A 144179-nucleotide genomic window follows, 5' to 3' on the forward strand; every position below is an offset into this window, starting at 1 on the left:
GGAATATAATGTAAGTATAATAATTAATCCCATGACAGAACCAACATTTGTCTGTGTTAAGATGAGCCTGACCAGGAGCTGGGAAGGCACCTACTTTTGTCCATTAATGAGTGTTTGGTGTGTTCACATAATGTCTGAGGTTACGTGAGCACTTTGAAACATTCAAAAGTGAATAAGACATCTCTACATCCAGATTCAAAGCTGCCTTACCTTTGTGTTTTTGATTATACAGAAATAAGTGACAAGGACCCTGCTCTGGAAGGAATAGCAACAATAGCAACAGAATAACAACAATCCAACCTGCTTGAGCAGACTGTGCAAACTCCACAAAGAAAGCATTCCTTTCAGAATCAAAATACATGTAAGTGCAGCATCAGTCAAAAATAAATACTTTATCAGATAATTAGCACATTTAGTCATTTTACATCTATACTACCATAAATCTGTTTGCAAATCTCAGTGAATAAACAATACTAAACTGAGTTTAGGGAAACATTAACAGGTCACAGCAGTGTAAATTAATCCAAGCTTACACACGTTTTGATGCATAGCTTTGTCTGGATTAAGGTGCAGACATCTGCACCAAAAGGGAGTTCAGAAAAGAGGTAAACATCAAAGCTTAATGCTGTCGTTTTGCTTTGAATTTTAAAATTGTGTGCTTTGCAACCTAACTTCTAGTTATTCATGTAGTGAAGATTGCTGCATATAATATATTGATTGATCACACATGCAGGTTGACCTCTCCCTTTAATATTGTTTAAAAAATGTTAGCTTAATTTATGCCACATAGCTTTATTTGAGTTTCATTTTACTTCATAGATAGTCCCTTCAACATTTTTGAAGACAGCGGAATCACAGTTCACCCCACAGTTCTTCCCATGAGAGATGGACTGACAGCACAGTGGAAACCTCTGAATAAGATCTGTAAAAACTGTAGAAAACTCAAAATGTAGGAAGGAAGAACTGTCAGGAAAAAAGATAAGTTCTGTGTTTGCTTATATCAGTGTTTCTTAAAATTTTAGTTGTTGTGATCCTCTTTTTCCCATATAAATGTTTTAGGAAGCCACCAAACGATTTGGGGGGGGTGGGGGGGGGTGTTGGGTTGATGCCCCTTGGTGAGTTGAGGACAGTCATCTGAGGGAGAGTGGCGTGAAAGAGCGCAATTGTAGGAGTGGCGACCTACAGCGACCCACTGCCATTGAGAACAATAGCATCTCACAACTCAAAAGTGGGTTGCGCCACAGTGTTTGAGAAACGCTGGCTTACATGAAAGAATAAAGTCCATCTGTGAAAGGAGCCAGGCTCTTGTTCATTTTAAAGAGAGGCCGCTACTTCTCTGAGGCTGCGATTACAATGAAAACACTATTTGAAGGGCCCGTGCTAACTGTTCTAATAAACTGGAAAAAGCTAGAGAGTTTTAATGATATTATGTAACATTATAAAGTTCATTAAAAGTGAGAAAAACAATCTATTAAATATTAGAGTTTCAAATGTCTTGATTAAGATATTAGTAAAGACTGTTTTGGCTGTTTGAGTGTTCCCCTTTGCTGACAGGGAGGTTAAGGAGAACTTAATGATGACTATTACATCCATTCAGAGTGGGTAGGATTGTAAAACCATCCCTGTATGTATGCCACTAGTGTATCGTACAACTGATATTTTCCCTCTATGCCCTTAAAAAGGATGATTTAACAACTTCTCAGTTTGCTCTACTTTCTGTGGTTCAAATGTGAAAATGGTTACTCTCTCAAACACCACCATCTTCTTTTTCAGATCACCTGTCTTCTTTTCCCCTTCTTTCTCTAATCTTTTTTATTTTTTATTATCATCCCATTTTTCCTTACCATGGCTCCAAGCACTCCAAGCTTTTTGGTCTCATTCTTTCTCTTCTCAGTAACTACATGTATAGGCCTGGATCTCTTTTACCTTTCTTCTTAAATTTCCTGAGATATCCATGCATCTATTATCTGAATTTGTTTTGTTGAGTGTAGGGTTGTGAGAACTATGGACAGTTCTGGCAGACTGCATGCAAGACAGAAACAAACCATACAAGAAGATGAGATGTGATATAGCAATCCATCACAGTACATGCTCATGCATACACATATGTTCATACTGTCAATTAATTTAAAATACATGTCTTGGAGACGTGCGTGTAAAAATGGAATACCTTGAGAAGAACCCGTGTAGATATGGAGAGAACTATTCATACAGACAGTGACCATGATTGAATTCAAATCAGATACTCTGGAATGATAACTACTAGGCCACCTGTCCTTGGAATTTGCTGTCCACAAAAGAACCATTTTTCTTCTTTGTTCTTTAGCAGCTTGTCTTAGAGTTGAGAAATTCCATTGAGGCAGAGGTTCTACAGTCATATGAAAAAGTTTGGGAACCCCTCTCAGTTTGCATAATAATTTACTCCACTTTCAACAAAAAATATAACAGTGGTATGACTTTCATTTCCTAGGAACATCTGAGTACTGGGGTGTTTTCCAAACAAAGATTTTTAGTGAAGCAGTATTTAGTTGTATGAAATTAAATCAAATGTGAAAAACTGGCTGTACAAAAATGTGGATACCCTTGTAGTTTTGCTGATTTGAATGCATGCAACTGCTCAATACTGATTACTTGCAACACTAAATTGGTTGGATTAGCTCATTAAGCCTTGAACTTCATAGACAGGTGTGTCCAATCATTAGTAAAGGTATTTAAGGTGGTCAGTTACAGATTGTGCTTCCCTTTGACTCTCCTCTGAAGAGTAACAGCATGGGATCTTCAAAGCAACTCTCAAAAGATCTGAAAACAAAGATTGTTCGGTATCATGGTTTAGGGGAAGGCTACAAAAAGCTATCTCAGACGTTTAAACTCTCAGTTTCAACTGTAAGGAATGTAATCAGGAAATGGAAGGCCACAGGCACAGATGCTGTTAAAGCCAGGTCTGGCAGGCCAAGAAAAATACAGGAGTGGCATATACGCAGGATTGTGAGAATGATTACAGACAACCCACAGATCACCTCCAAAGACCTGCAAGAACATCTTGCTGCAGATGGTGTATCTGTACATTGTTCTACAATTCAGTGCAATTTGCACAAAGAACATCTGTATGACAGGGTGATGAGAAAGCCCTTTCTGCACTCATGCCACAAACAGAGTCGCTTGTTGTATGCAAAAAACTCATTTAGACAAGCCAGATTCATTTTGAAACAAAATGCTTTGGACTGATTAGACAAAAATTGAGTTATTTGGTCATAACAAAAAGCGCTTTGCATGGTGGAAGAAGAACACTGCATTCCAAGAAAAACATCTGTCAAATGTGGTGGAGGTTCCATCATGCTGTGGGGCTGTGTGGGAGGTTCAAGGACTGGGGCCCTTGTTAAAGTCGAGGATCGGATGAATTCAACAATTATCAACCAATATCAACAAATTCTTCAGGATAATGGATAAAGGAGACAGAAAAATCAGAAAGTGCGAGAATTGTTTTTCATCTTTTCAAGAATGGAATGGAAAATGAATATGTGGATAATATTCCATCTTGATCACATCTCTGATTAAGCGTATTGAAGACTTCCTGTCAAAGTAAACAAAGCTGGTTTGATATAGAGAAGGGGTGGTCAGCTCTGATCCTGGAGAGCTGCAATGGCTGCAGGCTTTTGCTCCAACCCAGTTGCTTAAGAAGAAGCCAATCTTCACCAATAACTGATTGTATTCAATTTTATGGCTTGTCATTTTTAAATCACAGATTTTCTTTAAATTCTAATGATACATGTATCATCCAAGTAAGTTGAAACCTAAAACAGATGAGTCATTTTCAGTTCTTCACTTTCTCTTCAGTTTCCTTCTGAGTACTTAATTTGGTAATGAACGATGCATGTGCATAGGTAGAAATGGAGACAAGCTAGATGTAGAACTGCCAGTTCTTTTGTTATTTGCATCTTATTGCTAATAAGGAGCAGTTAAAACAACGAATGCATTTGTTTAAGACTGAAATAAGTGTTTAAGGGTTCAAGATCTTAATAAGACAACTAAAATGAAGCAAAAAAAGTCCCTTGAGCAATAAGTGCTTCATCAGCAATGAATGATTTCCCATGAAGTAATTGGGTTGGAACAAAAACCTGAAGCCACTGCAGCCCTCCAGTACTGAGGTGGTTCAGCCCTGCTTTAAAGGGTCTAAATCTTAAATAGCAAATAAATTAAATGCAGTTCATTGGTAGCAAGAAGTAGTCACTAACTAAGAAAATGGTTAGAATGAAAACCTGTAGCCACAGTGGCTCTCCAGAATTGCAGTTGGCCACCCTTGATCCAGAGCTTACTCCTTAAATGTGGATTTGGCAGATTATCTTCCTATCATCATATGATTCGTTCCTTCTCAGTCTCTCCACAGCCTTTTTGAAAAGTGAAACATCAGATCCTTTGGACTATACTGAGAAACCTCACATTACTATATCTGCTCTGATGTTTATCTCTTCCCATGACTCTGAAAGATTTTACAAGGTTTTGTAGATAAGTGATGATTTGGATGTATAATTACTTTTTTCTCTTGTCTTCCAACAAACTGGAAGGACTTTCCCTACCTTTCTTATATTAATCACTGATTCAAGCGCTTTTTGCTATGCTAACACAACTCTTTTTGTCTTTGTATACTATTAACACATAGAACCTCTCCTGGAAGATTACACTTCACAGATTTTCACCCTTAATCTTGCTAACAGATATCTCAATATAAATGTGGCTTTCATTTCATACTCTCCATGATAAAAGTGATCTTTGTCCTAGCCAAACAAAGCCTTCAATGAGTTGTGAGTTCCTTATTGTTTTGGGTTCAGCTACAGTAAAGAACATCAATATGTTTAAGGTTCATGTGGGTTCCTCCTTTACTTAATAAAGATGATTTGCCAATATATGATCAAGACGTCTTCAGTCCAGGTCCAAGTCCATGCAGTGCTGTGTGATTTAACTTCCTCCTAACAGGGGTCTAGGCCTTTGCTATTTGAGTGCTCCACTTCATTCTTAATGCAGGAGTTCATCTGGTCTACATTCTGTCATCATTTTATCATTTTACATCACTCTAAAACTTGCTTGACTAGCTGCCATTTTTGGACCTTGTTATGTTGCAGAAGTCTGGCTTGGATTACTGAACTGTTTGCAGATGTAGGCCTGTCTACTTCCAGACCACAGACTCACCTTTTCTACAATGCAGATTTTTGTGGTCTGTCTCCACTGGTTGTTTTATGATATCATTACTGTAAGGCTGCAGATAAATTGCTTGCCTCTGCCTAGTGCTGACTGTGCAGTTGTGGAAACATTTCTTCATCACATTTAAAACTGGCATATTGATCTTTGCTTTCTAACAATTGTCAAAGCCTCACCTCTTCTGGTCTTATCCAGATACTGAAGTTTGACATTGTACTACTGGGGTGCCCACACTTTTTCGGCTTGCAAGCTACACATAAAAAATTATATATATATATATATATATATATATATATATATATATATATATATATATATATACTGCTCAAAAGAATTAATTTTAACTTTTTAATCAGAGTATAGCATAAAGTCAATGAAACTTATGGGATATTAATCTGGTCAGTTAAGTAGCAGAGGTGGTTGTTAATCTGTTTCAGCTGCTGTGGTGTTAATGAAATTAACAACAGATGCACTAGAGGGGCAACAATGAGATGAGCCCAAAACAGGAATGGTTTAACAGGTGGAGGCCACTGACATTTTTCCCTCCTCATCTTTTCTGACTGTTTCTTCACTAGTTTTGCATTTGGCTACAGTCAGTGTCACTACTGGTAGCATGAGGCGATACCTGGACCCTACAGAGGTTGCACAGGTAGTCCAACTTCTCCAGGATGGCACATCAATACGTATCATTGCCAGAAGGTTTGCTGTGTCTCCCTGCACAGTCTCAAGGCCATGGAGGAGATTCTAGGAGACAAGCAGTTACTCTAGGAGAGCTGGAGAGGGCCATAGAAGGTCCATAACCCATCAGCAGGACCAGTATCTGCTCCTTTGGGCAAGGAGGAACAGGATGAGCACTGCCAGAGCCCTACAAAATGACCTCCAGCAGGCCACTGGTGTGAATGTCTCTGACCAAACAATCAGAAACAGACTTCATGAGGGTTGCCTGAGGGCCCAAATGTCTACTGCCCTGTGCTCACTGCACAGCACCGGGGAGCTCAATTGGCATTTGCCATAGAATACCAGAATTGGCAGGTCCACCACTGGCGTCCTGTGCTTTTCACAGATGAGAGCAGGTTCACCCAGAGTATATGTGAAAGACGTGAAAGGGTCAGGAGAAGCCGTGGAGAATATTATGCTGCCTGTAACATCGTTTAGCATGACTGGTTTGGTGGTGGGTCAGTGATGATCTTGGAGGCATATCCATGGAGCGACTCACAGACCTCTACAGGCTAGACAACGGCATCTTGACTGCCATTAGGTATCAGGATGAAATCCTTGGACCCATTGTCAGACCCTACGCTGGTGCAGTAGGTCCTGGTTTCCTCCTAATGCACAACAATGCCCGGCCTCATGTGGCAAGAGTATGCAGGCAGTACCTGGAGGATGAAGGAATTGAAACAATTGAATGGCCTTCACGATCCCCTGACTTAAACCCAATAGAACATCTGTGGGACATTATGTTTCGGTCCATTAGGCGCTGCTAGGTTGCTCCTCAGACTGTACAACAGCTCAGGGATGCCCTCATACAGATCTGGGAGGAAATGCCACAAGACTCCATCCGTCGTCTCATTAGGAGCATGCCCCGATGTTGTCAAGCATGCATACAAGCTCGTGGGGGCCACACAAGATACTGAAAAGCATTTTGAGTAGCAGAAATTAAGTTTTTGAAAAAATGGACTAGCCTGCCACATCTTCATTTCACTCTGATTTTAGGGTGTCTACATAATTGATTCATCTGTAGGCAGAAAACTTTTATTTCCATTAAAAGACTTGGCATCCTTTTGTTCCTAAGACATTGCCCTGTCGTTATTTGTATAGATATCCAACTTCATATTGAGATCTGATGTATCTAATGTGTTTCTTTAAAGTGTTCCTTTAATTTTTGTGAGCAGTGTATATACTGAGTATACTTTATACATAAAATATATGTTGTCGTACCTTGCATAACTGAATAACCTTAATGGCACAATAACAATTCAATACATTTATGGACACTACAGTATTTGGATTTAATAATCTTCATGTGGGAAAAGGCTGAGTTGCATTAATAAGTAGAGCCGAATAATGCAGTCAAGGAGCTTTTGAATTCAGCAGAGTGAAAAATGACAGCTGTCCGATTAACTGCGATTTTAGTTCCCTCTCCTTTCTCTTTCTCAGATCGCTTTCGGAAGGAAGTCAGTTTCGTAGTTTTTATGAACAGTTTGAAAATACCTTTCCACAATTTCCATCTTTGGAATAGTAATGATAGATTGACAGATCAGACAAACACACTTCGATTGTGACATTGTGAGAGAAAAAAATCATCTTATAATTCCACATATAGCCTATACCCTCCCCAAACAATTTTTTTTAAATCCCTTCTTTAGTCGATATAAATTGGAAGGCTAACTAGATCACATACGGAGTTTTGCAGTAGCTTGCGCGTTTGATCATGCATGAAAGGAGATCTCAGACTGGCTGCCCTATATGTCAATTAAGTGGCAAATGCCATAGGGAGGATATATGATAGACTAACGTTTAAAAAGATTTTCTTTTGAATGCAACGCGACCTACCTGCATTACCTTTGCGATCTACCGGTCGATCGCGATCGACGCATTGGGCACCCCTGTTCTACTACATCCTTAACTGACTGCTTCACTAAAATGCTTCTTGAATGAACCTTTTCTCACCTTCCGGAGGATTTTTTCTTTTGTATTTTTGCATGTAATGTATCAGTAGCACTTGTACATTTCTTGGGCCATTCACAAAAAATGCCAATCCTGTAATCTTTTTTCCACTTTTTCATGCAGTTTTATTTACAGTGTTATTCTTATTCTAGTTGACACTGCATGTAGAGGTAGCCCCCCCCCCAAAAAAGTCACCTCTAAGCATTATGATAGAAAGTCTAATGACAACCACATTTTCGATGATTTTTCAGTACAATACAGTACAAACTTTCTAACCTTTGTGTGGATTTTACCCTTACTAAGTTTCCATCTGTGTCCCCATATTCTCTTGTTGAAGAACTCAATTTAAAGTAACAGTTTGGATCTACGTCACTAATTTCTTTGGACCATGTGATGCCATAGAGGATTGTGCACAGGTAGTGGTGATATTGCCAGGTTCACTGAAAACACAACCAGGAGCAGACACTAAACCACATTACAACAGATGGCCACTTGAAAATAATTTCTCCTGGGACACTGATGTGAATGAAAGCCTTTGTGGGTTGACAGAAGGTGGAGTGGTAGTGGCCCAGGTGGGTAGATAGCTCTGTACTCGCTACTATAATGCTCAAAGGATCATTATAGCATGGTCTCCTGGTCTTGCAGATTCAATCTATACAATATCCACTGTCACAGATGTGCGCATGGGAGGCAGCTAAAGGGCTTGAGTTAGGGCAATTCTGAATCAGCCCGAGATGTGGCAGAGTGCATTGATTCTTTTTTTCCCTTTCCTGCAGACCATTCACGGGAGATTCTACCTGGCCCTCTTGACGTCACTTCCGGGTCCAAGCCTATGGAAGAAGACCTTGCCGGCTCCAGCCCCTGTATTCCCCTCAGTTATGTTTTGGACTCCGTTTTGTGCCCATCAGTGTTGTATACATTTTTGCGACTTTGCAGCCAGGATACCAAATATATGGGTTGCTGCCCCAAACCTTTCTATGACTCTGAGTCGAGTTCGTGACACCACAGTATCAGACAGTATCTAACAAAGCATGCAGCACAATTCCTGGCACAGTCTTTTGGTTTTGTCAGATCTGGACAACTGCAACTCTCTGCGGCAGGAGTATCAGCATGTATCAGTTGTTGTAGATGATTCAAAATACAGTGACACACAGTCGAGGCAGGAACACATGTCACTCCACTTATCAGATTATCACATTGGCTCCCTGTAGCGGTACGTATTAAGTTCCCATCCTTGTTGCTTACCTACCTACAATTGTGAGGTCCTGCATTCCTTTTTGACCTCTCAGGCCTGCTGATGAATGGCATCTGGTGATGCCACCTCTGCCTGATATTAAATCTCAGTCCAGACTCTTTTCATTTGTAGCTCCTAGCTGGTGGAATGAGCTGCTCACATCTATTTTGAATTCTGACTCCCTCAATGTGTTCAAGAAGTGTTTGAAGACTTTTTTGTTCAGTGAATTTATATCCAACTGATATTAGGTTAGGATTTATTTTCTAGGAATTGTACTTCGCTTGTATTTTTATTCTGAGTTCCCTACTTGTGGTGAGCAAATTTATATACTAGTCTTGTAACACTTGTTTCCTAAACAGTCCCCCAGACTGATGTTACTTGATTAAGTTGACATCAAGTGACTTTGGATAAAAGCATCTGTTAAAGAAATGCATGTCAAATGTAAATATAAGTGACTTGAGGGTGGCCAGGGCCTTTAAGTGAAAGATGGGTTTCAAGATTAAAAATGGGAAACAAGGGACTGCTCAGGGTTACTCCAGGAGCAGAACCCTAGGAATTCCCTCAGCTATTCCCGATCCTGAAAGCAATCTCTAAGTTTTTCTTGGAAGTAATTCCTGGCTAAGGTTTTAAAGCTCCTGCCAACAAAATGATTGTTGATTATGGAGCTGGAAGACAATTTCTGGCAGCCACTCAACTGGCGGGGGTGAGAAAGACCAGAGTTATGATAAGAAAGCTATGGAAGGCATGGTAGAGGTCCATTACAGGTATTGTGGATTTAAAGTGGGTAAAAGCAGTAGTCTTCCTATGGAATAAGAAAGTACCATTATATGTTTAGGTAGACCATATGAGCAGACTTACATTATTTTTTGTTTATTTTGTTACTTTTAAACATCTTTGTTATCTAATTTCTTGCTGTTTAATTATTTTTTTTAAAACAGCCTTTTCTGTATTTCTTGGCTTTATTTTTATTTCAGGCTGTTCACAAGTGCCCCCTTGTGGCCACTGTATTAAAATCTCAAGCAATCTAGTATACCGCTGGTTCTGTGATTAAAAAGTTGTGCTTCTTTTTTAAGAATATTAACACAGTCTAATGCTAGTAACTGTTATAGTATATTTTTTGTTTCTTCGTCTGAATGTTTTGTCAAATTAATTATTCCCAAAGGTGTCTTATAGCTTGCTGTGACAGGTTAATCATCTGCCTTTGGCCTGCTGACTTTACCTGTTTAATGCTTTCTTACCCATTTTTTCTAGCTGGGCTAATGTTTGCACAAGTGTTAAGCATCCTTAACAACAACAGATAATAATGTAGCTTGCAAGTGGGGATTTACTGTCCACTTTCCATCACTCTTGCTTGTGGATCTTGGGTCTGCTGTGTCTTGACATATTTGACCTCAGTCCATTAGCTGGGTGTTTTTCTTTTTTCTCCTCTACTGGCATCTCACGTACAGAACCTTGTAAACTTGGGTGAACTTAATCTTTGCCTCCTTGAAAAACTCATTCAACACTCTATTCTGGCATATAGTTAGAAATCTGATTTATTCATTTCTAAATTCCCACTCCTTATGTGGCTCTGAGAATGCCATAAACAATTCAGATCTATTAATTTTAAGGGGATTGCATTTGAAACTGCCTTGCATAGAGTTCAAATAGTTTCATGCTAATTAAAAATAAAGTTGAATTTAATCAAAACCCTTCGACACATACCATTTCGTTCCATTGGTAACCTTTACTGTTACAACCTGGCTGTTGACCGTACAGTTTTCAAGAACAGTATTTAAATGTCCATTTGTCGAGAATGTGGAATTTTTGTGAACTTCATTCTGTACTCCTTGAAAGAATATAGAAAAATGCAGATTTCTGTTCATACCCGCTCCTAAATCTTTTGGACATATTAAGAAACCTCATTAAAATAACTATGATGATAACAGGCCATTCATCGCAACCATCTCCCTAACCCTACTCACGCAAGTTCTACAAAATATCATACCATGCACAAACTGGTGACAGGGGTTAGCAAATTCTAGTTCCAGGGATTCGGGTATGAACCCTGATCTGGTCATTTTCTCTGTGAAATGTGAATGCTTGCCTTGTGCTCACTTGGCTTTTCTCCTACATTCCAAACTCAAGCATCTTAGTTTACCAAGCAGCTCTAAACAGGCATGGTATGAAAAGCCATACGTGTAATCGGTGATGTACTGGCATCCTATCCATGGCTGTTTTCTGTCTTTTGCCAATGCTTCCCAACAAACTTGTAGTGCAAAATGCAGGTTCAGCAATGCACAAATGAATGTTTCATGCAGAAATCTTCGTTCTGATAGTACAGCTGAAGTAGCTGCTCCATGTTTAATTCATGGAAGTTACTTGATATACAGACCTTTAATGACCTCTTGTGACAGGCCTTTCTTCTGCTGTATGACAAATATGTTCTGACATTTTCCATGAGGGGGGGAGACAGACATTTTTATTTAAGGTGGTTTTGCTCTCTTATCACGGCACCAGTGAGTGAGAGCATGTTGCATGTAAAAATTTCACTGTATTCTGTACATCATCATCATCATCATCGAAAGCAGTTTATACTTCTGTGTCACACCACGCTGCAGGCACATGTCAGAATGCTAGTGTTTGTAGCACGCAAGAAAATTGAATGCTCCATTAAAATGCAGTGTTTGCCTTCCCAGATAACCGTTTCTGTTGCTACTCATTTTCTTCCATGGGCAAACTTGTTCTTCACATTTTTCCACTTTTTCATACATTTACTGACTTCCAAACCACTGTTTTCTGATATTTTGCACCACAAATTGGCTGCCATCTAATTGTCTTTGTAATACTGATATGACCTATCATATAAATGTGTATATTTTCTAACTAATTTGACAAGTCTTTCCTCAATCTGCTCCATGTTCATTTCACAAGACAAATGGAAATGTGTTTCAGGAAATAAGCAGTTACCTCATTGGCTAATCAGACTCATAGGGGTCTGCATAGGGTCCACGTCAAAGTGATGCGTAGTCACATTTTTACAATGTTGGTTCGATGCAGGAGTAAAAATCGGCTTTCATCAGGAATCAAAAATTCCCTGATAGCCTTTGACAACTTTGACTATTGCAAATATTTAATTATTTGGACAATGCACTTATTCAGTTTTTAATGTGGAGAATATTTTATAAACCAGGATGCTGCAATAAGATCACACAAGGTTAATACAGATGATTTATTTCAGATTTGCCATTGTTAGAAATGCCATTATATACATAATAACAAGGTGAGTAACATTGCTGCCTCATAGCGCTTAGATGCTTTTTGTTTGCCACTTGGGATGTCTTCTCTGTGGAGTATGAAAAGACATGCCAGGATGATGGTAAACTGACCTAGTGTGCCTAGGTATGGGTTTGCATGTGAATGAACCCTGCAATGGCCTGGCTGTAATGTGCTTATTACCTCTGGGAACACAATCAAGAGAAAGAAGTGTCAAAAACTGAATGAACATTGTAATGGGAAAGTAATCAAGTTACTGTATTTTGAAAAGTCATCATTTTTTGAAGTTCAAGTAAATAGATTTTGAGGCCATGGATGTAAAGTCTAGAGAACATGAACAGTTACTGAAAAACTGGTGTAACTGGTTTTAAGCTGATAAGTACACACAATTAAAAGACAGCAATAAATTGATCAACATTCAAAAAATGGAAAGAAATCCTGGCAAGACATGGCATACTATGGGCCAGATCTTCTAACTGGAGCATAACCTGCACAGAATCTTCCCTGATTATATATAGTGTAATTGCTCAGAAATGCCCTTTGCACTAGGATTCTTCATTAAAGGTATTATTTACTCTAGGTATAAATTAATGTTTCTAATGGGGCTTGAAGAAGCAATGGTTAGCACTTGTTCCCCACAGCTCCAGGAGAGCAACGTCAAATGCCAGCCCAGTCTGTGTTTCCCCTGTGTGTAAATATGTTGGTGTTAGACTGAGTGGCAGCTCTGCATTGTTCAGGTGTGAGGCAGTGTGGGCATATGCATGAGTGTACCCTGTGATGGCTCCATGTCCAGGGCTGGTTCCTGCCTTGTGCGTGTTATTGCTTGGATTGTCTATGACTCTCCATGACTCCATTATTGGATTGTGCATGTTAAGTAAAAGGAAGGATGAATGGATGATTGCACAATAGGCTGTATAGCTCTGTAATATCAAATGTGAAAAAGTGTTAAGACTGATGGATGAACACAACATATAAAAAAATGAACTCAGTGATAAAAAAACAAAAAAACATTATAAATGCAATAAAATGTAAAATACAGTATCTTTTTTTACATCTAAGTAACATTAATAATAATAAATATGGACAACGTCAAACAGTGCATGTATGTTTTTTTTTCTCATAATTGCACGCAACTTGGCTTCACTCTCACTTAGCTAGTAGCCAAGCTGAAGAGTGGACGTAACTCACTATCGTATGTTGTTTAGTTTTATTCATCTTAACTCTTTCTCTCTTGGGCTCACTTGGAAATGGAGCTGCACACAATAAAGATTACCTCATTTGGAATATGGTTAAGTGAACACCCATTGGAATGTTTTATATACAGTACTGTAAGAACAAATACTACTGTATATGGATTCCTAGTGGAATTCCTACACCACAGGGTCTGAATATCAACAGTGTGATCAGCAGCCTGCAGTGAGGAGGATGGCAAAGGTTAGCATTGCATGTGCTGCAGCATTTCCCTGCATGAATGTCAGAGATCATACTTTGTTGGATGGAGTCCACTGAAAGATTATAAAGGTAAAAAACAAACTTCAACCGCTTTCCAAGTGGCTTCCACAGGAATAAAAGCATAAGTAAAGGTTAACAAATGTCTGGAAAGAATAAACACACACACACACTCATGAGCTGGATAGATGTGTTGAGTCCTGGGGCCTCAATTGCCAGGAGCCAAATCAGCTGAAGCGGATGAGCTTGTCGTAGTCTTGGCCAATTCTTCTACACAGACACATCGAAAGGATCATACCAAAGAGCTAGGAAAGAAAAGACAATGCAGCAATTAGAAATCTAAAAACATAAGGCAAGACAAGGCAGGATTTACTCATTGGGCTGTACTATACTTGGCCATACTTGCACACTATAACACACAAGTGGCTATTACCTTGCCAGTACTCCACGTAGAAATCTCTGCAAATGGAGGGGGGAGATTAACAAAATGAATTAGTACCAGGAAAGAACCAACTCTCTGTGGAGAAAACCAAACAAAACACACACAAATCTGTGTGCACCCAAACACTTGCATGCAGCCTTGAATTGTAGAGACAGAGAGGCACACAAGTTTGAAAAAAATGGTACACACTTCCATGCTTCCAAGATGCCTTTTCCTAGCAATGATACTATATAAAATAAAGACTGAATGATTCATGAATTAATTCTAAATAGAATATTTTTTATATGTCAACAACCCATCAACATTAGGAGATGAAATACAGTACTTCATTGATGCTAATCATATATACTGTATCACTCATTTGTAATGTATTTAGCACCCAGAAAGACACTAAAATCCATTCTATGCTTAAGCACAGCACTGCACACCATGCAAATACAAGTGTGAAGAAACCTCTGGACTGTGTGGAATTTCACACGAAATGTGAACAAAACTCACAATAGCACCACTTTTGAGACAGTGGAGCAAATATTTGCAAACCACCCCAACCAAACTAAATCAATGACATGGCATACAGCTGCATAAATGTGACTAATGGCTGAGCATGTCAGTTTTATGTCATCACCTGTCTATTTCTTTCAATGTTTATCTTAATATTTGAGAAACTGAGAAAAATATTCTATTGTAATCAGCTAAAATGAAATTTAAGTGTAAAATTATTTCTTAAAGAAAACCAGTGTTAAAAAATTGGCATGCATGGTCTAACTATAATACCTTCAAAATGTATAATTTCTTAAAGTAAAATTTGATTCTTTCATTCATTTCTATATACAGTATGCTGACAAAATTGCTGTACATCAACATTTCTGGCTGTGTTGTAATTATAGGTGGTTTAAAGTGGAGCTTTGAAAAATGATGGCTGGCATGGTGGGGATCTGGGTTTGAATATATGAAGTTTGCATGTTTTGCCCGTATCTGTGCGGGCTTTCTTTGGGTAATCCAGTTTCTTCTCACTGTTCAAAGGCATGCATGTTATGTGAACTGGCAATTCTAAAATGGTGTGTGTGTGTGTTTGCCCTGAAATGGATTGGTACCCTGTTCAGGGTTTGTTCCTGTCTTATGCCCTATGCTAGCTGGTCTGGACTAAGCAGGTTAGAAAATGACATGAAATTATAAAAGATGGATTGGAATACTATTTTAGTTTTCCAGTAGGCTTAACATGCACGACTGGAAAATTAATGGAATTAATTATTAAGGATAAGATTGAGTAGCACATGGCAAGTAGAGGAGTTTTTGTGAACAGTCAGCTTGGGTTCAGAAGAGGGAGATCGTGTTTTACTAACATGCTGGAATTCTATGAGAAAGACACAAAAGGATACGATCAAAGTGGAGCAAATGATATTATTTATCTGGACTTTCTGAAAGCATTTAAAAAAGTGCCACATGAGAGATTGGGCACCAAACTAAAATAAGTGGGAGTTCAGTGTGATGTTTTTAGATGGGTGCAGAATTGGCACAGACACAGGAAGCAGAGGGTGATGGTACAAGGAACTTTATCAGAATTGGCCGATGTTAAGAGTCATGTTCCACAGGGGTCAGTGCTAGGGCCACTGCTATTTTTAATAACAAATAAGTGATTTAGATAGGCATATAAGTAACAAGCTGGTTAGGTTTGTAGATGATACCAAAATAGGTTAATTGGCAGATAATTTGGAATCTGTTAAATCATTACAGAAGGAACTAGACAGCATACAGGCTTGGGCAGATCTGTGACAGATGAAATTTAATGTCAGTAAATGTAAAGTATTAAACATAGGTCTGAAAATCAAGAGTACTACCTTATGGGAAGGATTTAGGAGTTGTAGTGGACTCTATACTATCAACTTCCAGATAATGTTCAGAAGTCATTAAGAAGGCAAATAGAATGTTATATTATATAGCATGATGTTTCCAGTACAAGTCCAAGGAGGTTATGCTCAAGCTTTATAATGCACTGGTGTGGCCTCATCTGGAGTACTGTGTGCAGCTTTGGTCCCCAGGTTACAAAAATGACATAGCAGCACTAGAAAAGGTCCAGAGAAGAGCAACTAGGCTGATCCCATGGCTACAGGGGATGAATTATGAAGAAAGACTAAAAGAGCTGAGCCTTTACAGTTTAAGCAAAAGTATGTTAAGAGGTGACATGATTGAAGTGTTTAAAATTATGAAGGAAATTAGTACAGTGGATCAAGACACGGGGGCACAGTTGGAAACTTCTTAAGGGTAAATTTTGCAGAAACATTAGGAAGGTTTTCTTTACACAGAGAACCATATAAACTTGGAATAAGCTACCAAGTAGTGTGGTAGACAGCAAGACTTTAGGAACTTTCAAAACTAGACGATGTTTGTTTTAGAAGAATTAAGTGGATAGGACTGGCGAGCTTTGTTGGGATAAATGGTCTGTTCTTGTCTAGATTGTTCTAATGCTGTAATTTTCTAATGTTTTGTTTAGATAATAAATCACATCATACTGAAACACAGACAAGGATTACTTATCAAGCTGCCATTTTATATAAATCTTGTTTCCTTGTGTATTTTATTGATGGAGATTTAATGTACTAACATACTGCACTATGCTTTGAGGTTTTGTTTTTTTCTTTTTCAATGTATTTTGTGTGATTTACTGATATGGCAATCTGAAAATGTATCCTGGCCATGTATGTACCTTAATGACATCTCTCTATTATAAAAAAAAAATCTTGGAAAGTTGGAAGGAGACGAGATGTGATGTTCTCAGAGAGACACTTTCACATCCCGCGAGACAAGTCTTTGTGCCAAAGTAGGAAGTCAAAAAGAATTCAAAGACGTTGGCGCGGTATACATGCTGAGCAGGTTAGAGATAATGGAAGTACGAAAATTCGAAAGTCTCAAAAAAAGGATAGTAAAGATCGTATTAGTGCAAACAAACGGAAATTATTACTCGGTGAAATAACAGAACAGCGAAAAGAGATTGAATATATTGTTCGGATTTAAACTTTAAGTCGGAGACTTGTACATCGTATAATTTGTGTTGCCGTCAGGGAAAAAAAAAGTAGTGTTTCTTCTCAATGAAGACGCGTATCTGTGAGAATTAAAAGATTTGTTGTTTGGTGAAAGTGAAATCCCGCAAGAGAAAATTTCAAACACACACACTGTTCAAACATTTTTCATTTGTGTGAATGCTATTGTCAGACACATTACTTGTAGAGAGAAATAAACGATATTCACTCATGGGCAGTTATACATTGCATTGTCACGATGTAATTCCAAAAATGGAATCAAGATTCAATGTGATATTGGCGAAAAGGTAAAAGCAAAAAGAGATCAAAAACATGGACATAAGTGATATGACAGAATTGTGCTGCGTGAGATGGGGGGGCTGGGGGGGGAATGCAGAGGGTAGGTGACCAAAACAAACAGGGGGCAAAGCCCCCTAGTATTTTAAAGATAAATTGCACAGAAATGTACATACAGTATACATAGTGCCAATAAATAAATGCTATTTATTGTGTTAAGATGGTGTATACGTTTTTAGAAATTGTCTTCCACATTTGCAAAGCATTGGACTTATGTTCATTTCTTCATTCTTTTTTGTGAATGAGGCTAGATAACCTAAGTTGCTACATGAAAGATTGCTAATACTTTTCTAAAAATGTACAATGCATTCCCTAAAAAAACAGTGTGCAAAATCAAGAATATCGTGCCTCGATGTCAGTCTGAAGAATCTGCATTGCATAATGGAAAATTGTTTTGAAACACTCTTTGTGATAAGAAACCTTCTCTCTCTATATATATACAGTATATTCACACATATATACAGTGAAACAAAAGCTTTTGTTTACAACTTAACATTTTTAAGAATAAATGTGTTTGAAAATCACTGTGACAGGGCTTAATGTCACAAGATTCATGCATTTCTTCTTGCTTACACTTGGCCTGACTTCTGTTCACTAGGTGTGTGCATTCACTCAGTTGTGTGGACTGGGTGCCTTCAGTATAAAGGGCTCAAGGAGGGTGATGACTACACATATTCCCATTTCAAGCTGGGTGGTAATAAGATGTAATCCTGCATGACAACATGCCAGAGGCTTCTTCCCATTACCACCCACCCAGAAGAATACCCAAGGAGTCTCTATAACCTGGCAGGGAAGAAAAGAATATCATCTGATGAACGTCGTGTCAGTCGGCGATTCAGCACGCAGAAAACAATCAGTGATGTTAGCTGAAATACCTACAATATCACAAGAATGCAGTTGATATATTGCTCACAGATCTAAAGAAGAGGACAATTTGCATTGGAGAAAAAGAAAAAAAAATTAAATATCTGATGTAACTCTAAAATATAACTCATGGGCTTTGCACCTTATAGCACTGGAAATCAAGTCACCTGGGACTGTAATCTCCTTCTGATGTCCACAAGGGACTTTTCCAATTTTCTTTTTACTTTTTCACTGTGACAGAGGACTATTAATTAAAGCTATGTAGCTTTGCATGTTCTTCTAGTGTCTGCATGGGTCTCCTCGGGGTGCTCCGGTTTCCCCCCACTGTCCAAAGATATGCATGTTAGGTGAATTAGTGATGCTAAATTGGTTTGTGTGTGTTTGGTGTGTGTGTTTTCCCTGTGATGGAGTAGTGCCAGTCTAGGGTTTGTTTATGCCTTGTGTCCTATGCTAGCTGGGAAAGGATCCAGCCCAACCACCATCAACGCAATCCTGGTCTGGATTATGAGGGTTAGAAAATGACGTGACATGAATGTTTTATGAACTGTTACCCAGTCAACCACAGAAAAAGGCAAAGCAACTGTGTTTTGTGATGGTAAAAGATGTCAGAATTTACCACTGATTCTGGCTTAGTTTCTTTCTCGGCCTATACTTATCCAACTGTGTTATTTAAAAAAATCTAGATGTTTTACAATACCATTTTGGTATTTTCTCACTGCAAACAAGGAGTTTGTAAACTGAGACCTTTGTCAAATAGCAGGAGAAGGCAGGGAAATAAAATTCAGATAAACAACAGTCAGCACAACATTTTCCCATTCTTTTGAGAAATGTTCCGCATTATGTCTGGACAAGAGTCTATCTCATTTAAGGAGTTATAGGCATCTGTTTCTTGATGTACTCTGTGTGTGGTGCATTTTCAAAGTACATTGCTCAGTACAGTGTTGCAGAGATATTTTCTTGGGAAAAGCAATTTACTCTACAGAGCTTAGTATGTTTGCCAACATTAGAGCATTAGCTTTACTCAAGCACTTCTGTTTCTACCAGGCCTGCTGATAATTATGCTAAGGAAAACATGTTTCTTTTGCATAAAATGAAAAAAAAACAGCCTTGATTGCAGACCGGCAATCCAACATATATGATTTTGGGATGTGGGAAAAAGACTGGATAAAAAGAAACATGGAGAACATCCTGAACCTCTCATAAAGATGATAAATCTACCTCCTGCATGTTATCACATGGTTTTATCTCAGGTCCCATGTCAATTCCCATGTTCTGAATTTCAAAACAAGTCAGAGGAAATGATATAAAAAGAAAAAGAGATTACGATTGCTGAGCTGAGACATAGAGCACACAAGGAGTATAAAGCTGGCCAAATTTAAGTAGAAAAAGGAGTTCAGTTCACTTATTTTTGACCTAGTATCCTCTTAAGTAACCAACCACAGTGACCACAAATAAAAGTAGCATTTATTAGATAAACTTATGAAATGTGCAGACACACAGGGAAATCGATAAGCTGCCAAATGCAGAATCACGAGCAGTTCCAGGAGGGAAAAAAATGACAAATGGTTTAAAATATGAAAATTGCCAGCCTAACATGTTTTTTCTGCAAAATCTTAATGTTCTTCTTTGGTCAATAATATTAACTAAAGGTGTGGAAGTCAAAGATTTACCTTTGAAGAGAAGAGAATGTCATAACTCAGTTTCATTTCTTTTCACAGAACATCAGGGAGCTCAAGACAAACACAATGTCTTCCAACGTCTTAAAGACTGACTTTCTCTCTATCCGGCTTATACATTTATACATAAACACACAAAAAATCCACTTGGAGCATATCCCAGCAGCATTAGGGGGTCACCAGCCTGTCACAGGACACACACACACACACACACACACATCCATAATGACACTGGGGCCATTGTGGAGCCTTCAGTTCACCTAATTTACATGTCTTTGGGGGTGTGTGTGGAAGACTCACATAGACACAGGGAGAATTTACAAACTCCACAAAGACAATTCGGTGTGTGTTTCAAATCCAGAATGTTGAATTTGTGTGAGGCAGCAGTGCTACCACTGCACCACCATTCCAATTTTGGCATTTAAAAATAAACATTTTAATCAAAACATGAGCTGCTGACTATTTATGTGTATGTTTGGCTTACTTAGCTTGTCCATGTTAAATATTATTAGTAGTCAATATGAATTTTATATAGCACACATATAAAATATTCACCTTATGCACAATATAAAGAAATTCTTTTTGGTAATGGTACTTCATCTCGGTTCCACCTTTGCTGCTTGAATAGATTCTAGCACCCGTAACACTACCCTGGATTAAGTGGATTTGATAATGGATGGATGCTACAGATTATCAGTAGCTGAACATTTTGAGAGCTTATAAAACATTAAGGATGCAAGGTGGCACAGCAGTTAGAATTACTGATTCTCAACCCTACAGATTTCAGTTTGCTCCTCAGCTGGGTAACTCTCTGTATTCTCCTCACATCTACATGTTTCATCTGGGTTCTCTGGTTTCTGCCCACATCACAAAGATATACCTTATAGTTACAATGATGAATCTGAATTAACCATCTATGACTGTGTGTAGGCATATTTGCCCCAACATTAACTCGCATGCTGTCCAGGGCTGGTTTCTGTGTTGTGCCAGATGTTGCTGATGTTAGGCTCTGGTCCAGAATGCCAATGGAAAAGGCAATATGGATGAACAGATGGATTTTGCAGAGTATTTAACTATTTTTCATTATAGAATATATAAAAGGCCAATAACGGAAAATAAAGTTTAACTGTGCATTGTCAAGCTTTGTTGATATTTTTTGAAAATTCTGAAAATAAATCTTTAAAATTAGACATGTTCTTTTTAGTACATTACAGATATCATGTACAGCTGAACACAGCAAAGAACAACCACAACATATCATCATTTTATTTCAGGATAATTCCTCCAGGTACTTTGAAAGTAGTCAGAAGGCAACCCAGGCTTGAAAAATTCCTATTTGTATTGCATGAACACCTACCTCGATTACACCGATTACTGCACAGGTTACAAAAATCCAGGAAAGACTGTTTTCTAACCATAACAGGATCTTGTCTTGACAGCCCTTTGAAGAGAAAGTATGAATGAATATACCTCAGGTATGATTTTTTTCTTAAGAAAAGAAAATAGATTAAAGAATTAACAAAAAAATAATAATAATGATAGGGAACACATGAAAGAAGAGTAGGTGTCCTCAGCTAAGCAGGCCTTCTAGAAGCAAGACACATTATTTTCTACAGTCAGCATTTATTGTTAAATAAAAGAATACCACTGAGAAATTGTTCAGCATCACATTGACTGATGTGAATAATGTTATTTACGATATACCTGTATTTATAGTGGGTGAAAGGCAGCAGCAGTAATATAGTTTTTAGTGTTACAGCCTTAGAGTTTATGATTTTGGATTTGATTCCCAGGTTGGCCACTGTTTGTGTGATGTTTGTGAGTTATTCCCATGTCTCTCTGTGCACTGGTTTCCTTCCACATCTAATAAACTATCTGTGTTAGATGAACTGATGTCTCTAAACTGGCCTTGTGTGACCGAGTATCAGTGTGCCGAAAAGTGAAATCTACTATTAATGGGTGTCCTATCCTAGGATGAGTCCTGCCTTGTACCCACTGTTACTAAGATAGACTTAGCTCCCTACCAATCTGATGAAGGAAAAAGAGAGTTCTGAAAAAGAATGTAAGAAAATTACTTTCCGAAATTTTACTATTAGGTTTCTTTGAAAAGATTCAGAGTATTGTAAGTATATTGCTTACTAAACCTCTGTAGGAAACTCCTGAAAGGTTCAATGGTTTGTACCTGACTGTAGACATATTCGCTCTCGATGTCACACAGTTCTGTCTCATTTGTTTTCATATGGGATTCAGGTTTACTCTGGTTATAACAGGAGCAGGGGACTAATCCTTGGTTGATGAATGTGTTTTGTTTCCAGTCATTTTTGGAGATCCATCCACAGCACTGCATCTACATGAGGGCAAGGAGGAGAAATTTTCTTTAATATATAGAATTCTGCACCGGACAACATTCTATGGGGCATTACATTACATTTTTAACATATACATTTATTGCATCTGTGCCACTGGTTGACAAAGTGTAATGCGAAGGGCTACACAATGAGATAAAGAGAAAAACTGATCCTAAGCTAAAAATATGTGCAAGAATTAGTTAAGGTTCTGCTAATCACGTGGGGCCAGACAATTCTCAAATGAGAATACACATCTGAGGACAACCCATTAAAAAGTGTGTAGTGAAATCCTATACTCTCAAGACTTCTTCCTGAAACACCCACCCCCAATTTCTCCAGTCTGTGTATTTTAAAATGCCACCGGGGTTTCAGGGAGAGCAAAAGATACTTAAAAAACTACTTGATGTTGAGAGAAAATAAAAAAGCTAAAATTGCTAATATCCATTCAGGAGCTTAGTAGCACAAGGTAACTGAAACTTAATAATTACTTTGCACGTTGTAATGACAGTGGAGACAGACAGACACACACGCACGCATGTAGACCACTGCAGCTACTGGGCTGCATACATTTGAGAAGTGGTTCCGTCTGCTATGATATCTTTCTGTCCTTTTAACTATTGCACTATATGACATAACAACGACAAACAGAGTTTAGATAAGCATTGTGGTCGATGGATATACAGTGTGTTAAAATACTGCAGCTATTTTATCATGGCATATTTGCATTTCCAATTAGACAGTAAAGGCAAATTTCTTTAGTTATTCGTTTAGACGTGCAGTCAGAAGGTGTGCAGCCTCATCTGTGCATTTACAGGTATTGTTGGGCAGACTTGCTGATTTGGGTGTTTTCAGTACTGAAACCTGAATCTCCTGGGTCTTTCATTATCAGCTCTCTTAATGGCAGTCCTTTTGATGAAGTGTGACAAACCTTTTACTTCAAATGAGTATTTTACAGTTTGTTATTTTCATGTATACTACATAGCTACTAGTTCCTTCAAGCTTACATCGACTCCTATACTATCGTAACATTGAACAACAGGGAGCACACACAGCATTTGCAGTAACATATCGTCCATGTTTGCCATTCATCCCTTGATGCCGTCGAATGCCAATGTATAATCAGATGCTACGGAAAGGTTTTTCCCTTGCATCAGGTCATATTTATTTTTAAAACGGGTTATATTTATTTTTAAAACATGCAATGTGCTCTCTGCACATGTGACACACATTTATATATCTAATAAGGTTTTTTTAGGGGACTTTTCGACAGTAGATGATTCATTGTAAACAGAAGCTTGCTGTCTGTCCTACCAGGTTTACAATGGCACCTCTGATCCTTGCAGTACAAAATCACAGCCCCTACTTTGAATGTCACCTTCATAAGGCTGTCTTAGAAATGTGACACTCAGTGAGCCGTCAAATTGTTCTCACACAGTTTTCAACAAAATACAGTTGTCTCCAGATATATATATTATATGTCTGACTTTAGCAAGGCTAAGGTTCTATAAGCAAGATATAGATAACTAAACAAATACATTTTCCTGAATCTTGTCCAAGTCTTTGTGTAATGCTGGATTGGAAGCATTTCCACTTTTGTAGTTTATAATAATTTTCGTTACTGACTCAACAGCATATGCCTTAACCTGGAATGAGAACAAGAGAAAGTGGATTAGATAAGTGGACTATGCCAGATTTACTGTCCTGTGATAAAACACAGAAAATAGATTATGTCTTCTCACCGTGTTCCTCTGGGTGTAGATCAATGTTCCAAGGGTGATCTGTGCAGCCAGAAGCATGAGCAGGAAAAAGAAGTACTGCAAGAGAGAAGAAAATACTGACCATTTATTTTAAGCTTATTAGATCAGCCTGCAGACAATAAAAACTTGGGCTCCCCATTCACTTTTGAGAAGTGCAATGTTAATGAATTCATGGAAGTTAAAGTTTTTGATGTACTCCTTGAATTGTAAATGTAAACAATAATTAAGTTAGATCTTAAAGGATAAGTTTAGTATTTTTCAAGTCAAAGTTACATCTCCACATACATGGTATATGTTTATTTGTCATGCAATATTGTGTTCTAAAGTTTAGCCCTTTCTCTAAATTAAAAAAATTCAGACACGAGTGTCAGTAGACTTTGCGCCCTAGCAACCAAGTTACCTGAACTATTCTAGAACATGTCAGTAATTATGTGCCACTTTGATGCTGATCTTTCTGATTGGTCAGTACAATAAAAATTGACGAGAAGAATCATAATTAATTTCAGAATTACGGTATTTAGATAGAAGGGGAAGGGGAAATTCACATAACTTCGGCAGCAGCATACTGATAAAAACAATATTAATTAAATAGTGATAAAAATGCAGTGCAAGTTAAAAAATGCAGGTATAACCGACAATGGCATTGTATAATGTTAACGTTTACCCCCACCCCAGGTGGAATTGAAGAGTCGCATAGTGTGGGGAAGGAACGATCTCCTCATTCTGTCAGTTGAGAGGGACAGTGACAGCAGTCTGTTGTTGAAGCTGCTCCTCTGTCTGGAGATGATACTGTTCAGTGGATGCAGTAGATTCTACATGATTGACAGGAGCCTGCTCAAAGCCCGTCACTCTGCCACGGATGTCAAACTGTCCAGCTCTGCACCTACAATAGAGCCTGCCTTCCTCACCAGTTTGTCCAGGCGTGAGGCGTCTCTCTTCTTTATGCTGCCTCCCCAGCACACCACCACGTAGAAGAGGACGCGCGCCACCACCGGCTGATAGAATATCTGCAGCATCTTACTGCAGATGTTGAAGGATGCCAGCCTTCTAAGGAAGTATAGTCAGCTCTGTCCTCTCTTGCACAGAGCATCAGTATTGGCAGTCCAGTCCAATTTATCATCCAGCTGCACTCCTAGGTATTTAGGTCTGCACTCTCTGCACACAGTCACTTCTGATGATCACGGGTCCATGAGGGGCCTTGGCCTCCTAAAATCCACCACCAGCTCCTTGGTTTTGCTGGTGTTCAGTTGTAGGTGGTTTGAGTCGCACCATTTAACAAAGTCCTTGATTAGGTTCCTATACTTCTCCTCCTGCCCACTCCTGATGCAGCCCACGATAGCAGTGTCGTCAGCGAACTTTTGGACATAGCAGGACTCAGAGTTGTATTGGAAGTCCGATGTATATAGGCTGAAAAGGACCGGAGAAAGTACAGTCCCCTGCGATGCTCCTGTGTTGCTGACCACAATGTCAGACCTGCAGTTCCCAAGACGCACATACTGAGGTCTGTCTGTAAGATAGTCCATGATCCATGCCACCGGGTATGAATCTATTCCCATCTCTGTCAACTTGTCCCAAAGGAACAGAGGTTGCATGGTGTTGAAGGCGCTAGAGAAGTCCAGTTACATAATTCTTACTGCACCACTGCCTCTGTCCAAGTGGGAGAGGGATCGGTGTAGCATATAAATTATGGCATCCTCTGCTCCCACCTTCTCCTGGTATGCGAAGTGCAGAGGGTCGAGAGCATGGCGGACCTGTGGCCTCAGGTGGTGAAGCAGCAGCCGCTCCATGGTCTTTATCACATGTGACATCAGGGCGATAGGCCTGAAGTCATTCAACTCACCAGGACGTGATACCTTTGGGACTGGGGTGATGCAAGATGTTTTCCAAAGCCTCAGGACTCTCCCCTGTTCCAGGCTCAGGTTGAAGATGCACTGTAGAGGACTCCCCAGCTCCAATGCACAGGCCTTCAACAGTCATGGCGATACTCCATCTGGACCTACTGCTTTGCTGGCACGAATTCTCCTCAGCTCTCTGCTTAATTGGGCTGTTATAATTGTGGGTGGGGGGAAACTCTCTCCTATGCTGGTATCAGCAGAAGGATGGGAGGAGGATGCAGTACTCTGAGGTGAGAGTGGGTTAGGGTGGTCAAACCTGTTAGAGAAGTTGTTCATCAGGTTTGCTCTCTCCACATCTCTCTCGATGGTGGCACCCCGCTTCAATCTGCAGCCAGTGATGATCTTCATCCCATCCCACACTTCCTTCATGCTGTTATTCTGCAAATTTTTCTCCAGTTTTCTCCTGTACTGCTCTTTCGCCGCCCTCAGCTGGACTCGGAGTTCCTTCTGCACGCGCTTGAGCTCATGCTGATCACCACATTTAAAAGCCTTTTTCTTATGGTTCAAAAGGCCCTTGAAGTCACTTTTAATCCATGGCTTGTTGTTAGCATAGCAGTGTACTGTTCTTTCTGGAACTACAATGTCCATAAAGAAGTTTATGTAGTCGGTAGTACAGTCAACAACCTCCTCAATGTTCTCACTATGTGACCTCTGCAGGATATCCCAGTCTGTAGTTCCAAAGCAGTCTCTCAGAGCCTGCTCTGCCTCAAGGGACCACTTCCTGAATGAGCATGTGGTTGTAGGTAGCTCCCTCACTCTTGGTTGTAGTGAGGTTGAAGCAGAACCAGGTTATGATCTGCTTTCCCAAGCGCAGGCAGCGGGGTGGAGCTGTATGCATCTTTAACGTTTGCATACAGTAGGTCAATAGTCCTATTTTCCTATTTGAGGGTTCCTCTAGCGTGCCTCTTTATCTTGCACAATTTGCCTCAAAACTACAATAATCAACACATCATCATCTCATAACAGGCTCAAGTTTCAGGTTTGGTAATTTTCTGTCCAGTCGTTTTAGCTCTAGACTGTCCTCAAGAAACTGTGACACACAGACACAAACACATCGTCGAGATATCAAAGTTTTCAGTATCAGAGGACCCTAAAATGTTTAGATCCGTTGAAAACTGGAGACTGAAATTTTTGAGAGGTTATGGTGGGGGAGGGTGCAAAGTAAAAAAATGTATCTTGCCTGTAGAGCTTCACATTGGGGCATGAAGGAAAAACTTTAAAATTGACCAAATATATCCATTTTTCAAACGTAGACAGTTGAAAAGGATTGATCTGCATCTTCTGATTACACATACATGTAAGGATTGATCTGCATCTTCTGATTAGACATACTACATTTTCTGCATGTCATTTTTGAAAAAAAAAAACACACCAACATTATGAGATTCAGCCATTTTAAAAGAAGACTAGCTGTGGCGATAGCACTTAGTCCACCTGCTCAACAACCTTTCACACCCGCGGGGGTGGTTTCTTCTCAAAATGCCAAGTCGCAGTAAACTTTTCTTGTCACGGGGTTGCCCTTGTTTTGATTTAATTATGTGAGGACTTGCACAATCAAAATCAAAACAGAAAATGTATCCTTACCATGAGAAAAATAGTACCAGGAATATGCGATATTAATCTAGATATGTAAATCCAGTTTTCTTAGATCCATTTTGTTGTCACAAATATGTGTAAGAAACATAGAAGGTGGGGATCAATACTGGACAACTGTCTTGGCTTGAAAAATTGGATGTATCTGGTAAGTTTCTCCTTCGTGTCCCAAACACTCCATTGTAAAGCAGCAGTGTCGGCAAAATATTTTTTTAAATTTGCAGAAAGCGCTTCACTTTTAAACACAGTTTTATGTGGCAAATGCATATATACCATGTATGTGAAGAGATAACTTTGGACTTAAAATGCAATATCCTTTAAGGTCATACAGTGACAATCCTTGTGCAAGTGAGGACATGTGAAGTTTGATTTTTGGATTGGGATTTAGCCAAGTTGTATTTTTAAAAAATTCAATTTATGCCAATGCATAACTGAATATCCATATTCTCTTGAGAACTTCACTGGAGCTCAAGACAATATCCAGATTGCCCTTTCCATATGGACAAAAACTGACTCCTTAGTAAAGGGATTTCAGTGACACTACAGTCTTTTCATTAGTGGATTGCAGGAGTGACTACAACACAGAAGATGCTGTACAGATTCTTGCTTATAGACAATTAGACTATTGGACTTTTTAATAGTCCTTTTTGAATAATGGTGGAAACGTCATAAATAGTAAGGGCAGATATTACTCTTTAACAGTTTCTGGAGTTAAGGAATGTTGGAGGACCTCAAAGCAGATCTTCTTGACCAGTTCAGGTGGTTTGGGTATTTAAAAGAAAGAGGCGAAAAGCAAAAATGCATTTTAAAATTTGGCACGCCAGGATTAACTGCAACTTGCCAGTAATCCTTTTTGTAGGAGACTAAGACTTGTAACCAATTGTATTATAAATGTTGTAAACTGCCTTGTATAAAGGTATCGGTCAAATAATAAAATGTAAGTATATCTCTACACCACACTGCCTGGTAGGGACGCAGATGAGAAAAAACAAGGAAAGTGGCTTGGAAATAGCTACAATGGATATTACTTGACAACAGGAGGCCATGTTGTGCTATGAAAGGAGTCTTGCTTTGTATTATCAGGCCTCTGCAGTACTGCCTACATCTTTCAATGTACATGCAAGTTAAGTACTGCAAGGAAACGTGGAACTGTCAGTGGAAGAGATGAGAGTACAATCCAAGGTGTCCTCTAGGGCATTCTTGACGACAGAAATGGTTAAGGGCTTTGAAACTGGAAGTGATCCCAGAGAGCTCTTTAACAGCCCATTTCAGTCACCAGTATGCTTGTATCTTGGGGTTGGAAGCAAAGGCTTGGCAAGGATGCACCTAATGTGGAGAAACACAGGTCAGTGTTGTGGAGAAAGGTGCAGGAGTTGGGGTGTTTATTTTGCATATGGGCAAATGAATTGGTCACTCCACTGATAAGTCAGGGGTCCTTTCTTGTATAGGAAAGACCTAGAGGGATTTGGAATTTCTTTAATACAGTTGTCATTATTTTGTTCTTACTCATACTATTTTACCTACTCCATTGTGTTTAATTTTTTAAATAATCACTTTTTTATTTTTTCTAGGCTTTGTTGCTATTTTCAGTGCCCAATACAAGTAATAAGCTTCCATCAGTAACCTAACCTATAACTAGGGGATTTCTGCCCCCTGCTCGCTTCACTCGCCAACCCCCGTGCGGGCCCTACACACTTGTCATTTCCCAGATCTGCGGCTTGTGACGAATCATGCTGTGCTTTTGGATAAACACGAATATCAACTCTGACTTTGATATCTCCATCTTTTGAAACTATTACCGCTGACAATTTGTCACATGTTGGTCTATTATATATGCGACTGTAATCTTTCAAATTCATATAGAAATCCAAGAAAACTTCTTTGTCCGTGTTATTCAGGTAAGTTTTGTGTAAAGTGCGATACTTTTGCATGGATGGATTTGTATCCATTATTGCGTGTAGTATTTCTAATATGTCTGATCATTTAACTCTTTTGATTCTTTGTTGCATCGCTTCTCCGTGATCATAAATATTAATCTGACCAAATTGTGGTTTCTTCAAAATTAAACTTGTAGTAGCTTTAATTGTTGCGGGACCACAGATTCTCATAGCGTATGGTCCTGAATCATGTAAATCTATGTTTTGAGCATTGAATGATGCGAACGCGAACAGATTATTGTAGATTCGGATATTTTGCCTGTAGTGTTTGTGGATTTCACCCCAAACAACAAATCTTTTAATTCTCACAGACATGCCTCTTTATTAGGAAGAAACACTACTTTTCCCTGATGGCAACATGAATTAGACGATCTACAAGTCTCTGACTTTAACTTTAAAAACGAACAATATCTGCTTACTTCTGTCATATCACATATGTCCATATATTTGATCTCTTTTCGCTGTTCCGTTATTTCACCGAGTAATAATTTCCGTTTGTTAGCGCTAATGCGATCTTTACTATCAGTTTTTTGAGACTTTTGAATTTTAGTACATTAATAATCTCTAACCTGCTCTGCATGTGTATCGCACCAAAGTTTTTGAACCTCTTTACGCCGTCCTGCTTTGTCTTTTACTCTATCTTTTATTTTCGGCCCCGGTGTGGTTAAATTTCTTGGCACAAAGTCTCATCTTGCGGGACTTTAAATTATCTCTCTGAAAAAGTCTTGTCTCGTCTCAGGATTTTTTTATATAATAGAAAGATTAAAATGTTTATAACAATCCTCAGCTTTGCTTTCTTAAGCATGTTTTTACAGTTTTCTCTCATATGTGCAATGTAATTATTGATCTAGAAAAGTATTGCTTTTGTATTATGTGAAATTGTCTTTGTGCTACATCCTGCAAAAGCCTGTTTCTGGCTGAGGGGCTGGACCAATTGGTCCTACAGAGTTCTCTGTACCCTTTGTTGATGTGTGTGTGCACATCCAACCTTAAGTTTCCAGTTTAATGATGGGGCTTGAAGGTCATCACCCTTTTAAAATGAGGATGACTTCTTGTTTGTTTTTTTATTACAGATTTGCCCTTCTGGTTTGAGCCTTTCACAGTTAAGACCATGTAGCACACACCAGCAAAGGGGTAGAAAAAAATCAGTATAATATTTGTTCCCTTAAAGGTTGCCACAGTAATCTGAAGAAAAAAATAGAAAGGATATCAGTGTCAGAAATGCAACATCAACAAAACATTATGGAGTTTCATGGTTTTTACTAATTAATAAGCCATCAAGAAGGCCTATGCGGGCTTCTTCCTTGTCATGGAAAGAAGATAGCAATATGATGTTCCTGTTCAAAGAGTCCTAGAATCAAAAAACAGGGACCAATGTAGAAAGTACTTTTTCAGAATGTTAGTACAGTTACAAGATGTGTAGTGTGCAGTTTGAGTCATGAGCCACTTGAGGCTATCACAGTGACCTGCTTGGCAATCAAGACAGACCAGACACCAACATCCCATTGTTTAATTTGTTTGATTTTTTGTGAAGTGAAAGGTATGTAAACTTGCATCTTTTGCTAGTCATTAGCAAAAAAGTGCCAGATATTATTCCTTACAGTAGGTAAGTTAATGTTTACATTACAGAAGTCTACACACACAGAGGAAACATTTGGTATGGCCCCTGCAAATTTTCATGCACAAAATTCCACTGGTCATATTGTATTATTTGTGAATTGCTTATTAGTGGTCAGGTAAGGCATTTATCTGTCCAGTCCATCTTTAATGGAAAACGCCTTGCCTTGTTTTATTCCATTGTTGTTGATACTTTCTAGAGTGGTGTTTGACATAATGCTGACATGTACAGAATATAATAAATGTTTTTATTGAACACTTGTATTGATATTATTATTTATTTATTTATTATAATTTATTATTTTATTGATTGCTAATGCTGATAACAATTGTCTGTATACTTTAAAAATTAAGATTTTTTTCATCTGTTTTCATTAATTGTGGAGAGAAACTTACCATTCCCAGCATACACTGAACTTCTTTGAGAGCACCCAGACATCCAAAAAAGCCAATCATCATAGTGAAAGTGCCACAGCCACAAAATATGTAAGAAAATAGTTGGAGTGGGGGTACATCTACATGGAGAGAAAGGTATAGAAAGAGAGTGTTGGAAAAGTTATGCTTATGTCTAAAATATATTATGAAACTTTACAATAGGTGCCAATCTTTGTGCAAAAAAACTAAATTTCTAAAAGTGTATAAAGGTGGCACTGCACCAAGACATGACATTGCAGCTTACTTAAGGTTCTGAGAAATGTTGATTCGTCAAAGAGTATCCAGAGGCCACATGCCAGCATCAGTACTCCGATTAACTGAAAGAATGAAAAAAGTTACCTTGTTAATGACTGAAGGCATGCCTGCTAAAAGCTATACATTTTTTCATTTGAATAATATACTGTATATATATATAGTGAACCACCAGAGGGCGCAACAGCCACCCAAACACCCAACACGACAGACACAAATACAAGTTCCATAAAATAAAAGGCTGTTATTCAGTGGGAAATGTTTTCCATCTTTTTCACACTAGCACCAATTACTGTAAAGCCCAAGAATACAGTAGCCTTTCTTTCTTTCTTTCTTTCTTTCTTTCTTTCTTTCTTTCTTTCTTTCTTTCTTTCTTTCTTTCTTTCTTTCTTTCTTTCTTCCACCTTGACTCCACTGGCAAGCTTCGTCCCCCTTCCTCCTGACTTCTGTCTCAGCGAGGCATCCTGTTCCTTTTTAAGCCGTACCCAATAGCATTACAGGTTGCTCATTAGGGAGGTCTGGAAACACTCCCAGGTGTGGCGGAAGCCCAAAGTAGGACTCTACAGCTCCCAAATCTTCCCTGGAGGCATCCACGGAACCCAACAGAGCTGTGCCAACAAACAGTAATTCCTATAATGCCCTATGGGAATCCGAGGTGCTGTTGCAACCCGTGGGGCGCCCAAGTAGCAGTTCAGGGGTGATAGTGCTCTTCAAAAACCATCTCCCGGCGCCCTGGCTAGGTAAAGATGCTGGCTGTCCCTCACATTATATATATATATATATATATATATATATATATATATATATATATATATATATATATATATATATATATATATATATATTATATTGTATAGAGAGAAAGAGCTGTGGTACCCAGGCTTTGGCCAGGAAATTTTCTAAGTGAACGGGAACCTGTTATAGTGCTATTGATTAATTGGATGTAGCAGAAGTACTATGTAACTAAGTTCCTTTTTGTATATACTGTAATATCTATTTGTTTTTGTAACAGGGGCTAATCTTATTTCCACTTGAGCTGCTTACTGTTGCTACATACAATCCTTGGTGGTGTCGGTGTGAAAGGATTGCAGCAGGACTCCATATTAAAGGACATCACCAATACCGGAATTTGGTTTCAGTACAAAGTTGATTTAAAGTTGATTTTTTCAAAATGCTAAAAAAAATGCTAAAAATCTCAAATTTCTATTAGCATCAATGCCTAAAGTACTGTACTGCCTCAGTATACAGTGGAATTGAATAAATATCCCTCCATACATTATCCAACCTGCTATATCCTAACATGGGGTCATAGGGGTCTGCTGGAGCCAATCTCAGCCAACACAGGGCGCAAGGCAGGAACAAACCCTGGGCAGGGTGCCAGCCCACTACAGGGCATGAACAAATATCTAACAAAGAAAAAATTTACTAATTACTTATTCTCACTGAAAACCACTATCTCATTCTTCATTTGTCATTTGGCTCCATTGGTTAATTTGCTTTGTTTTTTTTCATTTGTCATTTCCTTTTTGTTTTTTGCATTTTTTTTTTTTAACTTTAAGAAGCACTTAATGCTTATAGTTGATTGGTATTGCAAACTGAATGATGATATGTAGGTGGGTTTATCCTGCCAAGTTTAAGCTTTTTAGCTAAATGGGAAGTAGTGTTTTTGTTGATGAGTGAGTGACTGAGTTAGTTAGCTTAGCATTCCATATATTATGTCATATACATGCACCTGGGAGTCAACTTCAGGACTTGTCAACTTGCAATTTTACCCTGAATCGTGGGCTGGTGCTGCCTTTTAACGCCACTTCTCTCCTTTCCTCTGCAAATTTGGTGAATTATAGTCTGACGACACATGATGTCACCTTCCAGTTTGGGGGCCCTAAACCTGCCTCTTCCGCTTCATCAAAAACACAACTGGCACTACCGCCATCAGTCCCGAGTCTAGTTGGAGATTCCTGTTTGTAAAGATTGCTTTTTTTTTGTGGGCAACAATATACAGGGATCACCATTCAGTGCTCCAACCCTTCATCTTTGTTTCTGTTTTTTATTACAATATATTTTATGTATTGTATTTATCCTTAGCTATATAGTTTATTTATTTCACACACTGAGAAATTATTAGAAATATCTGTACATCTGTTTATCCTTGCTAATATAATCAGCCAATCATCTGGAAGCAGTATAATGCATACTACAGTGTAAATACAGGTCTGGAGCTTCATTTATGTTAACATCAAACATCATAATGCTGTTTCAGCCATGGCATGAGTGTTGGTGTCAGACTGGTTGGTTTAAGCATTACTGAAACTGCTGATCCCCTGGGATTTGCATACACAACAGTCTCTAAAGTTTGCTCAGAATGGTGTGAAAAACAAAAAAACATCTACAGAGTGTCAGTTCTATAGATGTAAATGCCTCGTTGATGAGAGAGGATAAAGGAAAATGATTAGACTGGTTTGAGTTGACGGTAACTCACATAAATATTGTACAACTGTTGTGGGCAGAAAAGCATCTCAGAATGCATAAAATGTCAAAGCTCGTAGTGGATTACACTTGTTTCATGAACATAAAATTTAATTCAGTGATCTTCAAAGGCATTCTCAGACCCACAGAACAAAATCATGTCAACATGAACTAGAATCTTAAAAGAATTTTTCAAGCATTGTTTGGAATACATGCCATGAAGAACAGAGGGAGTGTTAGGAGCATAAGGAGGCCATACCCTGTATTAGTATAATGTTCCTAATAACATGTTCAGAAAGTGTATATTATCTTTAAATAATCACAAAAATCCCACATAAAAGTGGTTTCAGAAGATGACATGAGATTATCTTTAAGTATATAGCTGCATTTCTTTGTTTTTTCTTGTGTACACTGTATGTACATCCAATCTTTATAGGCTTTGTAGACTAGCTAAAAAGCTAGGCCATTTCTAGTCCGATATGCTCAGCACAACAATCTTGTCACCAGCTCTAGATGTCCTGTATTTTGACATTTGGGCTCTTTCTAGACTTTCTGGACATGCATACTAGAGACTCTGTCAACCTACAATATATATTTTCATATATGTAATATGTGTGTTTCAGTGTATATATAAAAAGATAAAGAAAGATGAAGACATATTAATTTTATATGTCACCATACATATAGACTGGAAAGAGCGGACAGAATACAATTAAACTCATGTTACTCTTTGCTTTAGCATTCACTAGTATTATAAATACATCACAATGAAAATCTAGCTGTCACAGCAAGTAGACAACCTCAATACATTTCATTAACAAAATAAAAAAAAGGATAAAGACGGCTTCAATTCTGAAAAAAATAAATAAATAAAAACAAATCATTTTGGCAGCTGAAAAGCCACATAATAAACCACTGCAAAATATGAACACCAAACAGCCAGAAGAAATTACAAAAACATATTGAAAGTGCTGCATGTGGAAAATGTATAAAACTATGTCATCTGCAAGAGGTATCCAGTTAAAATGGTGGGTGCTTCCTGAGACAGTGGTTGGTTTAAGGCACTGGAGTATATTCCAATATCATAATGAATTAAGAAAACTACAGTTAATCAATTTGTTTTATCAAACATGAACAGAGCGTGGCACAGTGGCAATGCTGCTGCCTTGCAATAAGGATGCTGGGGTTCCCATTCTGTTTGCACCCTGTGTAGAGTTTGCATGTTCTCCCCACGCCTGTATGGGTTTCTTTCCACAATTCAAGGGCTTGCAGATTAGGTGAATTGGAATTGTTAAATTTGCACAAGTGTGTATGTGTGTGTGTGTGACATGAACTGGTGCTCTGTACAGGTGTTGTTACTGCCTTGTGCCCAATAACTGGTGATATAACCCCAACTGCCCTACCCTGGATACAAAAATAGATGGATTGTTAGAAATGTGAAAAAAAACATAACAGGTAAAAAAGCTTGAATACTTTCACACAACATATAATGTCTACATTTGAGAATGACATGGCAAAAATGATAAGAAAAGGTCAACAAAACATTGACAAAAGACAAAGACTTTAAATAAATAAAAGGGACCAATGATTTTTCAGATATACATTGAAAACTTTCATTCCTGTAGGAATAAACAATTAGAGGAAACAAAGTTTGTAACATAATCATTTATAATAATAATAATTGTAACATAATTATTTACAGTAAACCATGTTTGTAACATAATGAGAAACCTCTGGTGATTAAGAAAAAAATAAATTATAAGGTTCATTTTTGTAGGTGTTGCACAATTTAAAATTTGTTAACAAACTGCTGAAAGAACCAAGCATCATGTGCATGAAAAATAAGCAAAAATATTATCATGCCATCAACTCAAGTAGCGTTCTCTAAAAGTCAAAGAGGATATCTGGAAACAAATTCTTTTCGAGGCAACAGGAAATGCAAGTATAGATAGTGCGGTAAAGAAAGCTGCTGTGTGTTAACTGATAACATGCTAACACTGAGCTGACAGGTGACAGAACACATTCAGGTGCAGCTTTGTGAGAGGCACACAATGGTGGGGGGAGACACGTCCAATTGCAGCTACGATTTTATAAGGGTTTGATAAATATTACTGATTTTCTGGAGAATTCTATGGACATGTACAATTATACTGCGTAAAATAAAGGATACTTAAAATGATTTTTATTGGTGGCAATAATGCCTGAAAGTTTAAGGAACATGAGTTTGATTCCTGGCCCAAAGTGAATGTGGACTTTGAACATCCTCCCCATATCTGAATTGATTTTCTCCACAAAAATTGGTTTTCCTACTAAATCCCAAACACCTACATGTTAGCCTATCTGGATGCTGTAATTTTGATGTGATGTAATGTGTATCTGTGTGCCCTTTGATACATGAGGTGGTTGTTTGCATGTTAGAAACCTGATGTATGGCTTCTTCAAATGATTGGATGGTGGTCCAGAAAACTTGCAGAAAATCAGAATGATCAACTGAGCAGTGTTTTAAAATGCATTGATAGAATTTTACAAGCAGTGGATTAAAATCACCCACAAACCATTCTGAAATTTGTCAAAGACCAAGAGGTAATTTATAAACAGAGGGTTGTAAAAGTAGATTAACACATAGAATGATACTGGATTCTTCCCTCAAGCCTTTGAAAAAAAAACCAAAACAATTTGTTTAACGGCTAATGAAAATGATTGCATGCTTTTTTATGATGGATTTTAACTATGACTTGAATAACCAGCAAGCACAATCACCAAGTGACATAAGATACATACAAAATGTGCAAACAATTGATGAACAAATCCTTCATTTTATAAAAGATCTTTTATTGAATGTGAATGTGATTATGTGACACATACCTGTGTCTCTCTTTCTGTTTGATAAACATACTGCATTACTAGACTGACTGACCATTTTGAAACATGATACTCATAATTATGTCTGTCCACAACAAGGAGATAAAGTTTCATACCAGAACTGTTCACATGAGGTACTGTATAATTTCCTATCCTGCATTCTTCTCTCCATTTTCAAATTACATTATCACATTGAGAGTAACTAACAATGGTTTGAGTGTGTGGTTTGAGTACTGTAATACTCAAGAAGTGTGTGATTATCATTTAAGAGGACAAGTAGTTTTAATAAGAAGTCATAGAGTAGCTTTTAATGTATACTAGCCAACCCGCGGCATAGCATACGCCACATAATTATGTATTGATGGGTGAACACTTCCTGAAAGACACAGTTGTCCAAATGGGGTTGGTTTTGAGGATACGACTGTAGGTGAATGAAAAGATGTAACTCTGGAGAGGGCAACATACAATACAGCATTTTGCACGCTGCATATAGTGATTCACATTCGCGACAAACTTGTTTTACACACCGCATACAGCGAATCACATCCACGACAAATATAATTCTTCTTAGGTGGTGCTGTCGCGGCCACCCACGCTCTCGAAGCATACACACTGACTGGTCATGTGCCCGCTCGCAAGAGCAACCAACAGAGACCCGCCCACCAACTGTAAGACCATGGGACACCCCTCACAAACTGTTCTACACGCCGCATACAGCGATTCATATCTGCGACAAACAAACTGTTTTACACACTGCATAAAGCGTTTCACATCCGTGACACAATTTTTCCTAGATGGTCCTGTCGCGTCCACCCTCACACTCGAAGCATACACACTGCTTGGTCATGTGCCCGGTCGCAAGAGCAACTGTAAGACCATGGGAAACCCCTCGGAAACTGTTTTACACGCTACTATACAGCGATTTACATCCGTGACAAACATGCCTCAATGAACAGTCAACGTGGCTCAGAGGTGCATGTGGACTCTACGACAGACGAACATAAATGACACAGTTTTTCCTGCGTCATCGCGTCTGAGTTGGTGGGTGTGGTTCTGCGAGTTGTTGTCGTATCCAATGGTCTTAGAGTTGGTGGGCGTGGCTCCTTCCTGTGTGCGCCATGGGCATCTTACTTGTCGGCGGCTTAGTGAATCCACGCCCCTTCCTGCGAGCTTTCCATGGGTGTCTTGCCTTTCCATGGGAGTCTTGCCTTAGTGAATTATATATATACTGTAGATGTTTGGAATTGAGGCTTTTTTGTATGTGTATATACCACTGTAATATTTGATCAGTTAGCATCCATTCATGCTTCAGGTCATGTATAAAAATATTGGGCAGACCTGGCTACTCATTGTGCTGGCTGTCCCAGCTTGAACAAGAAATCTCATTTACTATGGGGCATGTGTGGAGGGAGCTTGAGTGATGAAGACTGCTTAACCTATTCAATTTCAGAAAGGAAGTGTGAAAGGTTAAGTGTGAAAAAGAAAGATTACATCAGCAAAAGGAAAGAGAGAAAAACTCCTTGCCTGTAATGATCCTGCACAACATAAGACAAAAGGAAAGCAGAAAAAAAAAACTATGGATCATTTGAATTCAAATGTTAGCTTAAGATAGGAACAAAAAAATATCATCCAAATGATGTCTGTTTAGAAGTTTAAACTAAGAGATATTGTGGTCATGTTGTAGTTGTTAACCTCTTAGTATAGCCAAAATATGTTTTTGCAGCAAAATTAATAAAAGGAACATAAGCAGAAGTACATTGGACAGTAAAGAATAGTTATGCACTAAGATAGGTCATCCTTTACCTTTTGTGGCAGAAACAGAAAACAACTAAAAGCTTGAGTAATTACTTTCCATTTCTTAGGGTTGTTGTGGCCCTGCAATGATGTAAGATGCATTTTCCTAGCATGGTTTAGGTCCACTGATTTCCTTGGAGTGCAAAGCAACTTTATTTCATTCTCCACTTATCATACTGAGGAGTCATGCTGGCAACATGCTGTGATACGGAGACTAGGCCACCCTATCCCAAGCAATTTCTTCCAACTCCACCTGAGGAATTACTAGATACTCCCAGGCCAGGTTAAAGACCGAATCAGTCATCTGGACCTTCTTTCTTTTTGCCATACCTTGAACACTACCTTGGAAGCCACACTGGGGGCATCCTAAGTTCATACTTAAGAGACCTTGGTTGATTCTATGTAATGCAGAGAAGCAGCAATTCTTCTCCAAGGTCTACCAGTATTGCTGTCCTCCATATTCTATGCAGGAAGCTCACTGCAGCAATACTTGAAATGTCTGCTTGTTTTCATGGGAAATTTAGAAATTTCAGACCTTTGCACAGTGCACTTTAGTTGATTCATGCCAACAAAAACTGAACAATGCTGTTAAATGTCCTTGGTTTATAAGCATGCCAAATTTCAACAAAATCGGACCGCAGGGAGCCGAGTTGTTTCCTATTGATGGACAGACCAACAGACATGACAATTGCTGTAGGTGCTAATCGCATTATATGCAAACATGCCTAAAAATTATTGTTATGCACACTTGAATGGTTTGCAGTTGTAGGTGATGAAGGTAAGATTAAAGTTTGCCCCTCCAAACCTTTTCCTAGCAGGCAAGGGTTGAGTAGTTTTATCAAGTGGAGGAAGTGAAGTACCTCAAGGTTTTGTTCATAAGAGAAGGACAATGTAGTGTAACTGCCAATAAGTTAAACCATTTCTTAATGAGCATGCCCACTCTGTAGGAAAGAATTTCTATTTCTCAATATAAAGATGATCTTCGATGGTGACACTGATCTCATGTTTCTGTGTTCAAAATGTAGGACAACAGCTGCATGATTTTCCATGACTAGCAATGTAGGAGTACCCAGCCATTTTCTCAGCACCTGAATAATATACAAGGACCCACACAAAGTGGTTCTTGCCTCTATTTATGTGGCTGGGCTGTACCTCCACCTTCAGAAACACCAGATACTGTACATGCAGTTTTTCTTGGTAGGGGAGAACTTGACCTACTTTTCTCTAATTTATTTGGTGTTCTTGTAATTTCTCAATGTTGCTCCATGCACACCAAGAGTTAAAAGAAGGCAATTAAAAACATTTCTTAGCATTACCAGCAGCCATTTGGGCATGCCATCCTCTTAGTTTGTCATTCTGGATTGACATGGCATGTTTAGCCAGTACAATCTCAGTAATTTATGGGTATTGAATAAATCTTTAGCATTCTGTTGCCTCAAACAAGAACTTCCAACCATGACACACTCAGACATTTAGGAAAATGTCAAAGATTTCACATAAGGTGTATCAAAGAAAATAATTGCCAGGAAACAAAAAAAAGCAATACTAAATGAGTCCTGGCTTATTTTACAATTAATGTTGACAAATGCCATGCAGTTTTCATTCTGCATGTAGCAGATGGGGTGGGGGAGTTCCTTAGCGTTTTTCTGTAAATGGAAATAGCTATCTTTCCCCTGTAAAAAATGGCGAGGGCCACTGGCAAGTTGAAAGTGGTACAGCTGTATCAATATTTTAATGAATAAGATTATTTTTGCACATTTGTGTACAAAGGATTTTAATAATTAATTGATTTTCTATCCACTACATCTGTAAAATAGAATGATAAATCTTATGTGTGGAAAGAACAGAAGGAGATTAATAGTGACAGTTACACACTGTTATTAGGACATAAATCTCCAGAGCAAGAAAGAGTAAAACAACCACAACATACTGTATATCATGCTTTATAGCATATATCTTTTTCTTCTTCTTTTGGCTGCTCCCATTAGGGGTTGCCACAGCAGATCATCTTTTTCCATATCTTCCTGCCCTCTTTCTCTTGCCCTGTTACACCCATCACCTGCATTTCCTCTCTTATCACATCCATAAACCTTCTCTTAGGCCTTCTTCCTTTCCTCTTGCCTGGCAGCTCTATCTTTAACATCCTTTTCCCAACACACCCATCACTTCTCCACTTCACATGTCCAAACCAATGCAATCTTGCCTCTCTGACTTTGTCTCCAAACCGTCCAACCTGAGCTGACCCTCTAATGTACTCATTCCTACTCCTATCCATCCTCGTCACAAGCAATGCAAATCTTTGCATTTTTAACATTGCCACCTCCAGCTCTGTCTCCTGTGTAAAATGCTTTATAGCTTGTATATGAATATAAAAACAAATTTTAAGTATGCAATCAAGATTTCTTTACTTAAATGGAAATACAAGCACTGTAAAGAGGAACAAAACAAAGACTGAGGGAAATAGCATGCAAATACAAGGCTGCATTTCTACAAGTGTCAGAAAATAAGCAGAGTCAAGCCAAGAATTACACTAGTTTTATCTCTAGTAGTTTTTTAACTCATTAATTGTTTAATAAATGTCCCAGAAATCTACGCCATAGATGGAACCCTTTAATAAGGCTGTCGTTATGCCCTGGTTACTGAATGATGTTCAGTCCATGACATCACGAAAGTGACAAAGCTGACTGGATGTTGTTTTTACTTGTTGCTTGAATGGGTTTAATGTTGTACAACATGAAATCAAAAGTGTACTAGACCGCTGATGAAATGCAACTAATTATTTTAGATTAGGTTAATCACAATGTTGAAAAGGCAACTTCAAAATTACTAAAAGTGTGCAGGTAATATGAAAGAAACTTGAGAAATGGGTCATAAAAATTTGTGTAAAAGCAGATAGAAAAATAAATAAACCACAAGTAAAAAAAATATCCTTTAGGTTGTCCAGGACTGCAGCATTTGCATACGTGACCTTCTAGGCTGCCAATGGGCATTAACTTCGTCAGACTCTTCAGCAACAATTGGATAACATCACACAACAGTATTTTCTGAGGTTCATATGGCGTTTCTTTTTTCCATTAGTATATACTGTATACATTTGTATTCTTTTCAGCTCTCATGGAGATTATGAGCCATGCTAAGTTGTAACTGAATCAAGTATTGTCTTCCATAAAAACAAATGCAGGTCTATACTACCTTTTGAAAAGGAACTTCTGACATACTGTATATTATAAAAATTTACCTTATACTGTAATTGTATAAGAATTCCATTTTTGTTAGTGGTATGTGCCCAGAAATTTGACAATGAAAAAAGGCTACTAAAAGAAAAAAATAACCATGGCCAAATTACATTGTGTAGTTTTGTGACATGTTAATTTTTGCATTTTCTTTTATGGTAAATTATGTATATCAGTGGTTCTGAAACTGTGGGGCGGGCCCCCCTAGGGGGGCGCAAAGTAACAAAAAGGGGGGTGCGAAGATGTGAAAAAAGGAAAACAAGAATCAAAAATATGAAAAATACATCTATTGAAACCAAAACAAATTAACTTAAACTACATTCTGATACTAGAAAGATAAATATAGAGTTAGATAAATGTCGATAAAAGTTAAGTAGGTATAATAAAATATGTATCTATGATATATGAAAAAAAAACAAATTGGTATTAGTGAGCTCCTTTCAAAAAAACGTTAGGGTGGCGCGATTAAAACTGTTATGAAAATCCAGGTTGCAAATACTTAAAGGTTGAGAAACGCTGATGTACAGTATATCATATCTTTGAATTGTGCAGTTTATTCTTAGCTTTCTTTAAATATGCTGCATTAATTAAGCCTACACCTTTATAGTTGCCTAAAAGTACTAGATTATTCAAAGTGTGGTTCCTTGCAATTTATCATATATTAGCCACAGAACCTGTCAAAGACAGGTAATAGAATAATTACAAATACTAGGGGGCTTTGCCCCCTGCTTGCTTCGCTCACCTAACCCCTCCCATCCCCCCATCCCCCCTCGGGCGTGCTACGCTCCAGCCACTTCGCATCTCTGCCACTGCCGTTGTCAAAATGGGGGTGTGGGCTGAACGCACACTGAAGAAATGCGGTCTGATCAGCTCCTGCTGCCGAGCTGCGTGTTCTGCTTGTCGCGATGCACGTCGATCATTTAAAAGCCTGTACAGCAATTGTCCTTTTATGTCTCTGCCTTGTCTCACATGACGTTAAAGTGTCTCCCGCGGGACGTCAAGTTGTCTTCCGAGAAGATCATGTATCGTCTCCTTCCAAGCCTTCCAAGATTTTGTTTTATAATAGAGAGATGTGCTATCTCTTGCCCTAAGTGTACCTTCGGTACCTTTCCTCTATATTTGCATGGGTGAACGTCTCTTTACCACTGTCCCCCCTCTCAAGGGTTTTCCCATAATGGCTGTTTCTGAGATTGTGTCATTTGAAGTGCTTTTCTCCTGTACAGTTTTATACTTTCTGTCCTTGAAGGTGACACTCTCAGCATGTGCCTTTAATCCTTCTGCGTCTCACACTCACACTTCCTTATTCATCATATCACTAATGCCACATCAAAGCCACACTGACCAATCATGTTGCTCTGAGTGACTCTACATACATAACTTAGTGTTTTAATATTAAATAGTAGATTCAGTACAGTATGTTCTGTGAAGGTTGCTGTGTAAGGCACAAAAATATATCGATTAGTAAAATAATTGACAATATAATCTTTGATTCGCAGATTAATTATTCATCAGGCAAAATTAATTTCTAACATAAGCCTATTTACAGAACATGTACAAAATGGGTTTGAGGAATACTCCACCCAAAAATTCCATTTTTTATATGTTACTTACCCAATGCACTTTGTAATAGTGACCAATAAAAATACTGATCTTAATGTTTTCATGCAGAATTTAGTGAAAGAATTTTATCATTTAACAACGGTCACCAGTTCATTACAAAGGCAAATGATTTAAAAAAAAGAAAAACAAAAACATTGAGTTTCTGACTGGGCTGGCACAGTGGCACAGTGGTATCGCTGCTGTCTTGCAGTAAGGAGACCTGGATTTGAACCTTGAGTCCTCCCTGCATAGAGTTTGTATGTTCTCCCCGTGTTTGAGTGGGTTTCCTCCCACAGTCCAAAGACATGCAGATTAGATGGACTGGTGATACTAAACTGGCTCTACTGTGTGTGTGTGTGTGTGTGTGTGTGTGTGTGCCTTGCGATAATCTGGCGCCCTGTTCAGCGTTTATTCCTGCCTTGTACCCTGTGTTGACTGGGATAGGCTACAGCAATCCCATGACCCTGTTCAGGACAAAGTGGGTTAGAAAATGACTGACTTTCTGACTTGAAGACCCACCTCCACACCTCATTAATAGGTCAAGAGTCCTGTCTTCAATTTAAAAAGTCACTTCTGTGTGACTTTCTTGGGTTTCCTGTTTTGATAATTCCAGAAGTACATATTTAATAACTTTTTTTTGTACAAAAAAGCATTTGTTTTGCATGTTTTGAGCCTGTGACTGGATAACAGACATGTGGATTTTGCATCACAAGTAACCTGAATTTTTTTTCTTTTATCCATGGATGTTTTTCACATTGAGCCATTGTGCAGCACTGGTCACTATTCAGTTCTGTTAAGTAATAAACTTATTTCTTTCTCTTTCGCATGAAAACATGAAATTATAAATTTCCCATTTTTGCATGGAGTAATCCTTTCAATGATGTCAAAAATGGCCACCTTTACTGTCATTATTTATTGTTTTTATTAAATGAATAAAAACAATAAATAATTACAGCAAAGGTGACCATTTTTACAAGCAAGTTCAAGCCAGCTTAAATGTCATACAGACACATGGCATATTTAATAGTCCAATAAGTGAACCACTTACAGTATATTAACCAGAAAACATATGCACTGACTGCAAAAAACATCTCAAATTAAATCAAAGAAATACAGTATAAGAAAAAAATGAAGCAGGGCAGTACTGAGAGTTATTCAGTTTCCATAAAATAAAGCAGCAGGAGGCAGCAGAAAAAGTTTTGTGTGAGTCATTTCAAGTCAAAGTGAAAAGCAACTAGAGGCCTCTCTGTGGACTTGGCAGAAGGAAGCAAAAGCAGATTTCACTTAACGGTTCCTTCCTTTCCGAGAAGTTGCCTCATTCATCTCTTTCATTGACTTAAAAGTTCCATTAACATGCACACAATACTCATCCGTGAAACCAACAGTACATTTTATTCATATGGGATATTCTTTGCCCTGTTCATCTTTTCTGTTCAGACTTACTTACGGCCCCTTCTGTGGGCTCATACTTTAACTTTCATACACTACTTTTGTCAGGTAAAAAGGCTGAACAGATGAGCTGCAAGCACAGCTTCCGTCAATCTCTCATACCAAATCTGCAATCCACTAGTGAAGGCAGTGTTAAAGGAAAGCTGCAGACCTCCATCGGACTGCCTTGATTTATTTTTATACTGGCTGTTAAGTCCTGATATCCAGACTTCCAACAGTGTTAGACGTTTTCATGACTTGTTGGATTTTCTGTCCTTAACCCATTTTTTGCATGCTTAGTGGCTTTGTATAATACTTTTATTGCTTTGCTAGTGAATGTTTAGTTCAGGACCTTCTGCCTGCCAATTCCAACTTGGAGGCACAGAGGTTATTGTGTTTACTAAGACGTTAGCAGAATATTACTAAACTAAAGTAAAAGTTAAAAAAAATTACAATAAGCAGCCTCCAAATAAAACAGTAGTTATAGTAAAAACCCATAGCCATTGCTGCTCACCAGGACTACAGTTAAGCATCTCCTGTGCAGAATGTATCGCACCATGTGCAGTCCAACAACTAATAATATTTAGCCAATGAAAGCCTTACTATCACAAAATGCAGTGTTAGATTAAAATATAATCCCACCCATGAAATGCAATAACCTGTATGTCTGAAACATTCTCAGGGAAGGCTTAAAGATCATCCAGCTGCTCATAAGCAAACTTGACACAAGCATCATTGTTCCTCTTAGTAAGTACTTGAATCTGCTTGGCTAGTTTCTAAGAACTCTTTGCTTTTTTTTTTAAACAGGTTCACAAACATTGACTTTAGGCCAAGAAGACATAGGTATAGAAATTTCTTGATGTCATTTTGGGTTTATTTAGCATTTACTTTTAAGTGGGGGGATAATTTGACACTGTGCTGGGACAATGATTTTAGTTGCACAGCTGAATTAGCAACAGTTTTGTATCCATAATCAAACTGACTTTTTTGAAGATCTTCAGAAGTATATTTTAGGCCCAACATGACTGTAGAATCTGCATGGTTAGAACTACCCCATGACGGTGGAAGCCAACATTTGTAAATTTTGCTTAGTGCTGTGCTTACCCTGAAAGTTTATTTGTTTAATACAGTATTTACATGTAAATCCTCTCACAATTACAAATTAAGTGTGATTATCCGCCAGACCTGGGGTTGGCACTGTCAGATAACGCTGTCTCTCTTTTCTCCTCTGCAGACCATCAGAAGGAAGTCCTGCCTAACAACCTCACTTTCAGGGCTCCCGGCTCTCCTGACATCACTTTCTCCTCTGACTATATACAAACACCATTTTGTCTACCGCAGTTCAGTTCTGTGTTGAGTTTGGTCTGAAAAGACGCTATGTTGCTTCATTTCCTCTATAATTTTCAAGTATGCAGGGTGGCTACCCCAGATCTTTTTTTGTTGTTCTTGTGATTTATTGACACTCCCTAGATGTCCTTTTATTTGAATTGCTTTAACAAAATTATATGTTAACGTAAGACTTATTCCATTTGATATACAAAACAGTGTACACCATGCCAAATCAAAAGAACCAAACTGAAAACCTTTCAAACTTTTTCAAAATTGGAAAAATCAAAATCGTGAGATTTATAAAGTATTTCTACCCTTTGTAATTACAAGGCTAGCATATTACCTTACCAACAGGAAATGGGTGGCTCACCTGTTCTCAAGTTATTTATGAGGATAAATGCCCCGCCCCTTTTGCTGAGGTCCAGCAGTCTGGAACAGATTTTCCAAAAAGCAAATTAAAAAAAAAGACAAAAGAGTATTCAAAAAGGCCAGGGATTTGATTACAGAGAAGCACAGATTTGGGAAATTGTGAAAGACTATCTCAAAGACACTGAACAGAACTCAGAGCTCAGTGAAGTCCATCATATGAAGTGAAAAAAAAACAAAACTACTGGTACAGTACACTGCCTGGGTCAAACAGCTCCTGTTAAAGCGTAGTCACTGTACAAGAATGGAGCTTGTCAGAGAGGCTACTGTGATGGCAATTTTTACTGTAGGTGGAGAGGATATTCTGTACAATTTTTGTGCACTGCACAAAAAGGGCATTTATAGAAAAGTGGCAAAGAAGTAGCCCTGGCAGAAAGTAAATACGGTCTTACCAATAAAGAATATGCAAAACATCATATAGAAAATACTGTAAAAGATGTGACAGAAAGTCTTGTGGTCTGATGAAACTAAAGCAGAACTTTATGACCTGAACTCTAAGCAATGTGTGTGATGTTAATCTAAAACTGCATATCAGCTGGATGACACCATCCTCAATATAAAATGTATTGGGTGGCAGCATTTTAGCAGCAGGGACTTCAATCTGGTCAGGACTGTTAGGAAGATGAATTCTGTACAGCACAGAAAGGTCCTGGAAGAAAATCTGCTCTGTTCTCTTAGAAAGCTTAAACTGAGGAGGAAATTTGTCTTTCAATAGGGCAATGGCACAAAGCACACTGCTGGAGCAACAGTAGAGTGTCTTAAAATGAAGAAAATTGATGTCTTGATGCTCATGTCTGATTTTTAAAAAATGTTTATGTTATGTCTTATCATTCATTATTTTTATATAATGTGCTTGGTTTTTGAATTATTGTGTTATTGGTATGTATGGTATGTTTATTCTGTTAGTTATGTTAGGCAGTGTGGCATAGTGGTTAAGGCTATGTTGTTGATTTAAACCCTGTTACTGACTCTCTGTGATCATTACAAGTCACTTCACCTCCGTTTGCTCCAAATGGAAAAAGAAAGAAATGTAACCAATTTTATCTCAAATGTTGTAAGTCGCCAAATAATAATGTTCCTTGTCTTTTATATGCTGTGCTCAAAGGTTAAGTGTCATCTGATGCTGCAACTGTGGGGACTGCCCTCTGCTTATACAAAGGCCTGAAAAGTTGTAGTCTATTGCTGAGGCATTATCTCCTGCTTGTGTTGTTCCACCGCCTCTCTTTACATACTCATTTAATTATTTCCTTTTTGGTTTATTTGCTTTTCAAATATACTCCAGCTTTTCCATGACTCTGCTCTGGGTAAGAAGATTTAAAAAATGGATGGATGGATGGATGCTCTTGTTTTTCGATTTTGGATTCCTTATTTTTCCAGATTTTGTTTTATTAGTATTGGATTGTGTTTCTTTTGTAGCTTCATAATGATTTTGAGATTTTGGTTTATTTTTGACTATTTTCCCTATTAAATAATTTTTCAAAATAATTATTTTGAAGGTGCAGGCCTATATCTGCCCAATTATCACAAAGGGTGCATTCTGAGATGACATTCTACCCATCCATGTTGAATTTGGATGCAGTTTGGTCCATCTTTTTAATTGTATGATTCTTGCCATTCTCCTTTAACCACTTGGTTCCACATGCTGTTTTTGTTCACACAATCAAGTATCACTGGATATTTCTCGCTTTTTGCAGAATTCTTGGAAAACCCTTGGAATTGGTGTGCATGAAAGGCCCATCACAATAGCTTTTTGGGAGATACAACCAACATGCCTAATACCTAGTCTTATGCCATATTAAAAGTCAATTGTTTTGCCCATTCCAACACTCAATGAAATTGTAACCTATGCAAGATCTGCCTGATTTACACTGTACATAGCTATCATGTGACTTATGACATATTGAAATGTGAAATTTTTGTGATTGTGGTGGATGTATGAAAGTGCCTATACACTTTCGCACACAGATACACACATTCACATACAAACAGACATGACATTAGTTAGTGTTGTTGCCTCACAGATACAGCATTTTGGGTTTAAATTAAGCGGCTGGTGGTTGGCTCTATGGAGTTCACACATCCTCCCTATATCTAAATGTTTTTTCTTCTGGGAGCATTGATTTTCCTCTTACATTACCGAGATATTCTGGCTAGGGTAACTGACTCTGATTATTATTCCACTGGTTTCCCCTGTCCTTTAAAACTGATTTTAAAATACTTTTGATTGTATAAAAGGCTCTCAATAATCTTGCTCCTCGTATTTCGGAGTGTCTGTTCCCCTATATGCCTAATCATAATCTTACATCCTCCAGCAGTGGTTTGCCTGTTATTCAGAGAGCAAAGCATAAAAAGAACTGGTTAATCAGCGTTTTCTTCATATGCACCAAATTGTGGAATGCTGAATTGATAGAAAGAGATAAGACAGGTTAATATTTCTCAGATTTTTAAAACACTTGTAAACACCCTCTTCTTTATTTGTCCTATGAATAATTTCTTTTTTGTGCTGGTTGTGGGCGGCATGGTGGCGCAGTGGTAGCGCTGCTGCCTCGCAGTTAGGAGACCCGGGTTCGCTTCCTGGGTCCTCCCTGCGTGGAGTTTGCATGTTCTCCCCGTGTCTGCGTGGGTTTCCTCCAGGCGCTCTGGTTTCCTCCCACAATCCAAAGACATGCAGGTTAGGTGGATTGGCGATTCTAAATTGGCCCTAGTGTGTGCTGGGTGTGTTTGTGTGTGTCCTGCGGTGGGTTGGCACCCTGCCCAGGATTGGTTCCTGCCTTGTGCCCTGTGTTGGCTGGGATTGGCTCCAGCAGACCCCCGTGACCCTGTATTCGGATTCAGCGGGTTAGAAAATGGATGGATGGGTGCTGGTTGTAATGTGTACTGCAATATCATACACAGAATTTTGTGCAATAGTCTCCAGCTACTAGTTTTTTTCTGTTTTCTCTTTCCAGTTTCCTGTGCTGGTGTCCTGTGCCACCGTCATCTGATCAGAATACTCTGCAGCCATCTATGATTTTGGAAGAGATTTGCACACCCATTACTGATGAGACCTGCTGTATGAAATCTCCTAGGATGGTGCATTGTAACAATGAGTAGCTTTATCACATGTATGTATATTAGAATGCCCAGAAAGCTCTGGGCAGTCTTTTGGCTTTATAACTCGTAGAGGTTTATTTTTTGCAGCATCTGATCAGCTGGAGTTTTTTTGCTTTCCTCCAGGCTCCTTGGACATCTGACTAAAGCACTGGACTCTGACCTTTATCATTAAAGACTAAAGAATAGTTAATAGTAATTTATGTTTAATTCTTTTCTGGGGTCTTCCCTTTTATAATTTGTTTGTTTATCCATGAGTATTTGGACAGGGACACAATTTTGGCTCTATACACCACCACAATGGATTTGAAATAAAGCCATCATTATGTGATAAGGCTCTACAGACATGTGGATCCACAGAAACAAAGGTACATGTGCAAATGTTAACATTGTATCAAAAAAGTTACTTGTTCCTTATCTCTGTTTTATCTCTGTCTTCTGGTGATTATCCACAATTAAAAAAATTCTACATATTGTAATGTAAGCTGGTGGTAGCCTTGTAGTTTATAGCATGTGTGCAAATGAGCTGGCTGCTTGAAAAGGATAAGTATAGGAATTATAAGCTTTTTTGAAATGGTGTTTTACTAGAGATAAGAATATTCACTCTTTCTAACTTATGTTTTTCTTGCTGTCTGTTACCCAGTTCATAGTTTGATTTTGGGTATGTCTAAGTGTGAAAACTGCCCTAAAGAGACAAAATGGAGAGGGGAAGAGAGAAACAAACCTTTTACTAAAGAAATTCTTCAGGTAGCAATACATAACAAAAAAACTGTTCAGAAGGTGTTTTAAAAGAAAGAACAGAGACTCATACCAGCACAGAGGTTCTGATTAAAGATTGACAGAAACAAAAAAACGAACAGACATACAGACAGAAGGAAATTTAGAAAACCTTTATTTAAAACAAAAAAACAAAAGCATCAATTAAATTTCAAGAGTCAAGAGGATATCAATAGCAATTGGTGTCCATTACAAGATAAGCCAATAATGGCTGTGAAAGAAAAGGAAAGCGCGGAAATGAAACAGCATATGCGTTCTCAATGTAGGAGGTAAATCGAGGCACTGAAAGGTGTTTTTCCTGTTACTGGCTCAGCTGCCTTGTTGGTATCAGACCTGTCTCTTTAGGGGGCTTTTTCGTCAGAGATAGTAAGCAAATAGCTAGGCTGGGGTCATCAGTTTACCCCAGACAGCTACAGTTATGGTCAGCTTTTACTCCAGGTAGTTTCTTAATTAGAAGCCATTTATTGCAGCTAAAGCAACATCCTTTTTTGAGCTTTATTTTAGTTCAATCACTTGTCAAGATTTACAACCCTTAATTGCTGGTTTTAGTTTTAAACAACTGCCTTTGTTTCAAATTGTTTCCTATTTTTGTAACCTGCCACAAAGATGGTTATTTAAGGTAAAGACAACAGAAGTTTTGAGGTAAAGTGGTTAATGTTGCTAATCAAAATGTTGATGTTGCACGGTGAGTAGCACATGCAGATAAGAATTTCACTGTACTCTGCAAGTGTGACAACCATAACTCTATAATTAACAATGAAATTCAAAAGACAAAGGAACCGGTCTCCAGCTAACCTGGTGCCACTTATGTTTAACATAATGTATCTGTTTTAATAAATGGGAGAGAAATGAAAGAACAGAGAAGTAAAAATCTACTCCTGCCCACAAAGCAATGGGATAATTTTCTCACAAAAGGAAAATCTACAATGTGATAAATATCTGACATGGCAGAATGTCAGCAATAGGAAGCCATAAAAATAAATGCTAAGTTTTACTATTATTAAGCAAGAACTTGGTTTTATTTAAAAATGGCTTTGAATGAAGAGCTACAGCTGTAGTGGTCCTCCAGCACTGTGGTTTGGGACCCCTGAGTTAGAAAAACAAATCTCTTATTTCTGGGGTGAGCGGCTCTGCTTCTGCTATTACCTCAGAGCCAAGCATACAGAAACTGCCAACTTTGAGAAGGAGTAATGGAGTAGATGGATTGAGATGCTATACTTACAAAACACAGAAGGTTGAACAGGAACAGAAAGTATTTTGTGATGCTAAGACAGCCTTGAACTCCCATTTTGACAGCACCTGTGTGGGCAAAATGTAAGAATTAGAATGGAAAGATCTAAACCAGGACTTGATCGCTTCTGTGCATATAGAAAATGGTCACGAAGTAAACAACTCACAATTGGCTACTGATAAAAAAGCAGTTTAAATATAAAAACAGTGAAAAGTGCCATACAATTATTCTTCTTGTTTTATCCTGCACTAAAAGATACTGATGAAAAGATATCAGCATAACGATTCACTTTATTAATGGTTCAGCGCCATATTTTTCCACTGTTTTTTCTTCCTCCCATAAGGCTTGGCCTTATATTACACACTCTGCCCCTGCCGACTACTCATTGTCCATGACTCTACAGCTTCCACTGAAAACCACAATTATTCAGGTGTTAGAATAATTGGAAACATATCCACTCAGCAGGAATTTATATTCACAAGGCAAAAAAGGACCACCACAGCTGTACCACCACAGTGCACTCACACATTCATGCTGCTAAGTACATTAAAAATTCCCAGTGACTCATTTTATTTCACTCTGAGGCAGATGGAATTAGTCAACAGCTTAAATGTTAAAAAAAAAAGCCCTGAATTATCAAAAATGGCTTGCTAAAAACAGTTGGGGCATTTCCCCAGAGCTTTGTGTTATAACCTCTGAGAGGCTCTTCTATATTTCCCATTTCAATGAACTGCTGAGACCGCTACTCAGCTGCCATGTCTTTGTTATAAAAAGACACCAGCACTCAGCTCAGTATTCCAGATGTGGACTCAAAACACATTTCAGTTTAGGCATAAAATCACCTGACTCAGGTGCTATATAATCATTTAGCCTTTTTAAATACATCTGCAAATAGTTTTGCAGTGGACAGTGTTTTTCACAAGATGTACCTTCTAGTTCCAAAACTCACTGTATAAACTATATGTGTAGGCAGTGTGTTCAAGTGGGAAAGGCAAAAGTCCTTAATCACAAAGTTACTGGATCAGTCCCCATTTCTGAAACATTAGGCTCTTCTTACAACAGAACATAAGAACATACGACATTTGACAAACGAGAGGAGACCATTCAGTCCATCAAACCCATTTGTTTAGCTAATAGCTTAGCTGTCCCAATATCTCATCCAGATTCCTCTTAAAAGGTTTTCAAGGTTTCTGCTTCAACTCCATGTCTTGGTCGTTTGTTCCAGAATCCCACAACTCCTTGCGTAAAGAAGCGCTTTCTGGCTTCAGTCCTAAATGCATTTCCACCAATGTCCTTGAGTAAGTGATTCACCCTTAAGACAAAAGAATGATGCTGGATCTATTTTATCAATGTCTTTGAGGATTTTTAATACTTGGATTAAGTCCTCACATAGGCTCATCTGCTTAAGACTAAACAGGTTTAATTCTCTGAGTCTCTCAGAGTAGGACTTGTTCTTAAGAACTGGGATGCATTTGGTTGCTCTCCTCTGCACAGCTTCAAGTGTTGCTAGATCTTTCTATACCATTATGAGCAGAACTGCACACAATACTCCAGATGTGGTCTTATATAGTTTAAGCATAATGTCCCTAGACTTAAATTCAGCAGTTTTTATGATATAATGTAAGATTTTATCTGCCTTTTTAATTGTTTCTGTACATTGCTTAGTCAATGAAAATGTTGCGTCAACATATACCCCTAAATCCTTTACAGCGGCTGCTTCCTGTATGACAGTGTTTCCCATCTTGTATTTATAACTGATGTTCCTTTTGCCCATGTGTAGCACTTTGCACTTTTCTACATTAAACTACATTGTTCAGGTGTTAGCCCAGTTGTGCAGGTTGTCCAGGCCTTTTTAAATTCTTTTTGCTGCCTCCTCAGTGTCTGTCATCCCTCCAATTTTAGTGTCATCAGAGAATTTGACAAATTTACTAACTATACCTGAATCAATGTCAATGTCATTAATGTAAACCAAAAAAAAATAATGGTCCAAGAGCAGACCCCTGAGGAACTCCACTGATGACTTTGCTCCATGTAGAGCTTTCTCTTCTTATCTGTACTCTTTGTCTCCTACCAGTTAAACAACTAGAGATCCAGATTTATAGGTTACTTCTGATGCTTACAGCTTCTAGTTTCATATTTAATGTTTGGTGTAGGACTGTATCAAATGCTTTTTGGAAGTCAAGGTAAATTATGTCGCATACTTTGTTTGTGTCAACTATATCGATTGCTTCTTCAAAAAAAATCTACAACTTTGTTTTCAGGAACCAACTATGCAGACCCTGGGTCATTTGTGGTCTCTGACTGCTTTTGTGCATTGTGTCTCCATCACACAACAAGAAGTGCAACCTTTATGCAAAATACGTGATGTGCAAAGAAGAGTAATGCTGGGGGTTTGGGAGTTCATGGGGTACCTCTCCACCTTATTGCTTCAAAGTGATCGTGACTTCACAGGGGAGATTATTGCTTTGATGCAGTGCATGGCACAGGACATTAGGGAAGCGGATATATGGAATAATGCAGTGGGAAGTACAGCACTCTATCTTCACCGATAACTCTCTAAAGTCCAAACTACTAACAGATTTGTAATATGGCAACAGTGCTTGTTCTCAACCAAATCGTACAACTCATCGCCTAAGCCCCACCCACTAATAGTTCCTGGTTGAATGAAAAGTACATATCATGCAGAAGGAGATAAAAAAAACTACTAAGGAACTACAAATGGCCCAAGTTCCTTTGGAGGGAATCTCACAAAAGTTACTGAGTTTCTTAAAAGACCCTGGTTTCCAAAAAAAACTTCCTGTAGTGGGAAAGCATCTATTATATGACCCTAAACATGTCACTGAACCTGCCTGTGTTCTGATTTTAAAAAATATCTAAACACTCATAACATATCCTTTCTTTTAAGTCAGCCTGGATAAAGAAGTTGTAAAATATAATAATAAAGCTTAAAAAAATTTGTATGTAAAACTTTATTTTTATTTACATTAATTTTGCCTTTCAGTAGCATCTAGAATCAGCCAGTTATTGTCTTATGATACTTTAGTCTTAAGGCAGGAGCATCATACTAGCACTTAAGATAATGTCCTGTTGCTATAATGTTAAGTGAGTTGTATCTTATGCTTAATTACTGAACAAAACGCTTATAATGACAACCTTGATATAACATACAGGGAACTAGTGCAGAATATTATGGGGTGGAACAAAATTACCTTTTTTGCTGTCACTTTGATGGAAACACTGCAGATGAATAACTGACCCAGTGAACCATAACTACTGACAGAAGACCAAAGATATGGGAGCGTAATGTAAAATTGTGAAAAACAACAGAAGGCAAGCCACATATTGTAATTAGCTGTCTGGCTGGTTTTAGCCACAGATGTATCCTGGATATCATTACTCCTTAGATCAAACTTATTAAGTAAAGTCAAACTGCTTCCTTTGTTCTGCTCCTGGCTAGAAAATTCATCATGTGGCATCAGCACAGCTGGCTTCAAGCTTGTTGTTCAAAGTTACCTGCTCAATAAATATTTCTACATTTAACTAGAAACTGCCTGAGGAATACACAGAAGAGTGACTAAGAACTACTGTGAGCGCTCCCTGCATGTCTAAACCTGAATACTGACTGGGTCTGGGTATAGTGACTTTGCCAAATCTAGAATGTCGGCGAACCCAGTTAATTTAACGGCATCTACAAATTTAAATCACACTTTAGTAAGACTTTTGTCTAAATTATTGTGGGTGCCCTGGAGGAAGGACAGGCATCCTAGCCGGGATAAAGAAAGACTTCATACTTGAAGGACAGTGGAATGGAAAGTGGACTCACCAGGAGCAGGTTATTCTCCCAGTTTGCATTGTTCCTTAGGGCTAAACCCAATTATGACACCCGCAGGGTTACATGGGAAATGGAGTCCGGAAACTCAACCTTGTCATGGTCTTTGGGTTCTGTCAGAGGGCACTGTTGGGCAAGGAATTCCCTGGTTCCCACATGACCCAGAAGTGCTCCAGATTACTGGGATAAAAGACTGGAAGCAATCCCTGGGTCGCGCTTTAAAGAAACCCTGCTGCCTTATTTGGGTTGAGTCAGAGTTGGTAGGCAGTGGGCTACACTCTTGGAGGAGACGAGAGAGAACTTAAAAGGCTGTATATTAGTTGTAAGTACAATTGTATTGAGCTGTCTGGATTAAAAACCCTTACATTTGCAGTTGGAGTTGTGTTGGGTTGTGTGTGTCTGGAGTTTGGGGGCTCAGTGGTACCCCCTACTATTCACACTATTTACATAAATTAAGAACGGGAATGAACCAAACAATGATGAAAAAAGATTCTCACACAATCACCCTTTGACCTCTGTATTTACAGCAAGCTTGTAACCACCAATATTGAATTTGTAATGCATGTACGTTAAAGATTAGTCCGAAATAGTGTACTGTGTGAAAAGCTTTTTTAAAACTTGAGTGTAGCTAATATCATGTGGCTAATCTACTACTGATTTCTTTGCTTCTGCATATTAGTAAAACCTGTATATTTAGGTTCAATTTTGGATACTTACGACCACAATATTTTGCTACATGACTGTAAAGTTTTCGATATCTCATATTTTCCTTATTTAGCAACTTTGAACTAATCAAAATGTTTTCCAAAAGACAAACATGTGCATGTATTGAACACATGCCATAGTAGCTGTCACAGACAAGTAATAGAACACTGTAATTAAAAAACGTTTGCTCTCTTTTGCCCTACATGAACCTTCAGCGCATTTCCCCTGTATTTGCATGTGTGTGAATGGCTCTTGATCATGTTCCTGTAAAGCCTACATCTCATACTCTTTCATTATTTGCAATGTACTTTTCTCACCTCCTGTTTTTATATTTGCGGTCTTTGAAGGCAACTCTCTCTGTGTGGCTCATATGGTTTTACTCCTCCACGTGCATCTCATACTCGCACTTCCTTTTTCATTTTGTCACCAAACCCAAACTGACCAATCACACTAAAGCCAGACTGTTTAGGAGGACTGGACACAAAGACCTTAGTGTTTTATTAGACAGTAGATTCATGAGAAGAATCAAATGAAAACACTTTTCACAAATGGTTTTGCACCTACCAACACCAGTCCAGGAACGTTCAGAACCTATGTTAAGGTGCACTGAATCTCTATAGGTATTTCTTGATGGCACAGTGTCTATAAATACAATTACAGAATATATAAAGACAATTTACATTGATGTTGTGTATATTGTCATCTCTTGCATTTATCTAGTTTTTTTTTAATTACCATAACCCATGTATCTGTTTTCCCAAGCAGCTATATTTCAATACAGGTTTACAGGGGATATTACTACAATCTTATACTTAAAGTGTGTAATTCTGTTCACATATTGTTTAAAACTTAGATTTTAAGCAAATAATGTTTAAACTATTGCCATTTCCAATGATTCCTTACTGATAAGATGAAATTTCAATATGACTATACGTTATTTTCTTATCAGGTTTTTATTTCTAAACGTATTCATTAATATTATTACATAATTTACTATTAAACCTGGGCTGTCCAAAGTTCTCTGCTCCCCTTCTCCTTACTTTAAAATAGTCTTCTAGAACATTTTCAATGATCTGTAATCTCCAACATTTACTCCTGTGCCAAATAAAACAAAAGTGGACTGTCTCCATGACTTTTAGGCCTGGGGCACTCACTTTCATTGTTATTTGATCATTTTTGAAAGACCAATATTGGAAAAAATTGAACAGAACATTTCCAATTGTTTGTACCAACTCCAGTTTTCATATTGCCTCAACTGGTCCACAGAGAATTCTGTACCTCTTAATCTTCATGCCATCCTGGGATGTGATGATACATGCTGGCTCCACATTGCTAGTTGCATACGTTATCGGGTAAGTTAATTGGTAGTAGCGGGTTCAAGAGGCTCCCAGGATGTAACCAGTAGTAAGGAGCTGACCCACACCATCACATAGGACATATGGATAATAAAAACTGCTATGTATGAGTACACTTTCTAAACTACAGCTCAGTATTTAACACAGGTATACCATGAAAATGCTCACGAAACTCCTGGACATTGCACTTAGTACAACCCTTGGCAATTAGGGTTTGCAGACTGACAGCATCACTTCTTCTGATGGGTTTGTGGTCTGTGATGTGCTTCCTGAATCTATGACAAGTGCCTTGGGAGAGATTATTGTCATGGCACCACTATGTCAAAAGCCATATCTCCTCTCTGCAAGCTATCTTATCATTTTTGCTGATTAAGTGGCCTCATCTGGAGATTTAGTGATGAAGTCGGAGCTAGTTTTGGCTAGACTGCAATAGGCAAATAAGGAGTAGAGCAACAAGCTTGGCACACTTGCGTATAAGGTGCCTGTGTTGAAGATGCAATCAGTTTGCAAATGATGGCATCTGCCAGTTCGGAAGTCAAAAATCCAATTGCTAAGGGTTGCACTAGATATCATGTCCATGTCCAGACCCAAAGGAAATGTCTTCAATGTGCACAGGGCAGGAAGCACATCAAACAAGGCTATGTGTTGCAAATGTAAAAATCAATCCCTCTAGTAACCAAGTTCATCACTATAACACCATTCCATTTCTCTAAAATTCAGTTTACAGACACACTGGGATACAATAGCTCTGCGCATTACTACAGAAATAAAAGAACCGTTACCCAGTTTCTTGTGAAGCTGATATCCGGTCACAACCAACGTTAAAGGTAATACACGTCAATTATCCAACATTTACCCCAACTAGAGTTTTTTTGTGCATAATGGCTTTGTCTTTAAAATTTTCTGAGTTTGAGTTTTATTTCATTTTTAAGAGTTTAATAATAAAAAACAAAGTACAGTGAAAAAAAATATGTGTGCCTCTTAGAAATGATTTTTTTAATGGGGCAGAACACCACAGACACACACGTTGTTATCTCGCTGACTCCAATTATCTTCTTTCAAATTAGTTTCTTTTGTTGGGGCTTGCACACTATTTCCATCCCTGAGCTTTCATATTTAAACAATATATTCAGTAAAGGTGGGAGAATGAACAATTTGTTTAATCAGACTGTCTTTATCTATTAGTAATGAAGATCTAGCCACATATTTGGAACAAATCATTCAACCCACAAAACTCCTCAGGGTTAACAAATTTTGTCAACACTGTAGTTTGGCTTCAGCTGATTCAACAGTAACAGCGTGCATCTCTAGACTCCTGCATTTACAACAGACTAATGTACCATATTCTTCAACATAGTACCATCTCTGTAAACAACAAACTAAATTACAACAACTCAGTGGTCTCATTTTACTAACGTAGTGTCTTGTTATGCTTCTGTAGCGACAACAGATTTGACATGCTTCAAATCTTTTTGCATATTAGAACATTAGAACAATCTAGACGAGAACAGGCCATTCAGCCCAACAAAGCTCGCCAGTCCTATCCACTTGTTTCCTCCAAGAAAACATCAAGTCGAGTTTTGAAAGTCCCTAACGTCTCAGTGTCTACCACACTACTTGGTAGCTTATTCCAAGTGTCTATCGTTCTTTGTGTAAAGAAAAACTTCCTGATGTTTGTGCGAAATTTACCCTTAACAAGTTTCCAACTGTGTCCCTGTGTTCTTGATGAACTCATTTTAAAATACAAGTCTCGATCCACTGTACTAATTCCCTTCAGAATTTTAAACACTTCAATCATGTCACCTCTTAATCTTCTTTTGCTTAAACTGTAAAGGCTCAGCTCTTTTAATCTTTCCTCATAATTCAACCCCTGTAGTCCTGTAATCAGCCTAGTTGCTCTTCTCTGGACCTTTTCTAGTGCTGCTATGTCCTTTTTGTAGTCTGGAGACCAAAACTGCACACAGTACTCAAGATGAGGCCTCACCAGTGCATTATAAAGGTTGAGCATAACCTCCTTGGACTTGTACTCCACACATCGTGCTATATAACCTAACATTCTGTTAGCCTTCTTAATGGCTTCTGAACACTGTTGGGAAGGTGATAGCTTTGAGTCCACTATGACTCCTAAATCCTTCTCATAAGGTGTACTCTCGATTTTCCGACCGCCCATTGTGTATTCAAACCTAATATTTTTACATCATATGTGTAATACTTTACATTTACTGACATTAAATTTCATCTGCCACAAATCTGCCCAAGCCTGTATGCTATCCAAGTCCTTCTGTAATGATATAACGGATTCCAAATTATCTGCTAATCCACCTATCTTGGTATCATCTGCAAACTTAACCAGCTTGTTACTTATATTCCTATCTAAATCATTTATATATATTAAAAATAGCACGGCCCTAGCACTGACCCCTGTGGAACACCACTCTTAACATCGGCCAGTTCTGAAGCAGTTCCTCGCACCATCTCTCTCTGCTTCCTGTGTCTGAGCCAATTCTGCACCCATCTAAAAACATCACCCTGAACTCCCACTTCTTTTAACTTGATGCCCAACCTCTCATGTGGCAACTTATCAAATGCTTTCTGAAAGTCCAGATAAATAATATTATAAGCTCCACTTTGATCGTATGCTTTTGTTGCAACCTCATAGAATTCCAACATGTTAGTAAAACATGACCTCCCTCTTCTAAACCCATGCTGACTGTTCAGAATAACTCCTGTCCTTGCCATGTGTTGCTCAATCTTATCCTTAATAATTCCTTCCATTAATTTTTCTGTGATACATGTTAAGCTTACTGGCCTATAGTTGCTTGGATCTGCCCTGTCACCCTTTTTATATAATGGGATGATATTTGACATTTTCCAGTCCTTTGGAATCTCTCCAGTGCACAGTGACTTACTAAAAATATGTGTCAAGGGTTTATATATGTACTCACTAGCCTCCTTAAGAACACGACGATAAATATTATCTGGGCCTGGTGATTTGTTTGATTTCATCTTATTTAATCTGAGCAGCACTTCTCCCTCTACAATTTCCAAATCCCTCAGTACCTACTTTGTAGTCCCATTTGACTCTGAGAGGTTATCCACTTGCTCACTTGTAAACACCTCAGAAAAATGTAAGTTTAGGGCATCTGCTATTTCATTGTCTGTATCTTTTAATTTCCCTTTACTATTCCTGATGAACTTGACCTCCTCTCTAACTGTTCTTTTACTACTAAAATACTGAAAGAATCTCTTTGGGTCTTTTTTCGCTTTATCTGCTATATTCCTCTCCAACTGTCTTTTTATGGAGGAATATTTCGGACAAAATGAAATAAATAAATAAATGCGTAAATAAATAAAAGTACTGTGAAATGTGAGCATAAATAAATAAATGTGTCATGAAATGACAGCCTTAATAAATAAATATGTCATGAAATGAGAGCATAAATAAATAAATGTGTCACGAAATATGTTTTTCGTTGCTTATTTATTTATTTCATTTTGTCCGTAACATTCCTGCAAACCGTCATGAAATACGGCTTGAAATAAAACTGTCACTTTCACTCGTCAAAGTTGAGAGGGTGGGCTCTAACACGCCCTCTAGTTACTGATTGGTGAATCGATAGCACAAGAATTAATTAGAAAAATGCTTACTACTGCCGATGAAATGGATTCTGCGAAGATATTACGTATTTCAGAGAGAGAATTGAAGATTTATCGGAAGAAATTACAATGTTGGCGGCCCTTTTAGAACTGAGTATTTGACCCTTGTTTTACGAGTAGAAAGTCAGTTGCATATTCGCAGCTACTTTTCAAACAACTGTACAGCTCTGATCAGTGGTAAAGTTGTTCAGTTCAAAATATTAGGTGGAGCTGCTTTGGGCATTCCATGTCAAAGTACCTAAACTAATACATCCGTTGCAGCTTACCGTATATCAAACTGGCTCATTCGTCTTGTGATCGTCTTCTCTGATACATCATACAGATCTGCAATCTGTCGTACTTTTAAACCGCATAACAGAAGGTGTTCTATTGACTCAGCTGGAGTATCAAAGGATGGACGTCCAGAGCAGGGTACTGCATCACCTGAACTGGAGTGTAGTAGAGTCTGTTCCACCTGTTCTTCGATAATTTCAAAAACAGTTTCATCTATATCGGAGTCTAAAAGGGCCGCCAACATTGTAATTTCTTCCGATAAATCTTCAATTCTCTCTCTGAAATACGTAATATCTTCGGCAGAATCCATTTCATCGGCAGTAGTAAGCATTTTTCTAATTAATTCTTGTGCTATCGATTCACCAATCAGTAACTAGAGGGCGTGTTAGAGCCCACCCTCTCAACTTTGACGAGTGAAAGTGACAGTTTTATTTCAAGCCGTATTTCATGACGGTTTGCAGGAATGTTACGGACAAAATGAAATAAATAAATAAGCAACGAAAAACATATTTCGTGACACATTTATTTATTTATGCTCTCATTTCATGACATATTTATTTATTAAGGCTGTCATTTCATGACACATTTATTTATTTATGCTCACATTTCACAGTACTTTTATTTATTTACACATTTATTTATTTATTTCATTTTGTCCGAAATATTCCTCCATATCTTTTCGCCTCTCTGATATCCTTCTTAATGGTTGCCCTCATGTTCTCATATGCGCTACGATTCTCTTTCCAGTCATTAGTCTTATATGCCTTATACAGCAGTTTTTTCCTTTGCAACTTCTTTTTTAAATCTTTATTAATCAATCGTGGAGTTTTTTTTAGTTTCCTATTAATTCCAAATTTAGGTATGTATCTGTCCTGCATTGCATGTAAAACATTTTTAAACCTGTTCCACTGTTCCTCGACTGTCTCCACATTTAAAAGCTTATCCCAGTCTATCCTACTTAGACTGGTGTGATCTGGAGGAATTTTGGCCCACTCATCTTTGCAGAATTGTTGTAATTCCGCTTTATTTGAGGGTTTTCTAGCATGAACCGCCTTTTTAAGGTCATGCCATAGCATCTCAATTGGATTCAGGTCAGGACTTTGACTAGGCCACTCCAAAGTCTTCATTTTTTTTTCTTCAGCCATTCAGAGGTGGATTTGCTGGTGTGTTTTGGGTCATTGTCCTGTTGCAGCACCCAAGATCACTTCAGCTTGAGTTGATGAACAGATGGCGGACATTCTCCTTCAGGATTTTTTGATAGACAGTAGAATTCATGGTTCCATCTATCACAGCAAGCCTTCCAGGTCCTGAAGCAGCAAAACAACCCCAGACCATCACACTACCACCACCATATTTTACTGTTGGTATGATGTTCTTTTTCTGAAATGCTGTGTTCCTTTACGCCAGATGTAACGGGACATTTGCCTTCCAAAAAGTTCAACTTTTGCCTCATCAGTCCACAAGGTATTTTCCCAAAAGTCTTGGCAATCATTGAGATGTTTCTTAGCAAAATTGAGACGAGCCCTAATGTTCTTTTTGCTTAACAGTGGTTTGCGTCTTGGAAATCTGCCATGCAGGCCGTTTTGCCCAGTCTCTTTCTAATGGTGGAGTCGTGAACACTGACCTTAATTGAGGCAAGTGAGGCCTGCAGTTCGTTAGACGTTGTCCTGTGGTCTTTGTGACCTCTCGGATGAGTCGTCTCTGCGCTCTTGGGGTAATTTTGGTCGGCCGGCCACTCCTGGGAAGGTTCACCACTGTTCCATGTTTTGCCATTTGTGGATAATGGCTCTCACTGTGGTTCGCTGGAGTCCCAAAGCTTTAGAAATGGCTTTATAACCTTTACCAGACTGATAGATCTCAATTACTTCTGTTCTCATTTGTTCCTGAATTTCTTTGGATCTTGGCATGATGTCTAGCTTTTGAGGTGCTTTTGGTCTACTTCTCTGTGTCAGGCAGCTCCTATTGAAGTGATTTCTTGATCTTTGTAGCATCTGCTCAAAATTAGCCTTACCAAAGTTTAATTTAACAATTTTAGTCTTTGCATCTGCACTCTTACAAAATACTGAGAATTGTATTTTATTATGGTCACTTGACCCTAGTGGTTCAATCACCTCTACACCATTCAATTCTATCCTGATTATTCCAGAATACTAAATCCAGACAGGCTTCACCCCGTGTTGGTGCTCTAACATGCTGTGTTAAAAAACAGTCGCTGATTACTTCTAAAAACTCCTGCTGTTGTGCTCCTCCATCTGCAAGGTTATCCCAGTTAATATTTGGATAATTAAAGTCCCCCATGACTATAATATCCTACTGTAAACTTCCATCCATCCATCCATTTTCTAACCCGCTGAATCCGAATACAGGGTCATGGGGGTCTGCTGGAGCCAATCCCAGCCAACACAGGGCAGGAAGCCAACCCACCGCAGGACACACACAAACACACCAAACACACACTAGGGCCAATTCAGAATCACCAATCCACCTAACCTGCATGTCTTTGGATTGTGGGAGGAAACCGGAGTGCCCGGAGGAAACCCACGCAGACACAGGGAGAACATGCAAACTCCATGCAGGGAGGACCCAGGAAGCGAACCCGGATCCCCTAACTGCGAGGCAGCAGTGCTACCACTGCGCCACCGTGCCGCCCTACTGTAAACTTGCCTTTTTGATATTACTAAAAAAGATGTGTGTTGAAATTACTGTCTGAATTGGGTGGTCTATAACACACTCCTAAAATAAGACCTTTTTCCCTAATATTTTCCAGGCGAAGCCACATGTCCTCACTAAGATGGGGTTCATCATCCAACTGAAAATGACTTACATTTAAACCCTGTTTGGCATAAACAGCAACCCCACCTCCTTTTCTGTTCTGTCTATCCTTCCTAAAAACGTGTATCACTCTATGTTACACTCATCCCCATCTTTGTTATTTAGCCAGGTTTCCGTTATTGCTATATGTTTAAACTCAACACAATCTTTTGCCTCGCTTCACCTTCTTATGGCTTCTATATGGGGTGTTGCTCAAATAACCACTCTGAATGTGACTCTTTCTAGTGCTTGTGGTGAATAGTAACTTCACAAAAGACCTGTCTTCACCTAACAACATCTTGATTACCCCTTTTCTCTCCTAAAATGTAACAATTATCATCCTCTGTTAATACTTGCATTACTTTGGGTCACAGATTTAAGAAATACGGTGCATGTTTTCCACTATGAAAATATCCTAACATTTTCAGCTTGGTCTGAAATGGCATTACTTTATAAAGTGAATGACTTCCTCATAAATGTTTGCATCTTCCCTTGTCCTATTTTAGCTTGATCTTACTGCTGCTTTTGACAACACTGAGTACAAAACCTTCCTAAAACTCCTGAAGAATTCTGATGAACTGGCAAAAACAACCTTACTTTACTGTAGGTGTTCTTATCTTTCCTGTCTTATGTTGCGTGAATTTAGTTCCCTAAAGTGATCCATCTGTGTAGTCCATTCTTTCAAATAGATGCTTGATTTTCCAAAAAGGACCTCATGCATAGGTATGATGACATTCAGCTCTGTTACAAAAATTGACAACAAAATGCAATGGAAATTAGTGCAATGTATATCCATAAAGCTGCCAAAAATATGTTATTAACTGTTTTGGACAACTGAAGTCATGAACTAATCAAAATAAAAAGAACAAAGAAATAATTTTTGAGTCAACAGCACATTCTAATAAGTGATCTAAACAGGGTTCAAGAATTGTGAGGCCACTGTGCCACAGTTACACATCCAATTCAGCCAAACAATACTTCACCTAGGGTCGCCTTGAAATGATCTTTCCAATGTATAGTTCTGTCCTTGCACCCCTTCTTTAATAAACTCAGTGTAAACTCATTGTTAGATTTAAAATGTCACCCTTTCCTTGTTTCTGCACTTCATTTAGCAATTCATGTATATTGCGAATCCACATTGTGTATTACAGGTTCTGGGTGGACAGTGTCTACTGTGACAGTGACAATATATCCTCTGAGATGGAGTGGTGCTCTGTCCTTGCCTTGTGTATAACCTTGTAATAAAGTTAGCTTTTTCAGCAGCTATATTCAGACCAGGGAAATTCAAAACTATGCATGCCTTCCAGAAATGTGTTGCTTTTAGTATTGCCAGTGCAATACCCTCATTTGTATAAATACCCCCTGCATGTTGTGTCTTCATAAATATACTGGCCATCCACTCAGCACAAGGCACTTACTGTGTTTTAAAAGGCTGCTGTTTTGTTTTGAAACGTGCATGCTATAAGCCATGGAGGACATTCCTCAGAAGTAAATAAAATAAATATATATTTGGCATAAATAAATTGTTTGTAGATATAAATAAATTAAAAAAACACCAAATAATTATGTTCAATTTCACTTGGAGGGATTCCTAGATAATTTGACTCAGATAAATGCAAAGTTAGATATAGATGTAGACCCAGCAGTATTGGATAGATTTCAAGAGGTTACCCACCACCTTCACTAGTGGTTTCCTTGTGGAAGCCATTGTGTGACTAGATAGAAGTGATTGAACTATTTATTGTTGCTTCTGTCTGGTTTGCACCCCTGACCACCCCTCAATGCCACACGCAGCCTTTCTACTCTGCATTGTTGGCTGTAGCAGGTTATCAACTTGCCAAGGCTTCATCCTGCAGAAACGCTTGAATTTGGCTAATGAGGGTAGGAGTTGTATAAAAAAAATCCCAGTACAGCCAATACTGGGATGTTACTTTTTGCATGTGGGCAGGAACAGGATGAAACATTTTATATGCAGGTGGGAGGAAGGCAGGAATAAATTTGGACTTGTGCTATGTGCGTAGGAGTAGAATCAAACCTTTAGAAAACTGGCAACAGCATACATCCCACATAGCCATCTAATCCAAACTACAATATATGTATCCTGCGTTTCTAGTATATTTAGTTTATAGTTTAAATGTTGTAAATAATTGTTATTTTGGCTTAGGGAGCTATCAGACACAATATGATTATATTCAACTATGCTTAAAAAAATATAAAGAAACACAGTTAACTTATAATGAGGCTTCACATATTTGGATGAGCCACCAATATTATCTTAAAAATGAAAAAAAAAACAAAAATCATCAAGCTGCAGGTGGATGCTTGTTTTTATCCCCATAATACAAAAAATTGCTTTGTTTCTTAATTCACTTATCTATTCACTTCACTAACAGAATTATAGGCCATTAAAATAACAAATGAATTCTGTTTAGGTATTTAAAATAATCAGAAGTGTACAGAAATTTAGATAATGTTTTTTTTTGAGGTATTTATCAAAAATGTCTGGCTTGTGTATGTGGGGAAACAAATTACAAACTTTCCATTACTTAAACAATCATTCAAGCATGGTAAGTTCTCATTTCCTGAACATGTTTTCATAAAAATATGGAACTTCTGTGGCTGATATTACACATAATTTAACACTTCAGTGACTAAATGTAAAACATTGACAGATCTGGGTTCCAGTTGTTGGAGGCTGGTGTTTATCCATCGAGCATGCAGTGAATGAATAACACAATAGGATTTTGTGACCTCAATACAAACTACCCAGCTTATATCTTACTAGCTGTGTTTGGTCTTCGTGATAAAAAACAACCCGAAGACACCCTAGCAGTTTAACTATTTTTGTGAACTAAGAGAGGTGTCAGCTAACTTTAAGAATTACTCAGAGCAGAGGACATAGACCCACCTATGTTTGCTACCAAACTGGTTTTCGTAAGATGACACTGGCAATAAACAAATCTTAACTGTATCACTGACATATGAGTCCTATTAATCTTTGTCTTGAAAAAAAGACCTTCAGATAGACAATGTTTTTAGTGAATACTTCAAGCTTTGCCCTCCGCTGCTGAAGTGTTTCACTTGCACATAGAGTCAACTTGTCAACATTGTGTCCCTTTATCTGTGTCATCAGCAAAACGTTGTTGTTGCACAGCAGTGTTTGCTGCACACAGGTTTTTCGTAGTGAGTAGTGAGGGGCATGCAAGTGTCAAAAAAATGTAAAAGTGCATGTATGCACTGTCTAGAGGCTGTGGTTGAGCATGAGCAGAGTGGACTGCTCCATACACACACACACAGGTCTTTCATTTACATATGTTTAATTACAACTCCCAACTTCTTTCTTTCAAGAAATAATCCAAACTTAATAAGAATATCACCTTAGTCATTGTTTAGTCAGTTTCAGAGACCTAATGAGAGGGTTATTCAAAAATTACTTTGGATTAATTAAATGGTTCAAATAAAAGTTATTTTTAATTTGTCTTTAGCATGTTTTTTAGACCTTTGGAAGTTTTGGCCCTCCTTATTCAATTAAAATCAGATTTGTTTTCATCAGTTGTGGGCACATGGACCCTTGAGAAAAACACCATATGAAGGGGCAGAACCATCCTTAGGGGTCATGCAGAAGATGTGTGTGTGTGTGATAGTGTGTGAGAGGGACAGTGAAAGGATCAAACAGTCCTCTGATTACATTCATTGGATTCATTGGTCTGTGTACATGACTACTGGCGATGCTTATTAAGGAATTGTGCAGCTGGTGGTGTTTTTTATAACAAGTAAGCAGTGTAAGGCGGAGTAGGCAGCATGGATATGCAGGCAGTGAACGTGGCAGAGAAAATCTCATTGGAGCCACTTGGAAGGAACCATGAAAGATAGGACCAGCAACAGCACTAGAAGGTGGCTGAGGAAGGAGACAACCTCTAATAAGCTTGTCTGAGGGAGTGAGGGAGAGACAGTGTATTTCACAATGTGTTAGGCTACCAGCACCAGTAATGATAAAATACAAGCCAAATAATGCCATTAAAAACACATGCATACATACAATATATTATATTATTATGTCAAACAGTACAAGAACCATATGATAGTAAATCCCAGTTTTTGTTCAATAGGTAAAGCCCTAAATCATTTTGTAACTCCAAAACAAAGATATGTTCAAGTTCACACACTCTATAAAGTGTGTTACAAAAAACTGTAAGAAATGCATGGCTTAAAAGGGCTCTAGCCTTTAAACTCCAAGGTGGAGCTGCAAAGTTCATGCAGAAAATGTGTACACATAGGCAAATGAACACCAAGAAAAATAAAGAGTCAAGGCTTGCCCAAGCAACCTGAAATCAGACTAGCGAATGTCACACACAAAGAAAGCAATTTTAATAATAAATATTTTTGTAGATAAGAAATTGCACTGAGAATATCATGGAAAATTAGAAAGATTTGATTTAAACGGCTTAATCAAGTTTATTATAAACTTTTCACAATATGTTAAATCAATTAAGTGATTTTACTACTTATTTACATGACTTCACAAAATGAAAAGAGGAACTACAACAGCGTAGCACATAAATGACATAGACTTGTACACTGTGACATAACAGAGTGCCCCTGTCATGTGTCTCAGCATCTAAAATAATAGAGAGAAAAGAAAAACATTTTTTATCACAAATACGTAAGTACAAGAGAAAGAATACAGCTATAATAAACACACAAAGGCACAAAATCCTGCTACTTATCTTTGTAGGATGACTCTGTCTAAAAGGGTGGCTTGTCCACTTGCCAGCTTACATAAGATTACACAAAAAACTCTATTCTCTCCTCCTTTTTATACTCTTGTAATTCTTCTTTGACTTCCTGTAGCAGCTCCAGGTCCTTGTGGACCTCTGACCCCTATGTAGCCATGGTTCAGACACTTAAGTGTCTTCTAGACTGCCTATCCTAAAAAGTTAGGTTCCATTTTGCCAAGTTGGGGACCACGTGCTATCTAATAGTGCAAAGCATTAGGCCCAGCATTCTACCAGATCTTATATTTTTAAAGGGTTAACAAAGTCTTCTTTGTCTCGACATGTTGCCCTCCTGTTGGCCACAAGGAAATTCTGACCTCTTGATAAACCTCTGTGGCATTTGGTGGAATGACTGCCCTCTTTCATGCAAAGGCTAGAATGCCACACTACCGTTTTTGTCCTGGCATGCCCATTAAATTACTTTTTGGCCACGTAGTACAATTTTGGAGTTTACTGCCTCTTGATGGTACTATTCATCCTTTGATGGCACTTTGATTGGTATCCCCACTTCCAGCATGACTTCCACCATATAGTACCTTTGACAGTCTGGTGCCAGTTTGTGACTGGCAAATCCAGACATCAGAGAAACCCTTCAAAGCACAAATATACATATAAACAGTGAATAATCAATTAAAGGATGTTAAGCTCTGCACACCATTTGATTTTAATGCACAAATTAAGGAAGAATAAATTAACCAAGCAAAAGAAGATACATATTATACACTACTGTTTCTCTTTGCCTGGAGTTCAGCCTTTTTATCTCATTATTATTTCTTGGGAATGCCAAGATTATTTTACTCTTTGTTTTCTTTTTGCCTGATGGTGCATGAAATTTAAGAGAGACTCCTTGATTCAGATGCAACTAGATGTGTGCAGTGTACTTGAAGAAACTTGTCAACTGGTAGAAATTTTCTTATTTAATTTTTATCACAGTTTAGCACATCAGGAAACTGTCTTTGCTACTTGTCCTTCTGGCACAACAGGCCATATGGAAGTACACCCATTGAAATAAAAAAAAGAAAGTGAAGACACAATGGTTGATTTTGCCCTCAAGTTCACAAACAAAATAATGAGCTGGTTGGAAAAAAGGTGTGTGCTCAGTACACACAGGCTTTGACTTGCTAGAACTAGATTTGGATGTTTATATGCACTTAATTAGTGTATGGCCTAATTATCCTAAAACTGTGTCAAGCACATGCACATAGGAGGCAGCTTAAAGGCTCTAGTGATGGTAATTATCCCCAAAACCAAGGTTTGGCACTGTTTTTTAATGCCTTCTCTTTTCCTCCCTCAGCAGAATGGAACACCGACAGCCACTCTACCACTGACATCACTTCAGTTGTCTGCCCTTTTGGACACTCCTCTTCCTGCCGGCATCATATAAATTCACAGACGCTGCCATCTCCAGTCAGTCACATCGGGGACTTGCGTCTGAAAAGACATTCATTTCATTTGTCGTATCAAAGAACTGTTTCTTGTTTTGCCATCAATTAAATGGGGTCACCGGCTGGTGTCCCCAACTCTTCATTATTATTGTGTGCTTTCACTACAACTGACAGTGTGTTTCAGTGAATGAATTTATAAAAAACTTGTATTTTGTAAAAACTTTTAAACTTGTACAGTGGAATTAAACGGCAGTAGGGCTCTAGCTGCTTATGTTTTATTAATGTTAAAATGTGTAATGTGTGAGTTGTTGTAGCAACTCAGTCTGTAAGAGGGTCCCACCTGGCCCTGCAGAGAGGTCAGAGCCGTGCATGCTGACGGAGCTAAAAGGAGGTTTTGACGAATAGCACAGCACATCAAACACCTGGATTTGGACCTGGCAGAGTAAAGAGGATGGCCGATGTAGTATGAAGGTTCAAGAGCATAAGAAATCTCCCTTGAAGAAGAACAGCAGTGTCTCCTGAGGCTAACACTGGGAGTTGATTAGGATGCTTTCTTAAAGGGACAATAAACAGTTTCATTAAGGACCATTAAAATGTTGCTTGTGTCTGTGTGTTAGTCTTTTGTATGCTGTATCATGCGATGACACAACACTACTTTTCTTTCCTGAAAATTTAAAACAATCAATTTTTAAACAGGTCAGTTCCAACTCATATGTAGTTATCAATTAACTAATTTTTTGTATGATGTTCATGGATGCATTTTACAAATGTTAAATGACTGAGCAACTAAAAACAATGCAGGGATGTGAAAAATTAGGAATATATAGTACCCCATACCAATGGCAATTGTTCTATTCTGGCAAAAGTAAATAAATCTGTGATCTGATTTCATGTGCATGCAGATACTTCACACAGTCTATGATAATAATAATAAGGTACCCTGGATTAACCATTAAGCAAAAAAAAAAAAAACAACACATGCATAGGGCACAGAGGGAAACGGGGTACCACAGAGTCTTTACAAAAGTAGAAGAAGTATAAGTGTAAATAAAGTTATAAGGAACAATAAGTATTATTTTTAGGTTTTTTAACCATGTATGTTGCAATGTTATATATCTTCAAGGCTAGAAAGCAAAGGAATGGAAGATGTTTTGCTGGTACAAATAATGGTATTTCTTTATTAAAAATATATTTTTTAAAATGTATCCACCAACATTGAGTTCTGTAGAAAGATTTTGAAAACTGAAAAGTACACTTTCGAGATCCCTTAATTTTAGTAGTGAGGCAAGTGTGAAAGCTTTCTTTAGAAGGCTGGATTGTATGACTCATTTTGATAAACTCTGCTGAGGCAGTATTCAGTCAAAGGATAAAATTATATTGGGTTTGTCATTGTAAAATTTGTCTTAATGCTCTCTAAGATGTTTTGAAAGGCAAAATTAAAGCCTCGTTAGGCTTGCTTGTTTTTGTTCAGTGGGAAACAAAAGGAACTGGGAAGAATAGCTCTTTGAATATTTATTTTTTTCTGTCACACAAGATTGTGTGTCTTAAAAGGGCATGTGCAATATATGTTTATTTCTTGTTCAGATACTTTCAAATTACCTCAGCGAATTAAAATCATCCTTATAAAAAGAAACATGCCAGTAAAACTCCCAACTGTTTACCTATGAAACCAGGCCAACAGAAGCACTAACTGCATTAAATTTTAAAAGTATGTGCACTTAGATTATACCATGATAGATACCTCAACTGTAATAATTTGTAAAAATATCATGATATACATTTTAGCACTAGGAGATGATGACAATGAAATGAGAAGGAGAGAGTCTACTGGGAACAGCACAGCTGAGGCTATGGCAGCTGCCCCAACAGCCAATTAGACAATAGATTTCTTCCTTTTATATCAACCACATTTTTATTTACAAGAAAAGGTACATTAATTTTCTAATCATCTTGCTCAAAAGCCTGTTGGCACATGGTAGCAGCACCATCAGTTCATCTTAAATGTCCGAGTTTTACATCTGAACCACCCATAACAGCCAATCTTAGAATGCAGAATTGCTTAATTTCAATAATTAAATATCAGTTTCTTACAGTTACTTAGAATGTGGTATCATTTTTGCCCCTGTAAGTTAACATGAAATAGAATTTCCTTAGCTATATCTGTAGGACTCAATTCTAATTAATTCTTATTGCTAGCATGGACTGTTAGATACTGTAAGTTAACAAAAAGGAGATGTCATACAGATTTCTGACCGTGTTTAATGTTCCTAAAGTACGACTTAATGATCAAACTTAAGGAAATGAAACAAGATAAATAGGCCTGAAACATAACCTTTCTTGAATATGAACTTTTCCTTCCTTTATTGTGATTTTTTTTTCAATTTTTTGTGTGAACTGTTTTGCTTTGAATTTTACTAAAACTTTCAAAACGAATATACATGGACTGTGGAACTATTTGAACACGTGTCACACTATTACCTGAACCATCCTATAAAGCAAACTAAAAGCTGCTGAACTTTGGTAATTTGGGACAAACACAACTACACAACAAGTTGCTCATTATATTTTACTTTCTCCAAAGCATTTATTACTAACAAGTAGCCAGTGGGTCACTTATATTGTCCATTTTTCTCAAGAAAAGAAGTGGAAGGCACAAAACAAAGTGTATAGAGGGCCTGGTGACTGTTATGCTTTGCTAATAGACTTTGCAGGTATCCTTTCCTCTGTTTGGTTCTGACATTCTGACAAGACACCTACTGTATGAAGTTGGGGTAAAGTGCTTCCACAATACAAACAGCCAAGACAAAGAGCTTACAATCCCAAAAAGGACATTGACAATAGTACAAATCAGTATTGACCAGACTGATAACAAATACATACCTGTGGCTGCTTTAGATGCAAGGCAGTTTTTGAAATGTATCTTAAGGCAAACAATCACTAGAAATTTTAATGTTATAATGACTCCAGTAAAAGTTATTTTTCTATTCCAGATCGTGTACATGTTTTTAAATTAATTAACCTGTAGTTACAGCATTTAGCTATTTTTTATATAAAAAGATCAAGTATATGTTTACCAAATATAGCTTCTGTATAAGAATTGTGTAGACTGAACAGTTTCAATCATTTAAAAAACTAGGGAGAGTGTATTAATCCATCCATTCATTTTCCAAACCTGCTTCATGGAGAAGCTGGAGCCTTTCTCAGCAACCAATCAGGAGAAAGGAAGGAACAATCCTTGAACAGGATGCTGGCCCATCACGGGGTGATCACACAGACATGGGCCAATTTAACATCACCTGTCCACCTAACCCGCAGTCTTTGTACCGTGGGAGGAAAGCTACACAAAAATGGGGACAACATGCTGGGAACACCGTAGACACGAACCTCAGTCTCTTTGTTGTGAGACAGCTGTGCTACCATGCCACCCTGAGTGTATTAATATATTATTTAATTGTGCATTGTACAAAAACATTTGGGGAAATTCAACATTGTTTGTTTTTTTTTTTTGGCTTCACTGTCTGGTTAGAAGAATGTGTGAGAGTGGAAACCACCAGAGTAGCATAAGGGTCAGGAAAAGTTGTTTCACGGAAAGATACTACTAACTTTAAAGAGAAAAAATGCTATCAGTGTAGTCACATATTAGGAAAAATCAGATCATAAAGGAATAAGTCTAAACAGGCAGAAATGCCACCATTTATACACCATAAAGTGCAATGAAAAGATTAAGTATTTGTTCCCCTCTGATGTTCTGCATTTTATTTTGCTTACTGTGGAAGGTAATCATTTTTATTATAATATTTTTTGTTTTCTCCTTATGTGATATAGAAAAATTATTTTAATGGCACTTAAAAATTGAGTCTGAGATTTTGATAGATTTAAATGTTTTAGGCCAGGTATACTTTAGGGGGAATGGGAAGGTGTAGGGCAGGTCTGAAAGAACTGACACTTCTTGAAGTAAATGAAAGGCCATTTTCAGTTTCTTTGTCAGGACAAGCTCCTTGTGCTATATCTCTGCAATTTCAATTGCTTTTGCATGTGAAATATCTTACTGACTCTTATAGACTTTATTTCTGTGATGGGATATTTACAGTTAGATGTACACTCTCTTTATAGACAGCAGAAGGCTCTTTACATCCATACAGCAATAAGTTACGATCTTTCCACTCTTTCCCCATTGCTGGAAGATCAATGCAGACTGAGATCGCAGCAGCAACCTTATCTTCAAAAAATATATCATGGTCAGTAGGTATATTTGGCTGAGTAGGCTCAGCAGGCAGGTCAACAACTCCTAAAATAGGGTTTGAAGATCTTGTGTTCTGTGACTGTTCTGTGGTCAAACGAGTCAAGAATTCGAAGTTCTTTTTGGAAATCTGGGACGCCATGTCATCCGGACCAAAGAGGACAAGGACAACCCAAGTTGTTATCAACGCTCAGTTCAGAAGCCTGCATCTCTGATGGTATGGGGTTGCATGAGTGTGTGTGGCATGGGCAGCTTGCATGTCTGGAAAGGCACCATCAATGCAGAAAAATATATTCAGGTTCTAGAACAACATATGCTCCCATCCAGACGTCATCTCTTTCAGGGAAGACCCTGCATTTTTCAACAAGATAATGCCAGACCAAATTCTGCATCAATCACAACATCATGGCTGCATAGGAGAAGGATCCGGGTACTGAAATGGCCAGTCTGCAGTCCAGATCTTTCACCTATAGAGAACATTTGGCGCATCATAAAGAGGAAGGTGCGACAAAGAAGGCCAAAGACGATTGAACAGTTAGAGGCCTGTATTAGACAAGAATAGCAGAGCATTCCTATTTCTAAACTTGAGAAACTGGTCTCCTCGGTCCCCAGACGTCTGTTGAGTGTTGTAAGAAGAAGGGGAGATGCCACACAGTGGTGAAAATGGCCTTGTCCCAACATTTTTGGGATTTGTTGACCACCATGAAATTCTGAATCAACATATTTTTCCCTTAAAATTATACATTTTCTCATTTTAAACTTTTGTTCCGTGATTTATGTTCTATTCTGAATAAAATATTAGAAGTTGGCACCTCCACATCATTGCATTCAGTTTTTATTCACGATTTGTATAGTGTCCCAACTTTTTTGGAATCCGGTTTGTAATAAAATTTAAATAAAATGACATTAAACACATCAAATTAAGGTATGTCAACAAGTCATAATAATTAAGCATTTAAGGGAATGTCTCAAAGATGACAGACCTGACTGAATTCCAAGGCAAGTTGTAATGAAGGGAGTAAAGGTAGGTTTTAAGTCTTCATTTAAAAAAAAACAGCTGTGTGCTTCTCTAACACACAATTGAAAGCCATTCCAAAGTTAAGATGCATGGTAGGCAAATGCTCTATGGTCTTTATTAACTGAGGTATCCACCAAAAGACCAGCATTAACAGAGTAAAGAGGACATACCGGAGTGTATGGTGTAATTAGTTCATTTAAGTAAGGGGATGCAAATCCATGCAAGGCCTTATATGTTAAAAAAAGACTTTTAACATCAGCTCTAGCTTGCACTGGTTACCAGTGAAGAGAAGCTAGAGTGGGTGTTATGTGTTCAAATTGTTTTTGTTTTTGACTAGGGGGCTCTGCCCCCTGCTTGCTTTGCTTGCCAACCCCTGTGTTTGGTTAATCGGATATACAATTTTAAAAGTGTTTTTTTTCTTTGGAATCGTTGCTTTAACTGGTGCGGGACCATAGATTCTCATAGCGTATGGTTCATTATTGTGTAAATCCACATTTTGTGCATTGAATGATGCAAAGGCGATAAGACTTTGTTTTCCACTCTTTGCCTTTTATTTCTGACCTCGATTTGTCCTGCTGTTTTATCAACTACACCTGGTTCTGATGATTAATTACCTTTTGTTTGCGCTAATGCGATCTCTACTGTACTATCGTTTTTTATATACTGTAGCGACTGACGTAACAAAGTGTCACAAAAGTTCTACTTGAACAATCGCTGACTTCGCAACACCAAACACAATTTTCTAGCATCCTCTCCAACCCCTCCTCCCCCTTACTGCATCAATCAATACCCCGCAATCAGTCTTCCATGCTGTACTCCGCCCTCCCTCAATCAGACCTAACAGTCACTTAAAACAAAAAAGGCTTCAACCTGGCTGGGACGCTACAATAATTTTGAATTTTACTGCTTTCATATTCTGTACCTTTCTCTGCATATGTATCACGCCATCATTTGTTTGAGTCTTTCAAATTCCACTGCTTTCATAATCTCTTATCTGCCTTTTTTCTCTCCAATGCTTTTGGGTCTCTTTTCTCTTTCTTCTTTGCTGAGAGCACAGGATCAGTGTGTGCTACGTGTCTTTACATGAACTGCTGGCTGTGCTCTTATTTGATAAGAAGGGCGTGTCTTGCAAGAATCTCATGTTCCACATCCCTGCGAGATGGTCCTGGGACAATCTCTTGGCACCAAGTCTCATGTTTACGGTTCCCGCGAGACGCTCTGTGGCCAGTCTTTTTTGTTTTGCGGGTCTTTTAAATGTCTTCCGAGAACTTCTGAGAAGATCACATATTGTCGCCCTGCTTTTCCTTTCCAGGATTTTTTTTTATAATAGAGAGACAAGATTTTAGTTTCAGCATTCTGAACAAGCTGAAGACTTTTAGTAGCACAACTATAAAGACCAGAGAAAGGGGCATTACCATAATCAAGACTAGAAGAAGCAAATGCATGTATTAATGTTTAGGCATCAGGCAAAGATAGAATAGATCAGATTTTTGCAATATTACTAGGAAGAAGAGATGCTGGTTTGGCAAGATATGATGTGAGATTGGAATGGAACACAAATATCAAAAATCACTCCATGATTTTTTTGTAAAACATACAACTATCAATATGAACACTTAAGTCCTTTCACAAGTGTCCATATTTGGCTGGTCTAACAACCAATAGCTCTGTTAATTCTTAAAGTTAAGTATACAAAAAATTTAAACCCTGAAAATTACCTGGTACTGTATATGCAAACTGCGATACACCTTACATCTTACAAGTACGTTGCTTTTCAAGTCCAAAGTTATTTTTTCATTTCATAAACATGGTTCTAAAGTTTAAACATTTCCTATAAATTTGGAAAAAAATATGTAGTCGGTCTTGGCATTTTACAATGTAATCTATGAAGTACGAAGTGCTTTTCAAAATAAATGCCTAAAAACTAAAAATAAATGCCTAAAAAAATAAAAACTTACCGAAAACATCAGTTTTTCATACCAAGAACGTTGTCAAGCATTAATCTGCGCATTGAGATTACATACACATTGTAAAATAACTTATACATGTCATTTTATAAGAAGAAAATTAATAAACAACCCACCAATATTATGAGATTCAGCCATTTTAAAAGATGACCATCTGTGCACATTACATCAGCACTCATCTTCTTCTGTAACAACCTTTCATCCCCCAGGATGTGCTTACCCCACGAAAGACAAAATCACAGTAAACTGTTTGTGCCACATGCTTTGTATTGTGTTGATTTACTTCTGTATTTATGCGAGAACTTCTCCCAGGAAGGAGTCACACAAGCAAACAGAAAACGTATCCTTACTCAAGAAAAACAGCTAAAGAAATATGTGCAAAAGCGATTTTTCCAGACTCATTTTGTTGTCACAAACAAGAAGGTATGTTTTCCTATATCAAAGCAAAGCAAATTTTAAAAGTATTTTATGGTAAACAAAGTGACATAGGTTATTCAGAATTGGAAACAAAGAATTTACCTTACATTCAAATTAGAAGCCAGAAACACTCTACTTTTTAACCACAGAATACAAGCTGATTACCAGCTAAACCATCCAAAAAAGCAAACTTTCTCCAAATTCCTAATTGCTTTAGATCCTGTCACAAGCATCACCAGTTTGAGAAAGTGGAAATTTTGTTATGGTAAATTTCTAGGAGTTAAAACAATCCCAAACAGCACTTCACAAAAAAGAAGAAATGCCTAGAGAAAATAAACATATATTGCTTTTATGTATTCTTCTGATATGATCACAAAAATAAAAGCAAAATAAATTTATTTTTTAGTCATTCTATAGGTATTTGAATAATGCAGTATTGCTTATGGTAATACTACATTAATAATGGCTAATAGTATTTTACTCCCCCTTTTGTGTGGGGACATAAAAAAATCAATGCAAGAACAAGGCTTGCATTGCTAAGGGCTACCTGCACATTTTGTTTCTCATTGTACAAGTAGACAGACCATTCCCCAAAGCAGGAACTTATTCAGATTAGTAGCATATTCTTAAAAAATAAACACAAATCTCAAAAAATAATTTTAAAAGTATTTTAATTATTTGTCCTCACTATTTGATCCCCTCTGTTCATAAGAACAGAAGAAGCCAGACAAACAGGAAGCCATTTAATCCATCAATCTTGTTTGGATAGATAATTTGTTCCAAATATCTCACACTGACACTTTCTAAAAGTTGTCAATGTTTCCACTTCATCTACATGGCTTGTACTTTGTTCCAAATTCGGAAGCCCCTTTGTGTGAAGAAGAATTTCCTGACTTCAGCTTTTAACGCATTTCTGCTTAATTTCCACCACTATCCTAGAGTACAGGATTCCCTGTTTAATTTAATTGAAAGAACTGTGCTTTATCAATTTTAATAATAATAATAATAATAATAATAATAATAGTACATTTTAATTATATAGCACCTTTCCAATGCTCAAGGCATTTAATTTTATCAATGCTTTTGAGAGTTTTGAAGAAAGTAAAGGTCCCCACACTGCCTTCTTTGGTTTTATTATTCTTCATTGCATCAAAGGTCTGAAACACATTTGTCTCTTTTATTTTTGAATCTGTAAACTCTGACCTTGTTCTTAATTCTGACTAAGGTGTTTGATTTTATTTCTGACCTTATAAATGTATTATTTATATTACTTGGGTAATCTTTTGCAGTTGACTTGCTGTTTGTTTCTCGTTTTAAAACATTTTACGTTGTGCAAAAAAAATCCCTGTTCACTTTACAATAAATCAACCAAAAAAAAAATCAACTCTTCATTCCTAATACATATACTAATAAAGCAGATTCTTTTCACTATGCATCCCAGACTTTATCAAACTAGAAGTTCTCCAAATGAAATTGTCTACTTATGGCACTAGTGCCCTTAATTCCCAAAGGATACAAGAACTAGAAAGAATAAAGGAGCCAAAACTAAAAAATAATTATAAATGTATTACCTCACGTCAACTGTTTTTGAGGCGCACACCCTGAAGTTTATTTTCTGTCAGCTGTAAACAATTCATTCTTGCCCTTACTGAGCCTTTTCTGAGCATTCTTGATGAGTTCATGTTGTTTCAGAGGTGGACACTCCACACTATCCTGATGAGGTTCTCAACAGTGCTAAATATTATCTTTATTATTATCTTACACTTGTAGATGTCTTACTAACAAACAACCAACATATTACACAATAACACAAATCAAACATGCAGCAAGTCATAGAGAAGATTGACCCTCAAGATACATAAACTAACAGCTACTAGCTAAACCTTAGTCAATTGATAAAATGGGTAAAGTGATGCATGAAATTTTATTTTCTTTATCTGTACTATAATCATTACAGGATGAGATTTAACAGACAAGTTTACCAGACATTATAAATGACACCTCTCAAAACAAATTCTGACCCTCTGTATTTGCTTGCTACATCCCAATATGTACCAAAAAATGGCTTGTGCCCCAGCACGTTGATGCACATGATTTTGCTTTTTATACATATGAATTCCAATCACAAAAGAAAAACATGTAATAGCAATGAAACAATTCTGGCAGATGACATCACTCTCATACACTCTGCTATGACACCTAAAATGGTGTCACGAGAAACTTTATTAATGTAAAGTGTATTTAGCTTCATTAACCGCAGAATTAGCTGGATGCTCATGCAAGCAAAGTATTCTTTGAGATTAAGCATATGCCATTTTGAACTTCATTTTAACATCATGCTGATGAAGTACAGTCCAAACTGCATTCAGTTTCTGTAAGTCATTTTTGATTGACACAAACAACAGCCAGAAGCTAAAATGGTGTAATGCAGCATACCAGCATTTTTGTTTTACCAAATAGTGTTTTTAAAGCATACACAAAATTCTTAATATACTTAATATTATTTATGAATGCTGTGGTGGATGACTGGCTGCTCAACCCAGCCGGGATGCCCAAAAAAGAGAAGGATGGGGGAAGGCAGCTACTGTGGGACACTGCCCCGCCCAAGACGCCAGATGGCGAGTTCCCTGCAGCATATTGGTGCCCCGGATTCCCACAGGGAATCATGAAATCTGTAGTTTGGCATCACAGCCCTGCTGGGTACTGTGGGTGCCACCAGGAGATGCTGCAGGAAGATCTGGGGTTTTGTATTTCCCATATAGCCTGAAAATACTCCCATGTCAGAAGCCCCAAAGTACTTCCTTGCTGAAGAAAAACCTCAAGTCCTCCATCTGACCCGGAAGTGCTGGAAAGTCACAGGAATGGAAGAACAGAAGCACTACCAGGTCTGGAACTATATAAAGGACTACTGAGAGAGCTGGAGTTGGGAGGTAGTGGACAGAGCTTGCTGGGAGGAGTGGAGGAGAGATTTGTGTTGTTTATTGTAATTATTGGTATTATATTTGTTACTTGCCTGTTTATGGTAGTGGAGGTGCTTTTGGGCACTATAAAATCAGGAAGAATAAAGAACTTCTTGGTGATTTTATTTACCCTGTGTTCAGTGTGTCTGTCTATTTGGTTGAAAGGGGCATCAGTGACTCCTAGCATTTTGGGTATGTCTCAACCAACCATTTCTTGAATTTTGCACCAAACTTTAAAGACCCTTATAAGGCATGAGATAATACAAGAATTATATACATCACCAACACACCACGTGAGATAATATTAAAGCAAGCAAATCATCAAAAAGATGAGCATGCATATCTGAATCATAAACGATATCACAGTCTCAAAACACAGGTAGTCAGGCGTAGCAGGATGGATGATTGACAGCAAAATGTCACACAGTTTCTGTATTCCACGAAACCCCTGGAATATTTGTGCTACGTTTTACAAGCCTGGAAAAGTTCAAAAAGGCAGGTGGAGACTCTTGGAGCACTGGAAAAATAGTGCCTTGCAGAAGATAAAGGGGATCACCACAACACTTGAAGACAATCAGCAACAGTGAAAGAGTGAACACAACTTCAATAACACCCATGGCTAGTTTCAGTAACTGTTATTTCATAAAGAGTTTAACATGGCCATGACAGCAGGAAGGTGATTCCTCTGAGGCGTGGCTGTGGATCATTCATTGTTAAAGAAAAATGTCCATTATCGAGCTTTGTTCTGATTCAGTGTCTGTGTCAATCTTTCCATCTCAGTGCTCATCTTCTATACTAATAAAAGGCAAAGCCCTCACTCACTCACTCACTCACTCACTCACTGACTCATCACTAGTTCTCCAACTTCCCGTGTAGGTAGAAGGCTGAAATTTGGCAGGCTCATTCCCTACAGCTTACTTACAAAAATTGGGCAGATTTCATTTCGAAATTCTACGCGTAATGGTCATAACTAGAAGCTATTTTTTCTCCATTTACTGTAATGGAGTTGAGCTCGAAAGTCGTGGGGGGCGGAGTTTCGTGTGACATCATCACACCTCTAACGTAATCACGCATTACGTAGAAAACCAGGAAGAGCTACAAAAAGTGCAGAAGAAAACATGCATTATAAAATTAAGAAGGCAGCGAAACAATTAGAAGCGAGCGAGTGACATATAAAACCATATTCAGCGGCTCACGTGAACTGACGCAGTGCGCAGACAAAAAGCAACAGTTCCAAAGAGTGCTGAACAAAAACTGAATTACACTACTACGCTCAAATAGATAAACCACACACCGTGGCGCAATAGTAGAGGTTTCTCCTCTAGCGCCGGCTTCGGAGGTTCGATTCCTGAGAGGGGATGCAGTGAGTATGTATGCGCGCTTCCCGATACATTTTAGCCTCACATCCCCTTGGTTTGAGACGTATAAAAAATATGCGGTTAATGCAGAAAGACAGATCACCAATTGAAGCTTTATGAATAATGGATACTTTATTCGCGATCAATGATTGTTTTGGTAAAGCCATACTCATTGTATTCATTAGATGAACAGTAAAAAAGTAAGAGCGAGGGGAGGATGACTTATTGAGGCACGCAGGCAAAACCACAATAGCACGCGGGCTTGATATACTTTAGTGCGCGTCAAATTGATCTGAATTGCGCGATCACATTTGAAAAAATATATCTTTTCAAGTTCTATTTAGTCCATATGTGTCAAACTCAAGGCCCGCAGGCCACATCCGGCCCGGTGTGTAATTATATCCGCCCGAGATCATGTTATATATTATTGTTATTAATGGCCGGGGATATGAAGCGCTGGTAACACAATAAACTACAGATCCCATAATGCAGCGCTTCAGCTGCCTTGCTGAACACTTACCGCGTCAATCAAGTCTAGCTTATGATGCTGCAAGTTATTGCGAAGCTAGCCCACACGATTGCCGAAGAGAAAAGGTGATTCTGAACATACAGCCTTTAAAACCGATGGGAGGCTGAGTATATGTTTACTGACATTGCCGGTAAACCCGTGTGTCTCATTTGTGGAGCTAATGTGGCTGTAATTACAGAATTTAATCTAAGACGGCACTATGAGACAAAACATCAAGATAACCTGAAAGACCTGAATGCAATGCACAAGATACAGAAAGCAGAAGAGTTAAAGAAGAATCTGACACTTCAGCAGATGTTTTTACCCATGCAAAATCACAAAGTGATTTCAAGTGAAGCTACTTTTATGGGAGACACAAATGCACCAGTGCAACTTGCCCCACTTTCCCTGTTGCCAAGTAATGTTGAACCAAGTCAGCACAGCGGTGTTCCCAAATACGCACTTTGCTGATAAACTGAGCGCACTGCGCACTGAGTTCGAACGGCGCTTTGGTGACTTTGAAGAACAAAAAAAGAATTTTGAGTTGTTTCGCAACCCATTTGCTGTCGATGTGGAAACTGCACCTGTGCAGATTCAGATGGAGGTGATTGAGCTGCAGTGTAATGGCACACTGAAGGCAAAGTACGATACTGCAGGGCCTGCACAGTTTATTCACTCCATTCCCACAAAAATGCTCCAGCTCCGTCTACATGCGGCTCGAACCTTGTGCATGTTTGGTACCACATATCTGTGTGAGAAGCTCTTCTCAGTCATGAAGACTAACAAAACAGCACACAGGAGTCGCCTCACTGATGAGCACCTGCAGTCCATCCTGAGAATCTCCACAACACAGAACCTCACACCAAACATAAACAAACTTGTTGCCAGAAAAAGATGCCAGGCGTCCAGCTCTGATAAAATGACATAAGAGCAAAGACAACTGAATGATTTGATTTGTTATTGCTGAAAAGAACAAATTTTATTTATATTTCCAGGTTTTGTTATGCACCATGTTCATATTTGAATTTGTATAATTTTGACAGGATATATTTTTATGGAGAGCAAAATATTATAAGTTATTCAAGGTTTGAGTTGATTTATTCCTGAATAATATTCTGTCGGCTAAATAAAAATTCCTTCTATTTAAAATTTAAATAGAACTTGAACATGTACAATAGTTGTGTGTGTGTGTGTATGTATATATGTAGATATGTATGTATATATATGTTTATATATATGTGTGTGAATGTATATGTATGTGTGTATATGTAGATATGTATATATGTATATATATGTGGATGTATGTGTATATATGTATGTATATATGTGTGTGTGTGTGTATATATATATATATATATACTGCTCAAAAGAATTAAAGGAACACTTTTTAATGAGAGTATAGCATAAAGTCAATGAAACTTATGGGATATTAATCTGGTCAGTTAAGTAGCAGAGGGGGTTGTTAATCAGTTTCAGCTGCTGTGGTGTTAATGAAATTAACAACAGATGCACTAGAGGGGCAACAATGAGATGACCCCCAAAACAGGAATGGTTTAACAGGTGGAAGCCACTGACATTTTTCCCTCCTCATCTCATCTTTTCTGACTGTTTCTTCACTAGTTTTGCATTTGGCTACAGTCAGTGTCACTACTGGTAGCATGAGGTGATACCTGGACCCTACAGAGGTTGCACAGGTAGTCCAACTTCTCCAGGATGGCACATCAATACGTGTCATTGCCAGAAGGTTTGCTATGTCTCCCTGCACAGTCTCAAAGGCATGGAGGAGATTCTAGGAGACAAGCAGTTACTCTAGGAGAGCTGGACAGGGCCATAGAAGGTCCATAACCCATCAGCAGGACCAGTATCTGCTCCTTTGGGCAAGGAGGAACAGGATGAGCACTGCCGGAGCCCTACAAAATGACCTCCAGCAGGCCACTGGTGTGAATGTCTCTGACCAAACAACCAGAAAGACTTCATGAGGGTGACCCAAGGGCCCCATGTCCTCTAATGGGCCCTGAGCTCACTGCCCAGCAGCATGCAGCTTGATTGGCATTCGCCATAGAATACCAGAATTGGCAGATGCACCACTGGTGCCCTGTGCTTTTTACAGATGAGAGCAGGTTCACCCTGAGCACGTGACAGAAGTGAAAGGGTCTGGAGAAGCCATGGAGAACATTATGCTGCCTGTAACATCATTTAGCATGAGCAGTTTGGTTTTGGGTTAATGATTGTCTGGGGAGACATATCCATGGAGGGTCACACGTCACACAGACCGCTACAGGCTTGACAAAGGCACCTTGGCTGCCATTAGGTATCAGGATGAAATCCTTGGACCCATTGTCAGACCCTATGCTGGTACAGTGGCTCCTGGTGCACGACAATTCCTGGCCTCATGTGGTGAGAGTATGCAGGCAGTTCCTGGAGGATGAAGGAATTGATACCATTGACTGGCCACCACACTTTCCTGACCTAAATCCAATAGAACACCTCTGCGACATTATGTTTTGGTCCATCCAAAGCCACCAGGTTGCACCTCAGACTGTCCAGGAGCTCAGTGATGCCCTGGTCCAGATCTGGGAGGAGATCCCCCACAACACCATCTGTCATCTCATTAGAAGCATGCACCGATGTTGTCAGGCATGTATACAAGAACACAGGGGCCATACAAAGTGCTGTGTACAATTTTGAGTTGCTGCAATTAAATTTTGGCAAAATGGACTAGCCTGCCACATAATTTTTCACTCTGATTTTTGGGCGTCTTTGAATTCAGGGCTCTGTAGGTTGATCATTTTCATTTCCATCAAACGATGTGGCATCCTTTCGTTCCTAACACATTACCCAGTCTATATCAGTATAGATATCCAGGAGGATTTCTTTTTCCCATTGAGATCTGATGTGTTTTCAAAGTGTTCCTTTAATTTTTTTGAGCAGTTTATATATATATATATATGACAGCAACACTCATCACTCTTAACAGTGACAAAACAATTACATTGACAATCATGTTATGTTATTTTCAAAATGTTTCCTTTTCTTTTTCATTGCTTCTTTAACACACTACTTCGCCGATGCGAAGCGTGGGTATTTTGCTATTTATATATATATGTATGTGTGCATATATATATATATATATATATATATATATATATATGTGTATATATATATATATATATATATATATATATATACTGTATATATATATGATTTGTATATATGTTTATATATATATGTCTATATATATATATATATATATATATATATATATATATATATATGCCAGCAACACTCATGACAATGACAAAACAATTACGTTGTCAATCATGTTACGTTATTATTAAAACGTTTCCTTTTCTTTTTACTTCTCCGCTGCGCCAAGCGCTGGTATTTTGCTATATATAAACTGCTCAAAAAAATTAAAGGAACACTTTGAAAACACATCAGATCTCAATGGGAAAAATAAATCCTCCTGGATATCTATACTGATATAGACTGGGTAATGTGTTAGGAACGAAAGGATGCCACATCGTTTGATGGAAATGAAAATGATCAACCTACAGAGCCCTGAATTCAAAGACGCCCCAAAAATCAAAATGAAAAAATTATGTTGCAGGCTAGTCCATTTTGCCAAAATTTAATTGCAGCAACTCAAAATTGTACGAAGTAGTTTGTATGGCCCCTGTGTTCTTGTATACATGCCTGACAACATCGGTGCATGCTCCTAATGAGACGACAGATGGTGTTGTGGGAGATCTCCTCCCAGATCTCGACCAGGGCACCACTGAGCTCCTGGACAGTCTGAGGTCCAACCTGGTGGCATTGGATGGACCAAAACATAATGTCCCAAAGGTGTTCTATTGGATTTAGGTCAGGAAAGTGTGGAGGCCAGTCAATGGTATCAATTCCTTCATCCTCCAGGAACTGCCTGCATACTCTCACCACATGAGGCCAGGAATTGTCGTGCACCAGGAGCCATTGCACCAGCATAGGGTCTGACAATGGGTCCAAGGATTTCATCCTGATACCTAATGGCAGCCAAGGTGCCTTTGTCAAGCCTGTAGCGGTCTGTGTGACCCTCCATGGATATGCCTCCCCAGACAATCATTAACCCACCACCAAAGTGCTCATTCTGAATGATGTTACAGGCAGCATAATGTTCTCCATGGCTTCTCCAGACCCTTTCACTTCTGTCACGTGCTCAGGGTGAACCTTCTCTGCCAATTCTGGTATTCTATGGCGAATGCCAATTGAGCTGCATGCTGCTGGGCAGTGAGCTCAGGGCCCATTAGAGGACATGGGGCCCTTGGGTCACCCTCATGAAGTCTTTCTGGTTGTTTGGTCAGAGACATTCACACCAGTGGCCTGCTGGAGGTCATTTTGTAGGGCTCTGACAGTGCTCATCCTGTTCTGCTTTTCCCAAAGGAGCAGATACCGGTCCTGCTAATGGGTTAAGAACCTTCTATGGCTCTGTCTAGCTCTTCTACAGTAACTGCTTGTCTCCTGGAATCTCCTCCATGCCCTTGAGACTGTCCTAGAAGACACAGCAAACCTTCTGGCAATGGTACATATTGATGTGCCATTCTGGAGAAGTTGGACTACCTGTGCAACCTCTGTAGGGTCCAGGTATCACCTCATGCTACCAGTAGTGACACTGACTGTAGCCAAATGCAAAACTAGTGAAGAAACAGTCAGAAAAGATGTGGAGGGAAAAATGTCAGTGGCCTCCACCTGTTAAACTATTCCTGTTTTGGGGGTCCATCTCATTGTTGCCCCTCTACTGCACCTGTTGTTAATTTCATTAACACCAAAGCAGCTGAAACTGATTAACAACCTCCTCTGCTACTTAACTGACCAGATTAATATCCCAGAAATTTCATTGACTTGATGCTATACTCTCATTAAAAAGTGTTCCTTTAATTTTTTTGAGCAGTATATATATATACATATATAAATAGATAGATAGATAGATAGATAGATAGATAGATAGATAGATAGATAGATAGATATGACAACAACACTCATATCAATGACAAAACAATTACATTAACAATCAAGTTACGTTATTTTTAAAAGTTTTCCTTTTCTTTTTCATAACTTCTTTAACACACTACTTTTCCGCTGTGAAGCGCGGGTATTCTGCTAGTATGTATATATATATATGTATATGTATACAGTCATGTGAAAACATTAGGACACCCTTTGAAAGCATGTGGTTTTTTGTAACATTTTTAATAAATGGTTATTTCATCTCCGTTTCAACAATACAGAGATTAAAGTAATCCAACTAAACAAAGAAAACTGAAGAAAAGTCTTTTCAAGATCTTCTGTAAATGTCATTCTACAAAAATGCCTATTCTAACTGAGGAAAAGATAGGACACCCTTGCCCCTAATAGCGAGTGTTACCTCCTTTGGCTGAAATAACTGCAGTGAGACGGTTCTTGTAGCCATCTACCAGTCTTCGACATCGGTCTGAGGAAATTTTACCCCACTCCTCAATGCAGAACTTTTTCAGCTGTGAGATGTTTGAGGGTTTCTTGCACGTACAGCCCTTTTCAAGTCACCCCACAGCATCTCAATGGGATTCAAATCTGGACTTTGACTTGGCCATTCCAGGACTCTCCATTTCTTCTTTTTCAGCCAATCTTTGGTTGATTTACTAGTATGTTTTGGGTCATTGTCATGTTGCATGGTCCAGTTCCGCTTCAGCTTTAATTTTCTAACTGATGGTCTCACATGTTCTTCAAGCACCTTCTGATACACAGTAGAATTCATCGTGGATTCTATGATGGTGAGCTGACCAGGTCCTGCTGCAGCAAAGCAGCCCCAAACCATGACACTTCCACCTCCATGCTTCACAGTTGGTATGAGGTTCTTTTCTTGGAATGCTGTGTTTGGTTTACGCCAAACATGTCCTCTGCTGTTGTGTCCAAATAATTCAATTTTGGACTCATCTGTCCAAAGAACATTATTCCAGAAGTCCTGGTCTTTGTCAACTTTATCTCTGGCAAATGTCAGTCTGGCCTCGATGTTTCTCTTGGAAAGCAAAGGTTTCCTCCTTGCACACCTCCCATGCAAGTTAAACTTGTACAGTCTCTTTCTGATTGTAGAGGCATGTACTTCTACATCAACAGTAGCCAGAGCCTGCTGTAGTTCTCGAGATGACACTTTAGGGTTTTGGAGACCTCTTTTAGCATCTTGCGGTCTGCTCTTGGGGTGAACTTGCTGGGGCGACCAGTCCTGGGCATGTTGGCAGTTGTTTTGAAAGCCCTCCACTTGTAGACTATCTTCCGGACAGTGGAATGGCTGATTTCAAAATCTTTTGAGATCTTTTAAATCCCTTCCCAGACTCATAGGCTGCTACAATCTGTTTTCTGAAGTCCTCTGACAGCTCTTTTGTTCTCACCATGGTGCTCACTCTCACTTCAACAGTCAGGAGCACACCAAACTAAATGTCTGAGGTTTAAATAGGGCAAGCCTCATTCAACATGCAGAGTAACGATCTACTAATTATGTGCACCTGGTGTGATATACCTGTGTGAGATCTGAGCCAATTTAAGAGGGAATACATGTGAGGGTGTCCTATCTTTTCCTCAGTTAGAATAGGCATTTTGTAGAATGACATTTACAGAAGATCTTGAAAAGACTTTTCTTCAGTTTTCTTTGTTTAGTTGGATTACTTTAATCTCTGTATTGTTGAAACGGAGATGAAATAACCATTTATTAAAAATGTTACAAAAACCACATGCTTTCAAAGGGTGTCCTAATGTTTTCACATGACTGTATATATATGTATGTGTGTACATATATATATATGTATATATAAATGTGTATATATATCTGTATATATGTATATATATATATGTGTATATATATGTTTATATATGTGTGTGTGTGTGTCTGTGTGTATATATAAATATATATATATAAATAAATAAATATATATGCCAGCAACACTCATGACAATGACAACACAATTACATTGACAATCCTGTTACGTTTTTTTCAAAATGTTTCCTTTTCTTTTTCATTACTTCTTTAACACGCTACTTCTCCGCTGCGAAGCGAGGGTATTCTGCTAGTTACATTATAAATCTATATGTTGTTGGAAAGTGGCAACAATTACATGCAGCTTAGTGTAAAATTCTAACTTATTATGTTTTCCTTCATGTTCTTCTTCTCCTACTACTACTTTGAATATTACTATTATTATTATCTTTGTGGTGAAGCCTTAGCATTGATGTCAGAAAACTACACAATGTCATCATGAGTGCCATTTTAGGTGCTGTTCAATCATGACATCATTCATTCTCAAAAATCAATTATTACATCTAGCTGGGAGTAGGTGTGCAAAGCATCATAACTACTTCTCAAGTTCTCCTCTGGGTAAGGACACATTCTTATCCTAGGCAGACTTTTAGTACAATTCCTAGCAGTAATTCTCAGATGCTTGATAAATGCAGACACTGGTCACAACCTACTCAGAGTTTTCATGTCCTCTTCAGGTACTTTGGTACTCCTCCTTCATCCCAAAGATGTACAAGTTAAGTTGGATGTGAACTGTACGTTGGTTTTATATGAATTATTGTGACAAGAATGTGTACTGCAATGGCCCTGTAGACTTCTCAAGGTTAGCTTCTTCTTTGTGTATTATGATACTGTAGTAACGTCTGGCCTCCTGTGGCTCAGGAATTCATTGAAAGGGACTGAAAATGAATAAATGGATACAGTAATGCAATTTCAAATAACAGTTGATGAGTGGTGGGACTGTAGTCAAAAGGCAAGAGTTTTTTCATCACTTCCAGTCTATTTCTGGATTTTTAGTCAGAATACAAGTGTATATGCTGTAAACAGGGGTAGAGAAAATACATTTTTTTTATATTTATTCACTCTATTCTTCTAGAAAATTATTACATTTATCACTACTACAAAACTAAAATCAATATTTAAAAACTGGCCATTGAAAAAACTAAATGCAATATTTGGATAAAGAAAAATGTACAGTATGGTATAAGAGATCCCTCATTATCTGACAATCGAAAAACAATGATCAAATATTATTTTGTTAGGTAGACTGCATTTTAAATGTTTTTTTCTCATTACTAGCAGACACTTAAGAGGACCTACTGCTGAAAACCTACTTGTCATTTAAGTTTGGCCACATTAAGATAAACAATTCTGGTTGTGACCGAGATGAGTAAAACTATCGCAAAACATATACTGTATGTAACCAAAATGGTTGCACTTTATAATTCTGATGCATATGACCAGTTTAACTCTTAATTATTCTGAGTATGAGATTTGATTTTTACATTCAAACCATAAATTCCAGCATGCTACAGAGGAAATCTCTTCAGTGATATGTTTGTTGTGATTCAATTATTAACAATTAGCAACAATTAATATTGAGTGAAAAAAACAAATTCCAGTATGATGTTGCATTTTCTGCTGTTACATCATACAGTTTATGAGTGTAATGCACTATTTTTCTAGTGGTTTGACATCACATAAATATTAATATATTAATCTAACAGCTTCTCTACATTGACATATTAGATAGATAGATAGATAGATAGATAGATAGATAGATAGATAGATAGATAGATAGATAGATAGATAGATAGATAGATAGATAGATAGATAGATAGATAGATAGATACTTTATTAATCCCTAGGGGAAATTCACATACTCCAGCAGCAGCATTGTACTGTATTATAAAACATTGACTATGCATAACATTTTCATTTTAAAATTACCACTGCACAATACATGAACTGTAGAAAGTCATTTGACTTAGTGGCACTTAATGGATGGGTTATTCTTAAAAATCTCTGTTTTCAAGAGTTGTGTGGGCTGTTGGCAGGTTTGACAGGTTGTAACTAATAAACAAGCCAGTCTTGCCATTGTTTTTATCCAGAGATGGATTACTCTAGCATAAAGCACCTTTTTCATCCATCTGTCTCTTCCACATTTCTCCTGTCACGAATATCAAGAGGCGGCACATTGTGTATAGTGCTTAGGGGGATAAAGTCTTTCTTCCCCTTGCACTTGATTGCAATCATTTTGCCTTTTCTCTCCAGCAGCTACTGAAGCTCCACACAACCAAATTAATCGGCAATATCATGGTGGTTAAGTCACATAGTGCTGCATTTATCAGTTTCAGTATCTTGATTTTACTATCGGGCAGCTTGGTGATGTCACATAGCTGAAACAAACTATACTCAAATTCAGGCCTGATAATTGTCAGTGATGTGCATATTTCAAATAACCTGTTTTTTAAAGATAAATAACAATTACAGAAACATTCTCCCTACATCTGTGTGGGTTTTTCTCTGGGGATTTTGCATTCCCAACAGAATCCCACACAATTTTGTGTAACTTAATTGCCTAATCTAAACCCAGCTCATTATGAATGGGTATGGGAGTGTGTGTTATGCTGATACCACATTATGTGACATTTTGTCATGGGGGTATGCACCATGTCAAAATACACACCTGAAACCAACTGAACTCTGATCTTCCAGCACAGTCACACTTGCCCCTTTTTCTGACAGCCAACTGCATGTTGCATGACAGTGTGGCGTTTACAAAGGTTTAACAGTAGGAGTATGTAAAATACAAAACATTAGACTTACAGACATCCCTTCTGTTTGTAAGATTCAAAAGACGCATGTTTCTTATTTCTTGTCACTGTATTGTATGCACTGTACTGCTGGCTGAACTTTCATTGGTTCTCAACTCTCATACATAAAAAGTCACTCCTCTGACCAAACCTGTCTGATTTTATCGTAGCCAATTGCAGACTAATTGGTCTCAATCGTTAGACATGTCACATTAGATGATTGTCTTCATGGAAGCATGTCACTGACTGCATCCAACTTATTAATGTTGTGTAAATGAAGGCTACGACAGAATCTTGCTGTAAAAGATGTCTAATGTGTCCTGTGCCTTGTCCAGTGGTGAGTCCTGTATTGTGTCCAGTATTGCTGGGATAGTCGCCCATCTTCATGACACTGGACTAGATTAAACTGAATCAATGACTCTGAACTGAATTTGAGCAAGGTTTTCTATTCTCTACGTAACTTTTCTAAGCTTTCTTATGAATGAAATGAAAAAGGTCATTTGAGTTAATCTCCCACATCTGGATATGGTTTTATACAACCCTAATATTTATTAGCTGGAAGCAAAGACAGAGCAAGTACTTAGGCATTTGCTTTTTTACTGTCTCATATATGAAAGTATAGGGAAAGTATTGGAATTTTCCAAAAATTCCACTTGGAGATTTTGATGAATCTTGATGTTTTAGACCTCCTCGAGTCTGAAAATACCATTTTTGGAATTATGTCTGTGTGTCTGTCTACGTGTGTGTGTATATGTTAAAACTATAACTTGAGTACGCTTTCACTTAGGTCAACCAAATTTCTTTAAATAATTGTTTAATATATTATTAATTTGATTTGATTTGTTGTGTATGGTTTTTTAATGTACATAATATAAAAATATAATCATTGTCTTGTGATTTACTCCTCAAGTATCCCTTCCCATATCTGAGTATATGAGAAAATCTAGGTTAGAACACTCCTGATTTTTTACTTTGAGGATACTTCTTGGTTCATCAGAACAGAGCAGTTGGAATCCTGGGTTACTGCATCTTCCCTTGTACCTTTAAAGGCTGTGTCTGCAGCTGTAGGTGAACAGCAAGAAACAAAAATACATTGTAAAGAGGTATGTGTCAAATAAAGTAAAATAGTTGAGGCTTAATTGACAGTGGGTTTTCCGGTCTTTTACTCACTGCTGAAAAGGCTGCAATAACTGAATGAAATAATGTATCTTATCCAGTTGTTTCAAAGAGGTCTTTATTTTTACAATACATTGTTTCAGACCAAAGCGTCAACCATAACTGTAAAACATTCCTGATGGAAAAAACAGTGGGTTGTCTTTTTGTTTTTAATCTACAGGCGACTACTTGTGGGAGGGAACTTCCTGATACAGTTGCTGTTACACAAGTACCCAATACAGAACTGAGGGGATAAGTTTGCTACGTAGCTGTTATTTTGAGCAATGTTCAAGTTCACATGCATTCGCTCATACAAATCAGTGGCGATTAAAGGAATGAATAATAAATAAAACCAACAAAGAAAGCTCCCTGACAAAATTAAAGAAGTAATTAGTACCCCTGACTGTGGCTGGGAGGTTCACCAACTACAAACAGTTCCCTGACTTCCTCCATTGTGTATCACTTTTTCTCAGATGCACATACGTTTTTTTCCTTATGAGTTTAGGGACAGTTTGCTAGTCTGCTCACTGCTCCACTTTCATTATGCTCCAAAATAAAATGTCTATACAGCTGCTGTACAGTCATTGCTACACACCTGGTCCTGAAATTCAAAATAACCAACAGTATTTTTTTAATCAGAAAAAAGGAAGCAGCAACAAATCAACCAAGCACTTCATGACCAAAATAAAAGAACAGAAACCAGGTGGTCAAAGATAGCAAAATGTACGTACAAATAGAAAAATGTTTGCTACTGAAAGTGGTTGGGGATCATCTCAGGTTTCGCAGACAGACACCCTTCTCCTTCTTAATGAAAACTGTTTTTTCTAAATTTACCACACACATTTACAGTTTCTGCCTCACCCTTAATGAAAAAGTTGTCAGGAAATGATATTACTATTATAGTACACTGTACATTGGTACAACTTCAAAATCAATAAAAGTTAAAACCGTCGCCAAGACAGACAGATCATAATTAAACATCTGACCAGAATTAAGGTCTTCCACTAGGGGTACATGAATAGATTATATTTGTTACATAAAGACACTTTCACATTATGGCATGCTAAAATATGGTTTGTTACTTACTGGCCTTTTAGCAAAAAGTAGATATATTCAACGACATTATATTGAGCACAAAGTGTGACATGTGTCATCTTATTGAAACTTGCTTAGAGGATACAATAATCCACTATCTAGCATTAATGATTTTATCTTTTTATTGAACTTTAAACACAAACTGAAGATGTGGATGCTGACTCTCAAATATCTTGAAATATGCATGAGAACTCCTTGTCTTTGAAAAAAAAACTAATAAGATGCTATAACTATTTGCCTCAGAAAATTAGTTATTTTATCAGTACTAAACTTTAGTTTTCTGCTTAAGCACTCACATTATTGCACTCACCAAAACTTGTTTTTAATAAGCTAAAACAAAGACAATTAAGCAATTCACTCATTAAGTTAATTCAAAAGAATCTACTACTTCAATCCTTATTCAGTGGCTGTTCAAATCATTATGTTTCTAGCTTTCAACCATTCATTACTGAATCACTTTAACAGAGTACTGTATATTGTTGAGAAGACCAAAGCACATCCTGGCAGCCTTACTTTCCTGCTCATAACATGGGACAATCACTCATACAGGGCCAGTTTTGAGTCACTAGTTTACCTAAAATGCACATCTTTGGGATGTGATAAGAAACCAAGTATACATTTAGAAAACCCCATGGGAAGAATATGCAGAATTCACACGAATAGGCTCTGGGGCAGGTTTGTAAGCCAAGACTCTTCATCTGTAATGAGGCATCACTGCGTCCATGTTGTCCACATTGCTAACTGACCTCCACATTTCCCACGTTACTAGCTTTCATTTATTTCAAAATCCTGTTCAAGGATCATTACTAAAACTAGGAAGTATAACCACATAACTCTTATTCCTGAATTTGCACTTTGGCGTTCAGTTAGGTTTAGGACCTTCTTCTAATACAAGTATATAAGATTAATGCCATTGGCACATGTTATTTAAAAGATCTCATCATAGCAGTCAGTGTTACTATACAAACATTTTTAGAATGCACATTACATTTTAGGTGACAGGTCCACAAAAGTGTAACATGATCTTCCTGCTACTGTAAGGGCTGCTTCACTGGTTTTAAGTTTTTAAATCCAGACTGAAGATGATTACTGGCTTATACTGTAAATATGTTATATATTCGGTCGCTAATACAAGTTTGACACTCATGAACTTTTACTGCCCCACTTTTATGCTAGAACTCTTCTTAGTATCCTGCTGTGGCACTTGGAGCTACTGCTTCTTCTCCAAGATACTGGCCCCCTGTCCATGAAACAAGGCATTAGAGTGACAGGAATATTATAATTCAAACGGTTTCTGACAGATCATAATACCCTCTTTACTAGAGAATTACTGTGTGGCATTCTGTGTGTATCTATGAAATTTCAGATCACCTGACAGTGGCAAGAACTTCTATTTGCATGACTTAATTTATATTATAACAAATGAGACTTCTTCCCGCTTTATAGATTTTTGGTATTGATATGCACATTTATTTATGTAAATGGCTAAAGGTTACATTCTTTAGTGATATTTCACTATATTTTTAAATCTATGTAAGTCCTCTGAGCCCGGTACTCTGTAAAAACACTGCAAAAGAATACACTGATTTATCCGAATTGATTACAGTCTTTAATAAAAATTATATTTTTTATATTTGCATCTGAATTGATAGGGTTCCTATTTATTACTCTTCTCATCCACCAAATATGGCTGCCAGTGTCAATCCTAAGCAAGCAACTCCCTCTAAAGGTGTGCTGGGCTGATTCACATCTGACAGAGGAACAGCCTTGAACTGTGTTTGTAAATCCGTCAACTATGAAACCTGATTAATCCAGTACATGAATAAAGAAACCTGGGCCTATCCTAGTAGCATCAAAGATAAGGAAGAAATAAATCCAGAAGCACGTCACAGGGAACACACAGGCACGCACATCCACCTTCAATCAAACCAGAACATTAGAACATTAGAACATTAGAACACTCTAGACGAGAACAGGCCATTCAGCCCAACAAAGCTCGCCAGTCCTATCCACTTGTTTCTTTCAAGAAAACATCAAGTCAAGTTTTGAAAGTCCCTAACGTCTTACTGTCTACCACACTACTAGGTAGCTTATTCCAAGGTTCTATTGTTCTTTGTGTAAAGAAATACTTCTTAATGTTTGTGCGAAATTTACCCTTAACAAGTTTCCAACTGTGTCCCCATGTTCTTGATAAACTCATTTTAAAATACAAGTCTCGATCCACTGTACTAATTCCCTTCATAATTTTAAACACTTCAATCATGTCACCTCTTAATCTTCTTTTGCTTAAACTGTAAAGGCTCAGCTCTTTTAATCTTTCCTCATAATTCAACCCCTGTAGTCCTGGAATCAGCCTAGTCGCTCTCCTCTGGACATTTTCTAGTGCTGCTATGTCCTTTTTGTAGCCTGGAGACCAAAACTGCACACAGTACTCAAGATGAGGCCTCACCAGTGCATTATAAAGGTTGAGCATAACCTCCTTGGACTTGTACTCCACACATCGTGACCTAACATTCTGTTAGCCTTCTTAATGGCTTCTGAACACTGTTGGGAAGTTGATAGCTTTGAGTCCACTATGACTCCTAAATCCTTCTCATAAGGTGTACTCTCGATTTTCCGACCGCCCATTGTGTATTCAAACCTAATATTTTTACCTCCTATGTGTAATACTTTACATTTACTGACATTAAATTTCATCTGCCACAAATCTGCCCAAGCCTGTATGCTATCCAAGTCCTTCTGTAATGATATAACGGATTCCAAATTATCTGCTAATCCACCTATCTTGGTATCATCTGCAAACTTAACCAGCTTGTTACTTATATTCCTATCTAAATCATTTATATTTATTAAAAATAGCAATGGCCCTAGCACTGACGCCTGTGGAACACCACTCTTAACATAGGCCAGTTCTGAAGCAGTTCCTCGCACCATCACCCTCTGCTTCCTGTGTCTGAGCCAATTCTGCACCCATCTAAAAACATCACCCTGAACTCCCACTTCTTTTAACTTGAAGCCCAACCTCTCATGTGGCACCTTATCAAATGCTTTCTGAAAGTCCAGATAAATAATATCATAAGCTCCACTTTGATCGTATCCTTTTGTTGCCTCCTCATAGAATTCCAGCATGTTAGTAAAACACAACCTCCCTCTTCTGAACCCATGCTGACTGTTCAGAATAACTCCTGTCCTTGCCATGTGTTGCTCAATCTTATCCTTAATAATTCCTTCCATTAATTTTCCTGTGATGCATGTTAAGCTTACTGGCTTATAGTTGCTTGGATCTGCCCTGTCACCCTTTTTATATAATGGGATGATATTTGCCATTTTCCAGTCCCTTGGAATCTCTCCAGTGCACAGTGACTTCCTAAAAATACGTGTCAAGGGTTTATATATGTACTCACTAGCCTCCTTAAGAACACGAGGATAAATATTATCTGGGCCTGGTGATTTGTTTGATTTCATCTTATTTAATCTGAGCAGCACTTCTCCCTCTACAATTTCCAAATCCCTCAGTACCTACTTAGTAGTTGTGTTTACCTCTGGGAGGTTATCCACTTGCTCACTTGTAAATACCTAAGAAAAATGTAAGTTTAGGGCATCTGCTATTTCATTGTCTGTATCTTTTAATTTCCTTTACTATTCCTGATGAACTTGACCTCCAACAACAACTTAGAATCACTAATGAAATTGACAGGCATGTCTTCAAAGATGCGAGAGACAAACCAAACTACCTGAGGGAAACTACATAGAGACATGGGAGAACATATAAACTCCAAAACATTATTCTTTTGGAGTACTACTGTATGAGGTGCCAGTGCTAAAAACAGCAACACCATGCAGACGATTCCTTGTTTTAACTATGTTTGTAAATGAGTACAACACTCTAAGCTTGTAAATGGGAAGTATGCAGTATTTTTAAAAAAATAACTGAATTAAACTTTATGAAAGCTAGGACTTTTGAAAACCTCGACAATTGCTCCGAAAGAAAGATTTATCCATCCTGCTTTAAACAATTTCGCTTTTATTCAATTCTGTCATTTCTATTTCCTGTTTGCAAAACAACAACCCCAAGCATCACTCTTTACAGTTCGCTGGGAAAAATTAATGCATTTTTATTTCTGACCTTATTTTAGCAATTTCAAAAAGAATACTCAAGCTGGCAATATTGAAAACTGCCTTGCACATTCTAAAGGATTAAGAAATCTTACATTAAAATGATTTGAGTTATTCTTAAACTGCCATGATACTTTACAATATGCTATTACCACATAGTCATCACTTACTCTTGTGATATCTTTTAAATTACAACAACCAGAATTATACACAATATTAAGTAAACTAGCAGCAATCTAAATACCATGCCGGTCTGAGTTAATAAAGAAAAAAACTGACAGATTTTTTTTGACAGACGACTGATCCAGATTAAAATCTTACATTCTGGGTATCTGTTCAAGATTTTAGCAATTAAATCAAATGACTAATAACTCGCCTAAAAATATTTGCATGCATTTGAATGATACTTTGCTATGTTTTTCCCCCAGTATGAAAATGCCATATAGATCACCCCATTGTTTTGCTTGACTGGTTGAGATGTTTAAAACTAAATACAAATTAAAGAAAGTGACGAACTGAAAGATTGAGATAAACCGAACAAAAGCTCAAAAATGATCAACCGCGCACTGTGTCAATATTACGACCTGCTAGCGGACATCAACTCTATTGGCGTAGGACAAAATGACGTATCAGTGAGTTGAGGGTCGTGACCGTTTCAAGTTCAACGGATACTGGAACGCTGTACTGCACAACCTGCTATATGTCAAGACCAGTACATGTAGCTAAAACTCTTCTCGGCACAATTATCTTGCTTGTAATTTTGATAATGCTACAATAGGGGATGAAAGGCGTATATTATCAATTGCTAACCCTCCGTCGAAGTCTGGGCGTGGAGGCAGTGCTTAGGGTTTTGCTTGTTGCAGCTATATTTTAAAACAGTTATTCGACCTCGGGGAGGCTATGAATACAAGCGTAAATTCATGGAAACGTCGTACATTCAAAGGTACACGGCCCCGTCATGTAAATGTCGCGATCTGCAGTTGTCCCCCTCTGGAAAGTCAGTGAACGCGCTGCACTAAAACCAAACATTTTTAAATTTCCGGTCTTTTTTTAATCGATATCATTTTATTAAAATCTGTTTTAGGTGTGATGGGAAAATATTTGAACAGGACTGCCCGATGAGACCCATACCAGTAATTTAGGTGTAGCTAACCTATGTGCTGAGCGAATAGGACTTTCCTGACATTAATGCTTAAGATACGTAAATTCCACAGTTGTATAAGTGTTACATACATATGTTCATTTTAAGTCGTATTATAATTTTATTGGCTCCTTCTCCGGTCACCCAGAATCCGGGACATTTCTGAGTCATGTGGCAGATGTTTATCACTCAGCATTGTAAAATCATGATTTTGAGGTACCTTGATGCTGCTTTGTGCCAAGAACAGGAAATCCCACCACATCCTCTAACAGCATGCATGCTCTCCTCTTCACAGGAAACATGCAAGCAGTTCACATCACATCCACCCCCACTGGTAATATCACTTGCAATAAAGAGGAAGCCTAAGTGCACTATAGTCTCATACAATTCGCTGGTCAGGATGATGGTAATTGGCAAGAATCTCACGGGAATCAGAAGCCCAAAGAGATGCCAGGTTTCGACGCATCGGTCCATTTTCTTTACCGAGGCAAGACGCTCATCGAAGCACAAATTGCGCAGGGGTTATTATGGGAGACAGTCTCGATCCGTCACGGTGAAAGAAAGCCCCAGTTTATCGAATGCAAGAGCCGTCCCTGAGAGAACAGACGAGCGATGAAGTCGAGCTGATGCTGAAATGAGGGCACACACATGGATGGGGATGGGCAGTGTTAGAGACACTGGGGCGCGGGCGCTGTTACACCGACTACCCTCCATCCATCCACCCATCTCCGTAACTCAAAAATAGGCTGTTTTGGAGTTGCGATGGGACAGCGGTAGAATTTACGCCAACGCAGCGCCCTACGTAGACTAACCACAAAATTCCATTTTACATGTTCAATACCCAATCTAAAATGTTACATTTTTAAAGATTTCCTCCTCTGATTACATAAGGTTGAAGGCAGTATAACGGTATGTGTAATCACAAAGACCGAATTCCGTTAACCGCGCGAGCATATACGCCTATGCTTCAAGAAAATGATTACACAACACACACAACATCTCCTTATTCTAAGACACACGCAGGTGTCGGTGAGCTACATGACGTTTCTGATACCTTGGAACACACGCGGTCAACTTAATATCCTCATTTCATTTCAACAGAAAAACCTTTACCCCACCCAACACAAAAAGGGTAGCAGATACAGCGCCACTACGAGGTCGGGCAATCAACCAAAGCTACACAGAAACAATAGTCATTTTGTTAGCTAATCAATAAGTCCGATTTTCGACGTATGAATTATGTTACACATTTCAAGCTTAATCAATTACCAAGATAACAGTGAGATCGACACTGGGTCACTACACATATACACACGTCATCCCCTAGCCATCACATGCCCCCAAACCTATTGCATACGCCTCACCGAACTTATTACCTCGTCGGCATTTCATCCATAGCAGTGATGCCAAGCTTAATGATCCTCCTTTCCTGAGACAACACTATTAACCCCTCGAACACATGCAGGGGATTTGTTAGAATGAACGGTGTACTTCACTCCCTTGAATTCAGCCATTTACTCCCATGTGACAGTATTGACATTATGTCTGCTGCGCAAGTGTTAGCACATATAATCTTACCAAGTCCTCTTAATTCTAAATGCATCCATCCACCGCAATAAGCTTTGTAAAGTCGTCATACCTTTTCATCATGAGCCCATACTGGCTGTAACGGTGAAGATGTCCACCAGAATTACTCTGATAGATAAACACCTTTCAAGAGGAAAAACTCTGTCTACAGAACATTCGTTTACAAAACCTAGTTGGTTAATATTTGATGAGCTCGGATCCGGTTGCCCATCGACGTGCACGAGGCTCCAGTTTCACACAGTTTTACTCCTGATGCTTACCACTCAGATCCACTGGGTCTATCCGAAACGTCTGCTGCTACAGCAACACAAACTTTCTTCGTTTTTGTTTGTGTTTGAGTATATCTTGCTATTTAGTTCCAGTTCACCAAGCGTTATGCACTCGCAGTTACACAAGCCACAGCACTAACTCGACTGTTCGGAACAAGTGGCCCGAAGCTCACCCAATCAAACGCGAAGAGTATTAGTTTAGATCCCACCCCTTCATCAGATGAGTGACAAGCCGAGTAACAAACCCAGACGCTCTACTCAATTGCTTCTGCAATTCAAATGATTAGTGCCTCTCTGAATTTTGCAACGTTAACCGTAACCATTGCCCGAGTTTTGATGTAGCAGCACCCGCTTAGCTCGTGTCGTTTGCGTATGAGGAAAACAAACACTTACACAGCTGATCAGACGGAAGGGTCTTTTGGCAAATGCAAAGAAGATATTTTGAAAACAAAACACAATAAGATTATCCAGTGAAGCGGTAAGACATAACATAGCAATATAGATAAAAAGGTAAAAAATAAAATACCGGTAACATTAGAATGTGCGTTATAATGGCACTTAGGCTGGCTCTATTACCTCATGGCGCTTGGGGGCTTAGTGTTATCTTCATGGGTTTCCTTTGAGGAATCAATTTGTCTTTCACAGATGAGAAATTAATTCCGATTCAGTATGTAAATCTTTTATTTCATAGGAGGGACGTTCAAAAAGTTTTCACACTTTTTTTTACTCTATTTATTACGAATTTCAAAAACTAATTACTTTGTACTTCACTTTTTGAATGTACATCGTTTAATGCCTCTAACGGAATATGTGCATCACAAGTTGCTTTAAATTACAATACAATATAAATATAAGAACTGGCATAGTAGAATCACAAAATATACAACAATTACTCGAAAAGGATAAGTTGAAAGAACTTCATTCAAAATGAATGGAGTAATTCAGATAAAATTAATCATAGATAATCTAACAATAGCTAAATTAGTTATTCTAACAACAGTGAAATAAATTGGGTTAGCATAACTTATTTGAGTTATTCAGACTTACTTTATTTGATAACATCTAAAAAGACAGGTTTGTTAATCTAAATTACTTAATGTTAAATGAACAAAATTCAGTTGGGTTGATGGCATAAACTCACATTGTGTCTAATTTATATCCATTAATAAAACCCAAACCACAGCTTTAGAAACTTTATTTACAAAAATCCATCCATTGTCCTAACCTCTTTATATATAGCTGGGTCATGGTGCTATCCCAACAATCATTGGGCCAAGGCAAGAACAACACCTAGGCAAGATGTCTGTCCATTGCAGGGTGAATACACACACTTGGGCCAGTTTAGCAATGGCAGTTCACCTGACCTACACATGTTTGGACTGTGGGTGGAAAGCAGAACACCAAGAGGACACTCACATATACACACAGGGAGAAAATGCAAAATCCATGTAGGGGCTCAAACCCTGGCCTCCTTATTTCAAGGAACAATGCTACCACTGAGATGTTGTTACCACTCTTTCCACAAATTATTAAATAAAATTACTAAGTAACAAATTATACTTGATAAAGAATTCATATATTACATAGTATCCTGCCTCGCGATGGACTGGGTTTGTTCCTGCCTTGAGCACAGTGATTACTGGGATAGTCTCTAACTGCCCTGCATCTCTGCTCTGTATAAGTTGGTTAAGACAATGGATAGATTTGTGTAAATAAAGTTTCTAAAACTGTGTTTTGGCTTTAATTTAAAGATAGGAGGTTGCCACATAATGTCAGAGTATTCCCTACAACCTAGGTCTGGATTAAGCAGGTTGGAAAATGACATGACATGATCTGACATAGTACCCCATTGTCACACAGAGAAGAAAAGCATGTTCTTGTGTTTCAGGGCAAATTTGCCAAATTATCAAAGATATACTGTATATACAGTATATATATATTTTTTGTATCAGTATACTGCTGCTGGATTATGTGAATTTCCGCATGGGATTAATAAAGTATCTATCTATCTATCTATCTATCTATCTATCTATCTATCTATCTATCTATCTATCTATCTATCTATCTATCTATATGCCAAGGCCAGTTTCACAGCCACTCCCATGTTTGGCACTTAAAAAATACAGTTATATATGATCTTGACCTTTTCCTGACGCTGTATAAATGTGTGGTGAGTGATAAAATTCTTTGTCAAATCTTTAAAAAAAAGGTGTCCCTTAAATCAAATTAACCACATTTATGTCAAATGGTATTTATGGCTTAAAAACATGCTCATTTTGAGTAAAATCAACCTACAGAAAAGTAACTGGGTAATGGCAATATACCCTAGTGATTATTTATGTGAGTGGTGCTCGAATTTAACAAAATCCATTTATACTATTCCTGCACAGAGTATGCGCTTAATGTAACACCCAGGAAACTTAAGTCAGTTATATTAGAAATGCAAACCTAAAGCTGTAAAAGATGCTTAATTTGAGTTAAATCAATTTTTTTGTGTGTAATAGGTTCCAAATAGTCATTTTTAAGAGTGATGAAGAATACATTTTAAAAAAGGATAATTATTATTTATAGAAGCTTATAACCCAGCCACAGGGGATGCACAATCCAGTGTTTCTTTATGTAAGTCCCAAGCCCGGATACATGGGGAGTGTTACATCAGGAAGGGCATCCAGTGTAAAATTTTGCCAGATCAATATGTGGACAACAATACAAATTTCCATACCAGATTGGTTGAGGCCCGGGTTATCAATGTTCGTCACCAGGTTGCTGGCAGAAATTGGGCTACAGTTGGCCGAAGAAGGAGAAGAAGAGGTGGGAGAAGTGCCTGGAGGCAGGAGGAAAGGAGGGAGGTAAAGAGAGTTGAACTGAAGGTAGGAACTTTGAATTTTGGATTTATGACTAGTAAGGGGAGAGAGTTAGCAGATATGATGGAGAGAAGGAAGGCTGACGTATTGTGCATGCAAGAGACTAAATGGAAGGGGAGTAAGGCCAGGTGGATTGGAGGTGGATTCAAATTGTTCTATCATGGTGTGGATAGGAGGAGAAATGGGGTAGGGTTTTTTTTCTGAAGGAACAGTATGTCAAGAGTGTTTTGAAGGTGAAAAGAGTGTCAGACAGAGTGCTGATTATGAAGCTGGAAATTGGAGGTGTGATGATGAATGTTGTTAGTGTAAATGCCACGCAAGTTGGGTGTGCAATGAATAAGAAAGAAGATTTCTGGAGTGAGTTGAAAGAAGTGATGAACAGTGTACCCAGGGACAGAACATGGTGATTGGAGCAGATTTCAGTGGACATGCTGGTGAAGGGAACAGAGGAGATGAGAAGGTGATGGGTAGGTATGGTGCCAAGGAGAGCAATGAAAAGGGTCAGATGATAGAGGATTTTGCGAAAAGGATGGACATGGCTATGGTGAATACGTATTTTAAGAATAGAGAGGAACACAGGGTGACATGAAAGACTGGAGGAAGATGCACACAGGTAGATTATATCCTATGCAGAAGAGTCAATCTGAAGGAGATTGTAGACTGCAAAGTGTTGGTAGTGGAAAGTGTAGTTAGGCAGCATAGGATGGTGGTCTGTAGGATGAAGCTGGAGATCAAGAAGAGGAGGAGAGTGAGGGCAGAACCAAGGATCAAATGGTGGAAGTTGAAAAAGGAAGACTGCAAAGTTGAGTTTCGGGAAGAGGTAAGACAGGCACTGTTTGGCAGTGAAGAGTTAAAAGACAGCTGCGTAAGTACAGCAGAAGTAGTAAGGGTGACATCAAGAAGGGTGCTTGGCATGATATCTAGACAGAGGAAGGAGGATAAGGAAACCTTGTGGTGGAATGGGGAAGTATCGGAGAGTATACAGAGGAAGGGAAGGCAAAGAAGAAATGGGATAGTCAGAGAGATGCAGAAAGTAGACAAGAGTACAAGGAGATAAGTCGTAAAGTAAAGAGAGAGGTGGCGAAGGCTAAAGAAAAGTTGTATGATGAGTTATATAAGAGGCTGGACACCAAGGAGGGAGAAAAGGGCCTGTAACGTTTGACTAGACTGAGGGACCAAGCTGGGAAACATGTGCAGCAGGCTAGGGTGATAAAGGATAAAGATGGAAACATACTCACAAGCGAGGAGGGTGTATTGAGCAGATGGAAGGAGTACTTTGAGAGGTTGATGAATGAAGAGAATGAGAGAGAAGGTTGAATGATGTGGAGATAGTGAATCAGGAAGTGCAACGGATTAGCAAGGAGGAAGTAAGGACAGCTATGAAGGGGATGAAGAATGGAAAGGCCGTCAGTCCAAATGACATACCTTTAGAAGCATATAGGTGTTTAAGAGAGATGGCAGTGGAGTTTTTAACCTGATTGTTTAATGGAATCTTGGAAAGTGAGAGATTGCCTAAGGAGTGAAGAAGAAGTGTATTGATGCCAATTTTTAAGAATAAGGGGGTGTGCAGAGCTGTAGTAACTACAGGGAGATAAAATTGATGAGCCACAGCATGAAGGTATGGGAAAGAGTAGTGAAAGCTTGGTTAAGAAGGGAGGTGATGATTAGTGAGCAGCAGTATGGTTTCATTCACAGGGTGGAATGGGTGAAGAAGAGAATCAGGAGAAATTATTGACAGAGGGGTATCAGCAAAAGATAAAGGAAGGTCTACAGGACGGTGGTGAGACCAGCTATGTTATATGGGTTGGAGACGGTGGCACTGAGTAGAAAGCAGGAGACAGAGCTGGAGGTGGCAGAGTTAAAGACGCTAAGATTTGCATTGTGTGTGACGAGGATGGACAGGATTAGAAACAAGTACATTAGAGGGTCAGCTCAGATTAGATGGTTGGGAGACAAAGTCAGAGAGGTGAGATTGTGTTGGTTTGGACATGTTCTGAGGAGAGTTGCTGGATATATTGGGAGAAGGGTGTTAATGATAGAGCTGCCAGACAAGAGGAAAAGAGGAAGGCCTAAGAGATGGTTTATGGATGTGGTGATAGAGGACATGCAGGTGATGGGTGCAACAGAACAAGATGCAGAGGACTGGAAGATATGGAAAAGGATGATCTGCTGTGACAACCCCTAATGGGAGCAGCAGAAAGAAGAGAAGAAGAAGAAGAAGAAGAAGAAGAAGAAGAAGAAGAAGAAGCTTATACATTTCTTAATAAGGCTGCAATGAGCCAAAATTAAAACAATCAATCAAACCAAAACTGTATTATCAGAGTGATAAGCAGGATAAACTGATTCAGATATTCATTAACAGAGTAGTGGTTTAGTAAGTAAGACAGAGCAGGACAGGAGTTTTGAACAGAGGAGGCAATTAAGTGAGAAATTAAAATACAACTGAGTCTACATTCGAGTTAAAAAATATATTCTTTGGTGGACATGTTCATGAAGCCAAATGTGTCAACCAAATTTAAATAGTAGGGATAGTTCTAAAGTGACAGAATAAAGCAAGGAATACATTCATGTAGGGATTTCCCTCAACACCAAAAAGTATTTAAAGTGTTTAAAATACACAATTTAGCTGGGTAGGTCTGACTTGCATGGAGTTGGAAACAAATAGGAGCATATCACAACCTTTTTATCACTAATCTTTACCAAATGATCTTTACACATGAATATGCTACCGAAGATATCACACAGGCTTGGTCCCCCCACTGGCCATATCATCATAAAACATACCATTTAGAAATCTTTGGGGATATGAGTTCAATTCTGGTAACCAAGTAAGAGTTACACAATATAGTTAATACATGCTAGAACATATGGGTGAAAGCACAGTGGACACTTAAAGCTTTGTTTCGCCTCACGCCTGGACAAACTTGTTAAGAAGGCAGGCTCCATTGTAGGATTAAAGTTGGACAGTTTAACATCTGTGGCAGAGCGACGGGCACTAAGCAAACTCCTGTCAATCATGGAGAATCCACTGCATCCACTGAACAGTGTCATCTCCAGGCAGAGGAGTAGCTTCAGTGACAGACTTTTGTCACTGTCCTGTTCCACTGACAGACTAAAGAGATCGTTCCTCCCCCACACTATGCGACTCTTCAATTCCACCCGGGGGAGTAATTGCGAACATTAATTTTATTTTAATTATTTTCATTTTTATTACTATTTAATTTAATATTGTTCCTTTGTATCAGTATACTGCTGCTGGATTATGTGAATTTCCCCTTGGGATTAATAAAGTATCTATCTATCTATCTATCTATCTATCTATCTATCTATCTATCTATCTATCTATCTATCTATCTATCTATCTATCTATCTATCATTCTGACTGAGTCATTGCTGGGCTATAATTTGAGAACAGATTAATTTGTTGACCTTTACAGTCATGATTAGGGATTTTTTTGTCTGGTGGTCTATGTAATTTAGAACCCACATTACCAGTGTCTTTTAGACATGATGAATTTTCACACATAGCGACTATACTCCTTGACATATTTCAGTCACCAGAAATAAGTCAAGGATGTTGGGAAATATAGTTGGAAACAGTATCTTGAAAATCTGCATGTGATCATCAAACTGTTATTTCCTTAATGCATTAATTCTTCAATACTTTTCTTTCAGAAGGATGAAAATTGGAGTTCTAGTGCTTGAATTTAAATGTGATGGCAACCCACCATATTCAAGCATTGTGATTCAAGAGGTGCCGAAAGAGAGAAATGCTGGAAAAGCCAAGTAAGCAGCAAAGTTAACAATTTATTTAAAGAAATAGATTAAATAATACAATTACCTTATTTAACAAGAAATTAAAAACATAAGATGCTTCTCAAATACATTCAAAATTAAAAAGAAACTATAAATCATATAATAAATAGATAAAGAAAAAGCCACAGAGTTCTCAACTTTTATCATCGTAAATGGGAAGGAAATGAGGAGGCTTAAACCAAAAAGGCTAAACATTAGCCGAAGCCCCAATCCTAAGGAAGCCTAACTACAGAGCTGTCAAAAACTTTAAATGAGAAAGTACTAGAGAATTAATTCCTCAAAACAGCACAAATTCCCACAAAGCTCCACAAAGCCTTGAGTAAATACCTGATATTTGGACAAAAGGGGGCAAAAAGACAAGCATATACCTCAATGAAGTCTGGAAGTCTCCTTAAATAAGATTTCAGATAGCTACCTAGAAAACTAGGAGATCCCACCCTCCTTGGCTCAGTATTTAAACTCCAACTGGACATACAGTGAATATAAATAATAACAAATGATTGATTAAAAAGATAAATGATAACAACAGTAAACATTACATGAGAACCAAGCCAATGAAAATAAAGAACAAGAAAAAGCAGAGAAAAAGCTCAAACAAAACCTTAATATCACAAATGCCCCAAATTCCTCAGTTATCGTTTGTGCTTGTGTCTCAAATTGCTATTATAGTACACCTAATTCTTCTTGAAAACTAAGATGAATGGAGTTTCTCATGGCAACAAGCTGGTCAACTAAAAACTTTCTGATATCTTCAGGGAAGGTGGCCATACTAAGTGAAAGTGAGTAGTCCAAAAAACTGGCAGATATCTATGCACCAGCAAGTATAATATAGTCTCCCATGACCCTATAATTTATATATATATATATATATATATATATATATATATATATATATATATATATATATATATATATATATATATATATATATATATATATATATATATATATATATATATATATATATATATATATATATATATATATATATATATATATATATATATATATATACAGGCATACAGTACATATGTAGAGACAACATATGTGCATACAATGTTACATATTGCTTGATGAGGTATTGCAGTTTAAACCAGAGGGTTGGCAATTCATCCCTTTTTGGTGTACAATGCAACCATGTTGCATAACTTGACAGTGCTCCAACTGCGAAAAAAAATGCATAATAATTATATTTCTTATTATATAAAGTAAATTGGAATGATGTTTACTGTATAAAACAAAAAATTACTGAAGTGTTTCACTGTTTTAAATATTTAATTCAATGCAGCCTTCTGAGCCTCTATAATAAGGAAGACATTTTAAAACCTATTCATTAACCTGAAATGTCCAGAATGATATTAAATGTACCAATTCAACTGGCTGGCCACCTTCAATCAGAGTACAGTAGAATTATATAAAACAAAATATTTAGCGTTTAAAACTAAGGCAAGCATATATAAAAGGCTTCAGCTAGAGGCTGGTCCATTATTGGGGTAAAACTGTGGTGAATCACCTTTGACCTTATAGATATGAAGTCTAATATTTTGACAGTTTCTGCTTTGTTAGGGTTAATTTAAATGTTTATTGAAAATGTATTACTGAAGAGGGCACCATAGTGGACAGAGGATAAGGTTGATTGGTGACTCCATATAAGTCTAGTGAGAGTGAATCTTACTTTGTATGAGAGTGTTTATCCTTTTGACACACTGGCATCCCATATGGACATGATTTTTGCCTCTTTTTTACTTCTGTTAGATAAGGCTGATACACCATTAAAATACCAGAAAAAAGCAGGTTTTGATAATAAAAAGAATTAGCTGCCAATTAGAAAATATGGGTACATATAAAGAGGATGGTTATGCTAAAAATAGGCTACACCAGTGAATTGCTTACCTTTTTAAGAAAAACATTAAGTGTCAATACTTTTCATTTAAATTGCCTAACTGGTGATCATCTATGTTTTAACCAGTTGCATCTTAATCAGGTTCACAAGGATGCAGAGACTCTTTTAGGAATATAATGTGTAAAAGATGAATCCAGCAGTCTGAGGCTACAATTTCATTACATGGTATACACATTTACACAAGGTACAGCAGTCAACTGACCTAATAACAAGATATTATCAAATTTGGCTCAAACTTTTACTACATGCAGCATCCAAGATCAAGCTTGCTTACAAACATTTTCAACAGCTGAAGCACGGGCAGGTGTGAGCCAGTGGTAGGGCCTAAAGCAATGTCTTTGTGGTTTCAGTTCCTAGATGATAAGTACTACACCAAAATGCCTGCATATCTTTGGAGAATTGAAGGAAGCAAGAGTGTCTGGGAGAAGTGCTCATATGAGCAAACAGAGGTCACTACAGGACCAGAAAAAATTCACTCCAGGTAGTATCACACTGGGATCTAAGCTCTATGAGATATCAACCATAATGCCACACTGCTCAAATGTTGTAAAAGAATCAACTGCTGTCAGATTTGAAGGTTGATTACTGAATCTACAAGAACTGTAGTGTAATTTTTTTATAGTGAAAAAATACTTCAATTACATAAAATGTCAGTTGGAAGTGGATAAAGTATGGGGATATTAAGCAGTGTAATACTTTTAAAGGGCTTTTTTGTTATTGTACAGGCAATGCTATCAGTCTATAGTGAGAGATAAACTTTCATTTTGATTCTTAGCATTTGTACTGAAATTTGTGTGATATGATATCCCTGGACCCGGCGATAAGTGTTATCAGTTAACTCCCACAGCTTTTGTTTTAACAGAAGCCACAGTATCTGAAGACCGTTACACAATTATGTAGCTATTTGAGATTCATCCAATACTGGTGTTCCAACTGAAGTCAGATATGCAGTACTAAGATTAAAAATAAAATGTAATAGAATGCATTTCATTAAATATTGAGTGCACCTAAAAAACTAAATAATGAGCTGAGACCATTTTATTAACAGAATATAGAGCTTTTTGCAAGTCAACCCTGAGTAATTAAAATGTCTTGTTACTAAAATATATTTTGTGAACATGTCAGACATACCTAGTAAGAATAAAAAGAAATGAGGGAATTACTGGTAATCTGTCTCATCAAACAAATACAAAAAACATGCTGAATTTTTTAAAGTTTTCACATTTGTTGATTTATGAGACAAAAGCGACAACACTGAAGGTAATTCCAATCACATGAATGTATAGTTGTTAAACAATTTATTGATACAAACTAAGGAAAAGTTAAACATTGAACATGTCTCGTCCTCTGACCATTCCCTTCTCTTTCCTTACTATTACTAGATCTCCATTGCTGTGAAGTCATCACCTTGGGGAACACTGCTTGCTGTTTAAGTGGGTGTCATGTACTGTAAATGGAACATTAAAAACAGTGTGTATTGTGCATGATTTGGTTCATCCACTTAAAAAAAAATCATTGTTTGTACAAGAGTAATTTCATTTCCACAGGGATTGGTTGATCCCCCACCCTGGATTAATCCATCCATCCATTTTCCAACCCACTATATCCTAACTACAGGGTCACAGGGGTCTGCTGGAAACACAGGGCACAAGGCAGGAAACAAACCCTGGAATTGCCAATGCACCTAACCTGCATGACTTTGGACTGTGGGAGGAAACCCACACAGACACAGGGAGAACATGCAAACTCCATACAGAGAGGACCCAGGAAGTGAATCCCGGTCTCCTAACTGCGAGGCAGCAGCCATACCACTGGACACTGTGCCGCCCACTCCCTGGACTAATTCCAGTTGTAATTAAATGGGTCACTTGAGACAAAGATGTTTTCTCTAGGTGACAGGTTATTTTATCTTCAGAAACACCATAGGCTTTTTTTCAGAAAACCCTTTTTAAGAAAACTTTTTAAAATAATTCTTTGATGACTTTTAGAGCAGTTGCTATGATATACATTTTGAAAAACGTTTTAGAAAGTGATATGAAGAGGGCAAGCAGAGTTCAGCAACAATATTACAAGATCTGCCACACCTAATTGTTATCCAAAACTGCTTATTCCATTGCGGTACTATGGGGAACTTATCAGTCCATTACAGTGATCACACACTAAAACAGACATATTAAAATTGTTAGACCACTTAACCTGGATAATTTTGGGATGTGGGGGGAAAATCGAAGTACCCTTAGGCACATTTAGAATGTGGAAAGTCAACACATAGTGTGGCTCTGTTAATGTATGAACCTAGGACTCAGAAGCTCCAAGTTTTTTTATATAGTGTGTTCATATAACACCTTTCAGAAGCAATGCCTCACCAAAGTGCGATACATACTGTATATGAGCTACAACAAGGGTTTAAACAGATGATAAGTGATGTCTCAGGCTGGAGGAATTTGAGCCTATTAAATTTCAGCAAATAGAGTAGTTTTGATTTTTCATCTCTTTGTTATGATTCTTAAATACAGATAACAGCTACCAAAAAAATAAGACTTTTCTGCACTGAGAACCTAGGATAAGAAAAAAGAGGGTATTTTTTTAAATTATCATAGAAAACTTGCTTACAGTCAAATGCTTTTCTGGGCCATCTTGAAAGAAGATTTGAATGTCACATCTGAACTGAACAAACAACCTTCAGTGAATTTCATCAGGTTACACTCCTTCTGCCCAAATACATCTTTCACAGTAACAATAATAATAATAATAATACACTTTATTAATTCATAGGTGCCTTTCTAAACACTCAAGGATACCGAACAATAGATAAAACACACATTATAAACAAAACTAAAAATACAAAATTTAAAATCTGACAGAGCAATTGTAGTCAAAGAGAAAAAAGCAGTATTAAACAAATTAGTGTTAAGTTTAGATTTGAAAAGTGAGAATGAATCAATGTTTCTAAGCTTGGAAGATAATAAGTTCCAGAGCTGGGGAGCAGCTGTGAATGCTGTGCTCCCCATAGTGGTAAGCTGGACATGTGGGGACAGTTAAGTGGATGGAGGAAGAGGATGTAAGGTTGCGGGAGGGAATGGCAACATGGAGGAGGTCGGACGGATTTGGAGGGGCAAGGTTGTGGATAGCCTTAAAAGATAACCAAAGAATTTTGAATTCAATGCGGAACTTAACTGGAAGCCAGTGAAGCTGCTGCAAATGGGAGTGATATGGTGAATAGAGGGGGTTCTAGTAATGATGCAGGCAGCTGAATTATGGACCAGTTGAAGTTTACAAAGAGATTTGAAAGAAAGACCAAAGAAAAGGGAATTGCAATAATCCAGACGAAAAGTGACAAGGCTATGAACAAGGATAGCAGTGGTGTGGGGAATGAGGGGCGGGCGAATACGATTAATGTACAGTGCACTGTTCAACAATGTTGCAATCCTGCAGTGGTGTGTTCATTTTCGTCTGACCTTGACTTTAACTAGTTTAATGGCATGGTGCTGCACTCTTCGTGTTTTTGAACTAACTATAAACCATCACAAAATTGTTGTACTGAGTCAGCTTCTATCCATTTGGTTACCATGTAATTTTTAAAATTCCTTTACCTTTTGATTTGCCCTCGTCATGTAGTACATCTCACTCAATTCACCATAGGGGATAACTCCCCACAAATGTACAGTATGTATTAATATAGACTCCAAGGTGGAACACACCCCATCATCCCTTGTATAGATTTACGTAATGCGGCAGGCAAGGTAGAGAGGCTGCTGTGAGAGAGGGGTGGTTTTGGGAAGTTATTCGATATCTGCTTTGGTACTGTCTTGATATAGATAGGTACTGAGGTCTGAAAGCTGGTATCAATACTGAAGTCAAAATTTTAGTACCAGGTACTAAATTAGTACTAAAGTGTACTAATTGTTCCACTGTGTTACATCTTTTTTTCTTCTGAAATTCTGCATGTCCTCACGATGCCATGCCTCATATAGCTTTAAGTCTGCTTCTTCTGGGAACAAGATTTGACACTAGATCAAGGATTGACCCCAGATTGTTTTGTAAATCTTCTTAATATGTTTAGGGATACTGACATGAATGACCATACCCTGGTGACCAAGGGCTAAGGGTCTGTTTGTTGGCTTTTCTAATTCACTATAACTAAGGCAAAGTACTGGTTTTACTTGTCTTCCAAGGAGATGTTCAGATGGAGGGGTTATCACCTCACTCAGAGTAGTAGGGTTAGTAATTTCTCCCCCTTCTAATTCTGTATAATCCACAGAATCCAGAAATGGTTGTGAGATATCTTCAGCTTCTTTGTCTGACTAAGATCCTCCAATCATTTCCTCATGTTGACGATAATTATATTTACAGTCTGAAATGAGCAGATTGTTTTAATGTTTTATTAGATTACCTGTGACAAGCATCTACAAAAAATGTTACCAAAATAATCTCTTATGTAATCTATTATATTATATCTCTCATGCAAAAGTTCACTGATGACACTGTTATTGTGGGCTGCATCAAGAGTGGGCAGGAGGAGGAGTATAGGAAGCTAATCAAAGACTTTGTTAAATGGTGCGATTCAAACCACTTACACCTGAACACCAGCAAAACCAAGGAACTGGTAGTGGATTTTAGGAGGCCCAGGGCCCTCAAGGACCCTGTGATTATCAGAGGTGGCTGTGTGCAGAGGATACAGACCTATAAATACCTGGGAGTGCAGCTGGATGATAAATTGGACTGAACTGCCAATACTGATGCTCTGTGTAAGAAAGGTCAGAGCCGACTATACTTCCTTGGAAGGTTGGCGTCCTTCAACATCTGCAATAAGATGCTGCAGACGTTCTACCAGACGGTTGTGGCGAGTGCCCTCTTCTACGCAGTGGTGTGCTGGGGAGGCAGCATAAAGATGAAGGAAGCCTCACGCCTGGACAAACTTGTTAGGAAGCCAGGCTCTATTGTAGGAATGAAGCTGGACAGTTTATCATCTGTGGCAGAGCGACTGGCGCTAAGCAGGCTCCTGTCAATCATGGAGAATCTACTGCATCCACTGAATGGTGTCATCTCCAGGCAGAGGAGTAGCTTCAGTGACAGACTGCTGTCACTGTCTTGCTCCACTGACAGACTAAGGAGATCATTCCTCCCCCACACTTTGTGACTCTTCAATTCCACCTGGGTTGTAAACGCTAACATTATTCATAGTTATTGTCTGTTTTTACATGCATTTTTATTACTCTTTAATTTAATATTGTTTTTTGTATCAGTATACTGCTGCTGGATTATGTGAATTTCCCCTTGGGATTAATAAAGTATCTATCTATGTATCTATCTTAGGTTATTTTCTTAGTGATTAGGCTAGGACATAATGTCAAAATCATGTGACTGTTACCTGTAACCTCTTACCTGTCTCACTGTCCTTAATGTACTCTACGTATTCAACCCTAGGCTGCACACCAACTGGGACTGTCATTTATTTTTGCCCTTTACTTCAAACCCAGTCTACCACCAATGGAGGACTTCACAAATTGTCCTTGGTACCCTTAAGGAATGACAATCCGGCACTTGGCAATTCAAGTAATCAATAATTGGGCAGAGACATTGAGATTAAGCTTTTACTTTAAAATTATATTTATTTTCATAATAACTAATAGTAAGAATTATAAGCAATACAAAGAATTATACAGCCTGGGTGGGTTCATGCACTCTTCATTCAGTCTCAAATGATAGTTCCCAGATGGCCCAGTTCCTTGATATCCTTAATTGAAAAGAGAAGAGAAGGATGTTATGCCAGATATAGAGCTCCTTGGAAAGTGTCCAGCAGCTAAGCAGATAACAAGCTCCATTTTAAAATAAAGCACCAACTGAACTAAACTAAAAAAACTGAACAGAAATAACTTTCTAACAAAAACAGATTCTCTCTCCTCACTTTTCACTCATATTAAATGCACACATCTGGTTTACTGTCATCTAGTAAAGAGGAAAGAGCAACACCCTTACTGTTTCTCAAAACACAGAAAAGTTGCACAAAGGCTCAAGGCTGATTCCCATGAGTATCAAAAGGTGCACTAGACTGCAAAAAGGTTGGTTATACAAATATTTCTAAGGACTAGCAATGTCTTTCTACTTTCTTAGAATACATTGCACTCTTGTTCAGCTTGACAAGTTTTTCAGGCCTCAGCCATTTGCTTGAAATCTGTAAGTTCAAAAGGTTAAAGCATCCCCCATACACTGGTTATCTTAAACTTGGAAACCTAAATACCTGGTTGACCTTGGCATATGTTCTGGCACCAGCAGTACTTTGGAAAATTATGGCAATAGAACTGTGATGCTTCATCTTCTGACTCAGAATGTATATCATTTAAGTCTTTCTCCTTATACCTCTCAACAGGTTGCACATACCTATGCCCTTTCCTCTGTCAATTCAATGCTGTTTTTGCCCTGGTAACAGGCTTGTAGAACATTTCTCTTCTCAAACAGGTGAGATTCTTACTGATTTTCCAATTATAAATAGATGGCCTCTGTGTACTGTTTTTATAGTTCCTATTCCTCTTTCCAGCATTACATGACAAATGGGTACATTTGGCAGTGTTTTCACCACAACAGAAGGTAGAACATTACACCCGCCTTGCAGTTTCTTCTTTCCACTAAGGCTAAAATTCTTGAGTAACACAGTCTACTTCCTCCAAAGTCTTGTGTTTGACTCTCTGGTCATACTGTTTCTTATTTATTTGATGATTCTTCTGGGCAGTCTTACATGCAAACTTACATATACTCTGAAATTCAACCACTGCTTGTTTAATTTGGTGGTACTTCACTCATTCTTCACCGTCTGTGAATATGCTAAAACAAATCTCCACTGATAGGTGAGCTTCTCTTACAAACATAAGAAAAGAAGATTATCCAGTGGCTTTTTCACTTGTACATTTGTAAGCAATGATTAGCTGGCTAATGTGTCGACTTCATTTCTGCTTCTTAGATGTGTCAAGGGTGTCTAACATCATGTTTGTTTTTTAAATAAGCCACCAATAGATGAGATTTCAATAGTTTTCAAAGGTTGTAACTGGGAAAAATCACAATCTAGTCTAAACTCAAATCAAAGTTGAAAGCTATTATATTTTAATTTGAAAGCCAGAAAATAATTCAGAAAGTAAAGTTTACTAAAAGTATGTCTCTGTAAACTTGGTTAAGCTGGAAATACCCAGAACTGACCTTTTTAACCCCTCACCCCAGTGACATCACATGCTACAGCAGGGATCTCAAACTCCAGTCCTGGAGGGCCGCAGTGGCTGCATATTTTCATTCTAACCCTTTTCTTAATTAGTAACCTGTTTTTGCTGCTAATGAACTTAATTTGAATTCATTTTAATTGACCCTCCAGGACTGGAACTTGAAATCCCTGTGCTACATCATTCCAATAATTTCCTTGAAAACAAAAAATGCCACTGGAGAAGAATGCAAAACAAAGATGGGTTCACTCAAAAAGGCAGCACAACGAAAACAAATCCAGTCTATAAATCAACAGCAAAATCCAATAACCCACAGCAAAATTCACAGAAAACAGAAAATCCAATAATGTTCATAGTAACACTTTACTTCACAAACACCATTGCTTGTCTGGAAGGCTTGAATCTCTGCCTTGAATAAAAAGACAGAAGGTGGTTCTCCAGCTGATCAACATGGTGCCCCACACCCTATAATCTATTTTATGGGGATATTGCACATACATAAACATAAATACATTAACACAAAATAAACATAATACAGATATAAAAATAATGAATAAGCAAAATAATATTCAAACCATAACACACAAGAGGACCAAAAAGATTACCAATAGCGAAATATAAAAATTATATTTAACAAACAACAAAAATGTTAAATGTTAAATAAAATAAATTCTACTTGAGACAAGGACAAAACCCTGGTTAAACAATAACAGCCATCTGCAATGTCTTCTGTAATAGGCGCCACGCAGAAGAGAGCCTAGTGAGATACTCAGCCATGCTAGGTGTCAAATCTGCAGTAGAAGTTATATACAACAGCTGGGTTGACAAACATATTGACACTAGAAAACATGTATAACCTTCCAAGCCGATTTTGCCAAAGGAAGTAACTATTACCAATCAGATTGACTATTGTTAATAATTCAATGGAGAAATTTCTCCAAGTCACAATTGACCCATTCAGTTGTGTCATGATAAAATGATACATCTTTTTTAAAATAATTTTTATGTAGTCGTTAAAAGTCATTAAGACTTCTTCTTGGGGAATTTGATGGTTAAGGAACCTTGTGGTGACATTTGTTTTTGTGCCTGATGTGTTTTTCCACAATACTGAAAAATTTAAACCTCTCCTGTGAAACCATTTTGTTTTTCTTATGGGTTCCGGCATTTTGAGAGTTTTTATTGATTCACTGCTATGCCATTTCTATGCAGAATCAAGTGGAAGTGTATGACACATGACATCATCAGTCATAATTATAGAAGTCAGCATCTTATTGTTACTCTATGATTGGATTCTCCCAAATACCTTTGCATTCATTAATGTTTTGTCTGTCAATCCCTGGTTTCAAAATGTTTTCTCTACGATTAACATTTAATGGATTTTCCATCTCCTACACTGTTTCATAATTTTGACTCTCGTTTCAAATCCTGAGCTAGTTTGTCTAATCATCCTTCTTTTTGATTTTGACCCTTGCAATTCTACTTTGCTTTAGTGATTCCATATCCACTTAAAAGCTCCTGTACAGTCAACAAATTATACAGTACCTGTTAAACTCCTAGTGACAGCTACAAGTTAAATTTACCAAGTACAGTTGGTAGAAAACTGTGGTGGGCTGGCGCCCTACCTGGGGTTTGTTCCTACCTTGCGCCCTGTGTTGGCTGGGATTGGCTCCAGCAGACCCCCGTGACCCCTGTGTTCGGATTCAACAGGTTGGAAAATGGATGGATGGATGGACCCCCTTGACCCTGTGTTCGGATATAGTGGGTTGGATAATGGATGGATGAATGTTGGTAGAAAAATCTAAAAGAAAGGGAAATAAATTAAGGACCACAAACAGTAATAACAAAATAACAGACATTGGAAAACCATATAAGGTAAAACAAAAATTCAACAGTCTTCAGTTGAAGGTACTTTTTTAAACCTATAAAAGAGGAAAGTTTCCTGAAGCAATCAACAATTACTAGAATTATAGTGTACCCTTGAGAGGGCTTTGTCCTGGTATGATGTTAATCTGTATCTAGCCCTGCAAGCAGGTCCTCCAGTTTACAGGGAAAACTTGGGGAATAGTGGCAGGATTGTCACTCCAGCCACCGTAAAAAACTTTACACTGTTCCAGTGTGGTGCTGAGGTGTTACCCGCTGCACTTGGGTCCCAATCCAGGTGTTTTTTGTGCGGTGGGTAAGGCAACGCACTATTAGCACATGCTCCCAACCTCTCTCTCTCTCCTCTTGAGAATGGGGAAGGTTCGTACTTAAATATAAAAGTAGAGCCTCCCATGACCTCTGTGGTGCAGGAACTGATTGGAGACAACTGATATGCAAAGCTTGAGAAAACTTTGCCCTGCAACAGGTTTTACAAGTTTCTTTATTCATATTGGTCTACCAAAAGTATTGCTTTAGTATACCAATATCTGTGATACTCTTGGATGAACAAACATGCATGGACTATGTGGCCAATTCAAAAACATTATGGCTAAATTTATATTAATATTTTCTAATACAGGACTGCTATTCTAAGTCTTTTTGATGTTCCCACTCAAATTCTGTCAAAGTTCAAGGATGGATTAATCCAGAATATAAATATTGTCCCTACAAAGAGACTGGATGCATCTACTTTGTTTTAAATTATGAGCCAAGTTAACCAATATTTTAATTGCTTTAACTGCTCAAATGTCTTTTTGTGCGTTGGCAGTTCACTCAAACTTTTTACTACTTTTCTTGGTGAGAGTAGCAATGGAAGAAATAATAGTTATAAAATTAAAAAAAATGCTAATAATAATTAGGGAAACTTATAAATCTCTGCACTTTCAGTTTAATAGGTCTACTACTTTTGCTTTATCCATAGCAAGGCGTCTCTCTTCCCATTAAGCTTACAGCTTTCAACCTTGCCATTACTTTGGTTATCCATAGCCAGAGCCCATAGATAACAGAGGTTGAAGCAATCCCTTTACTACGAAGGCCAACTGTGCAGGACTGAAGTTGGATAAGTATGCCATTAGTCCAAACCTTGCTGAGGAATAGCAATTGCACAAGCAGAGAAAGAGACTGTATACGTAAGGCCAGACGTTCGACTTCCTGAAAATGGCAACTGACTGATTGGCAGTTGCTTGGAAGATGTGATTTTGCTGGCAACATGAGGACCAGCATAGTATGTTTGAATCCTTAAAACAACGTTGAACAACTGCCTGCAACCAGAAGGTGCCACCAAGACAAAGAAGGAGACAAGCTCCTAAAACAAAAGAAAGAAAGTGCCGTTACAATTCTTCCACATGTCTGAAGAAGGCTGAACAGGAAAGAAACAAATCATTGCTAATACCAGAACATAAGTACGCCCACTTTGATCATTTGAACTATTAATTCTAATAGAAGTCAGGAGAAATCCAGCTAATGTGCTGTAATATTAATGTAACTGTAACTGAAAAGTAATCTTTGTGAAAGATTAATTCAAGCTGGTTATAAGTCCTCCTAAATCCAATAAGAAAGTGCAGAGTAGCAACCCGCACCCAAGTGCACACAGAAACTCTACGTGGGGGAGGTAAGCCAGTGGAGAGACTTGGTGTGGGTGAATGAATGACACTTGCAGTTAAACAACTTATCCATCTTAGCCACATGAACTGAAAATTGAAAAGTTATTGTGCCTTTTTCTATAGTAGAGAAAAAGTTCAACTACGTTTTGATAATTTTATTTTTTGTATTGTTACTGTCTTTCATCTAAATATCCATTTATTTATTGCACTTACATATTTCCATGTTCTGTTAACCTTATGTTATGTTATATCTTATTCTTAATTTATTTCAACAAGTGTGTTTGGGTTACTTGCAAAAGTAAGTTTATTGCCATGTCGAACCGCCACAGGGAAAGTGAAACTGTTAATGGAGACTTTTGCCAATTTATGTACTTCATTCATAAATTGTACAGTTCTCTTCATATCTCTGGGGTTTCTGCTGAAAAGTGAAACAGAGATCCCTCACTCAAATTACAGTATTTTAGTGCATTGCTGAGGACAAAAATAATAATTACTTAACTGAGTGATTAATCTTCATCTTTTCCTGTATAACCTTGACAATTTTCACCATGCCACAATACACTTTCCTCAACAACAAATCGTAATCTTAAACCAACAGATTAATATGTCACCTTGTTAAAATCTAGTTAAAACTATTTGAAAAGAGTTTATGACATTCAGGAAATTAGTGTTGGTGAAAATTTAAGTGTCTGAAAACACTTCAGACAACAAAAAGTATGCTGACATTTTTGTGAAAACTGAAAATACTACTTAAAGAAGACATGAAGAGCAACATTGTTAGAATAAAAATGCGAATCTTTGCATGCAGTATACACATTTCCACAGAGTGGCAGCAAAAACACATTAAATCTATCTCAATTTAAAGACAATGAAAATGTGTTCTTCCTTCCACATGCTACATGTAGATTCTGTTTATTGCAGACTCTAATAATTAAGCATAAGTGCACTTTGATACGGAGTGCGGAGAAACTCAAACGTTCAACTTTGGAAAGTCGCACAATGCCTGAACGAGAAAAGAAATGGTCAGATATCAAATTCGCTGTAAAAGGGAGTCATTACCCACCATCTGAGTGTCATACAGAAGAGTATTAAACATGGGGGCATGGTGGTGTACTGGTAGTGATGAGCTAGAGCCCCATCCACAGATTGTTCCTGTCGCCTGCAAGATGTTTGCTGTGCTGTGCGTGACCCTTGATTAAATAATTTATTGCAGCAGTACCATCTCTTTCAAATGTACTAACCCTCAATTCCTGTCCTAATAACCAATTGCCACACAATCAGCTTTGTAAAAAATGTCAAGCCATCTGTAAGGTTAGAAAGCTGATTCTTTTAAGCAACATTGAAATATGTGAGATATATCGCTGGCAGTTTATCCTGGCCAATACCCTCAAGCCGCCAGATGGAGCGCTCCCTGCAACATGGAGGTGCCCCGAATTCCAGCAGGACATCATGGACCTTGGAGTCTTTCTTCACAGCCCTGCTGGATAATGTGGGGGCCACCAGGGGACGCTGCAGGGAGGCCCAGGGACTTGTATTTTCCGTATAGCCCGGAAGTACTTCCCACTTGAGGGGATGGAAGAAACAACATACTTCTGGGCTGAAGAAAAGAAGGAGTTTTCATCTGACCCGGAAGTGCTATGAAATCACATGGACTAAGGGAAAGAAGCATTTTCGGGTCAAGGACTATAAAAGGACTGTGGGAGATCCCAGCAAGACAGCCGAGTTGGGAGGATAGGTGACTGAGCTGATGGGAGTGGAGGAGTGATTATTGTATTGATTTATTGTGTATTATTGGAAATATTGTGGAGGTGGATGTGCTTTGTGCACATTATTGTAAAAATAAATTCATCATTTTGGACTTTTACTTGGTGTCTGAAATGTTGTCTAAGGGTTCATGGGTCGATAGCGCCCCCTATCTGTCACAACATGTTTAATTATTCCATCCATTTATCCATCCAGGGTTGCGCCAGTCCCAGCAAGCATACAGCACGAGGCAGGAACAATCCCTGAATGGGGCGCCAGCTCATCGCTACCACCCTCACGTTAACTAATTAACAATATACATTACTTAAATTAAGTTATAAAATTATCTTTATAATGTAATATACATACTTTACTGCATTTTAAAAATTATATAGATTTCTCCAAGAAGATAGTGCTTAGAAATCAAAATCGACTTAGAAGTGAGTCGTCATCATCTGTAAATACGCATTCTCTTCTATTGAATTGAATGGAATTCCTTTACTGTTATTCTATAATACAATGAGATTCAATACAATACACAAATCCTCCAGAAACTTATTTTCCTATAAAATAATAATAATAATAATAATAATACAATAAAAAAATGAAAAATACACAATACAAAAGCATTTACATATAGTGCAGATAGTGAAATGGTTCATAAAGTCACACAGGTTGTGCAATATTACAGGTGTAGTCCAAGTTTTCAGTGAGGTAATTGTGCTTATAAGTACAAACAGTTCTGCCGGGAGCACTTAATGGAATGATTGTGTCTGTTTAGAGCTCTTGGAATGAAACTTTTTCTGAACTGCAAGGTCCCTAAAGGAAAGGCACTGAAGTGTTTGCCATATGGGTGATGTTTAAATAGATTGTGCGCATGGCTGACGCAGCGTGTGCTTGATGCTGTATCCTGATAATCCTCTTTTCGACAGCTGCTGTAGAGCTGTGATTCCACACTCAGATGCAGTGGGTTAAAATACTCTGAGAGGTACACTGAGAGTAACAATAATAAACCAGTTATAGCATTTGGAATAGTTTGGCCATTCCATGGACCATTATATTGTTACAGTTGATTACAATCAGATGCCTTAAACTAATAAACAATACAGTACATGGTTAATTTAAGTGTATTTGATAAAGCTGCATCAGAGATGAGAATGTAAAAAATAAAGGGAAACCACACAGGAACAGTGGCACAGTTTTGACGCTGGATTCCGCCAGCTTGCAAAACTGAGCCGAAAACTTGCGTACACAATGGTTTGAGCAGGCGTGAGAATGTGCATGGCTTTATGCCAAGTTTAGGTTTTATACATCGCAATGTGAGCATGGAAACGGGCATACGCAACATTTTTGGGCATACACACTGTTTATATATGAGACCCCAGGTGTGCAAAGCTTGCCATATTAGAAGACTCCAGGCTGTGATGGCTGCCAAAGAGACTTAAGTGTTAAGTGTCAAAATGATATTACACTTTAATTTTTTATAAATTTGCAACAATTTCTAACATTCTGTTTTATACACACATATACAAATAAATACATATATGCTGAATTACTGCAAATATATATATATATATATATAACTATCTACAATACATATCATACAGTATATTTGTACAGTATGTATAAGATTTTTAAGAACTTTTACAAATGGCAAGGACAAGTCTCAGTAATTTAATTTTCAGTGTTTATTACTGTATTTTGATGGAATTAGAAATTCTGTGACATTATTGGTTCTAAAGGCTGCTATTCCAAAAAGGAAAATTCAATTGGCCAGGAAGATGGGCACTATTTCTGAGTCTTGTTCTTTGCGATAACAAGGTGGCACATTAAGTATCTCAAGGATATATGCTAATTAGCCACAACATTAAAACCACTGACAGGTAAAATGAATAACATTGATTATCTTGTTACAATGGCACTTTGTCAATGGGTGAGATATATTAGTCAGCAAGTGAACAATTATTTCTTGATGCTGATGTGTTGGAAGCAGGAAAAATGTCAAAGTCACTCGGATACTTACACTTGCACACAGGCCAAATTGAGATGACTAAGCGAATGAGTCAGAACATCTCCAAAACAGAAGGTCTTTTGGGGTGTTTTCGATATGCAGTGGTTAATACCTATCAAAAGTGTTCCAAAGAAGAACAACCAGTGCACTGGTAACACGGTCATGGATGACCAAGGCTCAATGATACATGTAGCAACAGAATGCTAGGCCGTCTGGCCTGATTGCACTGAAAAGCTACTATAGCACACATTACTCAAAAACTTAATATATGCTATGAGAGAAAGGTGTCAGAGCACTTGTTGCACATGGTGCTGCATAGCTGTAGACTGGTCAGTGTCCATTCTGCCCTGAACTGGTCTGATGAATCATAGTTTCTTTTAGGTTATGTGGATGGCTGGGTGCATGAACATTGCTTACTGGGGGAGGAGATGGAAGCAGGATGTGCTGTGGAAAGGAGGAAAGCTGGCAAGATAGGGTGATGCTCTGAGGAAGGTGCTGCTGGGAATCCTTGGGTACTGGCATTCACGTGTATGTTACTTTGACGCATACCACCTACCTAAATATTGTTGCAGACCACAGACAGCCAGTTCTTCGTGGCATTGGTATTACCTGATGGCAGAGGCATCTTTTAGCAGTATAATGTGCACTGAAATAATGCAAAGAGTACGCAACACGTGTTTCGCCCTAATTTTGGGGTCATCAGGCGTACACACTCAGTGCACTCCCTCTCGGGAATCAAACCTCGGACGTCGGTGCTAGAGGCGAAGCCCCTTCCATTGCGCCACGGCGTGTGGTTTGTCTATTTGAGAGAATGTAGATCGGGGTATATATATATATATATATATATATATATATATATATATATATATATATATATATATATATATATATATATATATATATATATATACACACACACACCCACGCTTCGCAGCGGAGAAGTAGTGCGTTAAAGAAGATATGAAAAAGAAAAGGGAACATTTTAAAAATAACGTAACATGATTAATATACAGTAATTGTTTTGTGAGTGTTATGAGTGTTGCTGTCATCAAGGATTTGATTATCATTATTTCATTCAATCAGGTTCATATTTGTAGGATGTGTTGTGTTCAAGTTACATTCCGTGTTTGTCAATTGTAAAGATAACAGGTTTCATTCATCGGTTTGTTTCTTACTGCATCAATAAACAGCTCGTCTTCCTCTTTATCTGAGACGTGACACACTGCATGCATGGGTTTTTTTTACACTGTCTTCCTTTAGCGGGACATTGAGGTTTTCCACCGTGTGCTTTGTTTCCACAGTAGCTTTATTTATGGATATGCTTGTATGTGTCACACGCTTCATATTTTTTGCTGCCTTCTCAATTGTGTAATTCGTTTTTTTTTCAGCACTCTTTGGAACTGTTGCTTTTTGTCTGTGTACTGCGTCAGTTCACGTGAGCCGCTCGGTGGACATGCATCGAAGGTTACCAGCTCTGCTTGTGCCATCTCGTGTGATGTCCATGGTTTTATTTAATGTTAGCTAAGACCCGGCATTTAAAAGTTTCTCTTGCAGTTTCGCTGAGTTTGTGCCAAACACCACCCTGACCATCTCATCTTCGTCTGCATAAGCACAGTCCTTCACCAATTTTTATCGGCAGTGTTTCTATTGGATTGCCACTGACGGACGGCCTTATATGGGCAGGCACTAAATTACGTGGGAGTGCCCCACCGCTAGCGAAGACATGTTGGTCCGAGCGGCACTTCCCGAAAGGGCAGCATGTCCCCAGAGAGGGTCCTACTATGTCCCCAGGGCCCAACACGGCACCCTGGGACATCTTATTTCGGCACCCCCTCCGACGCCAACATGTCCCTCTGGTCTGCGCCCCTCTCGCCTCCACCGTCCTCGCCAGCTGGGGCACCATCGGCTTCCCGGCGGGGAGTTCTCCCGCGGAGCGGCCTGTTCCAGGAGGGCAGGTTCCAAACGGCGTCGGTCCCAGCGCTTGTCGGGGCTTCGGTCCTGTGGAAAGACAAAAGGGAGGGCCAGAAGCACTGCCGGGACACTCGCACCGAGCGTCACACCGGTTTCTGTACCGGCAGCGCTCTCCCCCACTACCGACAGCCCGCGACTTGCCTGTTTGGCTCCTCCACCGCAGGTTCCATGCCCGTCCTCTCGGTGTTCGCGGAACCGCTCTCGCAGGCGGCTCGTCCAGCCGCCCTGGGGTTTCCCTCTGCCTCCGCAGCGGACGGCCCTTCACCGGATGTTTGCACCCAGCACCGCGTCCCCTCCTATCGGAGGAACTGGCATTCACCCCTCGGTACCTCCCTCTTCTCTTAGACGCCCTGACGGTCTGGGTCTGAGCATGGTGACAGCTCAAATCCAGCCCCGTCTGCGTCTCTGCAGAGCGACGGGAGACTGCTGCGGGCTTGGAGCGCAGGGCGCTAGGACCCAGGGCACTCAACAGCCCCTGTCCTGCCAGCCCCTGCGTACTCGCTCTCTTTGCTCCGCCGGCCGTCTGCACCGCCGTGTCCGCTGTTGGGGAATCGCCTACTTGATGCCGGTCCTCCTTAGCAAAGTCACGGCCGTTTTCGGCGAATCACCCCTTATGCTTTACGGGGACGGCAAGACCAACCTTCCCCGCTGTGTCACACGGCATCTTCCCCGACGCGACCGCCTTACCCTTCAGCTGCTCCAGCTGGAGGATGAGAGCACTCAGCATCTGTAACAGAGGCGACTCTGCAGACTGAAGGGACTCCTCCGGCTCGTGCAGAGCCGCTGGCGAAAACAGGAAGGCAGATGTTGGTGGGCTTACCTGTCCGTCAGCCGCATTCGTCTTCTGCCTCTGGTGGGCCACTCCCTCTGGCCCAATCGGGATTCTTCTGGGCACGAGACTGGCGTTCCTTGGTCCCGCCTCTGTACCGTCATTGGCGGGTACACAAGACACACCGGACAATCCCGTGCCTGTCAGCGTGCGGGACATCCGGCTCGCGGCCATCTTCTCTCCCCCTCTCTGGATGCGGTGGCGTGCCTCCTGGCAGCCTCGCAGCTGCTGTGCGTTTTCGAGCTGCAGCGGCTCCGATTCGCAGCCTCCACTGCTGCCGTTGTCGCACTGCCGACAGCCCATGGACCGGCGTGCTCCTGCCACCTACGCGGATCCGGATCGTCTCTCCCTGTAAAAAGCAAGGTATGTCTGCCCCCAAAGGGCCGATTACTGCAGGGCAGGGCACTCACCTCCCGGTTCCTGGCACTCCGAGGCCCCTGCCTCGGTGTGGCATTCTTTGTCGCTACGCCGGCCTGGCCGTCCGTCCAGACAGCGCGACCCTCGGAGCCCGCTGCACTCTGGCGATGCCCGTTCTCCTTCCTCCGCACCCAGGGATGGCCATTCTGCGGTCCGGTGGTGGTCCCTGGGGTAAACCGCTCGCGGGGTTATGCACGGGCCGCTCGGCGAGTGTATGGGGTCCGCTGCTGCGCTGGGTCGTCCACAGAAATATTTCTTTGTAATGCAGGTCCCCACCTCGACCCAGGTGGAGCATCCTACCGACTACGCCACTGTGGACTCGAACCCGGACACACACAGACGGACATCTTATGTTCACCCAACACACGTTTATTATACAATATTTACAAATAATAAAGTCAGTGCACTTCCCAGTGCCTCCAGCACCGTTCCCCCAAATGTCCAGGCCTCACAGTCCTTGTGCCTTTCTCCTGGCCGCCTCCAATCCTCTCTCCAGCTCTGTCCACTTCCACCCGACTTCCGCTCTCGACTGAAGGGAGCGGCCCCTTAAATAGGAACACGGATGGGCTCCAGCTGCTTCCCGGCACTCTTCCGTAGACACGCCCCAGTGTGGCGGAAGTGCCGCTCGCCAAAGCCGTCAGGGTGTCCCCTGTTGTCTTCCCCCCAGCACTTCCTGGTGTGGCGGAAGTGCTGGGCTCCAGGGATATTTAGGCACCGGGGCGCCGCCTGGCGGTGGCCATGGGTCCCTACAGGGCTGGGCTTCCAAGCCCTTTACCCGAGGCCCCTAACACAACCAGGGCGGACGCCCCCTCGCGGTCTGGAGGAGGCACAAGCCAAGTTGAAATGTATGAGGCAATGACAAAAATAAACATAACGGCGATAATAATTTCTAGGAAGATAAACAACTAATTTACAATTTATAATTTCGTTATTAATCCGAATGTGTTCTTGCACTGCGCAGAAAACATCCCCACCTATCACTTGTACCCTGCTTTGGTTGTGGTTTTCGTAGCGTAATTATATTAAACTAATAATTAGAACATGACTTATCAGTGCGTCTATAGTATATTCTTGTCTAGTTGATGCTTATAAATGTATATAAAAAAATATTGCTGTTTCTTTATATATGAATAAATCTATGCAAAATGTATCTTAATTTTTCTCTATACGTCATTTTAATTTTCTATATAAATAGTTTAACATATTCAGATATGTTGGAGGGCGGCAAATTGAAGCACCGCCCCACCCTGTCCCGCCCCGAGCGGCACGAATACAAGCTACGCCACTGCTTTGGGGACACCAAACTATGGAAAGAGAGCATTTTAAGCTAACAGACTTTTATTCAAATTAGCATCCTCAAGGACAACTACAGTGCAAGAGAAGTCTATAAAAGGAAGATGCAGCTATAGTAACATGGTCACCATCATAGCGTGGCTTATCAAACTGTCTCTTATCAATATAGCAAACAAACAAAGAGCTTTTAAAAATTAGCTTTAAACCATTGGCTTATTGCAAGTTGGATCCGCTCTTCACTACATTACGTTCTTAGACACATTGGAAAGAAACCTAAACCAGTGTAAAATACTCACCAGCCTATTGGGTATGTGAAACAAACTGACAATTTATATATTTTTTTTAATTGTAAAGAGTTTGTAAAAACTTCATAGAAACTTATATGTGCAAAGGAGAACCAACAGAGTAATTTCACAAAAATAATGAATCTATAATAATAATATCCAGATTAAGTAACAAAGTAAATATGTAGCTAAATTACATTTTTTATATAATTCATAAGTTTTGCTTTACCATTTTTCAATCATTTATAGCATTTAAATATTTTAGCTCCTCAAAGTTGCTGTAAGAGGGATTATACTTGGACCATTTTGATTTATGAATATCAAATTTACCTAAAATACTTAATAATTTTACAATAAATAAATATTCTTTCTGCTGTCTTTTACAAAATACAATGTCAAAATTCTTATCATTAAAATACATCTTTAAATGGTTACAAAAAAAAATTACAAATGCATTGAAAATAATGTTGAAAACATACAGCGAACAGACAGATGCATCTCAAACTCCCCTTCAGCCCTACAAAAAAAAAAATGATCCTGTTTATGATTAAACATAGAAAGTACAACTTTAATTGGATAAAACTTATGCACAATTTGATTAATATCTCTTTAACCTTATTTTAATACAATTTCTGTCAGGAGTTGCTCAGGCTAATTTCCAGTTTATGTTATTTAACACTGCAATCCAAAAAGAAATAAAAGTGGAACAATATTTTTCTTCTAGGAGTATTATTACAATTCTTATCCTTGATTTCTATGCCATCCAAAATAAAATAATTGTGGCACCAGAAAGGAAATCAGTCCTAATAGGTTTTTGTTTTTAAAAAAATCACTACACTATGTGTAAGTTTTAAGGCTTTTTCTGTCACTTATTGAGGCAAGGTTCCATAGAACTAACAGAACAAGAACTTTTAAAATTTATATAAAAAAAATGCTTCACTTTAGAACATAATGTTATGTGGAAAATTAATATATACCATGATATGAGTGTTTGTCAGTAGTGTGCAACTTCCATCCATCCATCCATTATCCAACCCGCTATATCCTAACTTCAAACAATAAAAGAATTGCTAATAAGAAACAGAATAGTGTGTAGCATCCAAAACTCACGCTTCAGAGAACAGCTACAATGAGACACAGATTTAACAATTGCAGGAAACCAGTGTATCCAGGAGACTTTTGGGAATGCCACAGAGATTAGAGAAATATAATACAAATGTCACAAATGTCCCATGTTGACTTGTGCATGTAGCAGACACATGCAGTACTCAGAAAGATCAGTTGAAACTGAGTCAGCAAACATGATTTAATACTTACCTATATCTCAGGAAAGGAGGCAGAAGATACAATCAGAAACACTGCCTGAAGCAGGTCATACTCAAAAAGTGGGCAAGGGAAAGATCAAAAGTAAAAGAGGAATTGAGACCATTTTTTGCAATGCTGAATACACTTAGTTACAGCATGGTGTTAAATTCAGAGGTGAGGAAGCAGTACTTCCACAAAGCCCAAGATGAGAAATTATAGGGAAAATTGACACATCACTCCTAGGTATTGAAGACCGTCTTCAAAAAGCCATAGAAGGCATGTACAATTATGTACAAAGCCTTAAAGATTTGGGAAAGTGTGCAATGTGCAGAGCTGTAGACCAATGGCATCATAAACAGGCAATGTGTCCACAAGGGAAACCTAGGGCAAACGTTGGAACAAACCTATTTATATTCATCCATCCATCTTCTTCCACTTATCCGAGATCGGGTCGCGGGGAAGCAGCTTGAGCAGAGATGCCCAGACTTCCTCTCCCTGGCCACTTCTTCTCGCCCTTCTGGGGGAAATCCCAAGGCGTTCCCAGGCCAGCCGAGAGACATAGTCCCTCCAGCGTGTCCTGGGTCTTCCCCAGGGCCTCCTCCCGGTTAGATGTGCCCGGAACACCTCACCAGGGAGGTGTCTAGGAGGCATCCTGATCAGATGCCCGAGCCACCTCATCTGACTCCTCTCGTTGAGGAGGAGCAGCGGCTCTACTCTGAGCCCCTCCTGGATGACTGAGCTTATCACCCTATTTTTAAGGGAAAGCACAGTCACACTGCGATGGAAACTCATTTCAGACGCTTGTATTCGCAATCTCGTTCTTTCGGTCACTACCCACAACTCATGACCATAGGTGAGGGTAGGAACGTAGATCGACTGGTAAATTGAGAGCCTTGCCTTATGGCTCAGCTCCTTTTTCACCACGACAGACCGATGCAGAGCCCGTATCACTGTGGACGCCACACCGATCCGCCTGTCGATATCACGCTCCATTCTTCCCTCACTCATGAACAAGACCCAAAGATACTTGAACTCCTCCACTTGGGGCAGGATCTTGCTCCCAACCCTGAGAGGGCACTCCACCCTTTTCTGGCTGAGGAAAATGGTCTCGGATTTGGAGGTGCTGATTCCCATCCCAGCCGCTTCACACTTAGCTGTGAACCGATCCAGAGAGAGCTGAAGATCACGGCCTGAAGAAGCAAACAGGACAACATCATCTGCAAAAAGCAGTGACCCAATCCTGAGTCCACCAAACCGGACCCCCTCAATGCCCTGGCTGTGCCTAGAAATTCTGTCCATAAAAGTTATGAACAGATTCGGTGACAAAGGGCAGGCCTGGTGGAGTCTAACTCTCACTGGAAAAGGATTCGACTTACTGCCTGCAATGAACCAAGCTCTGACACCAGTTGTACAGGGACCGAACAGCCCTTATGAGGGGGTCTGGTACCCCATATTCTCGGAGTACCCCCCACAGGATTCCCCGAGGGACACGGTCGAACACCTTTTCCAAGTCCACAAAACACATGTAAACTGGTTGGGCAAACTCCTATGCACCCTTCAGGACCCTGATAAGGGTGCACAGCTGGTTCAATGTTCCGCGACCAGGACGAAAACCACACTGTTCCTCCTGAATCCGAGGTTCGACTATCTGACGGACCATCCTCTCCAGGACCCCCAAATAGACTTTTCCAGGGAGGCTGAGGAGTGTGATCCCTGTAGTTGGAACACACCCTCCGGTACCCCTTCTTAAAGAGGGGGACCACCACCCCGGTCTGCCAATCCAGAGGCACTGTCCTTGATGTACATGGAATGTGGCAGAGGCGTGTCAATCAAGACAGTCCTACAACATCCAGAGCCTTGAGGAACTCCAGGCGTATCTCATCCACCCCAGGAGCCCTGCCACCAAGGAGTTTTTTGACCACTTCGGTGACCTCAGTCCTAGAGATGGGGGAGCTCATCTCTGAGTCCCCAGGCTCTGCTTCCCCATTGGAAGGCATGTTAGTGGGATTGAGGAGGTCATCAAAGTACTCCCCCCACCGACCCACAACGTCCCGAGTTGAGGTCAGCAGCGCACCATCCCCACCATATACAGTGTTGACACTGCCTGTTTCTCCCTCCTTTGATGGCGGATGGTGGACCAGAATCTCCTTGAAGCCGTCCAAAAGTTGTTCTTCATGACCTCCCCAAACTCCTCCCACGCTTCAACAAGTTTTTACTTCAACAACCACCAAAGCCGCATTCCACATGGCCTGCCGGTATCTATTAGCTGCCTCCAGAGTCCCACAGGACAAAAGGGTCCTGTAGAACTCCTTCTTCAGCTTGACGGCATCCCTCACCGCTGGTGTCCACCAATGGGTTCGCGGATTGCCGCCACGACAGGCACCGACCACCTTATGGCCACAGCTCCGGTCAGCCGCCTCAACAATAGAGGCACGGAACATGGCACATTTGGACTCAATGTCCCCCACCTCCCTTGGGACATGTTCGAAGTTCTGCTGGAGGTGGGAGTTGAAGCTACTTCTGACAGGGGACTCTGCCAGACGTTTCCAGCAGACCCTCACAACATGTTTGGGCCTACCAGGCCTGACCGGCATCCTCCCCCACCATCGAAGCCTACTCACCATCAGGGGGTGATCAATTGACAGCTTCACCCCTCTCCTAACCCGAGTGTCCAAGACATGTGGCCACAAGTCCGATGACATGACCACAAAGTCGATCATCGAACTGAGGCCTAGGGTGTCCTGGTACCAAGCGCACATATGAACACCCCTATGCTTGAACATGGTGTTCGTTATGGACAATCCGTGACGAGCACAGAAGTCCAATAATAAAACATTGCTCGGGTTCAGATCGGGGGGGCCATTGAGGGAGGCTACCCTCTCATCCACTGGGGTAAACTACAATGAACAGGCTCCAAGTCGGGGGGCAATAAGTATGCCCACACCCGCTTGGCACCTCTTACCGGGGGCAACTCCAGAGTGGTAGAGAGTAAAGCCCCCCTGAAGGAGATTGGTTCCAGAGTCCAAGCTGTGCGTCGAGGTGAGCCTGACTATACAGTGATCCCTCGCTATATCGCGCTTCGACTTTCATGGCTTCACTCCATTGTGGATTTTAAATGTAAGCATATCTAAAAATATATCACGGATTTTTCACTGGTTCGTGGATTTCTGCGGACAATAGGTCTTTTAATTTATGGTACATGCTTCCTCAGTTTGTTTGCCCAGTTGATTTCATACAAGGGGCGGATGGCTTAGAAGCTACCCAATCAGAGCATGTATTACGTATTAACTAAAACTCCTCAATGATATACGATATGCTTCCCACGCGGTGCTTGATTGTTTGTTTTTCTCTGTCTCTCTCACTCTCTCTGCCTGACGGAGGGGGTGTGAGCAGAGGGGCTGTTTGCACAGAGGCTGTTTGCCTAGAGGATACAGACGGTCCTCTAAAAAATGCTGCTTTATCGAGGTGCTTCAGCATACTTAAAAGCCCAAAAGCATGTATTGATTTTTTGATTGTTTGCTTTACTCTTGCGCTCTCTCTCTCTCTGACATTCTCTGCTCCTGACATGCATTCTTTGAATAGGAAGATATGTTTGCATTCTTTTAATTGTGAGAAAGAACTGTCATCTCTGTCTTATCATGGAGCACAGTTTAAACTTTTGACTAAAGGGTGTTAATTCATGTCTATAGGGCTCTAATAATGTTAACAGTGTGGGAGAGTTTATAAGGGCTTAAAATATATAAAAGTAACCATACAAAGGTATGGTTTCTACTTCGCGGATTTTCATCTACCGCGGGGGGTTCTGGAACGCAACCCCCGCGATTGAGGAGGGATTACTGTATCTAGCCGGAACCTCTCGACCTTGCACACTAGCTCAGGCTCCTTCCCCTTTAGAGAGGTGACATTCCACATCCCAAGAGCCAGCTTTTGTAGCAGAGGATAGGACGGCCACGGTCCCCGCCTTTGGCCGCCACCCAACTCACACTGCACCCGACCTCCTTGAGCCCTCCCATAGGTGGTGAGACCATGGGAAGGGGGACCCACGTTGCCTCCTCAGGCTGTGCCCGGCCAAGCCCCATGGGTGCAGGCCCGGCTACCAGGCACTCGCCATCGAGCCCCACCTCCAGGCCTGGCTCCAGAGGGGGGCCCTGGTGACCCGTGTCTGGGTGAGGGAAAATGCCGTCCAAATTTTTTGTTCTTCATAGGAGGTTTGTTGAACCGCTCGTTGTCTCATCTCTCACCTAGGACCTGTTTGCCTTGGGTGGCCCTACCAGGGGCATAAAGCCACGGACAACAGAGCTCCTAGGATTATTGGGACACACAAACCCCTCCACCACAATAAGGTGGCGGTTCGATAACGCAGAATATCTCATTAATTATATATCTCATTAATATATATCTCAATAACAGAGAATATTTTATTAATCCAATAAAACTGAAGTGTTACTGATAGGTTCAAAGTCTAAGGTATCTAAGGTATCCAACTTCTCTGTTTCTGTTGATGGTACACTTGTCAAACCTGCTCCTGTTGTCAGAAATATTGGTGTTTTGTTTGATTCATCATTTAACGTTGAGCTACACATTAGATCTCTTTCCAAAATGTCATTCTATCATCTCCGTAACATTGCCCGCCTCCGTCCATTTCTATCTTTTAATAATTATCAAACTCTGGTCATTGTTTCATAATGTCTTGCATTGATTACTGTAATTCCCTCTTCATTGGCCCCCATGCAAAATCTATACAGAAGCTACAGTACATTCAGAACTCAGCAACCAGAGTCCTCACCCACACAAAGCGTTTTGCTCACATCTCCCGTGTTGTCACACAGCTTCACTGGTTACTGGTTTCATCAAGAATTAAATTCAAGATTCTGCTTCTCACATTCAAAGCCCTACTTAACCTTGCCCCCGTCTGCCTCACTCAGCTACTAGCTCCTTACACTCCTTGTCACTCTCTCAGGTCCTTGAGCAGTAATTTCCTTATCGTCCCACACACCAGACTCTCCACCCTGGGAGACAGGTCCTTCAGTGCTATAGTCCCTCAACTCTGGAACTCTCTTCCTCAGTCTCTCTGAAATTGCTCCTCTTTCTGCACTTTTAAATCTCAACTGAAAACTTTCCTCTTCTACGAACTTTTGTCATCTGTGTAATTTTTTTTACTCTGTATGTAAAGTGACCTTGGATTTGTCAAAGGCACTCAATAAATGTAACTTATTATTATTAATATTTCTCAAACTTCTAGGAAACTGACTACTTTCCAGATACTAGATCAATTCCTGCTGTTCACTAGCGAATTGCTCATTTTGTACAACATGGCATCCCAGATGTTAGTGTCTGATCACAAACCACAGAGTTGCTTCCAGGAAATGCATGCAGTTTAGCAGGGCCTGAGACTTTGATATTGTAATATCATCACCTGTTTCTCAACAAAGTAGTGATAAAGCGGAATCTGCTGTCAAAACTGCAAAGCGGCTGATGGGAAAAGCAAACTAAGATCCTTATTTTAGAATACAGAAATACACTCTTGCAAGAGTTCAATGCTGGCCCAGCAGAGACACTTAAAGGATAAGTTCTGTAATTTTTAATTTCTTGAAAAGGCAGGTAATAGCACACTAATAATTAGATCTTCTGGTGGAAGAGAGTCACAGTGTGTCAAAAGTTCTTTTCCAGACTCCCCTATCAAATATTTGAAAACCTTTACCTTGATTTCTCCACTGCTTCATTTAGTGTGATGTCTATGTATAGTGGAAATTTGCCTCTTCATAACTTCCTTGCCTTGGATAGATCTGGCTCACTTAAAATCAAAGCTTGTAGTGTTTTCAGTCCGAACATGGAATCTTGAACCTTTGTTTTGGGTTTCTTTGTCTTCACTAATTAGTTTCACTTTTCTCAGTTTTTAAGAAAAGCTTTTTCTCACAATCAGTCAGTCAGTCTTTTTCCAACCCGCTATATCCTAAAACAGGGTCATGGGGGTCTGCTGGACCCAATTCCAGCCAGGCAGGAACAAACCCTGGGCAGGGCGCCAGCCCACCGCAGGACAAACACACGCCCACACACCAAGCACACACTAGGGACAATTTAGGATTGCCAATGCACCCCAGGATCTTATCACAAAAGGTCTCCCACATCACATTAAGAACATCAGTTGCACCCAAGTCTGTAAGCTTATCACACAAACTGCATGCAAATTCGTCAGAAACAACCTCATTTTGGAGTCTGGCCAGGTCCAGCTTCATTTTCCTAGTAGGTGGTAGCCTACTGGACCTAAGCTCGATCTTCAGAGTAGCAATAAGTCTGTAGTTAGAATTCATAAACTGGCACTTCTGTAAACCCTAGTTTTGTAACAGCGTTCAGCATCTACCCACGAGGATGTGATCGATCTCCTTCATGCACCACCAGTATTGGAGTACAAAAGTCCAACAATGCTGCTCATGTAGCTGGAACCAGGATCCAGCAATCCGCAGCCCCTAATGTTTTGCAAAGTCAAGGAACATGGAACCACCACAGTCACTAGACCCATGGGAACCGACAAAATCCTCATGGCCGGTCCTGTCAGTGCCAGTGGTTGCATTGAAATAACCCATGACCTGAGGAGTGTCACCTCATGGACATTAATCAAAGTTGGGAATAAAATGTCTCCCTCACTGAGACATCATTCTCCGCAGTCGGGGCATACACTGAGACAACAGACAAGGTACCCAGAGAGTGCCATTATCTGAGTCTCATGATACACTCATTGAAAGGAGACAATCCACCACAGCAACAGCTACTCCCCGAGTATAACAACTATCAGAGAGATCAGACAAATAAAGGATGAACCCACCTACAGAGATCTGGCCAGTCCCAGGTCTGTGCACCTCAGAGACTAATGCCACTGAAATGCGGAGTTTATGAAGCTTGTCCAATAGCAGTGGAAGATGATCATCATGTAGGAGAGACAAGACATTTCATGTGCCTACCTGGATGGGCAGCCTCAAATTAGGACCCAAGTGCTGCTGTGTAGCGGGTGACGCCTCAACACCACAGCAGTTCTGATCCCCAACAGGCCAAACCCCATTGGCTCTACAATGGTTTTGACTCCTCCAGGGATGGGGCTCCTGAGGTCTTTCCCCCATCCCCTTCATAATGTGAGCAGCCTTCCTATGGACAGTTGCAGCAGAGCTACGCCCTCCGAGAGCAGAAAGGAGTCTTGTCTGTGATCTCAGAGCTGCGTGAAGTTTTTTTTTTTTTTTACAGTGGATGGAGTGCCAATCCTGCCACCAAGCCCCATGATTTCCCTGCTAGTTGTAGGGCTGCTTGCAGGGCCGGATACAGTGTAACATCATTCCCAGGATGCAGGACCTAGAATGATCTGAAAATACTTTAATCTTTTTAATATAATTTCAAAAGGACATACTTATTTCAAAATTACATTTATCATTTTCAAGCTGTTGGGGGCTATAATTCTATTAACAACTCATATTAAAATGTAGAACTATCCATTTGTAAAATTTGCTTATATCCTTTACACTTTTTTACATTTCAAGCTTCAGTTTTTAAATCTTCAGAATTTTGTATTTAAAGTCAAGCTTTTTGTTTTCTCATTTCCAGGAGCGAGTACTATTTATAATCTGTTCATCTATCACCTTCAAAAGCAAAGGAATAGCCACAAAACTGTTATTAATGAATGTTGTTAGATGCATTGGATTTACTCACTGGGAACAGAGGAAGAGGTTGGTTCTTCATGTTCTCCTAGTTCCTGCAGGCATATTTGATTAGTTCACAATATGAACTAAAAGAAAGACCACATTGACCATGGTCTTCTCCTCTATCCTTTGCAAGTAGGCAGAAAGGAGTTCCTCAGAATCCTGTTGTGGCCCTACAAACCTCACCCTGGAACAGAATACTCCTTTTACTCACTCACCATCACCATGAATCTTAGGAGGCAGAAATTAAATACATATGTCAAGCACAGGGTCTTCTGAAGGGTCTAACAAGATTACTTGGCTTCCTATCACTGTAACACATTTGCCCATTATGTACGGTAGTTGTACAGGTATAGGGATCACCAATGTAGATGCTCCCCTCTATGCTTGTAACGAAAGGGTCGCTCATAATTTTGACTGAGGGCAAGGTCTTCAGTAGGCATGAGGCTTGAATGTTTTCCTTAATTTTTCACTTAACCTGGCACTTAAGTCTTCAATCTGCCTCAAGAATGACTTAAGATATGAAGAGGTAGGGGAAGTGACGGCAAAGGTGAAATGAGAATGACGCCTGTACACATGCACTGTATGGCCGCTGCCGAGAGTTGATTCTACAATAAAATCTTTTTATTATAAAAGAAAATCTTGAGACAAGACTATTGCCAAGAGATTTTTTCAAGTCCCACCCTCCCACCATTTTCAACCATGCCCATGGTCCTCTCACCTCTCATTCGTGTGAATGATTTTGTCACACACACTTTCTGTGTTCTCAGCTCTTATAAATGTTTACGTTTTCCTCACTTTTAGTTTCCAATAAAAGAAGACTTATTACATCCAAATCTTATTGAAGAATTTCATCCCGTAGGGTTATCAACAGAAGAAATGAGTACATGGGAAATTCTAGCACTGAGAAACGATGAAGCCAAATGAATTGAAGCGAAAATTGTTACACATCAATGACATGTAAAATTTTAACAGGCGACACGAAAGGTAATGTAGTACATCTTCCGCGGATAACATTAGACACCAAAGGAGGTCTTGATATACCATTCGTAATAAAACTTTTACAGTTTCCAGTTACAATAGCTTTTGCTAATGCAATTAACAAACATTCGAAAAAGTTGGTTTATTTATTAGAGAGAAAGAAATGATATTCACTCATGGGTAGTTATATGTTGCATTGTCACGATGCAAGTCCAAACACAGAATCAAAATTCAATGTGCTATTGATAAAAAGTTAATTCAAAAATTGTTTTTACTGAAATTTTACAGTAAAAGTGTAAGTTTAAAAAGTATTTGCGTGTTAATTTCAAAGCCAAACAGAATGAAAACATATAATGCAACAAATAGCTCTAACGCAACATGAAACATAATTTCTTTCAATTTATTACGTTTTACTATTTTTTACTAAGGTTAATTACTCACTGTAATGTAAAACAGTTAGTTTTATTATGCGTATGTAACAATTCCCATGAAAATAACAATCTGTTTAAATTCTACATCTCCATGAAGTGGCTAGCGTGCCCACCCGGGGGTTGGCAAGCGAAATGAGCAGAGGGCAGAGCCCCCTAGTAAAATAAAAATAAAAAGATGAATAACTCTGGAGGTCAATCATCACCCCGAAACCGGATAGTAGACGTCACGTAGTATATGTGTACCAAATATCAGGTCAATCAGTTTGCGAGGTACAGGAGATTTAAAATCACCTGGGCAGACAAACGGACAGCCATAGTAGAGTATTACAGTATATAAAAAGATTATATGATAAAATGAATTAACTTGACCTTACCATTTTGAAGAATGCTCTAGTACTTTGAGTTTTACTTGTTGCCAAGTATGCATCACTCCACTGGTATTGCTATTGAATACATAATGACCAGACAATGCGTTCAGTTCAGCTTTCACAAACTAATAACACCACAGTCTCTAATGCACCAATTGCAGAAGTATTTCCGTTCTGAGCGCCTGAAACAGTAAAGCACATATTGCTAGAATGTACTGCATATAAGGTGCAAAGAATACGTATTTTTTAAAAACTGAAATCTATGGGACAGGAGGTTAGTACCATATAAAGTATATTATTACAATGTTGGCAATATACTGTATTAAAATGCTACTCCGAATTTTTAAAAAGTGTTGGTTGTTTTGATATTAGACACCCCACCCCCAGGTCGAGCAGTAGGCTATTCCTGAGTCTCTGCTCCACACTCCAGCTCAGTAGGTAGCAGTGCGCCATTTACGTTGGTCTGCCAAACGACATAAACCCAGGAGAAGATGATCCTACAAATCTATTACTTCATGTTCGATTGTTAGAAAACCTGTCGCTCTCTTATCCGTACCGTTTTTGAGACATGGATGTTCTCATTCTCTGTGATTCCTTGCTGGGCCTGCTTACATCTCACATCTGCCCGCACAGATGTGGGTTTCCTAAACCTGCCTTGAGTTAACGAGAAACAATTTCCGATCGTGAAATTGATTTAGTCTCGCTTGGAAAGCAAGGCGTTCTCAGCTAAGCCACGATTTCATAAACACGCTTGAAGGAACATCGGCCTGTAATATATCCGCTGCTATCACGGTACTAAATCATACGCCTCGCAACTGACCCTGTATGACTGAAGCAGCCGCATGCACGGTGATGATAACGGCATCAGGCAAGATATTTGCGAAACAACGCAATGTTTTTAGTAGTGGTATGCTTCTGTAATTTTCTTTAATGTTGTAATCACATATGCCACCATGTTTTACGATGTTCTCTTAATTCAGTTTCTCCGATTGTTCTGTCAAATAACTCACTCAAATCCAATTTCTTAAGTTCAACACCAGTCTCCCAAGTAACGTCTGCGTGCCTCACGTAAAAGGGCCCCGTGTCACAACAACATTCATTTCCCCTTGTTACAAAATTTATTTATTGCTTCCATTTGATAGGCGAAGACACAGACCGGGGATTTCGATCCGAGGAATTAATTATTACTAAGCCAATTACTGTAACCAATCCTATGTGCAAAATATTACAAATGCTTATTGTTCTGATTCAATGTTCACTGTTGTTGCTGCACTGTAGTAGACCTCTGAGCGGGAACGACAACTGAGACGAGCAGGAACGCCAGGAGGAAGTCCCGCCTACGCATCTTTTCGTTTTGGAGATTCTTGTGTTTATCGCAGTTATCAGATACGAATTTTATTGTAGCTCAATACATGTATTAAGATTACAGTTTTTGTATTGTTTTCTATTTTCGAGTTTATGTTCTCGAATGATCTTTATTGTGAAGGATTTGTATAGCCAAAGTGCAGGTATGTAAGCTGTGGAAATCGACTAAACGTTCGTCTTTTTGATCTTCGACGTGATGAAGTGAAACAATTAGAAAAAATATTAATAATATTCAAATATGATGTCATGTACAGTAATATAATAAGAGGCTACCCTTTCAGTCTAATACAAGTGTTCATTGACTTGGCACGAACACGATGTTCTTTCTTAATGGCAACATTCAATACAGAAAGAAGTACTTCGATGTTTTTTGGTAAGGTATGCCAATTGTGTATGTTTGAATGAGATTGAACGTTTGCTTAAATTTAGTCAATGCCCTAGTGCAAGTGCTACAACTAACTAAGTAAATAAGGTTAGACTCAACCAATATTAAAGTGACCATATGTAATATTTTTCAAGGACATGTCCTGTTTTTGGGAAATAAAACTGCGTTTGACCCGTGTTTCCAAATAGCTTTAATATCCGGAAAGTGGTTATGCTATGTTGAAATTTTTTTTCTAAAGCCGATGCTCAGACCCTTCTCTTATAGTGTATATATAATTTGCATGTGACGTGAAAAATAAAAAATTGATTTGTTTCTTTGTAGATCCCGCCTCGGGCAGCACGGTGGCGCAGTGGTAGCGCTGCTGACTCGCAGTAAGGAGACATGGGTTCGCTTCCCGGGTCCTCCCTGCTTGGAGTTTGCATGTTCTCCCCGTGTCTGCATGGGTTTCCTCCGGGCGCTCCGGTTTCCTCCCACAGTCCAAAGACATACAGGCTAGGTGGATTGGCGATTCTAAATTGGCCCTAGTGTTTGTGTGTGTCCTGCGGTGGGTTGGCACCCTGCCCGGGATTAGTTCCTGCCTTGTGCCCTGTGTTGGCTAGGATTGGCTCCAGCAAACCCCTGTGATTCAGCGGGTTGGAAAATGGATTGATGGATAGATCCCGCCTCCTCACAATTAAGGCACAATTAAGGCACATTTGCACATTTACGCCCTTCATAATGCTATTGGTGAAACTGGCTATTGAGGATCTCTATTGCTATAAACCTCTTAGGAATTACTTACAAATATTTGAAAAGTTGTTAACATCTGATCTTTAATATAATAAATCTGTAGAGAAATTGCATTAACAAAAATGTATGAAACTGTGAAAAAACTGTGAAGATCAAAAAGGATGCCCTCTGCTAATTAAATAAGGATCTGCAATTAAACTTTCAAATATACTTTTAAGTAAGTTTAACATAAACACTAAAATAAGTGAATTAAAAAGAGTATACGGAAAATACAGAAATTTCAAATTAGGTATTTAAAAAAATATTTTGAAGTAGGTTTAACTGTGCAAGTTTTAAAATTAGTGTTTAAAATTTGGGCCACATTATTAGTTTAACCTTATGGATAGATATATTTAAGATTAGGGTTACAGTAAAGGGAAAAAGGAAGGTATATTAAAGATATGCATCAATTCATTTACTTAACCCACTTAATCAAATTTTATAGTTCCTAGTTGGTTGACTAATAGATCTTTTGAACTTCATTGCAACACAGCCTTGTGCCGTGTGTACCGTGCAGCAGAGGTTTCTAGAAAATGCAGAGGGATTTATGTGAATTGCAGTTTGGA

The 144179-nt window shown here is 38.8% G+C and overlaps 1 protein-coding gene across 3 annotated transcripts; it reads right to left on the reverse strand.

Annotated features, from left to right (window-relative positions):
- Window positions 1-12276: 12276 nt before the first annotated feature.
- On the reverse strand, window positions 12277-102624 carry LOC120542269 (CD82 antigen-like). 3 transcript variants are annotated; one of them, XM_039774592.1, is made up of 9 exons: window positions 102454-102624; window positions 52215-52291; window positions 31981-32053; window positions 31698-31816; window positions 24242-24316; window positions 24038-24145; window positions 22337-22501; window positions 21512-21595; window positions 12277-14103 (listed from the first exon to the last, which is right to left on the reverse strand). In XM_039774592.1, the coding sequence occupies exons 2-9, from the start codon at window positions 52278-52280 to the stop codon at window positions 14026-14028; spliced, it is 768 nt and encodes a 255-aa protein (XP_039630526.1). In that variant the 5' UTR covers window positions 52281-52291; window positions 102454-102624; the 3' UTR covers window positions 12277-14025. The 3 variants fall into 3 exon arrangements, with proteins under 3 accessions (XP_039630526.1, XP_039630527.1, XP_039630525.1); XM_039774593.1 differs by lacking the exon at window positions 102454-102624 and adding an exon at window positions 102246-102330; XM_039774591.1 differs by lacking the exon at window positions 102454-102624 and adding an exon at window positions 101983-102064.
- Window positions 102625-144179: the final 41555 nt, after the last annotated feature.

This window comes from Polypterus senegalus, chromosome 13 (assembly GCF_016835505.1).
Source record: "Polypterus senegalus isolate Bchr_013 chromosome 13, ASM1683550v1, whole genome shotgun sequence".
In the NCBI taxonomy this organism is placed as follows: domain Eukaryota; kingdom Metazoa; phylum Chordata; class Cladistia; order Polypteriformes; family Polypteridae; genus Polypterus; species Polypterus senegalus.

Coding starts and splice junctions, on each gene's coding strand:
- LOC120542269 (XM_039774591.1), bottom strand. Junction 24,317..31,697: donor TTCAGTGTATGCTGGGAATG/GTAAGTTTCTCT, acceptor TCTCTCTTGCAG/TACTTCTTTTTCCTGCTCAT. Junction 14,104..21,511: donor CAGTAATCGGTGTAATCGAG/GTAGGTGTTCAT, acceptor TTTCTTTCCTAG/CTCTTTGGTATGATCCTTTC.